The 131252-nt window shown below is 49.0% G+C and overlaps 10 protein-coding genes and 3 long non-coding RNA genes across 57 annotated transcripts; 6 read left to right on the top strand and 7 right to left on the bottom strand.

Annotated features, from left to right (window-relative positions):
• Positions 1–1129: 1129 nt before the first annotated feature.
• Positions 1130–7425, bottom strand: LAG3 (lymphocyte activating 3). Its single transcript, XM_023256729.2, has 8 exons — positions 6995–7425; positions 6548–6695; positions 5890–6176; positions 4885–5142; positions 4196–4471; positions 2072–2314; positions 1667–1797; positions 1130–1332 (listed from the first exon to the last, which is right to left on the bottom strand). Exons 1-8 carry the CDS (start codon positions 7050–7052, stop codon positions 1192–1194), a joined length of 1542 nt encoding a protein of 513 aa, XP_023112497.1. The 5' UTR covers positions 7053–7425; the 3' UTR covers positions 1130–1191.
• Positions 7426–8888: 1463 nt separating this feature from the next.
• PTMS (parathymosin) lies at positions 8889–14986 on the bottom strand. Its single transcript, XM_023257737.2, has 6 exons — positions 14936–14986; positions 13132–13815; positions 10092–10163; positions 9818–9896; positions 9614–9675; positions 8889–9443 (listed from the first exon to the last, which is right to left on the bottom strand). The coding sequence occupies exons 1-6, from the start codon at positions 14984–14986 to the stop codon at positions 9393–9395; spliced, it is 999 nt and encodes a 332-aa protein (XP_023113505.2). The 3' UTR covers positions 8889–9392.
• Positions 14987–18818: 3832 nt separating this feature from the next.
• LOC101092863 lies at positions 18819–34211 on the bottom strand. Of its 11 annotated transcripts, XR_006600511.1 has the most exons (7): positions 33867–33881; positions 33566–33741; positions 33414–33486; positions 32631–32706; positions 30076–30181; positions 28486–29779; positions 27112–27814 (listed from the first exon to the last, which is right to left on the bottom strand). XR_006600511.1 is itself a non-coding variant. In XM_045061308.1 (5 exons), the coding sequence occupies exons 1-5, from the start codon at positions 33982–33984 to the stop codon at positions 30670–30672; spliced, it is 609 nt and encodes a 202-aa protein (XP_044917243.1). In that variant the 5' UTR covers positions 33985–34211; the 3' UTR covers positions 30404–30669. The 11 variants fall into 11 exon arrangements, 1 of the variants encoding a protein (XP_044917243.1); XR_002743778.2 differs by lacking the exon at positions 33566–33741 and having other exon boundaries at positions 32631–32832; positions 33867–33945; XR_006600507.1 differs by lacking the exon at positions 30076–30181.
• MLF2 (myeloid leukemia factor 2) lies at positions 24482–29582 on the top strand. Its single transcript, XM_023256728.2, has 9 exons — positions 24482–24693; positions 25267–25344; positions 25607–25733; positions 25975–26010; positions 26832–26885; positions 27289–27417; positions 27585–27744; positions 28573–28785; positions 29031–29582. The coding sequence occupies exons 2-8, from the start codon at positions 25295–25297 to the stop codon at positions 28758–28760; spliced, it is 744 nt and encodes a 247-aa protein (XP_023112496.1). The 5' UTR covers positions 24482–24693; positions 25267–25294; the 3' UTR covers positions 28761–28785; positions 29031–29582.
• Positions 34212–46105: 11894 nt separating the features above from the next.
• Positions 46106–51936, bottom strand: COPS7A (COP9 signalosome subunit 7A). Of its 3 annotated transcripts, none has more exons than XM_006933458.5 (8): positions 51614–51936; positions 51043–51247; positions 49263–49338; positions 48715–48803; positions 47552–47754; positions 46836–46941; positions 46520–46671; positions 46106–46350 (listed from the first exon to the last, which is right to left on the bottom strand). In XM_006933458.5, the coding sequence occupies exons 2-8, from the start codon at positions 51202–51204 to the stop codon at positions 46311–46313; spliced, it is 828 nt and encodes a 275-aa protein (XP_006933520.1). In that variant the 5' UTR covers positions 51205–51247; positions 51614–51936; the 3' UTR covers positions 46106–46310. The 3 variants fall into 3 exon arrangements, with proteins under 3 accessions (XP_006933520.1, XP_003988378.1, XP_003988377.1); XM_003988329.6 differs by having other exon boundaries at positions 51731–51935; XM_003988328.6 differs by having other exon boundaries at positions 51700–51933.
• Positions 51937–69107: 17171 nt separating this feature from the next.
• PIANP (PILR alpha associated neural protein) lies at positions 69108–75727 on the top strand. Of its 3 annotated transcripts, none has more exons than XM_023256727.2 (6): positions 69108–69204; positions 71403–71462; positions 71726–72237; positions 73004–73085; positions 73899–74120; positions 74432–75727. In XM_023256727.2, exons 2-6 carry the CDS (start codon positions 71446–71448, stop codon positions 74451–74453), a joined length of 855 nt encoding a protein of 284 aa, XP_023112495.1. In that variant the 5' UTR covers positions 69108–69204; positions 71403–71445; the 3' UTR covers positions 74454–75727. The 3 variants fall into 3 exon arrangements, with proteins under 3 accessions (XP_023112495.1, XP_004001544.1, XP_019689999.1); XM_004001495.6 differs by lacking the exon at positions 69108–69204 and adding an exon at positions 69288–69684; XM_019834440.3 differs by lacking the exon at positions 69108–69204 and adding an exon at positions 71035–71168.
• Positions 72446–79547, bottom strand: LOC111561321. Of its 6 annotated transcripts, none has more exons than XR_006600499.1 (6): positions 79293–79547; positions 75612–75756; positions 73380–73558; positions 73035–73143; positions 72712–72812; positions 72446–72608 (listed from the first exon to the last, which is right to left on the bottom strand). It is a non-coding gene; the product is annotated as an uncharacterized LOC111561321 (long non-coding RNA). The 6 variants fall into 6 exon arrangements; XR_002743774.2 differs by having other exon boundaries at positions 73035–73107; XR_006600501.1 differs by having other exon boundaries at positions 73035–73090.
• Positions 79548–79679: 132 nt separating this feature from the next.
• ZNF384 (zinc finger protein 384) lies at positions 79680–98936 on the top strand. Of its 13 annotated transcripts, XM_023256725.2 has the most exons (13): positions 79680–79770; positions 79977–80038; positions 80912–80971; positions 86985–87055; positions 87340–87577; positions 87813–87860; positions 88065–88398; positions 89245–89337; positions 93075–93299; positions 94005–94187; positions 95695–95773; positions 96735–96893; positions 97565–98936. In XM_023256725.2, exons 4-13 carry the CDS (start codon positions 86990–86992, stop codon positions 97967–97969), a joined length of 1830 nt encoding a protein of 609 aa, XP_023112493.2. In that variant the 5' UTR covers positions 79680–79770; positions 79977–80038; positions 80912–80971; positions 86985–86989; the 3' UTR covers positions 97970–98936. The 13 variants fall into 13 exon arrangements, with proteins under 13 accessions (XP_023112493.2, XP_023112494.2, XP_011282022.3 ...); XM_023256726.2 differs by lacking the exon at positions 79977–80038; XM_011283720.4 differs by lacking the exon at positions 79680–79770 and having other exon boundaries at positions 79821–80038.
• Positions 98937–101333: 2397 nt separating this feature from the next.
• Positions 101334–108553, top strand: ING4 (inhibitor of growth family member 4). 6 transcript variants are annotated; one of them, XM_019834431.3, is made up of 8 exons: positions 101338–101477; positions 104244–104315; positions 106039–106205; positions 106385–106490; positions 106663–106771; positions 107016–107163; positions 107428–107489; positions 107601–108553. In XM_019834431.3, exons 1-8 carry the CDS (start codon positions 101441–101443, stop codon positions 107638–107640), a joined length of 741 nt encoding a protein of 246 aa, XP_019689990.1. In that variant the 5' UTR covers positions 101338–101440; the 3' UTR covers positions 107641–108553. The 6 variants fall into 6 exon arrangements, with proteins under 6 accessions (XP_019689992.1, XP_019689990.1, XP_003988372.1 ...); XM_003988323.6 differs by having other exon boundaries at positions 106385–106499; XM_006933454.5 differs by having other exon boundaries at positions 101339–101477; positions 106666–106771.
• Positions 104779–109053, bottom strand: LOC109501439. The gene is made up of 2 exons (XR_006600497.1): positions 108898–109053; positions 104779–105714 (listed from the first exon to the last, which is right to left on the bottom strand). It is a non-coding gene; the product is annotated as an uncharacterized LOC109501439 (long non-coding RNA).
• A 35-nt stretch (positions 109054–109088) lies between these two features.
• On the top strand, positions 109089–117101 carry ACRBP (acrosin binding protein). 3 transcript variants are annotated; one of them, XM_045061297.1, is made up of 10 exons: positions 109089–109249; positions 109552–109770; positions 109946–110040; positions 110532–110649; positions 111294–111762; positions 112245–112377; positions 114348–114527; positions 114666–114833; positions 115881–115964; positions 116920–117101. In XM_045061297.1, exons 1-10 carry the CDS (start codon positions 109207–109209, stop codon positions 116998–117000), a joined length of 1590 nt encoding a protein of 529 aa, XP_044917232.1. In that variant the 5' UTR covers positions 109089–109206; the 3' UTR covers positions 117001–117101. The 3 variants fall into 3 exon arrangements, with proteins under 3 accessions (XP_044917232.1, XP_003988371.1, XP_019689989.1); XM_003988322.5 differs by lacking the exon at positions 116920–117101 and adding an exon at positions 116542–116886; XM_019834430.3 differs by lacking the exons at positions 109552–109770; positions 116920–117101 and adding an exon at positions 116542–116886 and having other exon boundaries at positions 109095–109249.
• On the bottom strand, positions 112381–116484 carry LOC123386520. Its single transcript, XR_006600498.1, has 2 exons — positions 116294–116484; positions 112381–112969 (listed from the first exon to the last, which is right to left on the bottom strand). It is a non-coding gene; the product is annotated as an uncharacterized LOC123386520 (long non-coding RNA).
• A 553-nt stretch (positions 117102–117654) lies between the features above and the next one.
• Positions 117655–130432, top strand: LPAR5 (lysophosphatidic acid receptor 5). 7 transcript variants are annotated; one of them, XM_019834422.3, is made up of 5 exons: positions 118275–118564; positions 119818–119947; positions 120248–120386; positions 120957–121129; positions 126779–130432. In XM_019834422.3, the coding sequence occupies exon 5, from the start codon at positions 126989–126991 to the stop codon at positions 128108–128110; it is 1122 nt and encodes a 373-aa protein (XP_019689981.3). In that variant the 5' UTR covers positions 118275–118564; positions 119818–119947; positions 120248–120386; positions 120957–121129; positions 126779–126988; the 3' UTR covers positions 128111–130432. The 7 variants fall into 7 exon arrangements, with proteins under 7 accessions (XP_019689986.3, XP_019689981.3, XP_044917231.1 ...); XM_019834421.3 differs by lacking the exon at positions 118275–118564 and adding an exon at positions 118646–119092; XM_045061296.1 differs by lacking the exon at positions 120957–121129.
• Positions 130433–131252: the final 820 nt, after the last annotated feature.

Genomic DNA, 131252 nt, shown 5'->3' with positions numbered 1-131252 from the left:
TGGCATGACTGGAACACGGAGGCCGGCTGCCTCCTTCACAAATGGGTCATCAGACAAGCACATCGTGAAGGGGGGACCTCAGTCTTCAAAGCCCTTTTACTATCTGGTACTCACGGCAATCCGTTTTAATGGGTCATTATCATTATTCCACTGAATATGAGGAAACTGAGGCTGAGAAGATCAAGCCCTGGTCACATCAGCAGAGATAGAATCAGAAGCTGGGTCTCGGGACTCCCAAAGCTGCACCATAGCCAGCTGTCTTGCTGGCCATTTTTCTCCCCACGTGGGGCCTTTGTTCACAGCTCGTCCCTTTGTCAGACTTGGATCACAACCTTGCCAGGGCCGGGGCTATTTGTCCTGAGGCATGCATCGTTCAGCGCCTCTCCTGGATAGCGTACACGGTATATGACCACCGCTTGGTGCACGCTCACATGCGGACCACAGAAAGTGAATAGCACAAAGATGGTGACTGCACACCAGGGATCTGTGCCTGTCTGGACTCCAGCGCCGTTAATCTCCTCCAGCCCGCCCCAGCCTGCCCGGTGACCTCCTGTGGTATGACAAACAGTGACCACTGGGTGGCAGTGTGTTCTCATGCCTGGGACCAGACAGGTTGCCCAGAGCCAAGGAACATGGGGGTGGGGTGGAGGCAAGCAGGATCCACACCGCCAGCTGTCCAGAAAGGTTGCAAGACCTGATCCCCTGGAGGACGTGACATGGCAGGGCTCCCCCGTGTGTGCATGTGTGTGTGCGTGTGCGCCCGTGCCCTGCAGCAAGAAGGCCAAGGACAATGTGAAATGGAGCCAAGAGTGGGGTGGGGTGGGCCAGGGGAACAAAAATACGAAGGAAACCAGGGCAGCCAGCGTAATAGCGAAGGACACGGAAGAGAGCTGCCGAGGTAAGGGGTGAGGGCTTCTGGAGCGTCAGAGAAACAACTATCCAGGAGAGAGAGAGAGCAAGGGAAAGACCAAGGCAGAAAGAATCACGAAGAGACCAGAAACAGAAAAGAGGAAGATAAGAGAGATTGGCTGGGGAAAGTAGGTCGGAAGGCTGAGGTGGGAGAAGGGAGCCCCCAGAGGCTGGGCAGAGACTAGAACCTTCACTGGACAAGAAGAAGCCAGACTCAGGATTGCTGCTGACAGGGAGTTTATTTAGACTGAGTTGTGGAGATCTGGCTGCCTCAGCTCCAGGTCAGAGCTGCTCGGGCTCCGGCTCGGGCTCCGGCTCGGGCTCCGGTTCCAGTTCCGGTTCTGGCTCCAGCTCCCCTATCTTGCTCTGGGTCTGAGGTGGGTGAATCTCATGCTCTAAGGCAGAGAATCTTCTTGGACGCCACTATGGGAAGACATGGAGGGTGGGTGGGGAGAAAGATGAAGGGAATATGGAGAAAACTGAGTCTCTCTATTCTTTCCCAGTCCCCTGTGTTCCCCATCTGGTCCCAGGCCTTTTCTCAGTCCCTTCAAGCCTCTCTTGGGTCGTTCGGGCACAAGGGGTCCTTGGAGAGGCTTATGAAGAAGGGGCTCTGCAGGCAAGATCAGGAGTCCACCTTGGTCATCTTCCCTGAGGAGAGGGTGCCAGACAGCACTCAGAAAACTAAAGGGAGGGGAAGCCAATTGCCAGGGCAGGGGGCCAGGGGGTGGGGAGAGGCAGGGAGAGGTCCCTGGCTCACCTGTCTTCTCCAAAAGTGAAAGCCAAAGGCTCCAGTCATCAAAAGGAGCAGAAACAGGATACCAAGGATGAGAAACAGAGGGAGCTGGCCTGTCTTCAGGGGACCTGAGGCCCTCCCAGAGTGTTGGGCACCTACAAGAGAAGTACAGCATTAGGCATAGGGTCATAGTTGAAAGGATATCTTGCCACACCCTCATATGTTACAGATGCCAATGAGACAGTGAGACCCAGAGTGTAGGGACTTATGCAGGATTGTTAGCTAATTAATAGCAGAAGTGAGTTCAGGCCTGGACAAAAGCTGGAGGTTAGAAAGAAAAGAGCTGGGATGGGGCAGGGGAGGGGTCTGGAAAGCGGGATCAAGATGGTTGGTCTGGAGCTGGCGCTGTGGCGCTGTGGGGTCTCAGACCTGGGCCAGTCGGCTCAGCGAAGGATACCGCTGTCCCGAGAAGCCTCTCCCCCTGGTACACGTGGCACTGCCAGGGCTGAGAAACGAGTCTGGCCTGCTGCAACTCCAGCCAGGGTCCTGGGGAACTTCCCCAAGACGGCTTATCCAGGGGGCTCCACACAAAACGCTCTTGTCCGGATGCTGGAGTCACCTCACAAAGCAGTTTTCTCGGGTTGCCAGGTAACCCAGAGGACTTGGGAGTCACTGAAAAAAATCAGAGGGAAGAGACCTTTGGGGGCCCGACCCCCTCACTTGAAACCACAGAGTCAACTCCCCAGTCTCAATCGCCCTGCACTCACCTGGGCTCTGATTGGGTGAGGTTGAGGGGAGGAGATCAGGGTCATGGCCAAATTAATCTTATCAAGACAAAGCTCTGGGCAGATCACTCTGCTTGCTGCCTCAAAGCTTTCCAGGCTCTCTACTGCCTTCAGGGGACAGTTCAAATTCAAACTGGCCCAGAAGGATCACATAGCAAACACTATTTTGGATTCTTTTACATTACTTTCTACCCAAATGTTCAGGAACCCCAATATCAGTCAGGTATGTTGCCCCACCACCACCACCACCATACACCTTGCACTTTTCTTGTTTCCATGACTTGGCTCACGTCAGTGTCCCCTGCCTTGAGGTGCCCCCTGAATGAACTCTACCCCCCTTTCCGAACGTTCGGAGAACAGTGAACTGACCCACAGATGGCTGATCTACAGCTATAGATCTCAAAGCTGTACAGTGAGAGATAGCACGGGTAAGAAGACACCAATGGTGAGAAGGGTCTTGAGTTGAGCATGGTGTACAGGCACCTGAAGACTTGGTGACAGACACACCTGACCTTAGACCCCGAGGCTGGTACTTCCCAGCTGTGTGATTTGAGAAATTCTTTCTCTGTAAAACAGGGGTGACAGTCTCTCCCAGTGAGCTGTCATGACATAGCATGGAACACTAACACGAAACAGCTGACGCTCAAGAAGACCTGAGACAGGGGCAGCTGGGTGGCTCAGTCGGTTAAAGCGTCGGACTCTTGATTTCAGCTCAGGTCATGATCTCATGGTTCGTGGGTTCGAGCCCCACGTCGGGCTCTGCACTGACATTGTGGGGGGCTGCTTGGGAGTCTCTCTCTGCTCTTCCCCATCCCTCTCTCTAAATAACTATAAATAAACTTAAAACAAAAGAAGAAGAAGATGAAGACAACCTTGGATGGAAAGAATTGGGAGGCTTTGTCAACTGACTGGATGTGGAGGAAGTGGGAGGCTAAGTGTCAGGGCAAGTGGGATTGGGGCGGGGGATGGGGTGGGGGGGAGTTACTGACAGAAAGGCTAAGTCAGCAAGAGGGCTCAGTGTGAGGAAAAGATGGGGTTCAGGGTGAGGCTGAGGTGGGGGTACCATATCTAGGTATCCTGGAACAGGTGGAAATTCAGCACTGACCCTCAGGAGATGTACGACTGTTAACATATTCATTTATTCCTTCAACCAATGTACCTTATTAAGCACCTACTATTCCGTACCACTATTTAGCGGCCACAGGTGAGTACGGCAGGACACAGCCAAGCTTCTGTGGCTCATAGTTACCAATCAATCAACACATACTTCTGAGTTTTGAGGGTTTTTTTTTTTCTTCCTGTGTTTGTTTTATACTGTCTTAAAAAAAAAAAAGCCCTTGCTCAGTAAATATTTGCTGACCAAGGGACTGATTGATTAACTCCTCCCAAATCCAGGCCACTTCCTGCAACTTTAACCCAAGCCCTGGTCCCGAAGTAGACAAGGATTCCAGAGCTATATTCCATCTCTTCTGAACCATTCAAACTTTTGCCACCTGTCCTTGTAACTTCTCAGACCCTTCCCCTCCCCCCCCGCCCCCCATTCAGAGCAGGGTGGAATGTTCATCTAGTGACTCAGGGGAGACTTTCTGTTTCGGTGGTTCCTTATGTGGGGGCGAGAAAAGAGGAGGCCACAAGGGCAGCCTCTGCGACTTCTGCCCAGTGGCCTGGCATCGTGAAGCGGATTTGCCCAGTCTCTGCCCAGCCAGCCTTCCCTCCCTGTCCCAGCTCCCCTGGGATGGGACCTACTCCTTTCCCACCTGGGGCTGACCTGTGATGACTGCCAAGGTGACAGTGACACTGAGCTGCTGCCCCTGCAGATGGACGTGGCAGGTGTAGGTCCCAGCCTGGGCCTGGCTCACAGCCTCCAGTGGAAGGGTAAAGTTGCCATTGTCTCCAGCCACCAGGAGGTCGGGGCCTCCACCAGGAGGGGCCCACTTGGCAGTGAGAGAAGACTGGGTCCCCAAACCGGGAGGCAGGTGGCAGGGCAGCTCCACCCTGGAACCTGCTCCAGCATACACAGTCAGAGGCACTGAGGGCTCCAGACCTGGGAAAAAAGAGAAGCCAGAGTTGAAGCTGAGAGCAGGAGGCACAGAGGGGCTGGAGCCCTGGAGCTGTAGGTAAGGGAGGCAGAAGACAAAGGAGGTGGTCAGGCTCTGAAGGGTGCAAGGGAGCAGATAATGTGGATGAGCTGAGGATGCTCTGAAACCCCCATGTGGGCTGGGCCAGGGGGGAGACCAAAGGCTGGCCAGTGAGGCCACAAGGAAAAGCCAGAAGAGGGGAAGGCGGTGAAAAGGCTGCAATGCGAGATACTATGAGGGAGTTGGACAGTGAGGCCCAGGCAATCACAGTGGGCACCAGCTGCCGGAGACCTGGTTTGGGGACCCATAAGTCAGGGGGAGGTGTCAGGGGGGCAGGAAGGGGTTGTGGTCAAGTATGAAGTCAGACTGGAGGAGTTACCCAGAACAGTGAGGTTGTATGTAATGGAGACATTGAAGCCATCTCTGTAGGTGAGGAGGCAGCCCCACGGCCCAGAGTCCAAGGGGCTCACTTGGGGCAGGAAGAGGAGGCTTCCAGCTAAGTGGTGATGGGGGGACTCCTGGACAGGGACTCTGCCTCGGAACCAGTGCACAGAGGCTGGCAGGTCAGGGCGGCTGAAGGAGCAGTTCAAGATGACCCAGTCGGAGATCCGGAGAGACCCTGGGGGGCTGGCAGTCACTGCTCAAGGATAAAGAAGGTGTGATTAGCTCCACAAGAAACACCTTCCAAACGCAGCAGGCCAACTAGGCTGGAAACAGGCCCCAAGCTGTAGACTTCTTTGTCTTTTCCACTCCAGCTCTCCTCCACCACCGGCCCCCCGCCCCGCTCCACCACGCAACACCCCCTCCCCCGCCCCGCCCCAGTCCAGTGCCTGGCACATGGAGGCGCTTAGAATGGATGCTCAGGAATCTTCTGCCTACTTCCCCCCACCCCTGCCTCCGGTGCCTCCAGTTTACTCGGCTGGGTCTACCCTCCCCTTTCACCAGGCCTTGCCCGAGGATATCCACCAAGCCCACCCCCTGAGCTACAGAAGTCTGAAATGAGTCACTCTAGCCCAACACTCTCCCCCCCCCCCCCCCGCCCCCCGCAACCCAGGGGTGCCTCCCCTCCTCCACCCTGGCACTCCCAGGGTGGGTGGGGGAGGGGAGTTCCAGGGGTGATACAATCTCTCCCTAGGGTCCTCCCCTCCCCCCCCCACATGCTTCTCTGGGGGCACCTTCCACTCTGCCCCCCCACCCCCTTCCGCTACCCTCCTGGAGGCGGGGGGGGGGGGGGAGGAGGACGCGGGGGGGGGGGGCCTCTCCCGCCCTGCCCAGGGCGCATTCTTAGAAGCACAGCCCCTGCCCCAGCCCTTCCTGCCTCCGGGGCGGCGGGGAACGCGGCGCCCTGCTCCAGCCCCGCTCCCCACGGCCCGCCCCCACCTACTGGAGGCCTGACCCACGCGCAGACGGAGGCGGCAGGCGAGGGAGCGGTCCCGGAGGTGCACCGCAGCGCGGTACTCGCCGGCGTCGGCGCGTCGGGCCGGGCGCAGCCACAGCGAGAAGTCCCCGCGCTGGAGGCCGCGCTCTTCCAGCTGCACGCGGGGCTGCAGGGGCGGCCTCCCGCTGCGCAGGCCGCCGGGAGCCTGCATCAGCACCACGTAGCGGCGCGGCCCCGGGCCCTGGGCGGAGGGCGCCGCGGGGCGCAGGCTGGGCGCGGGAGCCGGCGGACCACTGGACGGGAGAGAGGGAAGGGACTGAGAAATTCGAGGGGGAAGAAGCCCGGGGCGAGATGCAGCCCAGCCCCACTTCGAGGATGAGGAAACCCACCCAAAAGATCTCTTGACCGCTGACCGTCCCCATCCTCGTCCCCCCTCGGATGGGGCCAGCGCCATCCACGCTTGGAGAGGCGGGCATAGAAGGGATGCAGGTGTGAGGGGAGCAGTCTTCCAAGGAAAGGCAGCGGGGGAGACCGAGCCACTGGGTTCTGGGGGATCGACAGCTCAGGGCAGGAGACTGGAGGCTGGCTTGGGCCTTGGGTTATGAGTCTGGGTGCCATTGCTGTTGGATTTGGGGGTTCTGTTGCCCAAGTTCGGGGTGCATACCTGTCTGGTAGATGGTGCCAAGTGACCCCTGCTGTTCTCAGAAGGCTGACATCCTGGAGGGGGATTGTGGGGCTGCAGGGGAGCTGGGCAGGAGCCCCCTCCTGGGCCCACACCACAGAGACCTCTGTCTCAGACCCTGGAGCCTCCACTGGGGAGGAAAAGAGAGGTCAAGGTGAGGGGCCATGAGCCAGTAGACTGAGGAATAGAGAAGCCTCAGCTACCTGAAGGAGAAACAGGGCTGAAGTAGACATTGGGCTGCCCCTTCCCCACCCAACGGGAAGACCATGGAGAGGCTTTGGGGCAGAAAGACTACCCCGAGCAAGGCCTTAGAAGAATCCACCGAAGCTAAGGACCTTGGCATCCGTGAGGTCCAGAAACCCCTGCTGACCACCCCCCATCCCCGTGGGTCTGGAGGGCAACCCTCCCAGAGGGTCAGCCCCATCTTACCTGGAGCCACCCGCTGCAGCTGCAGAAGCAGCAGAACCAGGAACTGAGCCTCCCACATCTCCCCTTAGGCCTGGGCCACGCTGAGCCCCCCAAAGGGAAGAGGTCAGAAAGAAGGGAGGGACAGATGGACAAAAGAGGGGTTCTGCAAAGATACCGGGTGGAAGAAGGGAATCTAGAAGAGCGACAGGGACAGAAGCCTGGAGGTAGGGGCAAGAACCAATGTACCAGAGACTGGAATCCAGAGGCAAGCCGGCCAGATTGGGCAGCAGGAGTTGGGGGAGGGGGTGGGGGTGTCCCAGCGAATGGGGCAAGGCGGTGGCAGAGAGCAGAGTGGAGGCCAGGTGGCTGTCTTGAGCTGGGAGGCAGTTCTGCTGCTCCTAGGGCCCTCGCCCCTGTCCTTCTGCCTTCCCTCCACCTTCCCCACTTCCCCTCCCCGTTGCCCCCCCACACACCCCAGGGCTCACAGTTTCGCTTCGCAGTGGAAAGTCTGAGGGGGTTGATTCCCAGCAGCATTACCCTCCACTTCTGTGGTGGCGCTCCCCTTGTTTATTTCCTCAGTCCTGGGTGTCCCCGCCAACCCTTCACCCCCCCCTCCCCTCCCTCCCTCCCTCCCTCCCTCTGAATCCTTTCCCCAGGGACCTTCTGGTTCTCTCCAAAAGCCTTTTCTGCCTGGAACTACCTGCCGGCCCATCTCTAAGCTGCCACTCCAGTCCCACCATTAACACTTTTTTTTTCTTAGCAAGCTCTTCCCTTGGTGCCATCTCCTCCCTCATTCCCTTAACCTCCCCAGACTTTGACTTAGCACAACACCGGACTCCCCACCTGCCCAATGGTTCCTGGGAGTACAATGAACCTAAAAGATGGTAGGTATGGGGAAGGGAACCCCAAGTCCGGGGGGCGGGGGAAGCTACATTATATTGGGCTTTCATTATATGCCAGGCACTGTATAGGACACTTTACATACAGTAACTCATGAAATGTGATATTTCCCCATTGTACAGATGAAGAAACTGAGGCAGGTTCAAAGATTAATTTGCCTGGGTCAGTTAGGGAGTATGAGCCAAAAGGTGTGTGTATCTGGGTGTATAGTCCTGACGCTGGGTGAGTTAAGGGTGTCCTCTTGAAGAATGATGGGGTTGAGTCACACACACCCCCCTCCAGCTCAGACCACTGTGTCCTCATCAGCTTCTCCCAAACCAGAGGCTTTGAACTGTGAGACAGGGCAAGGGTGATGTGGTGAAATGCAGAAATCCTGCAGCAGAGATCAAACTCGAGAAAAACGGAGACAGAACTAGGGAAGGAAGCCTGACTGACAGAGGGGAACTCTTGCTCTCCACCCCACCCAGCCTGAGAAGCCCAGCCCAGAGGGGTGGAGTGCAGGTGCCAAGAGCCCCCACCACACCTGGGAACCCCAAGAGGCCCTGGACTTCTCTCCTCGGCCTGCCCAAGGGCTCATTTCGTCAGTGCCAGGTTTAGGGCACGTTTGATGCCAGGCAACTCTCACTCCCTGTCCTAGGAGGCCGAGACCCAGGCCTCCCAGCCCTCTCCCACTTCAGGGGCGGGACTTCCTGTTTCTGAGGCTGCTTCTTTGCCTGGTTCAGCACAACAGAGCTGGTAGCTTTCCACTGGGCTCAGCAGTGTCTAGACCTGGTGTGGGCTAGCAGGGAAGTGTGTACGTTCTGCTGGGGAGGAGAATCCCCAAGAATCCAAAACCAGGACAGAAGTTAGCTCTCAGAGAAGCTGTGCTCCCTGTCCATCCCTGGAGTGCTGATCTTGTCTTCTAGAGTGGTGGGTGGTAGGAGGGTGCAGCTGCTTTTTTACAGAAGAAAAGGGTCCTGACAGAACCTGACGTCAGCCACCCTCCTCCCTCTGCCCCGGGAAAGCAGGAGACAGGTTAAAAACAGAAGCGCGACCGTTTCTTTATTAAATTATACAAAAAGGGGAGGGGAGGGGAGGAGGGCAGCTGTGGGGCTCGGCCCCAACCCTGGCCCCACCCCGGCCTGGCGCTGTCTGAGAGAAGGGGATCTGAGGGAGACTCAAGGATCAGGCAGGGTAGGGATGGGCAGGACATGAGGCTGGGATGCAGAGGTGAGGGAGGAGAGGCTACCCGAGGAGGGGTGGGGAAGGGAAGAGGAGAGCAAAGACAGGGAGAGGAGCAATTGGGGACCAGCTGGGGAGCTCAGATGGAGCAGGTCGGGAGGTGGAACAATGGCAGAGTGAGGATGGAAGGGGCAGTGTCTGGAGAGGCGGACATGAGAAGGCTGGGGACAAAGAGGGTGGCAGTTCTGGTGCAGGGCCCAGAGCAAGGAACCAGGTGAAGAGTGGCTGCACTCGTCTGTTCCCACCCCCACCTCCAGGCCCCGAGGGGCCTCCCACCCCAGCCCATTGGCGGGGGGGCTCATGCCGACGCCCCATTTTCTGTCTTCTGCCGCTTGGGATCCGCTTCATCCTGTGGAGGGAGAGTTGGGGTAGCTGCAAAATGGGAGAGGGACCTCCCCCTGTCCCTGCCCTGCTCCAGCCCCCGCCCGGGCACCACAGGCATCCAGGTCCAAGTCCAAAGGGCTCCCAGCCCCTGCTGCAGCCCTGACAGCCCCTCAGTCCCCACAAGCCAGCCCAAACCTCCTCTTCGGCAGCTCTCTTCAGCGCGGGCCCTTCGTCGTCATCTTCTTCTTCTTCCTCATCTGAGGAGCCAGAAACGGGTCATTGGGGAAGGGCAGGAAGCTCTGGCACAGACCCCCTGTGGTCGCCCTCAGCCCTGCTTCAGGTCTTCAAGCCCACCCTGACTCTGTTCCTTTGAGCCCAGCCTCCCCTGCCCCTCCCCACCTTCTTCTTCCCCCTCATCCTCCTCCTCTCCGTCCTCAGCAGTTTCTTCTTCTTCCTCCTCAGCTCCGTTCTCCTCCTCCTGCGGGGGACCAGGAGGGAGAGCAGTGTCAGGCTGGCCAGGCTGGCGGTGTGCCTCCACCACCACCAATGGCAGGGGTGTTGAGGGCCCAAAGGGTGGGGCGCGGAGGATGGGAGGGGCCAAAGCAAACGCAGGACTCAGCCCCCCCAAAGTAACTGGAGGGGGGATCTGAGTCTCCACCTGACCCCTGCGCACCTCCACCACTTCTTTCTTTCGCTCTTTCCGGCTTGCCTTCTCCTCCACCTTCTCTTTCTTCTCCTTCAGGTCCTGCAAGAGAGAAAGAGGTCACCTTCCTCTCACCACAAATGAGCTGCAGCCGGTCCCTCTCGCCCCGTTCTCCCTCTGCAGTGAGCTTTAGAGGAGTGTAAAAACGGAGGAGTTGGCCACAACAGCTCAGAGGCAGAACAGAGGTCCCCGGGTCCCTACGGCCACAAAGGGGCTGAGACCAGACACCTTCCCCAAGACTCAAGGGAGGAGAGAAAAGTGATGAAGATAGAGGAATGGACAGCCAAGGTAACTGCTCATGACCCCCATCAAGTTCTCCAAAACCTCCTGGGCTGAAGAGTTCAGCTCAGCAAAGCAAATCCCCTCCATCTGCTAGCAGCCCTGATGCCCCACCCCCTCTTGAGGTCCCTCCGCCTTCCTGGCCTGCCCCCTCCCACAGCCTGCCCTGCTCTGCCTTTTGTCTACCTCTGGGGCCTTTTCCTGAGTATTCTCTCTCCTGGGCATCCCTCCCGGCTTCCCCTCTCAGCCTTGAATGCCTTTGTTTGTCTGTGTGTCCCCCAACTCCTCAGGCTCCTACTTGGCCAAACACGACAGGAATAGGGAGAGCACCCCAGCCTGATGCACACCTACTCCAAACCAGTTCCGAGTAGTTTCCTCCTCCCCAAGCCCAGCCCCTGGTGCAGGCAGTGGTGTGGAAGGGTAGAAGTCACCATTTCCAGGGGGAACATAGGTAAAGTACGATAAAGGAAACATGGAAGGGAGAGGGTATCGGACATGGCAGATGGAGAGAAAGACAAACAAGGTCTGGGGTGGGATGGGAATGTAGTAGGGGAAGGTACCTGCCTAGAGTGCCCTCCCTCCACTGCCCCCCTCTCTCTCCTTCACCCCAGGAGCCCACCCAGCAGGCACACCTTTGATGTCTTATTCTGATGTGGCAGACAGGAGTTGTGCATGGGTCCCTTCTCTCTGGACATCACACTGGCCCTTCCAATTTAGATTCCAGTCCTCTTTCCACACACCCCCCCCCCAACCGCCCTTGGCAGGCACTGTTCAACTGTGGATGTCCCTGTGCCATCTGATGTGGTGCTGGTGTGCAACTCTGTGTATCTGATTCCATGTGGATGGAAGTTTTCTGTGTGAGTGGCTCTCCCGGGAGGGTGTGTCCTTTCTGGAACAGGATCAGGAATAGGAGTAGAGGTTGGTGCAGAATGGTTGACCTGGAGGGACACTCAATTCCCTTTTCCCTTTGAGAGGAACACAGAACACTGGACCCTCTCACTCCAGCTAGGTTTCTTCATGCCACTTCCCTGCCCTCATTTCGTTGCCACATGATGGGGATGGCATTTCCACTACCTGGTGGGCTCTCCTCTACATCCTGGGCCTAGAGAGCCAGGGGCTAGTCAGCTTCTCTCTGGGGGCCCCAGCACCAGGTCTGTGCTGCCCTGGCCTGAGTTTCCCATCTGGCCTGATAGAGAGGGAGGGAGGGAGGGAGAACGTCAGGGAGGGAGGGAGACTACCAGAGACCAAAGTCCAAGGGGCCGGGCCCTCTCCTCCCCTGTCCTGTCCTTCTGGTCACTGTCCTTCCCTGATCCCTTTTCCAGGAGGGTGTGTGACCTAGGTCTTGTGCTAAGCAGCTCCCTGGCCTCATTAACTCAACACAGGCACACACACTGACACAGGCTGACACCGATTCACACACACAGCTACAGAGGAGCGCCCACGAGATCCGGAGACACATGGCCCGGTGTTTGGGCATCCTGGCACACACTCTTGAGACAGCACGAGAGCACAGCAAAGCCATTCGGCACTCACAAAGCGGCAACATGGCTCCAGAACATCTACGTCTCCACATGCACACATGTAACTGACACGGGCAGTCCCACACACTCGCTGGATTACAGACATACAAAGACACCTACTCAGTGAAGTCACATGCCACCGCACAGCCCACCGGAGGGCCACACGGCACACCTTATCAGCTCTCACACATAGCCCCTCTCTGCCACTGCCTTTAATCCCACTGGTTGCCGTCTTTCACTTCTGGGGCCTCTAGGAGACCTCTGTGACCTCCTCAACAACCAACCCTACCCCCTCCCCCGAAGTCGGGCTCCCAGCCCCCAAGCGCTGGCCGAATTAATTTCCCAAAGCGACACTCAGCAGGTTCCCTAGGGAAATTAGAGGAAGGCTGGAAGAGAGGCAAGGGCAAAGGGATGGGGCCAGGGAAGGGAGCTGATGAGAGCAAGGACGGCTCGATGCAATGCCATGTAACGCTGAGCTTCAGCTTTCTCGAAGGCTATTCCCGCCCCGCTTCTGATTTTTAGGAATCCAAGACTCTTCAAGCGTGAAGGGGGCGGGGGGTGAGGGGAGAGGCTGGAGGGGGCTCTGGAGAGAAAAGAAAGCTGAAGGCCAGTGGGGTAAGAAATGGATATAGATGGAAGGGAAGGAAAGGAGAGAAGGAGAAAACAGACACAGGCAATAGCTGTCCGAGCACAGAAGCAAGAGGCGGTCGGGCCTCGAGGGGAGGGGCCCGAGAGCGGCAGCCTCCCGGGAGAGTCCTGTTTACTCTGGAGGATCTCAAACCGCTTAGGAGAGGAAAGGTGAGGTCAGACTGGAAGGGGAGCCGGGGAAACGGGGCGCGGAGAGACGGAGCGGGGGAGGGGCACGGTAAAGTGAGCCGGGGCGCGCTCCGACGGGAAGCGGACGGGGTAGAGGCGCGCGAGCCGGAGCCGGAGCCGGAGAGGGGTGGGGACGGCGGCGGGGGCCGGGCGCGGGCCGAGCGGCGAGGCCGGAGCCGCGGCGCGCGGCGCTCTGGAAGCTAGAGGGCGCTGGCGGGAGCCGCGCGAAGCGGGGTAGGCAGCGCCGGGCAGGGGAGCGGGGGGGAGGGCGGAGTGGGGTCCGCCGGGACCCGGCGCCAGGGCAGCGTGGGGCCGTCGGGGTTAGCGTGGGGCGCAAGACCGCGCGGAGCCCGGGGATCGCGCGCGGTCCGGGCCGCCGCCGTCCCCGCCCGTACCTTGGCGCTCAACTCGGCCGCTGCCTCCACGCTCTTCTCCGACATGGTGCCGGGGCCGGGGCCGGGGCTGGCGGGGAGCCGGGGTCCCGGGGCCGGGACGGAGGGGCCCTGGACGGCGGAGGGTGGCCGCGGCCGGAACCTGGCGCGGTGGCGGCGGCGGCGGCGACAGCGGCAGCGGCGGCCGCTCAGCAAGCTGGGTCTCTGGAAGAGGCGGCAGAGGCGCGCGGGGTGGGGCGGGGGTGGGTCTGGAGCGGAGACCCGCAGGGCTGCGGCCGTCCGGAGGGCGGGCGGAAGGGCGGTGCGGGCGGTGGCCGGCGCGCTCCGGCCGCGGTCGCTCGGTCCTCGGCTCGCCGCCCCCGCACCAGCAGAGCTGCCGCCGACCAGCCGCTGCCGCCCCCGGGCAGGGAACCCGCTTATAAAGGCGGCGCTGCCCGACGGGAGGGGCTTCCCAGGGGTGGGGCTGGCGGGAGCGGGGAGGAGAGGAGAGGGGAGGGGGATGAAAGCGGAGGTTGGCGAGGTGGGGATAGGAGGATGAAAGCGAGGGGAGGGAGCGCGCGAGAGGCGGGAGGGAGGACAGGACCAGGAGGGGAAATGGAGAGACTGACGGTCGAGGAGAAAAGGAGTGGAGCGAGGAGGTGGAAAGGGGTGGGGTTCCTGCGGGGAGGGACCTCTCCGAATCCCGACCTACTGCCTGCGAAAGTGGAGTCTGTCTTTTGGGGGCGGACTGGAGGGATGGCCAGAATCCTACTGACCCTCCCCCAACCCCCCTCCCGGCCCCCCCGCAAGAAATCCTGAGATTTTGCCAAGGGATGGGGTGGGAGAAGCAGATGGAAAGGCCGGGCAGGTATTTGAGAAACCAAAAGCTTAAAGAAGAGGAAGAGGGTGGCGGAGCTACTTCCACATCGCGCTGGCTTTCCGTTCCCGTCCTGCATCTCCATTCTCTGGCCTTAAGATGGAAGGGCCAAAAGGGCAGCACACCCTCTGTCCTGCCCTAGGCTGACATTTGTGACCCCTACTGGGTTCCTCCCGTCCTGGATCTTTCTCGAGATCTAGAGGTGTCAGAGGCCCTCCAGGCTCCTTCCTTCTCTTCCATCTCGGACCGCTCTTATTCGCCCATCTCATCTCACTTGTCTTCGCCTGGTCCTTCTTTTTCTCTTCATCCCTGTTCATTCATCTGTACCCAGACCCCTCCCTCACAACAATTTATACCTCACATCTCTCATTCTTCGGTTGCCTCTTCTCCACCTCTCATCTCCGTCTTCTACCCTTCCATCTCTGATCTCCCCCCCCCCCCCCCCCCCCCCCCCCCGCCCAGACCACACTGTTCCTGTCCCATGTGAGTCTGTCACCAGGCCCTATATCCTTTGCTGATTCCCTCCAACTCCTCTCCAGGTCCTGATTGTCCACATTTTCCCTCCCTTTCCTTTTCTCTTTCCTCGGTTGCCATCTTCCCTAGCCTTTCTGGATTGTATTTGCCCCCTTTCCAAGGGGTTCAGGTCTGGAGTTCCAGCCCCGCCCTGTACCACTCATCCTCAGTTCCAGGCCCTCAGTCTTGGTATCTTTGGATGATTTTGAGAAGCTTGGAATTTCAGGAGCTGGGTGTGTTAACCGTCAGGAAGGTGGATGGAGTGGAAGGCTAGGGTTTGGAAAAAGATACCTTTGGTGTGTGTACACTCCCATATTTGTCTATCATTATCATTATTTGTCTTATTATTTTTATTTTCTTAAGAAGGACACACTGATCAGTCATCATCATTTGGTATCTGAGTGCTTAAAAATACCATCTTTTGGGCCCGTGGTGTACACACTTCCCAATTTCTCCTTCTGACTCTTCTATCAGTTTCTCGGTCTCCATCTCCTCAAAAATCTTGGAGCCCCACCCAGGTTTTTCCTTGCCGGACAGACTCTGATCATCGTTCTCGGAGATCTTTCCATCTCTATCTCGATCTGTTTCTCTGACTCACTCACTGATGTCTTTAGCGATCTCTGACCCGCTCCATCTCTGTACTCTTCTTGCTTCATTTCTCTCCCTCTCCCCTCTCCTTTACCCCCCACCCAGTCTCCCAGTCTCGCTCCCTCCTGTCAGTCTCTTTCCTCTCCTTCCCACCCTCCTTTCCTCATCCCCTTCTCCACCTCCCAGCCCCGCCTGCCGTCTCGGACACCCTGCTGGGCTCTTACCCTGTTGCCCTGGTAACCGCCCCCCACTCCGGTCACCTCCACTCCCCTCCCCCCTCCAATCACCGCCACCAACAACCTCCATCCACCTTCCTCCTATTTTTCCTCAGAGCCAATAGAAACCCTGTTGCCAGGTGGAATGCTCATTTGAATCAGCCAATCCAGGAGTCTAACTGCTTGCCCTGCCTTATATGGGGATTTGAGGAGGGCCACTCCCCCCACTCCAGCCCCACAGGGGACCAGCCCCTCCACTGTCCTTTCTCCCCGCCCTGGAGAGAGCCTGGGACCCTCCCTCTCACCCTTGTAGGAGGGCCTGGCCTCCCATTTCTCTAACTGGGACCACCGGGGTTAGTGTGGGGAGTGGGCCGGACTGTGGGCTGGGCCTCTGGGCTGGGGGTGGGAATGAGGTGTGATTAGGAAGGGGAGGCGGAGGGAGCCGGGAATTTTGCCCAGGGAGGGGTGTCTGGGAGCGGAGGCAGCTGCAGTGGAAAATTCCAGGGAGATGGAGAGGCAGAGAATGGGAATCCTGCCCCAAGGCCCAAGGGAGTGCCTTGAGAATCTAAGAGTTTGGACACTAGGGTCCCCAGGGACCACAAGAAAAAGATCCAGGAAGCAGAAGGCCTGGATCTAATTCCCTTCCTGCATGGGAGAAGCATCTCTTATGCTTTCCTGTCTGGTTGGACAGCAGACCAGTCTCCTGAAGTCTTGGCTTCAGGAGAAAGAAGCTAGAAGTGAAACTTAGGATGAATTTGGAGTAAGCCGTGAGCTGAAAGCCTAACCCCATACCCCTTAGGGTTAGTCTCTGGGCCTCTGGGGCCAGCGGTGTTAAATGATGCCAGCTTGTGTTTGCTCCTTTCCAGAGAACTATTTCTGAGACCTTGTAGAGGCTTGCCTATTCATAGGGTTCTATTACTCCCCAGTCCAACTGAGATTTTCTCCCACTAGTTGAATGGGGAAACCTGGTGCTTCTTACGAATTTTCTGGAGGTTGGAAAAGGGAAGCCAGGTGAGAATAAGGGAGGCATGAGCCCCTGGAAACCAGGACTTCTGGCTTGACATCCTAGAGATTTACTTCCTTACCGTCTGGAAGGTGTTCAATTCTAATTATTACCTTCTCAGTCTTTTGAAATGTGGCAAGTTGTTCTTCAGTTTCCCCACTAGAGTGTCAGCTCTGTGAGGGAAGGACCCAGGCAGACTTTTTATTTTTTATTATTATTTTGTTAAGTAATCTCTGCACCCAACCTGGGACTCGAACTTACATAGATCAAGAGTCATATGCTCCACCGACTGAGCCAGCCAGGCGTCCCAATTGCTATCTTATTCCTAAGTGAATTCTTCCCTCTCTCCAGTTTCCTGAGGTTTTTCAGCTTGCCTGTGTATCTGATAAGTTAAGTGCTAAGGAAGGCCTAGTTATCAGTGAAGGCATTGGACAACAGAAACCTGAAAGTTGGACCTCCCCACTGCTAAGGAGTTGGACTCCTCACTGCTTTTTTTATTCTCATTCCACTTCCAATAACTCATTTTCTATTCCTCATTTTTCCTTTTTTTTTTTTTTCATCTTTTCAAAATTCAGTGGAGAGTTGAGAGGAGAGGGACCCCTAGAGAGATGCCTAAACCAGCCTAAGTTTGCTCACGTTTGAGTTCATTGCCTACAGGAATGTTCCTTAAGAAATCCTCTTCACAGCGTGCCCAGTGGCTCAATCGGTTAAGCATCTGACTCTTGATTTCAGCTCAGGTCATGATGTCACAATTCCGTGGGTTCTAGCCCTGTGTCCGACTCTGTGCTGACAGCGCAGAGCCTGCTCCAGATCCTGCCTCTCCCCTGCTCATGTGTGTGCACCATGCTCTCTCATTCTCTCTCTCTCTCTCTCTCTCCATCAAAAATAAATAAACATTTTAAAAAAAGAAAAGAGGGGCGCCTGGGTGGCTCAGTCGGTTGAGCGTCCGACTTCGACTCAGGTCATGATCTCGCAATGTGTGAGTTTGAGCCCCGCATCAGACTCTGTGCTGACAGCTCGGAGCCTGGAGCCTGCTTCGGATTCTGGGTCTCCTTCTCTCTCTGCCCCTCCCCCACTTGTGCTCTGTCTCTCTCTATCAAAAATAAATAAAATATTTTTTAAAATTTTTAAAAAAGAAAAGAAAAAAAAAAGAAAGCCTCCTCACAACAGTAAGGCACATCCATCATGAACACTACCCGTCCAGTTGTATCCATCATCATGTTCTACGCACTTTTAAGTAGAGGTAAAGTTTTTAAATTCCAAGTTTTCTTTTTGCCTCCTTTATGAAGCCTGAACCCTTGCATTTCAACAAATTTTTATTGAGCTCCTCCTTGGTGTCAGCCACCACGCTCCGTGATAGAGACACAAAACCTGAAAAATGGTCCCTGCCCTCAAGGAACAGATGGGGAAATTTCAAGGGCAACCTGAAAAGGGACATGTGTCCAGCACTCTATCTACCAGGCAAACCAGACAGCACATGGTCCCCTCTATCAGTACACTTTTCCAAAATGCCTCCCAGATCTCTCCCGGTTTTCCAAATCCTTATACATTGTTCCCAACTCCAAACAGCCTCTGTTGGTTCCTCCACCCTTACTGATGGTCTCTCCCGTCCCTGTGCACTAGACCTAGCACGACTGGAGGCACCACAGAGGAAGAGCTCAATAAATCACTGAATTCCAAGCCCTGACACATCATTTCGGACCCATTCTCTGAGCCTTCTCTACCTTCTTCTTTGAGCAGGCCCAGGAAACACACAACCCACTCCCAGGACACTGACTTGCCTCTCTCTCTGACTTGGGATTTTCTAACTACTGATGTCCTGGTGGTCACTGTCTTTTTATGCTATCATCGTCACAACCAAAAGTTGTGGGCTTTCTTACTTCCCCATGAATCTTCTCTCCAGCAAAAAGAATTGGTTTTACCATCCTACGTCTCCTCCAGATTTTTTGACTGGCTTCTTTAATTCTCCATGCCCTCTTCCTGACCTCCTTCACTTTTAGACCAAGCATAGTTTGCCACTGCCCGACCCTCTACTGTCCTCCTTTAATTTCTCTCCATGTGCATTCTTTTCAAAAAGCCTTCACAGACCCTCTAAAAAGTCCAGAAGGAACATTTATAGGTGCTTTCTGGCTCTGTCCAATAAGATTTTCTGTGATGATGGAAATGTTCTATATCTGCACTTTCCAATGCAGTGGCCACTAGCCACGTGTGGTTATTGAACACTTGAAATGTGGCTAGTGCAACTGAGGAACTACATTTTTAAAAAATTAATTTATTATTATTATTATTTTATTTTATTTTAATTTGAGAGCGAATGCAAGCAGGGCAGAGGAGCAGAGGGGGAGAGAGAGAATCTTAAGCAGGCTTCCTGGGCCCCGGGATCATGACCTGAACTGAAATCAACAGAATGTCCAGAGCAACTCTGGCTGCTGTGTTGAAAGTCACATGGGCCATTGTTGTTGTATACTTTACCGTAGGTGCACGTCCGCTCAGGGTTTCCACAGTTTCACAAATTCAACACACCATGTGGCTGAGGCAGAGGACAGAAAGTAAAAATGAAAAAGCTACAGGAAAATGTTACCAGGCATGACAGCTAGAGACTCATTTTGTGCAGAGGGAGGACTCAGTAACCAGGAGAAGGCAATGAATGACAGTGTTGCCCGAACACTTGCCTGTGACTCAGCCTCCCTTAGCGATTCCACATGTATGTCCCTGGTTTTAAGCCCCACTGCCAGCACAGACCTCAAATATGGATGCCTCTCAAACCCCTCTCTCTAACACTGGGACTCCTTCCCTTCTGTTCATCAATTCTTGGATCCTCTGGAGCTCCTCAAACCTGACGTGATCCAGGTGAAATTCCCTTGTTTTCTAGTTCAGTTAAAGGTACTGTCCTTCACCAGTTCATTCCTGCCGCAGAGTCATCCAAGACCACCTTTTCTTTCCCTCCCCAGGACTCCCACATCTCACTTTCTAAAGATTCCTTAAGTGCCTCCCCTTCTCTCCAAACTCAGTCCTGTCTCACTCGAGAAGTGAACATCACTTGTTGACTTTAAGCTTAATTCACTAGGGTTTTCAACCATGATCTAAGAATGTTTGTATCTCCAGCACTGACCTACCTGGCATATTGGAGAAGCTCAAAAATGTTTCCTGAAATGCATAAACTGACTTTCTACCTAAAATACAAATGGACTGTTGTCATTTCCCTACATAAAACCTCTTGATAGCTTCCCCACACCTATAGGATGAGGTCCAGAAGCAAACAGGGCCCTTCAAGTTCTAGTCCCTTTGAACCTATGTACTCTTATCTCTCAGCACTGTTCCCTCAAAAGTTTTGCTTCATTCAATGTTTTCCTCCTTACAGTTCTTCCCAAATGGAGCAAGCGTACTTTTGCACTGATCGCATATCCTGCCTGGAGTACCCTCCTGGATTCCCTACCCCAGTCCCCAGGTCACTGACTCCTTCTTCTGAACCACTTTTGCACTTTTAATATACATTTTTCTCTTGCAGCCTTCATCACAGGATTATAATCAAATCCATGCTGCCTACCCTTGCTAAGCTGTGAAACTTCTTGGGCAGAGACCATGTCTTCCTTGTCTTTTTATTCCCAGCACCTAGCACCATGCCTGGTACATAGTAAGAGTTCAGCAAATATTGACAGGAACTACCGCACAGGTAGCACAAACTCCAATCCTTATGTCTGTGTTAATCACAAGGCATTCTGCCTCCTTCAGAATGTCTTCTTGAAAAGATTAGACGATAGGAAGTTCTTAAGACTTAAAACCTCAAATTCTAATGCTGATTATTCACATTACCATATCTACTCAAGATGGTCTAACAACTAGTATCGTGTGGTCAAACTGCATATAGAACTCACTTATTTATTTTTATTTTTTTAAATTTTTTTTTTTTTTTTTTGAGAGCGAGAGAGAGAGAGAGAGAGAGAGAGAGAGAGAGAAAGAGACCAAGCGTAAGCAGGCAAGGGGCAGAGAGAGAGGGAGACGCAGAATCCAAAGCAGGCTCCAGGCTCTGAGTTGTCAGCACAGAGCCCGACGCGGGGCTCCAACTCATGAACTGTGAGATCATGACCTAAGCTGACTGAGCCACCCAGGCACCCCTGGAATTCACTTATTTCTGTTGTCTACATCTCCTTCTACTTTAGGTAGTCAGCTGCTAAAGGTAAGACTATCTGGATCAGTTATCCTGTGTAGCCAGCCACATGGTCAGAATCTTACAGCCAGACACAATTTCAGTATATTCTCAGACCAGTACTTGTATGTTCTCAGTACAATGGGGAAAGCAGAATGGTCATTTCTTTCTCATTCAGGCACCCAGGTCAAGAAACTTTGGAGTTATTCTTGACTCTTCACAAAAATAAATAAATATTAAAAAAATTACCTTAGAGTAGATCAGAAACAGTGGAGGAGGAGGAGTGGTCAGATTACATATATATATGTATATATGTGTACATATATATGTGTACATATATATGTGTACATATATATGTGTACATATATATGTGTACATATATATGTATATGTGTGTACATATATATATGTGTGTACATATATATATGTGTACATATATACATATATATATGTAATCTGACCACTCCTCCTCCTCCACTGTTTCTGATCTACTCTAAGGTACCGGCAGATCTCACCTGGATTATGGCAACAGCATGCTAATAGGTCTGTTTCTCCAGAAAGGGACTATTTGTCCCCCAACAGGGACGATTTGTCCTCCAATAGTCTATTCTCCATACAGTAGTCAAAGTGATCCTTTTGTAGGTCTTACAAAATCCCACATTATCTGGCTTCCTTCTTTCTCTGTGACCTTGTCTCTTACTACTGCTCTTCCTATCTTCCTATCTTCTCATATCCAATAGTGCTCTTCCTCAGTCTAGGCACATTGCCTTCTTTGTGGTCCCTTGAACACACTAAGCATTCTTCTGCCTCGGGGCCTTTGCTCTTACTATTTCCTCTGCCCAGACTGCACTCACCTCATCTATTCCTGAGCTTGTTAGGTCTCTGCTTAAATGTCATCTCATCAGGGGGAACTTCCCTAGTCACCCTAAAAAGCAACCACCACTTCCCAGCTACTTGCCTATTCCTCTATCCCCCGTCTACCTTGCTTTATTTTTCTCTCACTACTGTATCTCCAGAGCCAGGAATATTACCTGACACATAGTAGACATTTAATAAATATTTGCTGAGTGGATACGGATATGAAAACAAACTGAAAAGTTGACTTAAGAAACATGCTCCTGAGTCACTTTTTAATCTTACCCTGACCTGGTGTTCACAGTACAGCTTACTCTACCTAGGGCACCTTAGCACTAATTTTCAGGGTTTTTCTCGCTTCCCCAATACATATGTGCCTATACATACACACCTACACTCAATCACACCCATTCGCTTTGGCTCAGGCAGGAAATCCAGCCTCCCCTGACTCGGACATCATTGCCCCACCCTCATTCTGTCTTAATATCCAACTGTCCTGGGATTGCCCCAAATGCATGACCTCACAATCTAATGGGGGCTCCTTTTCTGGCCCAGCTCTACTCTCACAAGGACTTCCTGACTTTGACTCCATCAGATAGAGCAGGGAATGTGAGAACCACATTGTTTCTCTTCCTTCCCCAAATCCTATCCTCCTTGTGTTAAGCCTCACTCCTGGCAGGGTCCACACCCCTCCTACATCTTGTCATATACAAGACAATCCAGTGACTGAAGAATTTCTGTTCATCAGAGTTCATCGGACAGAGATGGAAGGAAAGGGAAGGAGGGAAGGAAGGGAGGGAGGGAGGGAGGGAGAGAGGGAGGAAGGAAGGAAGGAAGGAAGGAAGGAAGGAAGGAAGGAAGGAAGGAAGGAAAGGAGGGAGAGAGGGAAGGTGTGAGGGAGGGAAGAAGGAAAGAGAAAGAGAGGGAGGGAAAGGGAGGGACAGGAAAGGGAAGGGAAGGCAAGGGAGAAGGGAGACACGAACTCTGGTTGTGGGGGACATAAAGGTTACTTGTAAAATTACATTCCTTCAATTTCTGGGGTAGATGGCTGCCTATGAAGTATGTCTCTGGGGACTCTGAAAATGAGCTCTTGCGCTTCCGTCTTCATCCCCACATATTCAATAATTTCTTTTTAACTTCAGACAAAGCCCAGGTTTGGAGCTTTGTCTCACAGTTAGAAGCTAAGTTGTAATTTGTAAATACTCTTAGGAGAGGTAATACACTGATTTAAAATCAGACAAAGGTAAAAATGACGGACATCAGATTCTTGTTTTGGAAGAAAGAAGAGAAAGTTTTCTACACACCTAAAAAGCAGTAGGTAGACAATACCACGTAGTGGAAAAAAAAAAAAAAAAGAGAAGGCCAGATCTCCTATCCAATTCTGTGAAAGTTGGACATAATGGGATGAGAAGGGAGAGGCTGGAAGGTGAGGGACCACACTTATAAGTCTGGGCCACAGAATGCTCACTGAGAGAATAACTGATCACATGCCAAACTGCCTTTGGGGCAAGAGGAAAAGGGGCAGTTGCAGAGTGGGATGTCCAGAGATAATCTAGAGAATAAACTTCAAAGATGTGACTAAGTCTCTTCCCCAGAAATATCAATGAAAAACAAATTTTCTTTTATGCTGTCTTTGTCTTTCTTTGGTTTTGCCAGTCTGCCAGCTTCTAAATTATCTGTCCCCCTCTGTCTCCACTATTGTTTTTCCCTCTTTAATAATGATCAAGTCCAGGGCCACCTGGGTGGCTCAGTCGGTTAAGCGTCAGACTTCAGCTCAGGTCATGATCTCCTGGTTTGTGAGTGCAAGCCCCACATCAGACTCTGTGCTGACAGCTCGGAACCTGGAGCCTGCTTCAGATTCAGTGTCTCCCTCTCTGTCTGCCCCTCCCCTGCTCACACTCTGTCTCTCTCTCTCTCAAAAAATAAACTTAAAAAAAAAAAATGATCAAGTCCAAAAAACCTGACTGAGAAGCCTTGCTCCCAGTACCTTTTTCTGAGCCACCAGGAACCCCCTCCTCCTTCACCCCTAGTGAAGTACATATTGGGAACAAGTGTTTCACGTTGTCAGCCTCCACACAGCACTAATATGGCTAGCAGCCAGAGTAAAGAACCAGGGAGAGCTAGAGTTTGGAAGAGTCTGGTTTAAAGTCCCTCCCTAGACAGTCCAAATTCCCCTGACACCCAGGGGGAGGGCCCTTCTCTCCAGTGGGGCCAGATTTTATGCAAGACATTTAGTATGTCAAAGTTTCAGTCTTTGGCCTTGGAGTTGGGTCTTCTGGGTCTGATTTCAGCTCCACCCCTGGGTGATCCTGGTTAATGGAGCACTCCACCCCTTCTTCTCCCAAACTTTAGACCCTTGACCTACCAACCTACCTGCCTAAAGGCAAGAAAGATCAGTGCAGGACTCGGAGCTCTTGAGGACACAGCAGTCAGAGAAAAAGAAAGGGGAGAGACTGGCGCTAAACGAAATGATTTCAGAACTACAACCTTTGCCCAGACCTACCCTTCACACAGGGTAACTGAGGGGTCCAGGAGCCTCGCCAACGCCAGTTCCCAAAGGGCTGTAGTTCCAGCCTGGCCGAAGAGCGCCATCTGGCGGCCAGCCCTCCCAACCTGGATTCTCTTTGGCCCCGCCGGAGTTCTCGAAGCCAGAGCTAGACAGGGGCAGAACTGTCACCTCCTCCTGTACGTCACTCCGAGGACCCCGCCCCTGCTTGGAACGCGCCTCCTCCCGACGGGACTGGCCCTAGCGCCTCCCCCGCAGAACGGCCGCCCTTCCTCCCTCTTGGGCTGAACGCCGCTCGGGTAGAAAAATCTGCTTAATGTTCCCCCCCAGGATCCGCCCCACCCAGTCGCCCACAGGGAGCCCGCCCCTCCCCGCCATGGGAATCTGCCCCACGGTCTCTTCCTTCCCCTGAGGGAACGTGCCGCACCGCCCTCCCCCGCCCCGTCCCTCCCGAGGAAGGGGAGCCTCTGCTCCTCCCCCACACCCTCGCAGGGAGCCTCTTCCAGTTCACAGAGCCCAAATCCAGGTTAGTGATGAGGCCTCCCCTCCCCTGGTCCCCGGAAGACCCCGCGGCCGCAAGCTCCGCCGCCCGGGAAGCCGGCCCCAGCCCACTCCCCTCGCCCGCCAGTGGGCGGAGCTCCGCGGGCCCGGCCCCGGGGCGGGCTGTCCCATCGTGACGTCACTTCCGTCCGGGCCTGGCCGCGGTTCGGGCTCCGTGGGCCGAGGGGGGGTACGGAGGTGGCAGCCTTGGGAGGAGGCGGCGCGGGAGGCCGAGGAGCACCAGCCTGGACCAATCCCGCGTCCCGGGCCGCAACCCCCGATTCTGCAGCGCACCGAGAGGCGAGACCGGCCGGATGGGCCGCTGAGCCCGAATCGGGGACCGGTGAGGCTCGAGCAGAGCGGGCAGCCGGGGCCAGGGCGGGAGCGGGCCTGCGGGGCTGCAGGGTCTGGGATGCGGGGAGGGGAGAGGGCCAGGCCTACCGCTCCGGCTCGCCCGGCGGTGAGGCGCGGGCCGGGGGAGCGGCAGACAGGCGCGGTGGGGATAGTGAGGCCGGCCTGGGGGAGGCCTGGAGGCGGCTCGGGGTGAGAAGGGGGCCGAGTGGCTGGGGTCATTGCTGGGGCGAGGGCCAGCCCTCGGGATTCGCATCTGGAACAGTGGCGTCGGGGGAGGGGGCTATGCTTCTGGCCAGGGCTCGTGGAAGAGGATGGCTGTGAGTGGGGGGAGGCAGAAGACTGCGAGGCTTGGAAAAATTTTCCACGGCCCTCCTTGAGAGGTTTGAAGAGCTCATCTCTCCCGTGAGGGTGGTGTCGACCACCACCTGGAGAAGGGTCTCACTGGAGTTTGGGGGGTTCAGTTACAGCATTTGGAAGGGACAGTGTCCTGAGCCCCTTCACTGAGCCAGGTGTGCAAAAAGCCTGGCTACCTCCGAGTATCTGAGCCTCCACATCTTTACAGCGTGGAGCCCCCTGGAGCTAAAATCAGGATGTTCCGTTTTATGAGGGACGTGGAGCCCGAGGATCCTATGTTCCTGATGTGAGTATTCCCTCCCCCTTGTGTTCTAGGGCGCTCATCCTACTCCAATTCAGGTCTCTAAGTGATTCAGACAGACATCTGGGTTCCCATTGCTGGCATTGGCTGGAACCAGCTGGATACTCAACTCTAGCTCAGACTTGGAGAGGAAATAGGCGTCTGTGCCACTGTTTCCCCATGACTTTTCTTTTTTGCTGGGGGAGGCGGGGAGTGGGTGTTGACTGTTTGGCCCTTCTGCCATCCACACTGTATACTCACTCCACAGGGACCCCTTTGCTATTCACCGTCAGCATATGAACCGAATGTTGTCAGGTGGCTTTGGATATAGCCCCTTCCTCAGCATCACAGATGGCAACATGCCAGGGACCAGGCCTGCCAGCCGTAGGATGCAGGTAATGGTGCTGCAACATACCTGAGACCCAAAGGAAGCCTGGAGGGTTCCTTTGATCTTTCTTGCGCTTTAGCCAGCTTAGCAAGTGGAATGATCTTTTTTTAGGAGTGGGGGAAAGGGTCTGCCAGAAGGGTTTTGTGATCCCCTTTTGAGAGGAGGATGGAAAAAAAGCTGGGCCCATGGGCTTGGGGTTGTAATGAATAGGATGTGGTCTCTAATTTGTTCTTTGTGTTTTCCTGCAGGCTGGGACTGTTTCCCCCTTTGGGATGCTGGGAATGGTGAGTCCTAACATCTTTGTGTCCTTCCATCTCAGACACACTCTAGGCCCTTAGATATTATTTACAAATGTGGCTCTCTGGAATAGCTTTATGGGTAACCCTAGAATCTTTTTAAAGTTGATTTATTTATTTTGAGAGAGAGAGGATGAATCCCAAGCAGGCGCCGTGCTGTCAGTGCAGAGCCCGACTCCGGGGTTCCATCTCACAAAGTGTGAGGTCATGACCTGAGCCGAAATCAAGAGTTCTGTCACTTAACTGACTGAGCCACCCAGGCGCCCCTACAATCTTTTTATAATGTTCACAAAGCTCTGGTCCTGTTGTGTGCTCTGAGTCCTGTGGGTTAAAGATGTTCACTTACTGACCTCTGCATTCTAGGAGCAATACCTATCAGGGAAATGTGATTGCCTAGAAAAGTTTGTCTTCCTGAGGATTGAGATGCAGTTGAAGGGCCAGCAAGAGATGGCTTTTTAGAGGTTTTTTTTGTTTTTTACTATTTCATGCCCACCCCTTTTTTTGTAGGTTACAATTCATTTACTTGGGTGTGCTTCTTAAAGATAGGAGGAAATAAGGCAGTCAGGAGAACAAAGATGGGATCAGAGCAGCCATAGAGACTGAGGAGGAAGGTAGCAGTCTGTGGGAAGGGAAACACGGAGAGGAACATTCCATGTACTGGCCATGCTAATGAAGAGACAGAGCTGTTGCTCCGTGTGAGGGAAGAGGAGAAAGGGAATGTGTAGCCATGCGTCTAGTGGGTGCCTAAACAAGATAATCTGAGCACTGACTTTGCTTTCCTGACTCTGTTTTCCATCTCTTTGCTGCAGTCAGGTGGCTTCATGGACATGTTTGGGATGATGAACGACATGATTGGGAACATGGTGAGGTTCTTGCGCCATACGCTTTTGCAGTCTTGTTCTCAGTGATGGCTGGCGACACCTTCTTGAGTCCTCTGAGGCGGGGGCAGGCAAGAGTGCGCTAGGGAAAGGCTCAAGCCGGATAAAGTCATTGAACCCAGAGAGCATTGGGTTCCCTTATCTGTTCTTGTGGCCTAACTAGGAAGCAGCAGGAGCAGTCTTACTAAGCATGCGATTAAGGCTCAGTCTCTAAAGGTCTTTCTTGTTTATTGTTGGACTCAGAGGAATTTGGGGGGTACTGATGAGTCCTGATGTTTTCTCATTTCTCATGTTTTGTAAGAAAGATACAGACAGGAACAGGCAGCTGAAATGTGGGATCCCTTCGCCAGAGGGACCGTTCAGTCCTGCTGTGTGTTTTCCTCCACAGGAACACATGACAGCTGGAGGCAATTGCCAGACCTTTTCATCCTCCACTGTCATCTCCTACTCCAATACGGGTGATGGTGCCCCCAAGGTCTACCAGGAGACGTCAGAGATGCGCTCGGCACCAGGCGGGGTGAGTTGAAGGGCTTCTGATATCCCAGAGAACGCAGGGTTGAATGACACGCACAGAAACCCTGGCTTCTTTTTTCATCATTGGGTTGGGGGTGGTTTGTCTATCCCGGCTTGGTGTAGCCAGGCTTTGGAAGGGACAGCTGTGTGCTGTGTTCTGCCTCCTCCCAGATCCGGGAGACTCGCAGGACCGTACGGGACTCGGACAGTGGGCTAGAGCAGATGTCCATCGGGCATCACATCCGAGACCGGGCTCACATCCTCCAGCGCTCCCGAAACCACCGCACAGGGGACCAGGAGGAGCGGCAGGATTATATCAACCTGGATGAGAGTGAGCCTTCTTTTCTTCTCATCACCCTTCTGGCTCCTGGGCCGGTAGCCACTGGTCCTGTTCCTGCGAGCTAGGAGACACCAACCAGCTTTCTCTCCTTACCTCTGTAGATATTTCTTGGCAAAGTTCTGGGTGGACCTCCTATTCTTTTTTTTTTTTTTTTTTAATTTTTTTAAACGTTTTTATTTTTGAGAGACAGAGAGAGACAGCATGAGTGGGGGAAGAGCAGAGAGAGAGGGAGACACAGAATCCAAAGCAGGCTCCAGGCTCCCAGCTGTCAGCACAGAGCCCAACTGCACAAACCCACAAACTGTGAGATCATGACCCGAGCCGAAGTCGGACACCTAACTGACTGAGCCATCCAGGCGCTCCAGGCCTCCTATTCTGACCTCACTTGAGCCCTGTCCTGTCAGCTTTAGGGGCTAAGTCAAGCCCTGGCAGTCTCCTCGCCAAGGAGAGGCCAACTGTCAGGATCAGTTTTTTTCTTTCTCAAGTCAATAAGTATTTATTAAGTACTTATTGTGTGCATGGCACTGTGCTCCTTAACTTCATAATTACCCCGTTCCTGATTTCCTTCTTGAGTAGTCCTGCCTTAGGCCTGCTGGTGGCTTCCACATTGGAATCGCTGTTGGCTATTAGCTCGTGGAACCATATGGAACCCCAGACTACTAAGAACAGAAATTGTTGGTGTCCTTCAACATGTCCCCACACATAGTTTCAGCCTTTGCTGTATTTGTTCACCTGAGAAGGCTGTGGCTCACGCTTGCCTCAGCTTCCAGAAGCCAGCCTGTATATTTAAATGTCACGTCTGGTCTCTGTGCTCTTCAGGTGAGGCTGCAGCATTTGATGATGAATGGCGGAGGGAGACATCCCGATTCCGGCAGCAGCGCCCTTTGGAATTTCGACGGCATGAGGCTTCAGGGGGTGGGGGACGAAGGGCTGAGGGGCCTCCCCGCCTGGCTATACAGGGACCTGAGGACTCCCCCTCCCGACAGTCCCGCCGCTATGACTGGTGAGGGCCCTAGGCCCTCAGCCTCTCTTGTAAGTATTGAGAGGGAGGAATTGTAAGGTGTCAAGCACGGAGGGGGGGGGTTGAGGCACGTACCTGTGCACATTCCTTTGTCATGAGGCAGAAGGAGTCCAGGTGCCCAGCAATTACTGCCTTTGATGGTGTAAGTTTTAGTTGGTGTGAAGAGAAGAATGCTGCCACTGGAATGGGAGAGTAAACCCAACTCCTGGCCTTTACGTTTTGTCTTTTGACTCGCTCTTCTCTCTTTCCCTTCCAGGTACAGGCTGAGAGGCTGAGAAATCATCCCCCAAATAACTTTTTCCTCTCCAGCTCCCACTCCCAATTTAATATTAAATTAACAGGCAAGCTGGCCCCCCACCTCTCCCTGGGGGTCTCAGGGAGAACCTTTCACTGCCCCCTTTACCTACTTTTTCCTTCTTTAATCCCCTACCATGACGAGTCCACTTCTCCTGTATCTGCTAACTTGATTTTTCATTTTGCTGCTCCATCTTTGAGCCTCCTCACCTTCCCCTTTCTACCCTCGCCATGCATCGAAGGGGCTTTTGGGGTGAGCTCTGGGTTTAGGGGCTTCCTCTATCCCTCAGCTGCCCTGGATCTTTGCCCACCTCCTCCTCAGATCCCCCACTGCAGAGGCCATAGCCCTTATCCAGGGCTGTGTGTGGAGGGAGAGGACTGGCTCCCAACCCTTTCTCCCTTCCCACTCCCTGCACATCACAGAAACCTTCCCTACACCCTTCTCTGCCTTTATTTTTTGATTTGTGCAACTTGTAACTAGGTGTTTATGGAATAAAGGAGAATGGAAAAAAGAGCAAGTAGGATTCTGGCTTTACTTTTGATCTTTTCCCTGTTCAAATTCAACCCTCCTGTCTTCTCGTCACCTTCTTGCCTTCCCTCTGTCTCCACGTGTGGCCTTCTTAACTCGAGTTCAAGCCCAGTACTTCGGTGGTAACAACAGTGGGACAGTCAGAGCCCAGAGCAGCAGCAGCGGAAGTCAGTTGGGCTAGGCTGATGGGTGAAAACAAGCAGTTTCACCCTTGGTTGCTGTCTCCCTTGCTTTTACTGTAACTTCACATGTCAGGGAGAATGTAAGGCATATCTCCTAGGTGCCTGAGGAATTTGGTGCCCCTTGTCCCTTGGGCATAGATTCTCCCCTGGACTGTGAGTGGGAACACGTGTGGTACCGAGCCGAGCAGGAAGGCACAGGCCTTCGATGGGGAGGCGCTTTGGAGTCAGCAATGTCCTTCCACCCTCAGTTGTTGAGAATTTGAGCCCAGGGAAGGAGACCAGAGAAGAAAACCAACCTGGAACCTGAGCAGTACTGGAAGGGCATGAAGTGCTCAAATTTCTTAAGACGTTCACTCTTGGCTTGACCTGGCTCGGCCAAATGGGTCACTCTGTTCTTGGGAACTTAATGATAGTAAATGCTGGTAAGGGTCTGGTGATGGTTTCTTTATAACAATCTTTGGTTCTTCTCAGTTTATGGTAAATCAAAGTCAAAGAAACAAAACAGCACAGGCACCTGGCTGGCTCAGTCAGCACAGCATGCGACTCTTAATCTCAGGGTTGTGAGTTTAAGCCCCATGTTGGGCGTAGAGCTTACTTAAAAAACAACACACACACACAAACAACTCCAGGCTCTGGTTCCTCTTAGGGAAGGGAGGATCTTTCCCATGTCCTCTGTGAACAAACAGATTCAAGAGGATCCGTCTAGTAGCTGAACGAGCAGAGGGAGGAAGTGGAGAGCAACGATCATGCATTGACGTCCTATTCCAGGACACGTGCCAAATCTCATTACATAGGGCTGGTGAAGATCCATGATCAGGGTCAAGGGAACCAACCCTGTGGCCAAAAGAATCCAGGAATCTCAGAAGTCAAACAAGTACAGGCTCCCCCCGCTATCCGAAAACAGAGTGTTCCTGTGAAAGCTTTCGGAAGCTGAAATGGCATAAAGCGAACCGATTACTATTAACTTCTATGGAGAAGTGTTTGAGCATTCCCAGGCCCAAAAAATAACCTTGAATTTTCTGAAACCGTCTTGCTAAGGGACGCACAGAGCAAACGGATGCTCACAGACAGCTCAGAGCTAGGCCTGATGCAGAGAAGCTGAGTATAGCTCTGGGGGAAGGAGCGTGGTGACCGCCCTCTTGCTGCTCTGGGCATATGGCAACTCTACAACTTGCTGCAAAACCAAAAGCTTGCCGAAAGCTATTTTCACTTTGGCAAAAGCAAAAATCCCCTTCGTATTTCTTTGTGTTAGCCCAAACCGGTCTTCTGCACATGTGAAGTGGCTTAATGTAAACTTGTAAAAGGTGAGGGGTGCCTGTATAGATAATTCATCTCCTCCCGGGTGGCTGAGTGGCTGAATTGTAGATGATGGGACTCAAAGCGTCCACAGCCGTCAGTCCCAAGTGTCAATCTGTGCTCTGTCCAAACAGACATATATGTCCTTCTTCTGGGAGTGGGAACAGCTTTCGTGAGTCTCCTGTGGAGCCCACAAGACAAAGAACCCTAGACTTGTAAGGGATGCCCAGAGGCTGGGTCCTCGGCTCTGCCACCAGCCCAGCCATGTGGTCTTTGGGCAAGTTATTCACTTCCCTGAAGTTTCCGGCAAGCTGTAAAATCTTAGGCTGCAGTTCATGGCCAACCTGGTCAATCTGGATTTCACAATGCCCACACTCACAGGTATGGTTCTGAGTGGGGGCTGGAGCAGGGCAAGGGTTACCCGGATTTCAATCTAGGTGAGTCAACCTAGTGTTTCACGAGCTCTCCCATATGGGAACTGGCTTTCAGACACATGAACTGATTTTCACCCCTACTTCCTGCACTTGGGTGAGGACCACCCTTCAACTCAGTGCTTCTTACTCCTAGAACCCGTGACTGGTTCTCAGCAGGGATCTGTTGTGGGGAGTTAGTGAGCAACATTCCCCTAGTGAGGTGCCCAAGAACCAGCCCCCTGGCACTTGTTGACCTGTCTGCCACTGCAGGGTGAGGGTCAGGGGGCAGAAATGGGAAAGGAACCCTCGGGAAGGAAGCCGACATTTTATTTCTGGTCAACTCTCCAACTGGGCCCAGCCTCATTCACAACAGCCATCCCCCAAGCCCTTGGCCCCAGCATCTGGAGGACATGGTTGGACGCATTATTTTCCTCATGGCTGATATTTGGCTGGAGGTTAAGCTATCTACAGGAGTGAAATTATGAATGCAGCCTGACTTGAGTAAGACCTGGCTCAACCACTTAGCATGACCGGGAAGAATTCTTAATCTCTCATCAGTTTCCCACTTTGTAAAATGGGCCTTTCTAGGCGCTCGCTGACGGCAGGGGAGACATGGGTCCATCCTGCAGAACTGAAATCCGTGATGTAGTATGCAGAAAGCATTTGACACAGTGCACGGGTTACAAATGACTGATTTCTCCCTGATTCCTCTGTCTTGCTCCTTTGATGCTCTCTGGTGATCCTCATCTCTGTGCCCGTCCTCAGGACTCCTAAAATACTCCCAGCCACAACTTGGAAATCATCATCCTGGCCTCCAGCCCTCTGTGGTGCCAGCTACCCAATTATTATCTTCTGCCCTTTCCAGGCCTCAGCTTTCCAGACCAACAAGTAGAAGCAAATGTTTTGGGCCACTCTGACCCAGGCCTGCTTGCAGTTTGGGATGTTTTCCTTCCTATGGTAACAAAGGGCCTCGGGTCCTACTGACACCCTTTATCCAATGTCCCTTTCCTCCCTTCTTCTGCAATCCAATGCCCACGTCACAAACCGGTCACCCAGAGGACCAGGAATTGATCCACAACGATAACCCAGTATTCAGGTCTCCCAACCCACATATTCCAAGTGCACTTAAATACTCCACATACCTGCCCTGCCCCGATGCTCCCAGTCCTGGGCATGGGGCCTCCCAACGGCTGACGGAGCAGCAAAGGTCAAGGTTTCCTTCTCCCAGTCCATTCCAGTTGGGATAGGGATTAAAAAAAAAAAAGTTGTCTTTATTTCTCTCCTTAGACATTACTGGGGTCTTCAGATTAGAGGGGTGGGATCCAGGTGGGGCTGCACTGGAAGCTGGGGAGGTGAAGACAGGGACAGTTAGGCACAGGAGGTGCTAAAAGGTAAGAAAAAAACAGGGGACTGGGGACATGGGGAGGGAAGGCCTTGGGTATCGGTTCCGCCAAGCAGCCTCCCAGCTAGCCTCCATCCCTGAGGAGAGCCTGTGGGGGGCACAGAGCTGGCATGGCGTGAGGGACGTACATGGAGGGGCCTGGGATGCAGAAGGCGGGCAGAGCTGCTTTGGAGGTTGGGCAGGGAGCGCTGGCAGCTCTGAGCCTTCCCATCCTCAATGTCCGCCCTTAAATGGGAGCTCTAGGGAGACAAGGACAAGCAGGGGTGCTTCTCCCTCTGGGCTCAGCCCTCCCTGTCTGCGCCCCCCTCCCCGCCCCCATGCTCTGCTCTGACTGTCCCTGGGATAAGTTAGCACTCCAAGTTCCTTGGCCCTTGTCTGCCCTTTAGGATTTTTTTTCTTCCCTGAAGACCTTATCTTTGGCATAGGAATAGGGTGCTGCCCCCAGTTCCCCTCGGCATCCCTCCCACCCTCTTCATCTGCTGTCACCTGCCACCCGGAGGGCTTGCAGGTTCTGGAGAATTACCTCCAAGATGTAAGTGTTCGCCAGCCAAGCGGCCAACCGAGTGTCCGCAGCTAGGACATTTGGACACATGGAGCTGGAAGATAGGAGAGGGGGGCATGGGATACGGCCCTAGAGGTGGACTTGAGTCTCTAAAAAGGGGGGAGCAGAAATACCTTAGGAAAGGTCAAGGTCACATTGAGGTGGGAAATGGTTTGATGGAGAGATTCTTGGAAAACTGCTGGTGACTTTAGTGAAGATATCCTGGGTTTGTGTGTGTCGGGTGTGAAATTCCCAACTGACAGGCAACATGGCAGGGAAGGGCAGAAGCGGGTTCCCAATTCACATAGACCTTAATGTAAGCAAACCCCAGTTTGCTATATGCTATAAATAACATGCTATATGCTAAATATATGCTATGAATAACGATACGCTATAAATAATAACACTTTTAGAGTTAGAGACCTTGCGGCTCACCTTCTCTGGATGTTACCAAGTGTGGTAGCAGATGGGCATCACCACCCTGGACCTCCTGAAGCGGAATCTTGAGGTTGGAGAGGATTCCACACAGCTTAGCAACAATTACAGGTGTCATCCAAACCCCAGCTCCTATGTCACTGCTTAAGAAACAGAGGTGACTGTTGACCACGCAGTTAGCTAGCTAGCAGCACTGCAAGAGCCAGGGCTCAAAATCCGGATTGACACAAAGGATACTAATGGGTTGTACAGAATGTGTCACCATGAGGTTCCTTTAAATAGTTCCTCGGTAATTTTTAAAAACTTTTGTATTAGGGGCGCCTGTGTGGCTCAGTCGGTTAAGCATCAGACTTTGGCTCAGGTCATGATCTCGTGGCTCACAGGTTCAAGTCCCACGTCGGGCTCTCTTCTGTCAGCATGGAGCCCGCTTCGGATCCTCTGTTTCTCCCTCTCTCTCTCTCTGCCCCTCCCCTGCTTGCACATGCTGTCTCAAAAATAAACATTAAAAGAAACAATTTTTAAAAATTTTTAGTGTTTATTTATTTTTGAGAGAGAGACAGACAGACAGAGTGTGAGCAGGGGAGGGGCAGAGAGAGAGAGGGAGACACAGAATCGGAAGCAGGCTTCAGGCTCTGAGCTACCAGGACAGAGCCTGACACGGGCCTTGAACCTACGAGCCTTCAAGTTGTGAGATCATGACCTGAGTCGAAGTCAGCCATCTAACCCACTGAGCCACCCAGGCGCCGCAAGAAGAAACCATTTACAAATTACTCAAATAATAACATTGCTTAAAATGATGAATACCAGTAGCCTATATGCCTGTTTTTTTAAATCTTGTATTTTTTTTTAAGTTTATTTATTTTGAGAGACAGAGAGAGGTGGGAGGAGTGGAGAGAGAGGGAGAGAGAGAATCATGCAGGCTCCATGCTATCAGTGCAGAGCCTAATGTGGGGCTCCAAACCCAAACTGTGAGATCATGACCTGAGCCGAAATCAAGTCAGGTGCCCAACTGACTAAGACACCCAGGTGCCCTAAATCTTGTATCTTTTAACATATAGTAAAATTGCTGTCTGTGTGTGTGTGTGTGTGTATGTGTGTGTGTGTGTACAGTTCTGTGACTTTTAACACATGCAGATCTGTGTAAGCACCACCACAATCAGGATCAAAAAAGTTCCATCACCCCCAACCCCGTCCTGCTGCTCTTTTGTGGTCACACCCTTCCTCCAATCCTAACCCTGACAACCACCAATTTGTTTCCCACTGCTATAATTCTGCCATTTCCAGAATGTCATATAATGAAATCATACATTTCTTTCAGCATAATGCCTTTGAGATTCACTCATGCTGTTGCGTGTATTAATAGTTTACTCCTTTTTATTGCTGAGTAGTATTCTGTGGGCTTATAGTCTGTTTATCCATTCACCTGTCCAAGGACATTCCAGTTTCCAGTTTGGGGCAATAATGGACAGAACTGCCATAAACATTTGTGTACATGTTTTTGTGTGAACATGTTTAATTTCTTTAGGAATGAAATGGAGTGGGATTGTGAGGTCATATGGTAAGTGTATATATATATATATATATATATATATATATATTTTAATTTTTTTAATTTTATTTTTAATTTTTTAAAATTTACACCCAAATTAGTTAGTATATAGTGAAACAATAATTTCAGGAGTGGATTCCTTGATGCCCCTTACCCATTTAGCCACCCCCCACCCCACAACCCCTCCAGTAACCCTCAGTTTGTTCTCCATATTTATGAGTCTCGTCTGTTTTGTCCCCCTCCCTGTTTTTATATTATTTTTGTTTCCTTTCCCTTATGTTAATCTGTTTTGTCTCTTAAAGTCCTCATATGAGTTAAGTCATATGATTTTTGTCTTTCTCTGACTGACTAATTTCACTTAGCATAATACCCTCCAGTTCCATCCACATAGTTGCAAATGGCAAGATTTCATTCTTTTTGATGGCTGAGTAATACTTCATTGTATATAAACACCACATCTTCTTTATCCATTCACCCATCGATGGACATTTGGGATCTTTCCATACTTTGGCTATTGTCGATAGTGCTGCTATAAACATGGGGGGTGCATGTGTCCCTTCGAAACAGCACACCTGTATCCCATGGATAAATGCCTAGTGTAATTGCTGGGTCGTAGGGTAGTTCTATTTTTAATTTTTTGAGGAACCTTCATACTGTATTCCAGAGTGGCTGCACCAGCTTGAATTCCCAAGGTGTATATTTAACTGTATAAGAAAATGCCAAACTTTTCCAGGGTGGCCGCACCATTCTGCAGCATTTTGCATTTTTCAGCATTCTCAACAGCAATGTGAGAGAGCCCAGGTTGCTGTGCATCCTTGCCAGCACTTAGTATTGTCATTTTCTATTTTATTTTACCCCATTCTATTAAGTGTGTAGGCATTCTTCTATTTATTCTAATAGACATCTTGTCTATTACAAGTTTTAATTTGTACTTGCCTAAAGACTAATGATGTCGAGCATCTCTTCACGTGCTTATTTGACATCAGAGTTCTTTATATATTCTGGTTAGAAGTCCTTTGTTAAATAGGGATTCACAACTAATTCTCTCCCATTCTGTAGCTTGTCTTTTCTTCCTCTTGACATTTTCTTTTTCAAAGCAAAAGTTGTAATTGAGATGAAGTCCAACTTACCACTGTTTTCTTTTATATCAAATTTTGGATGTCATATCTAAGAACACTTTGCCTAACTCTGGATAACTAAGATTTTATCCTATGTTATCTTTCAAAAGCTTTGTAGCTGTACATTTCATATTTACATCTCTTTCTTTTTGGATGAGTTTTGATAGCTTGTGGCTTTCAAGGAGTTGGCCCATTTTGTTTAAATTGTTGAATTTATGTGTGTAGGATTGTTTGTAGTATTCCCTTATGACATTTTAATGTCTGTGGGGACTGTAGCGATATCCCCTCTTTTATTCCTTTTTATTTTTAAGTTTAAGGATTTTTTTAATGTAATCTCTACACTCAACATGGGGCTTGAACTCACAACCCCCAAGGTCGAGTCACATGTTCTACTGACGGAGCCAGCCAATTGCCCCCCCTTTTTTATTCCTGATATTAGTATTTTGTGTCTTTTCTCTTTTTTAATTTTTTAATTTTATTTTTGGGGTGCCTGGGTGGCTCAGTCTGATAAGTGTCCAACTCTTGATTTCAGCTCAGGTCATGATCTCACAGTTGGTGAGTTCGAGCCCCACGTTGAGCTCTGACCTGACAGTGTGGAGCCTGCTTGGGATTCTTTCTCCCTCTCTCTCTCTCTCTCTGCCCCTTCCCTGCTCACACACTCTCTTTCTCACTCTCTCTCAAGCAAAAAAAAAAAAAAAAAAAAAAAAAAAAAAAAAAAAAACCTTAAAAAAAAGATTTTATTTTTAAGTAATCTCTACACCCAACATGGGGCTCAAACTCACAACCCCAAGATCAAGAGTCACATGCCCTACTGACTGAGTCAGCCAGGCTCCTCTCTTTTTTTTTAATTAAAAAAAAATTTTTTTGGTCAGTATGGCTAGAGGTTTATCAATTTTATTGATCATTTCCAATAATTGACCTCTGGTTTCATTAATTTTTTTCTATTTTTCTGTTTTCAATTTCATTAATTTCTTTTTTTTAAGTTTTTTAACATTTATTTTTATTTTTTAATTATTTTAATTTTAATTAAAATTATTTTTAATTTTGAGAGAGAGAGAGAGAGAGAGAGAGAGAGAGAGAGAGAGAATCTCAGCAGGCTTCACACTCAGCACAGAGCCTGACATAGGACCAATCTCACAACAGTGAGATCATGACCTGAGCTGAAATCAAGAGTTGGACAATCAACCAACTGAGCAACCCAGGTGCACCAAGATTTTTTATTCTTAAGTAATCTCCACACTCGATATGGGATTTGATCTCACAACCCTGAGATTAAAAGTTGCACACTCTACTGACTGAGTTAGCCAGGTTCCCCTCAATTTCACTAATTGATACTCTTATTATGTTTTCCTTCTGCTTGCTTTGTGTTTATTTTGCTGTTCATGTACCTTCTCAAGGTAGAAGTATAGATTGTTGACTTGAGACCTTTCTTCTTTTCTAAGATTTTGATGCTATAATTTTTCTTCTATATGCTATAATCATTGCCTTTAACCACATCCCACATATTTTGCTACTGTGTATTTTCTTTTTTGTTAAGTTCACAATATTTTCTAATTTCTCTTGGGACATCCTTTTTGATCCATGGGTTATTTAAGAGCATGTTGTTCAGTTTCCATGTGTTTGGAGATTTCCCTGTTTTCTGTTCTTGAGTTCTAATTTTAATTCCATAATGGTCAGAGAGCATACTTTATCGGACTTCTTTTAAATTTGTTGAGATTTGTTTTATGACTCAGGACATAATCTATCTTGGTAAATGTGCCATGTACCCTTGAAAAGAAGTTGTGATTCTGCTGTGTTGGGGACATGTTCTATAAATTTAAGTTAGATCCTGTTGGTTGATGGCATCATTCAGTTCTATATACTTTGTTACATCTGCTAATTTTATTTGTTCTGTTGGTTACTGGGAGAGGAGTTTTGACATTTTTAACTATAATTGTGGATCTGCCCATTTTTTCCTTTGATATCTATCAGTTTTTGCTTCATGTATGTTGAAGCTCTGCAGTTAGACACAGAGTCATTTAGAATTATGTCTTCTTGGAAAATCAAACTTTTCTTCATTATGTAATGTTCTTTATCCCTAGTAATTTTCTTTCTTCTGAAGTTAATTGGCCTGATATTACTATAGCTACTTCAGGTTTCTTTTGATTAATATTTTCATGGTGTAAGTCTTCCCATTCTTTTACCTTTAACCCACCTATTTTATACCTAAAATGGGTTTTTTGAAGGCAGAATATAGTCAGATCTTTTGTGGTTTTTAAAAACCCATTTAGATAATCTTTTAATTGATATATTTAGGCTATTTACATTTATGTAAGTATTAATATGTTTGGATTTACTTCTATAACTTTATTATTTCTGTTTGCTCCTCCATTGATAATTCAGCTATCTCCACTTTCCAGCCTTCTTTTGGTTTATTTGGATATTATTTAGTATTTCTCTTTAACCTGTTTTCACTAAATTTTTCTTTTAGTTTTTGTTTGTTTGTTTGTTTTTGTTTTTTAAGTGGTTGTTCTAGGGCAGGAATGGCAAGCTGTTATCTGTAAAGGGCCAGATAACAAACATGTTGGCCTTCGCAGGTCACACAATGTCTCTTGCAACACTCAACTCTGGTGCCATACGCTGGTGCAGGCACTGTGGAAAACAGTATGGAGATTCCTCAAGGAGTTAAAAATAGAACTACCCTATGAGCCAGTAATTGCACTACTGGGTATACACCCACAAAATATGAGAATACTAATTCAAAGGGATACACACACCCAAAGAGATATAGACACTCCTCAGGATGCCCTATGTTTAGAGTAGCATTATTTATAATAGCCAAGATATGGAAGCAGCCCAAAGAGTCCACTGACTGATGAATGGGTAAAGATGTTGTATGTATACACAACGGAATATTAATCAGTTATAAAAAGAATGAAATATTTCCATTTGCAATGACATGGAGCTAGAGAATATTAGGCTAAGCAAAATAAGTTAGAGAAAGACAAATACCATATAATTTAACTCATATATGGAATTTAAGAAACAAATGAGCAAAGAGAAGAGAGACAGAGAGAGAGACAGAGAGAGAAGCCAAAAAACAGACTCTCAACTAGTGAGAACAAACTGATGGTTACCAGAGGGGAGGTGGGTTAGGGAATGGATGAAATAGGTGATGAGGATTAAGGAGGACATTTGTCATGATGAGTACTAGGTAACGTATGGAATTATTGAATCACTATATTGTACACCTGAAACTAATATAACACTATATGTTATCTATCTTGGAATTAAAACAAAACAAAACATCTGGTGCTATAGTGTGAAAGCAGCCAGAGACAATATGTAAATGAGTAAGCTGTAACTATGTTCCAATAACATTTTATTTACAAAACAAGCCTGTGGAATATGGCTTCCTAACCCTTGCTCTAAGGCTTATAAAATACACACTTATCATAGTCCACTTAGATTTTGTCCTTCACCACTTCAAATTAAATGTAGGCTTTACCACTGTGTAGGTCCGTCCCTTTATTGTCTCTCCTTTATGTTGCAATTGTCTTGTGTATTACATCTACAAATCCTGAAAACCCCACCAGTTTCATAATTTTTACTTTCAACCATTATAGACATGTTAAAGAACTTAAAAGAACACTCTATATTTACCATTTCTGTTGCTCCTCCTTCTTGATGTCCCCCATTTCCTATTATCATTTTTCTTCTGTTTGAAGAACTTTCTTTAGCATTTCTTGTACAGCAGCTCTGCTAGTGACAAATCCTTATGCTTTCCTCCACCTAAGAATGTCTTTATTTTATATAACTGCTGATTGACATTTTCATTGGATATAGAATTCTGACTTGACACTTTTCTTCCAGCACTTTAAGTGTTGTTCCAGCTCCCTCTGGATTCCATAGTTTCTGATGAGAAATCTGCAGTTATCTGAGTCATTGATTCCTTATAGGAAATGGATTCTTTTTTCTAGATGTTCTTTGGATATTTTTCTATATCTTTGATTTTCAGCAATTTGATTATTATGTCCGGTCATAGGTTTCTTTGAGTATATTCTGTTTGCCGTTCACCAAGCTTCTTGAATCTGTGTGTTTCTGCCAAATTTGGGACCAAACATTTTAGCCATGAATTCTTTCAATCATTTTTCTAAATCATATTTTTTCTCCTCACCTTCTGGGACTCTGTTGACACAAATACTAGGTATTTGGTCTTATCCCGCAGGTCTCTGAGGTTCTGTGTTTTTGTTTTTGTTTTTTTTTAAACCGGGTTTTGTTTGTTGTTTTGGTTGCATAATTTATATTGATTATCTTCAAAGTCATCTCCATTCTGCTCTCCAGTGAATATTTTATTTTGGTTACTCCTATTTTTCAGTTCTAAAAGTTCCACTTGGTTCTTCCTTATGTCTGCTATTTCTTTGCTAAAACTTTCTATCTTTCCATTTATTTCAAAAGCATTCTCCCTTTCTTCTTCCAGTATAGTTATACTAACTGCTTTGAAGTCTTTGCTTTAAATTCCAACATTTCTGTCATCTTGGGGTTGGTTGTCTTTTCCCTGGAGAGTACTTTGTAGGCTGAGTAATTTTATGTTGTATCCTGGATATTTTGAATATCGTTTTGAGCCCCTGGATCCTATTAAAATCCTAGTGAGAGTGTTTTTTATTTTAGCAGTCTATCGACCAGGTTTGGTTCAAGCAGCCACCTTCCTTCTTTGTATTGTGGTTCTGATGTCAGTTTAACTTTGTGGTGCTATCTAGATCAGTCCTTTATGTGTGCCACCCAGTGGTCAGTCAGACCTAGACAGTGGTCCACCCTGTAGCTCGTTTCATAAAGCTTTGGTAAGATGTTGAAGGTCAGATCCATGCTTGTGCAGCTTTGAGGTGAGCCCAAGAGTTCACACACAACTCTATGGGACTCTCGATTTCCCTCCTCTCTGTGATCTGACACTCTGATTCTCTCATTCTTCTTTTCCCAATCCTTTGCCCCAAAAAAACTGGGGCTTTAACTTCTCTACTTTGCTGAGCATTTCCCACTATATGTCTGGGCTAAGCATCAAGAGAACAAAGAAAGAAAAAAGCAGAGGGATTTGATTCACACTCTTGGGACCACAGCTTCTGTGGTCAAAGGAGTTCTCCCTCAGTTTTCAGTGCTTGCGCAGTCACTGTTGCTGTCACTGTGCTACTATAACTACACCACCGTGGTACTGCCTGGGGCTAACGGGGGAAGAGAAGGGAAAAAGAAAAGCAACGGATTTCCCCGTCTCGGACCCTTAGAAGTCCCTTTCCTGCTCCTCAGACCTGCAACAGAGGGCTCCAAGAGGAACTCTTTCAGTTCATACCTGATGTACACTTCCAGGTTTGGGGAGGCCTTTTAGTGCATTCTGGGTGATAATGGAGTTAGGGGGAGGGGATGGTAAGCCCACCACTGTTTTCATGGAACTTCAAATTCTGGTTCCTTCCTCCCTACCATTTACTTCCCTGAAATCTCAGATAGCTGTCCCATGCGTTCTGTCCCGGAACATGGGAGTGATGGGCAGGGGGTGTGCCTTCTCCACTTATGATGTGTGTAATCTCGAGCAAATTACATAACCTCCCTGTACCTCTTTTGTCATCTTTAGAAGAGGATAATAATGGCACAAACCTCAGTAGGTTGTGTAGATTAAATGAGTTTATATACATAAAGCATTTAGAATAGTGCTTGACTAAGCACTTAATAAGTATGTCTTTATAATTATTAGCAAATATCATAAAAAGATTGGAAAACAGAGACAGGCAGAAAAACAAAAATCACCCCAAACCCCAAAGCCAAGAGGTATAACATACACATCGCGGTTTATTCTAAATTTTTTTTAATGTCTGTTTTTGAGAGAGACAGAGTGTGAGTGAAGGAGGGGTAGAGAGAGAAAGGGAGACACAGAATCTCAAACAGGCTCCAGGCTCTGAGCTGTCAGCACAGAGCCCGATGCAGGGCTCGAACTCAGGAATGGTGAGATCATGACCTAGGCTGAAGTCAGACGCTTAACCGAGTGAGCCACGCAGGTGCCCCCACTGTGGTTTATTCTATTTCAGATTTTTCAGCCAAGATATATTTGCCAATTCATTGAATAGACAAATGAACATTTAAGTAAAAGAATAGAATTATATTCCCTGCCCCATTTCCCAAATTATTTAATTGGGGAGAGGCAGTAGGTCACAGGATGGAACCTTTCTGCCTCCAGGTCTTCATCCCACTATCCTCCCTCCCTTTGTCAAGCTAACTGCCACATGGGCTTCTAGTTTCAGTGGAAAGATCACATCCTTGAAGGCTTTCCTGACCCCAGGTTAGGCGTAGATCCCTATGTTAAATGCTTTCATGTCACTCTATACTTCTTAGCACTTATCACACTTTTAATTATATCATCATATACTTAAGAACTTCAAAGGACGAGTCAAGTCTTCTCTCTTGTCCTGTACTTGAAGTTTCACCTTTGCACATCCTTCTCTTCCAGATGGTGACCTTGGGCCTACTTACCTGTTCTCCAAGGCCCTGCAGTAAAAACCTTTTCAGCTGATCCAATTTGGCACTGATCTGGGTAAATCTGCTTATATAAACGGGACTTCACAGCTCAGAGTGGAGTCAAAGAGGGCAGTGAAGGGATATTTCCAGTCCACATCCTGGAGATTCGAATTCAGTAGGAACTGAAGTGGGAGGAGGCTCCAGGAATATGCATTTTCAAGAACTCCCCTGATGTTTCTGATGCTGGTGACCCACAGAAACATTGCCTGTAGTAGGAAAATTCCAATATGGCTTCCAATGATCCCTGACTTCTGACGGTCACTAGACTGGACCTGGTGACTAGAAGTAATGAGATACCTCTTCTGTGATTAAGTTACAAGACTGATTCTGCTTTCCTGATGTGGTCTCTCTGGCTCTTGCTCTGATGGAGAGGGCTATCTGGGGTGCCTCTGACCAACAGACCGGAAAGGAGGTCCTCAGTCTGGCCACCTAGGTGGTAGTAAATCCTGCTGATAATCAAGAGTGTGGCTGGAAGCAGGTCCTTCCCATTGGAACTTTGAGGTGATATGGCACCACCTAACACTTTGATTACAGCCTTATGAAGGACCCTAAGGCAGGAAATAGTGTGCCCAGATTCCTGAATCACAGAAACAGGAAACTGAGATTTAAAAAATGTGCATTGTTTTAAGCCACTAAACTTTAATTTGTTACACAATGTTAGATACACTGCCTAGACTGCCCCTCTAAGCTCCCAAACATGTTGGAAGACACATCTAAATGGAGAATTTCTAATCTTTCTTCAACAGGATTTCATGAATACTGACTATAGACGTTGTCTTTGCTCTTCTTGTGCATAAAGATGTACACTAGTCCAATTTCTGTTTTTAGCGTCAGACACTTTGGCTTAATTTTTTAAGTGTCACCTTTTCATATGCATGAACTCTGAATTCTCATAAAAGCAAGTCTTCTTCCTCCTTTTACCATAGTGGGCCAGCCCTAAAGATTACCTAAGACTGCTGTACATTAGGGATCAGTATGAGAGTATGCCAGTGGTGGTAAGAGTCTTGGTTGGAAATTTTCCTGGTGCCTTGTGCTTGATTATATACATAGGATCCTTAAATCCTGAACCAAACTTCATGGTCAAAAACTGAGCCCCCAAATAATCTGCTGCCCCATCTTCATGCTTTGGTAGCCAAGGGCCCTGTCTTTGTAAGTCAAACACAAACTTCATTTGCATGTCCTTGTGAATGTGAATGGTTCCCCTCCTGCTTTGGGTGTTAAGCAAGGAGTCCCAGCTCAGCCCACAGTAGACTTTGGAGCCATCCACTGAAGGCTGGCACTAAGAGAGGTCAGGGAAGTAATAGAGCCATTTGCTGGAAGTAGCTTACAAAAAACCCCAAGATACTAAGTTCAAGTGAAAAGTTGGGGCAGGGGCAGAGGCAGGGGGGACAGGTTCAAAGTGCCATGAATTAGCAACTTCCACACATTGGAGGGTGTGGGAGGAAGAAGGAATTTATTTAAAAAAAAAAATTCTTTTTTAAATGCTCATTTATTTTTGAGAGAGAGAGAGAGCACGTGCAAGAGGGGGAGGGGCAGAGAGAGAGGAAGACAGAAACTGAAGCAGGCTCCAGGCTCTGGGCTGTCAGTACAGAGCCCAACACGGGACTTGAACTCACAAGCCATGATGAGATCATGACCTGAACCAAAGTCAGATGATTAACTGATTGAGCCACCCAGGCGCCCCCTCACCCAGTCCACTTTTAATCAAAACCTCAGGATCTCACTCCACTTTCTAATTCTATGACTGAGACCTTTAGCACCAGTGAAGAGTGGTCTATCCTAAATCTCCGCCTAGAGAATAACACAACCTCTGGAAAGCAGCTCAGTCAACAGTGGGACCCTCAGGAGGCAATTGCTTCGCGTGCAAGTGGGAGGAGGGGAATTGTCCCTTACACCAGAGTTCCCAATTCTAAAGAGTGCACAGCACTACACTAGACGGAGGAGACCAATCCTCCCAGCACAGCAAGTTCTGCCTTGGACAGCAGACAGGAGCCTGCTGCTTCTTACTAAGATCTCAGAGTTCTGTGTGGTTCTGATGCAAAACCTGAAGGTTATTATCAACTCCCCCCTGTATAAGTCTATAAGAAGGAAGGCAACAGGCTGAACTCAAGCTCCTTGAAAGAAGGGGCGGTGACCGTCATTTTGCATCTCCAGCACTTATCACATGTTGGTGCTAAGTATCCAACTGCTCCTGACTGAGTGCTGGGTTACTGAGCAATTTGTCCCGTCATACAACTCAAGATCTAGGACTCTCGGCTCCTAGGCCAGGACTCAGCACATAGTATCTGGTTCTCTTCTTCTGCCAGTACTTTGCTTTAGAGGGGACTGACAATGAACCTTCTTCCCAACCATGAATACCAAAGACAGAAGATACCCATTTCAGGGCATGTTTGTAGATAGACTTCTCATAGATTTATTTCTGTTTCATGTTATATATAGATATATGTATATATACTTTTTTTTTTTTTTTATACAATCTATATCCCCTTCCCTTCCCCACCAAACTCACAAAAGGAAGTATAAATCCTTCCAGGATTGCCATCAGGCTTTCCAAGATAGCCAGGGCTAAGAAAGAACCATCTCTCAAGATCTCAAGAGACAGCTGCCCTTCTTAGGCTCTGGGGTCATTGAAGCAGCAGCATTCCCAGGACCCAAGCGGAGGAGAGAGGAAAGGAAAAAACTGTAGTGTGACAGGATTCTAGGATGAAAGTGTCCAGTGACTCCTAGAATGGCAGACTGGCTCCCAGAATTCTCCGGGTGGGAATAAAGGTGGGAGCCCTATGGCTCTTCAGATGCTGCCCAAATAGGCTGGGGGTAAGGAGTACAAACTGGGCATTAAGCATGCAGGGGTGGAGAGGTACGAGAAGAAACACATGTGGGTTATGCTGGAGAAGCAGCCCCACCTACTCAATGATATATAACAAACAGGGAGAGATGTTGCTGCCCCCCCCCCCCCTTAAAGAAATAGGGGGAGAGTACAGCAGGGAGGTGGAGGGAGACAATGAGACACATAAGAAAGCCACATAAAGCAAAAGTACCAACAAAATCATGACTTGTACTTGCCTCCTCCCTAGAGAAGGTGTGATATATGCTTGGGGGTCACGGAGAGGAGAGGGAGGTTAAGGGTCATGAACCTAGGATTATCAGCTGGCCAGGGGCACAGGAAGGCTCTCTGAGGACTCCTAAGGGACAGGCAGGAAGCTGGGACCCCACATCCCCAGGGAAGAAATGACAGTCCTTTCAGTTCGACTTGGACCAAATCTTGGCGCTCCCTCGGAGCCTGTCAAGGGGAAGAGAGAGAGAGAAAGGCTGCAGGGAATCCCCTAACGCCTGAGGGCTCCCCCCATATCCTACCCCCATGCAAATGACTGAAGGGCTGAAGACAGCTAGGTCTCTAAAGTAAAAGCAGGGCACCCCAGAAGCAAGTGGTTCCTGCCACAGTGGCTCACCCCTTGCCCTTTGAGGCTTTCTTGCTGGGCTGGCGCTGGTTGGTGCCAGGAGCAGGTTCCCGCAGCTCAGTCAGGTGTTGCTCAGGGTCCTGAGAGGTAGCCGCGGCGGCTGCTGCTGTTGTAACTTTAATGGTTTTTTTAAGGTTGGCGACCTGCCAGCATGAAAAGAAATGGGGGATAGTGAGGGAAGTTCCAGAATCTGACAGTCCCTGCCTGTCTTGTCTATCTGCTATAGCCACGGTGCAAACCCCCCTGCACAGGACGACTGGCCCAGGCTGGAGGAGCCTGGGTCCGTCCTGATCCCCTGCCTGCTCACCTCGCTCTCGATCTGTTGCTTCAGGCCTAGCTGCTGCTCCTTGTGTTGGTTGGCACGGCTCACCTGCTCCTCAATGCCTGACAGCACCACCTCACAGCCCACACACCTGCGAGGATCAGGAACGAAGAAGTGTCAGTGGAAGGCAGCGGTGATCACGCACTCATGAAAAACAGACTCAGGATATCCTGCAGCCAAACCCTTGTCCGAGTAAGGAACCCTCGCCAGGGCACCTGGAAACCACCGGCAACAAGAGTCCCAGGAGCCACAGAGACACTCAGGTCAGATACGAGAGGTATAGGAAGTGCCTGGAGTAACGTGTAACATGCGAGTAGGAACTAAAAACAAAACTGGGTAGACGTTGGAGAAAAAAAATAAAATAAAAAAGGTATATTAATGAATTTAAGCTAGACAAGAACAGAAAGAGAAAAACGGAAGTGGAAAAGACCCATGGCCTGTAGACAGTGCAGGTTACAGTACCGCTCCTCCTCCCTTCCCCCACTTACTGTACCAAGGACACTGCCTCTGGCCTCCTGCCTCCCAGGCCCTCCTCTGCTCCCTTCTGCCCTCAGAAGCCTTTGGAGGAATGAGCTCATTTCCCTTCAACGTCTGGGATTCCACCGCTGCAGCCCAGCCCAGCTCAGCCCTCCCTCCTTCAGAAGCCCTCCCCCTTTCTTGGAGTGAGAAGAGAAGGAACAGGGCCAGGACACGGGTCTCACCACTCCTGCAGGGTCCGAGCAATGGCACTGAGGTCCTGGCGCTGGATGTCCCGCCCGATGCTGTAGTCAACCTCTAGCCGCTGATTGCGCTGGTCCAGGGAGCCGCGGAGAACGTCGGCATACACAGCTTCAATGACAAGGTCTTCCAGCTGCCGCACATTGCGCAGGGCGAGGGCCTCCAGCAACACTGCATATGGGATACACTGGGGCCAGGGGCGGGGGGGTGGTTGGTTGGGCTGGGATCTGTGCAGTTCTGCAAACAGACAAGGGCTTCCAAGATTTTTCCCTCCTTTCCCCTCCTGCCCAGGCTCCCCTACCTACTCTCCGCTCCTATTCCTGAATGATTTCCTCTAAAAGGCTGGTTCTAAAGCAAAATAAGTAAAAGCACTGCCACCTGAAAAATAACATCCTGAGAAGAATAGCCAGAAATAAAATAGAAGATTTATATTCTCCTTCGACCTTATTCCTCCCACGCCACAGAAGAAGAAAGTGACATCTGCCTGGGTGTCACTCCTCTGGCCACAGCTCAGGACAGCACACAGACCTTGGTCCAGATAAGCCTGACAAAACGGGAGTATGTGGTGTGGGAGGGATCTGGAGTTACTGTGCATCATTTATACTCCACCTCCTTCCAAAGAGCATCTCACGACAGAGAGACATGTGATTTATGTAAAACCATGAAACAACAAGAGAATCAAATAATAATTGGGAGAAGGTAGACAGGTGGGAGAGGGTATTTAAAAAACTGAACCTGCAGAGATATTTCTAGCAAACAGAAGCCTAGCACTTCACCAGAAGAGACAGTCTTGTTCTCAGATCTGAAAGCTGAGGCTGTTGGTGTGGGACTTTCTCTAGCGGGGAGGGTGATTGTTAAACAAAAGAATGGCATCCCAGTTGCTATTTTGACCCAAAAGGCAAAAAGTGTTGAATGAAAAACAGAAACAAAACAGAAAACTAAGAATAATATTCAGGCTGAAAGGCTACAGGCAGTAGAGTTTAGATACCTTGGAGGGACAGGGTGGGGGTGGGAAGGCAGAACAACTGTGTGGACATAGGCTGTCTGAATGCAAATTCCCTTCAAATAGGCCCTTTGTGAAGGGATATAACTCTTTGGCTCAGGACTGGGGGCAGGGGTGGGGGTGGGGGGCAGGACTCTTACTCACCTTGACTTTGGCAGCCAGGGTGACAACTGATAGGTGTCGAAGCTTATTCTTCTGAGCCTCTGTGAGTGGGGGAAGATTCCGGGCTTCAGCTACAAAAAAAGGAGAAAGTGTAGGAAGTTCGGATTACGCTTTTGTGGGAAGCCCTAGCCTCTTCCTTTGCCTTTTTTTTTTTTTTTTTAAAGTTTTCCATGCCAATTCAAGTCTTAACCCTGACCTATGTACCCCAGGAGGGTATCCCAGCAATTCCTTCTAAGTTCTTTCAGAAATTGCCCTTCTGGGGGCACCTGGGTGGCTCAGTCAATTAAGCATCCGACTTCAGCTCAGGTCGTGACCTCAGTTTGTGAATTCAGGCCCCACACTGGGCTCCGCGCTGACAGCTCAGAGCTTGCTTGGATGCTCTGTCTCTGTCTCTTTCTCTCTCTGCCCGTCCCCCACTCTCACAAGGATGCTTGTGCGTGGTCTCAAAAATAAATAAACATTAAAAAAAAAGAGAGAGAAATTGCCCTTCTCCCACCTCCACGACGCCAGAGCTCTAGCTCTCCAGTTACCTAAGTAATCAGCATATGTCCCATAAGCAAACACTGTGAGCAGCCGGAATGTGGAAGCGAAGTCACTCTCAGCCAGCTGCAGGAATAGGAAGGAAGATGTGACAGGATGGGCCTCTCCTCAGCCTCCCAGCCTTACCCTGTTTTGAATTCCACTTTCTGGCCCCATCTGGCCCCTCACCCATCATCTCTCCCAGCTCACCGAGAGGACCTCTCTGCCTCTCTGATCACTCTCCCTATGGGAAGGCCTTATTTCTACCTCACGGCCTTTGTTTACACTATTCTCCCAATTCACCAGGCCCTCTTCCTCCATACATCTTCAATTCCTACCCTAAATTCTGAATTGAAAACAAGTGTTCAGCAGCACGTGCACATGCATGTACATGTACACACACACACAGTGTTCTGGTCCTTAGGGTGTGTTTCATATTTCTGAATCTGAATATCCTTTAGGCAGTCTGCTGTCCTTCCTAATTCACCCAACACTCCTGCATTAGCCTTACTCATCTCCGACAGCTGCATGGCCTCAGCAGGTGCTGGAATTTGTGGCCTCTGTGTCAGACCTGCTGCACCCAGGAGGCTTTCATCACCCAGGTCAGCGCACCCAGATCTCCTCTCCTATCACTGATCACTCATACTGGCACTTAATTTAGGCTGTTACCTAAGAGTATCCTTCTTTTCAGTAAGAGTACCAGTCCCTGGTATCCCGCTGAGGTCCCTTACTAGTCCCTGGTATCCCACTTAGTTCCAGAAGAGCTATGCGCGTGTTTGGCTCTCAATAAATACTTGCTAAATAAACAATTTACACATCTATATCCATTTATCTTATCTCTGCAACTGGAATATAAGTTTTAGAAGAGTAATAAGCACTGTGTCTGCACTGTGTCTTGTATTTCTCTGGTATTCCCAGATGACTAGCAGAGAGATAAACAAACACCCAATAAATACTTCTTTTTCTTCACCTTAATGGACCCTCTTTAGTTCCACGGCCTAGGAAAGCAGGGAGAAGAGAAAGGCAGTTTTCTCCATACCAGAGTGGTCCCAAAAGGTTAAATCCATTGACTCAGTCAATCACTGGCCCTCAAAAACTTAACACAGTTTGCCCATATACCAATGCCATAGCATCTCAGGACTTGGGCTAATGTCAAACATCTTTGTGATCCACCCACTCTAGACTTTAACTCTTAACCCTGCCTCTTCTGTGTGAATAGTTCTCTCTGCTCTGTTCCTAGCATCTTGCCACACATCTCTGGGGAAAAGACACCTTCTAACACTTCTAGACATTTACCTCACTTAAGTGAATTAGCAAAGGGGACAAAGTGGGGAGAGGAGGGCATGTCAGTTTCACGTTCGTTCCTTCCATTTGTACTGGACTTTATACTTCCCATCTCACCTGATTTCTATAATTAACAGTGAAGGGCAGTGTCCGCTCCAATTTTAAAAGAGAAAACTGAGGTCCTAAAGTAAAAATGACCTGATCAAGGTGACATGATTTTATTAAGGGCTACTACATTGGTGGAGACAGGCTGGAATCAGGTCTCCTTTTCTGAACCACATGTTCTTTTGCTTAAAAATGAAAAATACTGGGTTTTACAGATCACTCATCACCAAAGGGAACTAAGAGGTTTACCTGCCTACTTATTTATGCCAGCTGCTAACTAATCATCATCATATTCTAATTCAACTGAATGGTTATGGGGTTGCCAGTGAGTCCTGCCCACCCATTCTCAAATTCAAACTTAGACCCAAGCCTCCCTGTGGGCTATCCAGGTCAGGAACCCACCTCTCTAACATTAGGCATATCCAGCAGTTCCCCAAACACGTAGACACCAGGAGCCTCCAGCACCTGGTGGATGAGTGTGGCCAGCGCTGCCCCCTTGGCTGACTTGGCCAGGAGCAGAAATTGCTCCTGGTTCTGCCCTGTCACCTTCACCTCGGCACTCATGGCTGCACTGAGCTGGGGGGACCTGGGCTCAGGATATCTGGAGCTGCAAGGAAAGAGGATGTGAAGCTGGAGGTCCCTGAACACTGGGAGGACGAGAAGCACTGGGGTCAGGGGCTGGATTGCAGACGCACTGAGTCACTTCTGCAAATGAGGAAACAGAGGTGGAGTAGTTTAAAACTCGGATCTAGGAATCCTACAATTGGCCACTTTGATGGAAACCTGACTGAGACAGGGTTGCCACGCCCCCTCCCCCATCCCTGGGCCAATCCCAAGCCCCACCACGTGCACCCCATTGAACCCCTAGGCACAGGATGTAGTGGGGGAAGGGGCGTCACATGTTGTACACCCCAATAACAGTCCCTCAAATTTCCTTGGTGCCCCGCAAGTGCCCCCAACCACGTGACCTCACCCTCAGGATCCTTCCGCGTGGCTCCGCCCCCTCCCTTAAAGAGGCCGCCCAGGGACCGTAGGCTCACGCCGACTGCCCAGTCGTACCCTGGGTCAGACTCTGCGGGCCGGCCGCTACCTGGAAGCTTCGTCTTCCAGCACACCGGGCGGGGCCGCTGCTCCGTCACCTCCGGCAGCTGTTCTGAGCCTTTCCTGCCACCTCCCTGCAGAGTCGCTCTGGCCACCAAACTCTATGGCTGGCTTCCGGGTCGTACTTCCGCTCTTAAGAGACCGGTTTGGGGCGGGACATGCCCCTCCCCTGCCTTCCGCCGGCTGAAGCTCCTGCGAGCGCCAGTCATTCTACTCTCTGATTGGCTGTTGAGGAGAGTGACGGGCGCCTTTTTTCCTGTCCTGTTTCAATAAAACTTTATTGTTGAGCGAGCGCCAGACGCTAAATGTAGAGGGAACCCCTGGTCTCCAGCAGGTACTGGGTGGCTATGTGTCAGATCTAAGCTGCCTGAAATCTGGAGATCCGGGGCGGCACACTGTGTCTGAGGGACAGGAAAGCTGTAACGGGAAAGAGAGAGGGAGAAGGGAAAGGGGGAGGGGTTGCGGGAAAGAGAAATGAGGAGGAGATAGGAAGGAGACAAGAATCAATGATAGAAGTTTAGCAGCAAGGATCACCTGGCTATTTTAACCACTTTTTTTTTTTTTTTTTTGAGAAGCAAGAGGAAAGAAGTGGAAAAAGTAAAGGAAGTAATAATAGATAACGTGTATTGAGTGCTTACTGTTGGTCAGGCATCTTATCTCATTGAATCCTCATACCGCATCCCTAGTGTGACTCCAGGACACCGTTTATCATGGTAGAGTGATGCTTTGCTGTGCATTACATCTTTTAATTCTTCAGAGAGGAAATACCTCTCGGTGGAAGGAAGGCATCTGTTATTATTCTCATTTTACAGATAAGGAAACTGAGGCTCATAAGAATTTAGAGATTTGCCTGAAACTCGGGTTTCTTCAAGCCTGAGACCATTCTTCCATGTCACCATGATACTTTAGGGAAAATAATAAACAACTAACATTTCTATAGTGTTTAAATTTCATACCAGGCTTGCTTGCAGAAGGTCAAATGAGAACAAAGTTAATGACATCTCGGAGGCCTTTGTGTTAGGCTCTGAACTAAGAGCTTTACTTAATTCATTTGATATTGATAACAATCTATTATTGTTTCAATTTTCCAGATGGAAAAGCTGAGGCCCAGGGAAGTTAAGCAATTTATAAGCAATGAAATGAGAAGTGGGGCGGGGGGGGGGGGGGGCGAAGAGAACATAAATGAAGGGAGTATCACAGGACTGTTAGACTGCTGGAGCTGAAGGGACTTCAAACTCAAAGTTTATGGTCCACGTGGCTTAGTTTACGATAGCAAATGAGAAGCAGAACCAGAGTAAGGAGATGAGGGGCAGGGAGGGAGAAAGGATCAAAAAAGGAGGAGGAAGAGGCAGAGGAGAAAGAGAAGAAGAAAATAAGGGAAGAGATGACACAAAAGTGAGGAAAAGGAATCAAAAGCATACCAAAATATCCAAAGTTTGAAAGAACCAAAGAATTAAGGAGTCCAATCTTACCAATTTAAAGAGGAAAGGAAAGGGGCACCTAGGTGGCTCAGTCGGTTAAGCATGTGATTTCGGCTCAAGTCATGATCTTATGGTTCATAAGTTCAAGACCTGCATTGGGCTCTGTGCTGACAGCTCAGAGCCTAGAGCCTGCTTTGAATTCTGTGTCTCCCTCTCTCTCTGCCCCTACCCCACTCACACTCTGTCTGTCTCTGTCCCAAAAAATAAGTAAATAAGCCACTAAAAAATTGTTTAAAGAGGGAAGGAAAAAGAAAAATATGAGGAAAGAACAAGAGTCCACATATGTTCTATTATGTGCCATGTCTTTACTTATTTGTTCAACTTTCAGACTTTTTTATTTTTTTAATTTTAGAGAGTGGGGGAGAGGGCCAGAGAGAGAGAGAGAATCCCAAGCAGGGTCCAGCACAGAACCTGACATAGGACTCTATCCCACAACCCTGGGATCATAACCACAGCCAAAATCAACAGTTGGACACTCAACCAATTGAGCCACCCAGTCACTCCAAGACTTTATTTTTTAGGGGCACCTGGCTGGTTCAGTTAGTAGAGCGTGTGACTCTTGATGTCAGGATTGTGAGTTCAAACCCCATGTTGGTATGGAGCCTACTTAAAATAATTTTTTAAAAAATTTTAACACTTTATTTTTAGCTTTAGGTTTACAATAAAATTGAGAGTAAAGTACAAAGATTCCTCATAATAAGTCCTGATCCCACATATGCCTAACCTCCCCATTAACAACATTACTCACCAAAATGGTACATTTTTTTTTTTTTTTACCAAGGATGAATCTATATTGACCACATCATAATCATCCAAAGTCCACAGCTTATCTAAGGGTTCAGTCTTGGTGGTGTACATTCAGTAGATTTGGATAATGAATAATGACATATATCCATAATTATAATATCATACAGAGTATTTTCACTGCCTGAAAAATTCTCTGTGCCCTACCTGTTCATCTCTCCCCACCCTGGACCCCTGGCAACTACTGATCTTTTTTCATTGTCTCCACAGTTTTGCCTTTTCCGGAATGTCATAGATTGGAAAACATACCATACCATATGTGGCCTTCTCATATTGGCTTTTTGCGCTTTAACATTCCTCCCTATCTTTTCATGGCTTAATAGCTCATTTCTTTTTAGCACCACTAGTATTCCATTGTCTGGATGTACTACAGTTTATCTATTTACCTACTGAAAGACTTCTTGTCTGTTCCAAGTTTTGGCAATTATGAATAAGGCTGCTATAAACATCTATGTGCAGGTTTTGGTATAGACAAAGTTCTTTGTTCCTTTGAGTAAACATCAAGGAGCATGATCACTTGATCATATGGTAAGAGTATATTTAGTTTTGTAAGAAACCACTTTGGTTTGGAAGAAACTGTCTTCCAAAATGGCTGTACTCATCAGCAATGCATGAAAGTTTCTTTTGCTCCACATGCTGGCCAAACTTTAGTATTGTCAGTGTTCCAGATTTTGGCCCTTCTACTAGATGTGTAGTGGTATCTTGTTGTTTTAATTTGCATTTCCCTGATGACATATGATGTGGAATATCCTTTCATATACTTACTTGCCTTCTGGATGTCTTTAATAGAGTATCGGTTAAGGTCTTTGGCCCATTTTTTAATTGGGTTGTTTGTTTTCTTGTTCATTGAGTTTTTTGGGGTTTTTTGTTTGTTTTTAATTTTTTTTAACGTTTATTTACTTTTGAGAGAGAGACAGAGCACAAGCGGGGGAGCGGCATAGAGAGAAGGAGACACAGAATCCTAAGCAGGATCTGGGCCCCGAGCTGTCAGCACAGAGACCAACATGGGGCTTGAACTCATGAACGGCGAGATCATGACCTGAGCCAAAGTCAGACGTTTAACCAACTGAGCCACCCAGGGGCCCCAATTGAGGTTTTTTTTTTTTAAGTTTATTTATTTATTTTGAGAAAGAGGGAGGTGGTTCAGAGAGAAGGAGACAGAGAGAATCCCAAGCAGGCTCCTCACTGACAACACAGAGCCTGACACAGGGCTCAAACTTACGAACTATAAGATCCTGACCTGAGCTGAAACCAAGAGTCGAGCGCTTAACTGAGCCACCCAGGGCTCCCCCTCTTGTTTGTTGAGCTTTTTGTATATTTTGGCTACCAATCCTTTATCAGCTGTGTCTTTTGCAAATATTATCTACCAGTCTGTGGCTTGTCTTCTAATTCTCTTCTCTAGTTGGTCTATTGCAGAACAGAAGTTTTTTTATATTAATTAAGTCCAGCTTATAATTATTTCTTTCATGGATTGTGTCATTGGTGTTGTATCTAAAAAGGCATTAACATACTCAAGGTCATCTAAGTTTTTCCTGTTATCTTCCAGGAGTTTTATAGTTTTGCATTTTGCATTTAGGTCTGTGACCCATTTTGAGTTAATTTTGCCAAATTTCTTGTGTCTTTCTTTCTTTCTTTCTTTCTTTCTTTCTTTCTTTCTTTCTTTCTTTCTTTCTTTCTTCATGTGAATAATACAGTGTTCCAGCATCATTTGTTGAAGAGATTATCTTTTTTTAAGGGGAGAGGATCAAACCATTTTATTGAGGGACTTCAGACAAAGGTCGAAGAGTTAGGAGTACAATGAGATCCAACATTCTTGGCCAGGCCAGGATCTCCCCATCTTCACAGTCACCAAAAGTGAAGAGATTATCTTTGATCCATTGTATTGCTTCTGCTTTTTTTGTCAAGGGTTACTTGACTATATTTATAGAGGTCTATTTCTGGGCTCTCTATTCTGGTACAGTGATCTATTTGTCTATTTTTTCACCAATACTACACTGTCTTGATTATTATAGCTTTAAATTTTTTTAATGTTTATTTATTTTTGAGAGAGAGATAGAGCTTGAGAAGGGCAGAGAGAGGGAAACACACAATCCAAAGTAGGCTCCGGGTTCCGAGCTGTCAGCACAGAGCTCAATGCAGGGTGTGATCCCACAAACCACGAGATCGTGACCTGGGCTGAAGTCGATACTTAACCAACTGAGCCATCCAGGTACCCCTTGATTACCATAGTTTTATAGTAAGCCCTGAAATCAGATAGTTTCAGTTTCCTAACTTTGTTTTTCCCCTTCAGTATTGTATAGGCTATTCTGGGCCTTTTGCCTCAGTTTGTTAATATCCTTAAGATAACTTTCTGGGATTGGGATTGCATTGACTCTATAGGTCAAGATGAGAAGAACTGATATTTTGATAATACTGATTCTTCATATCCATAAAGATGGAATATCTTTCGATTTATTTAATTCTTCTTTGGTTTTGTTCATCAGAGTTTTATAGTTTTTCTCAGATAGATCTTATGTACATTTTGTTAGATGTACACCTAAGTATTTCACTTGTGGGCGTGCTAATGTGAATGTTGTTGTTTTAAATTACAAATTCCACTGGTTCATTGTTGGTATATAGGAAAGCAATTGACTTCTGTTTTTCTTTTGTTTATTTGTTTGTTTTTAAGATTTTATTTTATTTTTAAGTAATCTCTACACCCAACTTGGGCTCGAACTTACATCCCTGAGATCAAGAACCACACACTCCACCCACTGAGCCAGCCAGGGACCCCAAAACTTGCTATACTTGCTTATTAGTTCCAAGAGAGTTTTGGGGTTTTTTTAGGAGAATTTTTTAAATCAATTTTTTCAGTTTTCCTACATAAATGATTATGTCCTCTGTAAACAAAGACAGTTTTATGTTTTTGTTCCCAATCCGTATACCTTTTATATTTTTTAAAATATTTATTTATTTATTTATTTCCTTATTACATTAGCAAGGATTTCCAGTGCAATGTTGAAGAGGAGTGGCGAGAAGGGACTTCCTTGCCTTGTACTTGATCTTAATGAGAAAGCCTCTAGTTTCTTACCACTAAGTATGATGTTAGCTGTAGGGTGTTGTTGCTGTTGTTATTCAATCTTTACAACAACCCTTTGAGGTGCATATCAATATCTTAGTTAACCTGTGGGGACACTGAGGGTCACAGAAGTTAAATAATTTATTGAAGGTCAGTATAATTAGCTGAGATCCAAATGCAAGTTTGTCTGATTTTGACACTGTGTTAAGAAAGAGAAGAAGAAGGGTTGCCTGGCTGGCTTAGCTAGTGGAGCCTGTGACTCTTGATCTCAGGGTTGTGAGTTTGAGCCCTATGTTGGGTGTGGAGATTATTGAAAAAAAATAATAAAATAAAATTAAGAAAGAAAGAAAGAAAGAAAGAAAGAAAGAAAGAAAGAAAGAAAGAGAAGAAAGAGAAGAAAAAGCAGAAAGGAAGGAGGGAAGAGAGAGACAGAGATAATCTGAGATGTAGTCCTTGGGCGCCTGGGTGACTCAGTTAAGTATCTGACTTTGACTCAGGTCATGAGCTCGTGGTTTGTGGGTTCAAGCCCCACATTGGGCTCTCTGCTGTCAGCATGGAGCCTGCTCTGGATCCTCTGTCTCCCTCTCTCTCTGCCCCTCTCCTCATCTCTCTCTGTCTCAAAAATAAATAAACATTTTTTTTAATCTTAAAAAAAAAAGAAAACAAAGGAATAGAGATGAGGAAAGAGGATAAGGGCAGAAAAATAAAGATCTCCAACAAGAAAATGGGAGCTAATGAAATTTAAGCAAAGCCTACAAAGTAACCATGCATTCACTTGTTACTGACAGTTATGTACAAGGTCAATGGGGGGAGGGGCTGTGCTCTGTTTTTAATGTTAAGGATGAAAAACAAAATGCACTGAAATAAAGCTAGAGAAGCTGGCTGACACCAAGGAGTCAGACACATAATAATATATTCATCGTTGATCCAAAAGGTTATACATTGAGCACCTCATATAGCCAGGCATTGTTCTAGCTACTAGGCATATAGATAAAATACCTTGGTATTTACATTCTTGGTATTTACATTCTTGTGTTCAGACTCAGGTAGTACATACATATGTACATTAATGGTCAGGAGGTAATAAATATTATGAAGAAGAATAAAGCAAGGAGAGGGGTAGGGAGAATGTAGGAGACATTTGGTATTTTATTTATTTATTTTTAAATTGTAGTTTATTTTAGAGAGAGTGTGCACATGTGAGTGGGGGGGGGGGCAGAAGGAGAGAGAGAGAGAATCTTTTTTTTTTTTAATTTTTTATGTTTATTTATTTTTGAGAGAGAGAGACAGAGTGTGAGCGGGGGAAAGGCAGAGAGAGAGGGAGACACAGAATCTGAAGCAGGCTCCAGGCTGTGAGCTGCCAGCACAGAGCCCGATGCAGAGCTCGAACCCACAAACTGTGAGATGGTGACCTAAGCTGAAGTCAGACGCTTAACCGACTGAGCCACCCAGGCACCCCGAGAGAGACAGAATCTTAAGCAGGATCCACACTCAGTGTGGAGCCTGACGAAGGGCTTGATCCCATGACCATGAGATCATGACCTGAGCCGAAATCAAGAGTTGATGGTGCCCCACTATTTTATATATTGTAGTAAGAAAAGACCTCTCTGATAAGGTGACAATGGAGCAGAGATGTTAAAAGAAGACAAAGGAGCAAGTCCTGGGGATTTCTATGGGGACGATATTCCAGGCAGAGCCAACTACAAATATAAAGGCTCGAGATGAGAACATACTTGATGTGTTTGAGGAACATCAAGGGGGCCTCTGTGGTTAGAGCAGAGTGAGCAAGGGGAGAGACTTAGGGGATGAGGTCAGAGAGAGAACAAGGTGACTAGCTCTTATCAGGCCTTGTGGACCATTGTAAGGACTTTGGTGCTTACTCTGAGTGAGATGAGCAGCCAGTGGAAGATTTGAGCAGATGAGTAACAGGTTCTTACCCATATATTTAAAATAGGAAGGCTGTGGGGCACCTGGCTGGCTCAGTCAATGAAGTGTGTGATTCTTGATCCCGGGGTCATGAGCTCGAGCCCCACACTGGGTGTAGAGATCACTTTTCAAAAATTTTCTTTTTTAGTATGATGGCTGCATGGACAGAAACAATGAGTCCAGTCTGGAGTCCACAGTAATTACCCAAGTGAGAGATGGCTGTGGGGTAGATGAGGGTGGTAGCAGTGGAGGTGAGAAGTAGTTGGATTGGGAATTTAATTTGAAGCTCGAATAAAGAGAATTTGCAAATAGCTTAGATGTGAGGTGTGAAAGAAAAAGAAAGAGTTAAGAACAACATCATACAGGCAAGTAGCACCAAACTGCCAAAGTGCACATCACATTAATCTTATATAAATTTTGCAGAAAATAGGAAAAGAAAGGACTCTCCTCAACTCATTATATGGGACCAGAATTGCTTTCATAACCAACCAGAAAGGGGCAATATTAGAAAGGAAAATTATATAGGCCAATTTCATTTATTAACAGAGACACAAAAATCTTCAATAAAACACTAGCAAACTGAATCCAGCAATGTGCTAAAAGATAATACACCAAGACTAACTTGAACTTATGTCAAGAATTCAAGGGTAGCTTAATATTAGAAAATACACTCATTCTATTCATCATATTAGTACCTTAAAGGAATAAATCACACAATCATCTCAATAAATACAGAAAAAGCATGTGATGAAATCAACATGCATTTTTGATAAAAAAAATTTTTTTAGAGGGGCACCTGGGTGGCTCAGTCAGTTAAATGTCAGACTTTTTTTTTTAATCCAAGTTAGTTAACATAATGATACATAATAATGTATCATAATAATAACATAACATAATAACATAATAATGATTTCAGGAGTAGAATTTAGTGATTCATCACTTACATCTAACACCCAGTGCTCGTCCCAACAATTGTCCTCCTTAATGCCCCTCAACCATTTATCCCATCAGTCCACCCAACTCCACCACTAGCAACCTTCAGTTTGTTCTCTGTATTTAAGAGTCTTTTATGGTTTATCTCCTTCTCTGTTTTTATATTATTTTTACTTCCCTTCCCTTATGTTCATCTGTTTTGTATCTTAAATTCCACATGTGAGTGAAATCATATGATATTTGTCTTCCTCTAACTTATTTTGCTTAGCATAATTCACTCTAGTTCCATCCACATTATTGCAAATGGCAAGGTTTCATTCTTTTTGTTTTTATCTCTGAGTAATATTCCATGGTATATATATACCACAACTTCTTTATCCATTCATCAGTTGATGGACATTTGGGCTCTTTCCATACTTTGGCTATTGTCATTAGCGCTGCTATAAACATTGGGGTCCATGTGCCCTTCGAAACAGCACTCCTGCATCCTTTCAATAAATACCTAGTAGTGCAATTACCGGGTCATAGCGTAGTTCTATTTTTAATTTTTTGAGGAATCTTCAGATTATTTTCCAGAGTGACTGTACCAGTTTGCATTCCCACCAGCAGTGCAAAAGGGTTTCTTTTTCTCTGCATCCTTGCCAACATCTGTTGTTACCTGAGTTGTTAATTTTAGCCATTCTGACAGGTGTGAGGTGGTATCTCACTGTGGTTTTGATTTGTATTTCCCCGATGATGGGTGGTGTTGAGCATTTTTTTAAGTGTCTGTTAGCCATCTGGATGTCTTTTTTGGAAAAATGTCTGTTTATGTCTTTTGCTCATTTCTTCACTGGATTATTTGTTTTTTAGGTGTTGAGTTTGATAAGATCTTTATAGATTTTGGATACTAACCCTTTATCTGATATGTCATTTGCAAATATCTTCTCCCATTCCATAGGTTGCCTTTTAGGTTTGCTGGTTGCTTCCTTCACTGTGCAGAAGCTTTTTATCTTGATGAAGTCCCAATAGTTCATTTTTGCTTTTGTTTCCTTTGCCCCCAGAGACATATCAAGTAAGAAGTTGCTGCAGCCAAGGTCAAAGAGGTTTTTGCCTATTTTCTCCTCTAGGATTTTGATGGCTTCCTGTCTTATGTTTAGGTCTTTCATCTATTTTGAGTTTATTTTTGTGTATGGTGTAAGAAAGTGGTCCAGGTCCATTCTTCTGCATGTTGCTGTCTAGTTTTCCCAACACCATTTGCTGAAGAGACTGTCTTTTTTTCCATTGGATATTCTTTCATGCTTTGCCAAAGATTAGTTGGCTATACGTTTCTGGGTCCATTTCTGGGTTCTCTATTCTGTTCCATTGATCTGAGTGTCTGTTTTTGTGCCAGTACCATACAGTCTTGATGATAATAGCTTTGTAATACAGCTTGAAGTCCGGAATTGTGATGCTTCCAGCTTTGGTTTTCTTTTCCAGGATTGCTTTGGCTATTCGGGGTCTTTTCTAATTCCGTACAAATTTTAGGATTGTTTGTTCTAGCTCTGTGAAAAATGTTGGTGTTATTTTGATAGGGATTGCATTGAATATGTAGATTACTTTGGGTAGTATCAACAAACATCTGACTCTTGATCTCAACTCAGGCCTTGATCTCAGGGTCATGACTTTGGCCACCACTGGGCTCTGTGCTGGGTGTGAAGCCTACTTAAAAAAGTATTTTAGAAAACTCAAAGAGAACTTGTTAATCTGATAAAGGAATCCCTGGTATCACTAATTCTATTCAGTCTTGTAATGGGGATCCTAACCATAGCACTAAGACAAGGGAAAAAAGGATAAAGGGTGAGATAAAAAAAAGAAGCAAAGCCATTACCATTTTTAGAAAATATTAACACGTGATAGCATATGTAGAAAATTCAAAAGAATGGAGGTGCCTGGGTGGCTCAGTTAGTTAAGCATCCAACTTTTGATTTCAGCTGAGGTCTTGATATCACAGTTTGTGAGATTGAACCCCATGTCAGGCTCCACACTGACAGTGCAGAACCTTCTTGGGATTCTCTCTCTCCCCCTCTCTCTATCCTTCCCCATCAATAAATAAGTAAACTATAATCAATCAATCAATAAATAAATTGCAGAAGATAATATAGAATATATTCATGAATTCGGAGTAGGGAAGTATTTCTTAAGACTCAAATACACTAACTATGAAGAAAAAGATTGATCAATTTTACTACATTAAAACCAAGAACAGGAGCACCTGGCTGGCCCAGTCAGCTGGGTATCCAACTCTTAATTTTGGCTCTGGTCATGATCCCAACATTGTGGGATCAAGCCCTGGCTGGGTTCTGAACTGAGTGTGGAGCCTGGTTGGGATTCTCTCTCTCGTTCTGTCCCCTCTCCCCTGCTCATCCTCTCTCTCTCTTTTTTTCTCTCTAGAATAAAAAATATTTTTAAAAGAATGTTTAAGCCTATGATTAAAAAAAATCAAGAACATCTGTTCACCAAAAGACAGGTCACAGAACAGAAAGAAGTATTTATAACATATATGACTAACAAAGGATGTATCCAGGATGTATATAAGTTAACAGGAAATATTACAAATTAATAGGAAAAAACCTCCTAACAACAGAAATTATAAGCGTGAACTAAAGATTTAAACTACAACTTCACAAGAGGTAATCCACAAGGTCAACAAACATGAAAAGTTGCTCCCCTTCATTAGTAACCAAGCAATGCAAATTAAAGCCATAATGAAATATCACTGTATGAACAAAAATAGCTAAAATTAAAGTCTGAAAAAATCAAATGTTGACAAGAATCCAGAGTAAAAGCAATTCTCATATATAGTTAATGAGAGTACAAGTGGTTAAACCACTGTGGAAAACTGGTAGCATTATTTAATAAAGTGGAAGATGCCCTATGATGCATTAATTCCACTTCTACATATACATAACAAATACATATAGTTTTATACATATATCTTCAAAAGCAGACAAAAGAAACTATATAGTTAAGGAATGTACACACATATGAGGAAAAGCAAGGAAGTAATTGCCGTAAAAGTCAGAATACTGCTTACCTATGGCGAGGAGGGAATGATGTATGAGCAAGCAGGAACACACAAGTCCTTTTTGAACACTGGTAAGGTTTTTTAGTTAGCCTGGATGGTAGTCACGGGAGTATTTCCTCTGTAAGTTTTCCCTTTGTAAGTACTCAATATATTTTATATTTATTTTTGTTGCATTTGTCTTTACGTGTGTCACATTTCACAATAAAAATGAGCTTTAAGGAGCATTTAATTCAACACCCATACATGACAAAACTCTTAGCAAACTAGGAATAAAAGGGATTTTTCCTTAACTTGATAAAAGTTATTTTTAAAAAACACACAGAAAACACTATTCTTACTGGGAAAACATTGGAAGCATTTCTTTTAAAACCGGGAACAAAAGGAAGATGCCAGCTATCACTGCTTGTATTCAACATTGTACTAAAGATCCTGGCCAGCACAAGAAAAGGAAATTATAGGCATAGTATCAGAAAAGAAAAAGCAAACTGCCATCATTTGCAGATGACATGATTGTCTTTGTAGAAAATTTAAAAAGTCTATAGAAAAATTATACAGCAGAGAGAGCTTATCAAAGCGGTTGGCTCTAAAACCAATATTGAAAATCAATTGCATTTCTATTTACCATCAAAAACCAATTTGAAATGTCATCTTAAAGATACCATTTACCATAACACAAAAGCAATGAAGTGCCTAGGAATAAATAAAACCAAAGATGTGCATAATCTGTATGCAGAAAATGACACAACATCATTGAAAGACATTAAGGACCTAAATAAAGGAAAAGATATCCCAAATGCATGATAGGAAATTTCAATATCCAAAAGATGTCAGACTCAAATTGGACTTTGGATTCAGTGCAATTCCAATCAAAATCCTGTGGAACTTGACAAGTTGATTCTCAAATACAGCAATGGCCAAGAAATGGCAAAATATTCCCCCAAAAGAGTGTATTGGCAAGGTGGCATTTGCTCTAGGAGATATCTAGGTTTATTTTAAAGCTATAGGACAGTGTGCTATTGGTGCAGGTTTTAAAAAGTTGACTAATGAAACAGAATAGTGTCCAGAAACAGATCCAAGTAGATATAGAACTTTGATACATAACAGAGTTACCAAAGCAGATCAGGCAGAAGGGAGGGACTATTTAGTAAATAAAATTGGGATAATTGATTTTCCATATCAAAAAATGCAAAATAGATTGTCATAAAAATCTACCACAGAAAATCAATTCTAGGTAGACTTAGGACTTAAGTTTAAAATCTTTTGAAGGGGCGCCTGGGTGGCGCAGTCGGTTAAGCGTCCGACTTCAGCCAGGTCACGATCTCGCGGTCCGGGAGTTGGAGCCCCGCGTCAGGCTCTGGGCTGATGGCTCAGAGCCTGGAGCCTGTTTCCGATTCTGTGTCTCCCTCTCTCTCTGCCCCTCCCCCGTTCATGCTCTGTCTCTCTCTGTCCCAAAAATAAATAAACGTTGAAAAAAAAAATAAAAAATAAATCTTTTGAAGAATATGTAAGAAAATATTTTTCTGACCAGGAGGGTAGGGTGATTTTTTTATATAAGATACAAAAAGCATAATCATAAATTAAAGGTTGATGAATATGCCTATATTAAAATGAAGAACTTCTGATAATCAAGATACATCATGAGAAAAGTAAAGGACAGGTCACAAATATCTCACAAAAGATATTTGCAATATATAAAGCTGACAAAAGATTTGTAGCCATAATAGATAAAGAACTCCTACAAATGAGTAAGAGTCAAAAAGAAAAGTTGTAGGGGCGCCTGGGTGGCTCATTTGGTTAAGCATCCAACTCTTGATTTCGGCTCAGGTCATGATCTCATGGTTCATGGGTTCAAGCCCTGAGTTGGGCTCTGTACTCACAGTGTGGAGCCTGCTTGGGATTATCTCTCTCTCCTTCTCTCTGCCTCTCCCCAGCACTCTCTCTCTTTCTATCCCCCTGCCTCACAAAATAAATAAATGAACTTAAAAAAAAAAAGGAAAGATGTAGAATAGTATACACAGTATGCCGATTTTTATGTAAAACAGACAGGGGAATAAGAATTTATATTACTATTTGCTTGTGCATGCAGAAACTGAAAGAATGCATAGAAATTAGTCACACTGAAGGCAGGGATGGGAACTGGAAAGATGGTGGGTGGGAGAAAGAATGAGAACTCTCACTATACAATATTTTATATATTGAAAACTTTTCTTGCATATGTGAGTGTATTACCCACTCAAAATAATGAGTTGCAAAAATTAAATAGTTGAATTTAAGTTAGTGAAAGAGAAAGAGAAGGACTGGGAGGAGAAGAGATGGTGAATAGAGACCATCTTCTGAGATGCTTTGCTATAAAGGGAAACAGAAGGGCAGACACGGAAGGGGAAGGTGGAGCTAAGGAGGGCTTGTTTTCAGCTGTAATAAATTACAACACGCTCACATGCTGCTGGGATAATCAAGTAGAAAGGACAATGATGCCAAGGAGAGGAAGGAGAGCCACTGGAGTGAAGACTTTGGGTGGTTGAGAGGCCTGAGACCTCCCCTCACCCAGCAGGAGACGTGGGCTAGGATGTGGAGGCAGGGGTGGGGGTGAGGGAGAGTTCTCTTCTGTCTGCTTCTATTTTCTCAGAGAAACAGCAAGCAAGATCATCAGCTGGGAGTGGGAAGAGTTCAGAAGGGCATTGGACATTTGAGGACAGGAAACAGACAGAAATTTACCCTGAGAAATCCTGGGAAACCCCAATGAGCACAGAGATAATGATAAAGATACCAGCAGAGGCAGACACAGGGAAAGAATTTATAGATTGTGGAGTGCGGGAAGGTTCTCAAACTCATCTGAAGACACATTTATCACTCTGTATTTCATTGTCTCCTTCACTAGATTCTAAGTTCCATGAAGACAGTGGTGACTTTGTTCTTGCTCTCCACTGTGTCTCTAGCCAGCAGCACAGTGCCCAGCACGTAGTAGGTGTTCCAAAAAGAGTCGTCAAAAGAAGGCAAGAATCAAGAATAGTAGAAATATGGGGCACCGGGGTGGCTCAGTCAGTTAAGTTATCGGACTCTTGATTTTAGCTCAGGTCATGATCTCACAGTTCATGAGATAGAGCCCTTTGTCAGGCTCCCCTCTTACAGTGTGGAGCCTACTTAGGATTCTCTCTTTCCCTCTCTCTCTGCCCCTCCCCACTCATTCTCTCTCTCTCTCAATAGAGAAATAAACTTTAAAAATAAAAAAAAAGAATACTAGGAATAATTGATAATGATCCAAAGTCCTCGGTGTGAAAAAGCACTTACACGGGTAGTGAATACGGACTTGATAAATTTCACCCACACCCATCATTTAATGAGTCCTCTTACAGCATATCCTCAGGCTATGGGGCTCAGTGGGGCCCAGGATATGGCATGATTTGCACGCCCTGCCTCACATAGTCTGGTTCACATTCACTGTGTACTGTTTTTCCCTGACCACAGGGAAACACTAGGAGGGTGGCTCACTCACTGCTGTTTCTGACCTCGGAATGAAGGGCTGTCAGGGACAGACAAACAGGAGGGCAACCGCTGCAGATGCTGGTCAGAACAGCAGGCTTCCTTCCGGGAGGCGGGAGTGCCAGGCTAATGACAGTAATAATGCAGACGATGGAGGGCAAGAATCTGGAGGAGCGTGGGTGTGAGCAGAGACTCAACCTAAAGCACTCAGCACAGGGCAGAGATCAGGGATGGCAGGCAGACAGAGAGGAAAGGCAAGAGGAGAGCAGAGAAGAGAATGAAGAATTCAGAGTGGGCAGGGGTCCCAGGTAAAATTTACTAAGCAATAAATATTGAACATCTACTATGTGCCAGACTCTGAGGTAGGATACAGGGTGAACTAGCCAAATGAGATCTTTGTTCTCTAGTGTATGGCTGGCAGGGGTGGGGGGAGGCAATGAACAGTAAACATAAGATCATTTCAGAGAGTGATGAGTTGGAAACATATTGATGAAATAGGGGTGCCTCGGTGGCTCAGTTGGTTAAGTGACCAACTCTTGATTTTGGCTCAGATCATGATCCCAGGGTCATGGGATCAAACCCCACATTGGGCTCCGTGCTAAGCAAAGAGCCTGCTTGGGATTGTCTTTCTCTCTCTCTCCCTCTGACCTACCCCCTGATTGTGTGCACGCTCTAAAATAAAATTTTTTAAAAAAGGAAAAAAATCATATTGATGAAATAAAGTGACTGAATAACAAGAGGGAGCCAACCAGGTGAAGAGCATGAGGGGTGGGCAAAGGTTTTCAGGAAGAGAGAGTCAAAAGTGCTGGGGTGCTGAGGAGATGATTTCAGATGTTCTAAAACATCAAGAAATCTGATCTGGCAGGAGCATTGTTTGAACACGGAGGAGGAGTACAGGTTAGAGGGCCTCTCCTAACAATGAGTTCAGATTTATTCCAAGTACAATGAAAAGCCACTCAAATATTTTAAGCAGGAAAGAGCATGATATGATTTAGATTATAAAAATATTACTAGATATTGTGAAGACTAGTTTGTAAAGGGCAAGGGCAGAGGCAAGGGGCCAGCTAAGAAGCTATTGCCCTCTTCCACATGAGCGACGATGGCTTGAACCAGGATGGAAGTAACATAGAAGGAGAGAAGTGGAGGGATTCAGGATATATTTTGTATGCAGAGCTCACCTTGCAGAACTTGCAGGTGAATTAGATACAGGGCAAGAATCAGTGAGAAAAGGGAAAGGTGGGGAAAGATGTTTCCTAGGTTTTCAGCCTGAACAAATAGTTGTCATGTCCCAGCATGGGTCACACGGAGAGCAATGGATTGGCGGGGGAAGACTTCAAGACATTTATTTTAGCCACATTAGTTTCACATGGCTATTAGACATCCAAGTGGAGATGTCAAGCAGGCTGTTGGGTAAATGAGTCTGGAGCTTTGGATATAAATTTAGGACTCGCTGACATTTACATAGTATTTAAGGCCTGGGACTGGATGACATCACTGGACAGAGAATGTGGAAAGAGAAGAGAGCCAAGGACTGAGCCCTAGCAAGCACTAACATTTAGAGGTCGAGCAGAAGACTGGGGAAGGGAAAGCCAGTGAGGTTGGAAGGAAAGTAGGAGAGTGTGGCATCCTAGGAGTACAATCAGAATGAAACATGGTAGAGAGGGATGGGGTAGGATAGAGTCAGAGGGGAAGCTACTTTTGATAGAGAGGCTAGGGAAGGCCTCTCAGAGGAGGTGACATTGGATCTCAGTGAAATTTTAATGAAAAGAGTGAGTCATTGTGAAAAGCCAGGGGAAAACATTCCAGGCAAAGGGAACATAAGTGCCAAGGCCCAGTGGCAGGTTAAGATCCTCTAGTTCTAGGAACATAGATCAGGTCCAACGTGGCTAGGGCATACGGAGAGTTAGGAGAGGAAATCAGAAAGCAAACTAGTGGACAGGTCATATAGGGCCTTGTAAGTCACAATAAGGAATCTGGATGATCTGAGTGCTAAAAAAGCTGAGTAATGCAACTCGATCTACTTATTTTAAATAGCATTCGCGTTGCCTCGGAGAGAATGCATTGTAAACAGCACCGGAGTGGAATGGGGGATCAAGCCTTGGGATAATCCAAGGATGGTTCGAGGTCTTCACCACCACCCTCAGCCCCACCTTGATCCCCAGAGCTCTGCCATCTCCACCAGGGACCGAGACGCGGTTAGGGACGCAGAGCCTTAGGTGACTCAGAATCTCAGACGCCGACGGGGATGAACATGGATGTCCACGGAGTTGGGTGAAAGGGGTGGAGAAGCCCGCCACCATAACCCGGGGGATCAGACTGGCGGTCATCCTCCGCTGCCCTCTCCAACCCTCCACCTGGGACCCAGCTGGGCGCACTCCTGCGGCACGGCAGCAGGAGGGTTAAACGGTGCGGGGCCCACCGCGGGAGGGGGAGAGGCGGAGACCGTGCTCTCGGAGCTGCCGCGCCGAGCCCAGCCGAGCCGAGCGCAGCCCGAGCCGAGCCGAGCCGAGCCGAGCCGAGCATCTCCCGCCGCCGCCGCCGCCGCCGCCGCCGCCGCCGCCGCCGCCGCCGCCGCCCCGCGCGCCGGGCGCCCACCCCACCCCCCCCAACCCTCTCCAGCGCCCCGGCTGCGGCCAAACCCCCCGACCATGCCCCGTGCCCCACAAGCCCTCTCGACCCCCCAGCCCCGCGCAGCCCCGAGCGCCCGCAGCTGTCGCGCCGCCGCGCCAGGCATGCAGGTGAGCGAGAGGGACCCCCCCCCCACGCCCCCGCCCGCGGGAGCCTGGCCCTGCCCTTCCCCACTCGGCGCCCTCCGCCCCCCGCCCCTGCCGGCGCGGTCCTTCGCCCGGGCTCGAGCATCCAACCCCTAGGCGCGCCTTCCCCTCCGAGCTCTCCATCCCTCCGCTGGTCCCGACTCCATCCTGCCCTCCTGGCGCAGCGGTCAGCGTCCCCGCGGCTGCCTCCATCCCGCCTCCGGCTCAGCCCTCGGCTCTGTGCATCCTCCTGTCTCGGGTTCCCTGCGCTCGGCGCTCCCTCCCTCGGAGTCCGTTCGCTGACCTCCCGGTCCTCGCCTTCCCCCCACTCTCGCCGCTTTCCAGCCTGTCCGGGGAGCGCGGGCCCGTGGGAGGGGTGGGCCCGGGGCAGCCCTGGGGATGGGGCCCAGTTCCCCCACCCCAAGGCTCCCGCCCCACCCCCAGCTCGTCTCCTGCGCACAACAGGTCGGTGAGAATCGAGGAGAGGGTGGGGGTGGCGCGCCAAGCTAGGGACTGCGGGCTTCCTGGAGGGGGTGGGCTAAAGAGGGTGCGGGGCTCGGGGATTGGAGTTGACGTTGGTTTTGGGTGGGGGGGATGCACAAGGCAGAGAGGCAAGTGAGTCCTGGAGTCAGCTGGCCACAGATGTCCCCTTCAGCCCTTCTTCGCTTCACTGGTTCGCTCTAACCTCCTTCCTCCCTCCTTCCCTCCCTCCTGCTTCCTTCCCTTCCCGTCCCTCTCTCCCTTCAGCCCATCAGGCTGAAGGCTATCTCTTTCCATAGCTCCATATCCCTTTACATTTGAAGAAACAATTTCCAACTCCTCCATCTTTGCTGCTCCGTGTTTTGTCCCCCATCCCTTCCTCTTCTCATTCTGTCCTCGGTATTATGTTCTCTCCTTTTTCCATTTCTTTTCTCCCCGTGCTTGGTCTTCTCCACCCCTTTTCTCTCTTCCCCTTCCACTCTTTACACTTCCCATTCTGCCTGGACCTTTCCTTCCCTGTCCTCCTGCCCTTCCCTCTTCTTCCCCTGATCCTGCGACCCCTTCACCCTCCCGGTTTCCCTCTCTCACCTGTATTCTTACATTGTTCTTCCTTTAGCATCCTCCAAGCTTCCCGTCTTCTGTGCCCACCTCCTTCCCAGTCCGTTCTCTTTCGGGACTGACTACTCTCCCTCCCCCTGTGCGCTGTGCCAGCTTCCTCTTCACCTTTCTCCTCTCCTCACTCTTAACCACCCCTCCCTCTCTCAGCGCCTTACCCCTTCACCTCTCCCCCCCCACCCCTGGCCGCTCCCCCTTTCCCTTCCCCAGAATTTCCCATCATATTCCCCTCTTATTCTCTGGGAGTACTTAATGTGCAGAATCCAGAGGACCCCGGGTGTCATATCCTCATCCACTCTGGGGAGCCTGGCCCCCCAGATCCACCACCCTCAGCTCCGAGAACATGTCCTTCCTCTCTCAAAACCAGCCATCCAGATTCTCCCTGGACTCTTCACCCAGGAGAGTTACATTTGAGGGGGTGGCCTCTCCTCAGCTCCACCTCCCTTCAGAGAGCACCTATGCATTTGGATGATTTAACATTAAGCGAAAATTATACTCTGTAGTTTTTTCCCCACCCACCTCTGTCTTTCTTTCTTTCTGGTCTTCCATCCCCTATTCTCCTTCCCCGGAAGATGCAGATTCCCGGGCCCAGCATAAGAGAAATGCTTGGGACCCCTAGCCCGGGGGGGGGGGGCAAGCTGGGAGGCTCCCCTTGGGCACACCACGCACACATTCACACACTCGCTCAGATTGACTTCCTCTTCCCTCCCCCACTCTCAGACTCCCTCCCTAGTGGTAGGTGCTCAAGGAATCACAAGGTTCTTGGCTCTAAATTAAGCTCCAACAAGAGCTTGGAGCTGTGGGCAGAGGAAGTGAGAAGGAAGGAAGCCAGAGAAGAGAGAGTAGACCCTGAGGTGAGGAAGTTGCGGGATTTCTGGGCAGTAGTAGATAAGGGGCTGGGGGCTAGACAGGAACCACTCTTTGAGTCCCCTCCCCCTTCTCCCCCCTGCCCCCCCCCCCCCCCCCAAGGATGGTAAGCGGCAGCTGGCAGCCTGAGAGGGCAAATGGGGATATGACTGGTGGCTGAATGAGCTGGGGAAGCACTCAGGACAGGGTTGAGATGTGACGACCCTCCCTTTCTCCCCCAGTAAAGGCTGAAAATCTGGGTCACAGCTGAGGAAGAGCTCGGACATGAAGTCCAAGATGTGGTAAGTTTGGTACAGCAGAGGGAGGCTGGGGGCCACTTCTCCTGGAGTCTGGGCCCCTTCCCTCCTAGGTCCACCCAGGACCTTCGATCCCAAGGGCTAGACCCTAGGAAGGTAGGAAATGAGGCCAGTCTTTCCAAGGCCCACCTGCTTTTCCAGAGAAAGCTGGAGGGAGGCAGCCTGGGATCTCTGGTAGGAGCCTGTGCTCCCCACACATAAGCCCAAGACAGCCTTGAGTCTCACCCGCTTTCTCTCCCTTCTTGCAGGCCTGCACTGCTGCTGTCCCACCTCCTCCCTCTCTGGCCACTGCTGTTGCTGCCCCTCCCACCACCTGCTCAAGGTTCCTCCTCCTCCCCTCGAACCCCACCAGCCCCAGCCCGGCCCCCCTGTGCCCGGGGAGGCCCCTCTGCCCCACGACATGTGTGCGTGTGGGAGCGGGCACCCCCACCAAGCCGATCCCCTCGGGTCCCAAGATCTCGTCGTCAAGTCCTGCCAGGCACTGCGCCCCCTGCCACCCCGTCAGGCTTTGAGGAGGGGCCACCCTCATCGCAGTACCCCTGGGCTATTGTATGGGGCCCTACAGTGTCTCGAGAGGATGGGGGGGACCCCAACTCTGCCAACCCTGGATTTCTGCCTCTGGACTATGGTTTTGCAGCCCCCCATGGGCTGGCCACCCCACACCCCAACTCAGACTCCATGCGGGGTGATGGAGATGGGCTCATCCTTGGAGAAGCACCTGCCACCCTGCGGCCGTTCCTTTTTGGGGGCCGTGGGGAAGGTGAGTAGGAGTGGGGGAGGCTGGTAGGGGGATGAGGGGTGGGAGGCTGGTTGAAAGCTCTAAGGGCGGCGACAGAGTCCTTGTCTGTTAGTTCTTCCCACAAACGTGTCAGGCACTGTGCCGGCACAGGAGGCAGAGATGAACTGCCATCTGAGCCCTGGTGGAGCTCAGGTCCACTGGAGAAGACAGATGTGTAAACACTCAGGGATGAGTCAATGTAATAAGTGCTCTAATAGAAGCATACACAGCATGTTTTTAGGAAAAGAGGGAAGGGAGAGATTACTTTTGCCTGGGGATCAGGACACCTTCCAAGAATTGACATTGGAGCTGGACCTTGAAAATGAAGTGGGAGTATTCCATGCAGAAGAACACTGTGGAGGACAAGGGCCTTCAGGGTGACATCTCAGCTCAGGGAATGCCAAGATAGGGCCAGTAGTTTGGGGGTGGGGCTAGGGCACAGATGGACATTCCTACCCCTTAGTTTCTGTGCAGAGGGAGGGGTTCTCTCTGACCTTGCAGCCTCCTCCTCGTCACATGCATACAGATTTGGGAACGTGGAGGAAAGGAACTGAGAACTCCAGGGAAAGCGGATGATAAGAATAAAGGGGGGGGGGGGGGGGGAGTCCAGGAAAGCAGAAAGAATTGGACAATGTGGATTCAAATGGTGACACTCTCTAAGTTTAACCTGAAGCCTAATCCCACCCCCACCCCCTCTTGGCCCCTACCACTTCAGGCCTCCCTAAAACTTTCTCCCCACCCCAATCAGGTGTGGACCCCCAGCTCTATGTCACAATTACCATCTCCATCATTATTGTTCTCGTGGCCACTGGCATCATCTTCAAGTTCTGGTAAGCTGCAAGGAGGAGGGTGCTGGCAGATGGGGACCAGATGTTTAGCAATGTTTGGCTAGGAGGGCAGGAGCAAGGGCAGTGTTTTTGCTGGATGTGGGATAGGAAGTGGTGGGCTACGGCAAGGAAGACCTTGGGAAAAAGTGGTAAGGATTTGGGGTTGGGGAGACAAATCAGGGCAAATCACTTTTCCCAGGGAAATACAAGGATAATGGGAGGCAGGGGACTTAAGTGCACTGGGGGCTAGCAAGGGATGCCTTGGTGGGCATTTCCTCCAAGACAGAGAAAACTGACCTGTTCTGCACAGCTCCTTCCTGGGGCTGCCTGGGGGGGAAGGGAGAAAGTCCAGAGCTCTTTGCATGCATTTAATAATGGGTCGCTCAGTCCTTCACACTTTACTGAGAGAATCATTAGACTCAGGTGTCCAGGTCATTAGCTGATTTTGAACTAGAACTAAACTTGCCAGGCGCCTGCTGAAGAGAGAAATGGCTCTTCTGGGTATGCATGGGGGAGGGAGCAATTCTGGGGGACTCTGTGTTGGTGGGGAGGAGGTACTGATTCTGTGGACCTGGACCAGGTCTGGAAGGTTTACATCCCTGAGCCCCCCCCCCCCCCGGGGGGGGGGCAGGTAGGGAAAGTAGCTTTATGGACACTTGATCTCCAGAGATTTGATGTAGGGAACTGTTAAGAGGCCAGTTTTTCTGCTGTAGGATGTCGGGGTGTCTGAGGGAGGGTGGGGGTGGCCAGCACTGCAGCCCCAGGATGGGGGCTTCTTAAGTGTATGAGAGAACCTCTTTCTTTCTGGTGCACCAGTTGGGACCGAAGCCAGAAGCGACGCAGGCCCTCTGGGCAGCAAGGTGCCCTAAGGCAGGAGGAGAGCCAGCAGCCACTGACAGACCTGTCCCCAGCGGGGGTCACTGTGCTGGGGGCCTTCGGGGATTCGCCTTCCCCTACCCCTGACCATGAGGAGCCCCGAGGGGGACCCCGGCCTGGGATGCCCCAGCCCAAGGGGGCTCCAGCCTTCCAGTTGAACCGGTGAGGGCAAGGGCAAAGGGCTGGGAGGGCCGGGAGGGCCGGAGCGTTGGTTGGGGGTGCTCCCTCCTGGGTGGGTGGGGAGGAGACAGACCTACCCGCCACAGCTCCTGGCCCTTCCTAGGACTGGACCAGCTCCTCTCGGGGGGACCCTTCCTTCTCCCCCTCTCTGTGGATCTATGTCCTGTTCTCGCGCTGCCATTTAACTCAGCTCTGCCCTCTTCTCCTTGAGTCCCTTTCTTTGCCTCGGACTTCCTTTTCAATTCTGGCCTACCCTGTGGTTCCTGACTGTGCCCTTTCCCTCTTCCTCTCAGGATTCCCCTGGTGAATCTGTGATGCCCCCCAATGTTGGGGTGCCGCCAAGCAGGAGGCCAAGGGGCCAGCACAGCCCCCATCCCACTGAGGGTGGGGCAGCTGTGGGAGCTGGGGCCACAGGCGCTCCTGGCTCCTGCCCTTGCACACCACCCTGGAACACTCACTGGCCCCATAGGTGATCTTACCTGCTCACCCTCCTTCAGGTGGGGGCCTCACATATTTGTGGCTTCTGGTCCCCCATCCCCACCCTTGCACACTCACATGAAAGCCTTGCACACTCACCTCCACCCTCCCGGGCCATGGCACACACTTGTGCTCTTGTACAGCCAGTCTTCTGCACCCTCTCTCCACCCACACCCCCCCTCCCCATCCCTCACCTTCTCTGTTTCACACTTTCACTTTCTCTTCTTCCCACATTCCACGCTCAGTTCAGTCACTCAGTGGTCAACGGGTGACTTTCCTGTTATGTCTCACATGCACTTTCTGGCCCCATGTTGTGGTGTTGTATGTTGTGCTCACACTCTCCCTCATGCACACCCACTGACCCGGTTTCTGTGGCCCCTGCATGCTGCCCTAGAGGTGGGTGGGAGGTGAGCTGGGGGCTTCTCATGCCCCCACCTGTCATGGTCCCATCCCAAGCCATGTTGTGTTTCATCATCTTCCCCATCCCACTCCAAGGGCGTGCTCATTACCCTGAGGGCTCCCCCATGGGAATGGGGGTAGTGAGGCCCCAAACTCCTCCCCCACTCCACTGCTATATTGTTGTCTGGGAGATGGGTTTTTGGGGAGTCACCTGCTGCACTACATGAGAAAGGGGCTCCCATTTGCCCTTCCCTTCCTCCTAAGTCCCTCTCGTCTTGTTTGTCCTGGCTGTCTGTGTGTGGGTCACTCTCTGGAATTCAGAGCCCCTGAGCCAGTCCTCCACTTTCCAGCTTCCCTAAGGGCCTCCCTAACTCCACCTAGGCTGCCAGGGACTGGGGCCAGCTGGTTCAAGGCCATTGGGAGCTCTGCCTCCCAATCTCTCCCTCCCCTTCCTGGGCTCCCTCACCCTCCTTCTCCCCTCCCTCCATGGTTCTTCCACTCTCCTTCCTTTTGCCTGTCCCCCCCACCCCGCCCTCCCCTCACATTTGTTCCTAATTCTCACCATTTTTCCACCTTCCTCCCTTCTTCCTCTCTTACCTGGCTCCTATGCTGTGATATATATTTTTGTATTATCTCTTTCTTCTTGTGGTGATAATCTTGAATTCTTGTGGGATGTAAGTTTCAAAATTTTCAAATAAAGCCTTTGCAAGATACCTGAGTCCCCTGGTTCTGCTTATGAACCCTGGAGAGGGGAGAGGGAGAGGAGCAACAGGAAGCCAGGAGGGAGGAAAAGAAGGGTGGTGGGTGGGTGGGCTGGGGGGGAAACCTCTTAAGCCCCAGTGTGACCTGGCCTGCTTTAACCTGGAGTTAGGATTCCGGGGCTTTGACCTGGGATAGAATGGAAGGAGAAGCTGAAGGGAGCAGCCAGAACAGGAGGAGAAACTAGAAGAGTGGCTTGCCTGTAACTTGCCGGTGAAGGTTAAGAGAGACCATGAGAAAGAAGGCAGAGGAAAGGGAAAATTATGTACAGGGACAGGCAACGGAGCAAGCAAGACAAGGAGGAGAGAGCTGATAAGACAGATGGAGGGTGAAGGGTGAAAGGAGAAGGAAAAAAATGGAGCAATGGGGAGGAGATGGGAGGGGCCACAGGGAGGAGGCTGCTCTGCCTGGTTTATCTGAGCCTTGCTCCCTAACTTGCCCGCATCCACAGCTGCCCCCCCCAAAAGATGTGCAGTACCGGAACCCCTGTGGTTAACTCTCACTAGCTTTCCCCACTCTGCTCTCTCTCTCTCGAGAGAGAGAGACACTGCTAGGGTGTGGGAGTGGAATCAAGGGGTATTTGGGGGAGGGAACACAGGCTGCCCAGCTGGGATCAAGTCACCTCTGAGCCCCCATTCTAGGTTTGGCTCTAGTGACAGCCCTGCGAAAGCCCACACATCAGCCTCTCAGCTGTTGCTAGGCTCTGTTGCCATGGTAACCACCCAGGTCCCATTTCTCCCCCGCCCCCATCTGTGCCCCACTTGCTCCCTAGAAATGGGGAGCTCCAGGGTGGAGAGGAGACTGTAATGTGCCAGAGCTGGGCTGCCCTGGACTCTGACCACCTCCATGTGTTTATCTTTGCAGCTTCAATTAGGACGGTATGGGTGTTGGTAGGTGTGTGTTTTAGGTGTTGGGGAGCTTTATTGTGTACTCGAGGAAGTGTGGCTGAATCCATATTGCACACAATGGTGAGTGGGGAGGAGGAAGCCTATTTCTCAGGACCAGAGCAGTATGTGTAGTCAGAGGATCAGACTCCCTAAGAAAAACAGACTGCTACAGAGGGAAAAGGCAGAGCGGGGCCAGGAGTGATGAACCAACTAAAAGCAGAGGTGCAAAGCCAACAAGCTGCTGAGGAGGGCTCACAGTCAACCTAGTGGGACCTGAAGAGATCCCAGCAGGAGCTGGGGGAAGGGAGAGGGCTGGATGGAACACGAGGGTGCAGGAAGAGGTGCTGAGGACATGGGTGGGGGGGGGCAGTGAGGGAGGGATCCGAGGTGGATTCCCCCCAGGAATCTAGTCCTTGTCAGGTGAGGGGGGGGGAGAAGAGGAGCACTGGCTTAGAAGGGGGAGGAGCTCAAGTGCCTGGAGAGCACACCAGGGCTCTCTCACTCTCTGCAACTGTACCTCTTCAGAGGGACAGTGTGACCCCGAGGCTCATCCATATGCAAAAGGCACGCATGAAGGCCCCTAATGAAGAGGGAATTAATTATTGCCTGATTAGCCTGCTGTTTCTCTAAATTTAAATAAATTAAAATACACCAGCAAGACACTGGGAAATCCTCACCTGTTCCTTCTCCCTAAATATCCTCCTTCCCCATGTAAAGTCAGAAGGCAGGGAAAGACAGAGGAGAAAGGAGATGTCCTAGTCTTTCCAATTGTTCTGAAGGAAATATCTCAAACCAAATCACATTGTAGTGATGACTATGAAGCGTTGGGCAGCCATGGGGACAGATCTTAACCTTTATCACTCATAAAGTTGAAACAGACTATGGGGCCTTTGGAGGTCCTTGCAGGCTGTAAGTGGTAGAGGCAGAGTCATTGCTTAGTTATAGAACTCAAACAATGGCCACACTACCCTTTTGGTTCTTGGAGGCCACACCTCACAAGCACCACTGGGACCAGTGTCTCTCATCACTATGCTTTTTTTTTTTTTTTTTTGCCTCCTGAGCTGTGCATCAAATGACTCAGCCAGGCTTCTCTTAAGCATTTTTCTGGAATGCTTACCATTATGGCTCAGACCAAACCAGGAAATGGGGAAGCCCCCAGGAGGAGGGATCTCCCAGGCAGAGCTCAGGGTGTGGAAGTGATTCAAGATGGAAACAGCGTGCCAGCTGGAAAACCCCAGGCTAAAATTAACAGCCCTCCTCCCCCTACGCCCCACATTTATCTCTAAAGCTCTTCTCTAAGGAGTTCAAAGCACTTAAAACTTGCTTCTTACAGCAAGGGCAGGAGCAAGGGATGACAGTTGGAGACACTGAGGCTCAGGGAGCACCGGTTAATGTAAACAGGAAAAGAAGAAGAGGAGAACTGGGACTGAGAATGATCACCATTATTTTGCTCTCACTTCTCTATCTCAGCCTTCAAAGTCGACGTTTCTGGAATCAGCAATTTCTAACACATGTAGCAACTAGGTCTGGTCACAGCTGAGCCCTTATAATCTTATCCTGCCAACTGTTGCTACTCAGTTTAACATAGAATGAGTGCCCAAAAATGTGATCAAGAGAGTAGACACTTCCAAAAGGATACAAACTACAATTACAAACCAAAGAAACATATCTTCTATTTAAACATTTAACTTAATATTTTTAGGTGTCCTTTGCTAACTTCCTTGCTGTGACTTTGAAAAAAAAATCACTTAAATCTTCACAATCTTATTTTCATTATCTGTAAGGTGGACATTACAACTGTTTCTATTAGGGTTATTTTGCTTTCTAAGCAAGGAACTATTGCTGTCAATAGGAGGGACTTCAACTGCTGCAGTCAAAATAGAGCTCAGCCCAGGGGGATTCTGGTCAGATCAGGGTGCAGGCTGGAGGCAGCATTCATTTACTCAAATAACATATATTTCTTCAGCATCTACTATGTTCTCAGCAAAGCAGTGGGAAGGATACCATGTAGGAGACCGTTTCTTTCCTGAGGAGCTGACAAGCTTGCTGAAGAGTCCTATATACGAAATAGTTAAAAGAGTAACGAAAGGTACAAGACTAAATGCTGTGGAAATTCAGAGAAAGGGAACCATTTATACGTTCAAGCAATCCGGCAAGGCTTCCTTAAAGAGTTCATAGTAAGTGTTCATTTATGCGACGACAAACGTTTACTGACCACTCACTAAATGCCAGGCTCTGAGGATACAGCGGTGAACAATTCACAAGCCCTTGCCCTCACGGACTCGGATATTCCAACGGGAAGAGGTGGACAGCAAACAATATAATATCAGGTGGTGGCGAGTACAATATTTAAAAGTAAAGCAGCGTGAGGAGATAGAGACGTGGACGAAGGCAAGAACATAGAAACCCAAAGCCAAGAGTACGTGATGTGGTCAGGGAGAGGTTACCAGTTACTCTTCGGGCCTAAGTAGGGACCTCAAGAAAACAGGTGACACATCCTTATCCTTTCCGGCATATTCAAAGCATGGAGACATTCTTAAGAGTGTAACAAAAAATAATGGTAACTTCCTACATCAGCCTCTTCTACGCTGAAGGAAGGGAAACGGACCCATAGTGTTTTAAGAATTCCTACCTCCTCTCGTACCTGATGCATAATTCATAAACCTGTCGGTTTCCACCCTCCCACTTCCCCAGAAGTCCCTTCCGGAAGCCCGGGACCGCAGTTCTGAAGGTTCAACTTCTGCCCTTAACGGAACCCGCCTTCGCTTCCGTTGTGACGTCACATCCACACAGGGCTCTACCGCGTCGCTGGGCAGAAGCCACTTCCGCCCTTACTAGTCGTAACTTCTGCCCTGAGGATTTCGGAGTGCGGGCAGCGCCGGATGTGCTCTGCCGCTCCCGGAAGTGACTCGACCTTTGCGTTTCCCCCCCCTTTTCCCATTGCCGCCCCCCCTGCATTGCCATTTCCCTCCCTCCCCCCCTTTTCGTTTCCGGCGCTCCCGCCTTCTCTCCGCCGCAGCTCTACTCTGAGCCCGTGGGGGGAGGGAGGGAGGGAGGGGGCGTGGAGGAATCGGGGTTCTCGGGAGCACGAGCTGCAGCACCACTTCCGGGTGAGTGTTAGGGGAGGGAGGGAGGGAGGGGGCCACCCACTGCCTCGCGCCCCCGCCCTGCGGGTGTCTCGCGCGCATTCCGTGCGTGTGAGTGTGTGGGTCTGTCTCGCGCCGAAAGTGCGTGCCCGCGCGCACCGCCTCGCGCTCCCCCCCTCCCCTCGCCCCCTGCTGGTCCTCCCGCCCCATTCGGCTCCCTCCTTTCCCAGCAAACGCCGCCCCTCCCGCGCTCTGGCTCAGGCTCTGGCGCCGCCGCAGCCGTCGCCGCCGGGTGAGTCTCGCGCCGCTGCTGCCGGCGCGCGCCAAGCTCTCTGCTCCTCCCCCCTCCCCTTTTCCTTGGGGGGGCGTGGAAGGGGGGGGTCCTCGGTGTGACTGTATGTGTGTCCGTCCCGGAACCGGAAGTGGTTGTGGAGGAGCGGGCGATGAGGAGGAATGGGGGGGCTTAGGGGGCGGGTGTCTGTCTGGTGGGTGGCAGAGTTCAGCTCCCTGGAGGGGAAGGAGGGACGTCCCAAAGAAGGGTCTTTGAGGAAGGGGTGGGGGGCGACATCAGGAGGAGGCTCCCAGGGGCTGTCTCAGGGGAGCGAAGGTTTTCTGGGAACAGCTGGGGTCTTCAGTAGATAGACCACTGTGCAGGCTGAGGGAGGTACTTCTTGGCGCAAGGCCTTGGGTAGGCAGGGGCGAAGTCCTCGCAGAAGTGGGGGGGAGGCCAGAGGAAGTGGCTGGGCCTGAACTGGCACTGTGCCTGACACAAGGGCTTGTGCATCCCCCTAGTCTTCAGCTTTGCCTTCTGAGCCAGTCCTCAGGGGCAGGGGCCCTTCTCTTCTCCCACCTCTTCTGTTCTCTGACCCCTGGTTACCTGTGGCCCTGTGGAACGAAGAAGAACCAGTGCCTGAGCCCAGGAGTGGAACCCAAGCACTGGTGATAGAGTTCATCTTAGTTCCTGAGAATTGGATTTATTTCCCTGTATCCACATAGTGGGTGGCACTACACTCCTTATTATACGATTGCATCTTTGGATTGCTGGTTGGGGGTCTGCCTGCTTTCCAGACTAACTGCTGACAGTCCAAGAATTCCTGAGGTTCTTCGCAGTTCTCAGGTGGCTTCACCCTTACTGGCCCCTGTAACCCAGACAATTTGTTCACAGAAAGTTCAGGAGCCCTGGAAAGGAGAAGGAATAAGACGACAGGAGGAAGAGAGAGAGAGGGTAAGACAATTTTGGCTTAATGGCTTTTCTGGATTGGGGGGAGAAGGGGTCATGATTAAATGGGCTTCTTGGGGACACTGTGACAGAATTCTTCAAGTAATAGCAATTGTAATACTGGTGTTAGCTGGGAGAGAAAAATTATCTCCTGACAATACCCAGGAAGTTTTTGCGTAGAAAGCTAGCACTGTATCTCATCCATTCCCACTAGTACTCAGAAATGAATTATGAAATGCTCAAGTGAAATCACTAAGCGGGGTTACATTGTGTCCAGAGGAGAAATTTATTCTGCTTTGGGGACAAATGGGCCCCAGTCTCCAGTGTGGTCCTTGTAAAGCTTACGGAATTGCTTTCCTGTATTTGGAACAAGCAGAGTTGAGTTTAGCGTGGGGTTCATATTCTCAATATCGCAGTGGAGTGCTTCGGGTGGCTCTGTTGAGTGGTTAGAATCTGTGACACAGGGTTATTTTAATTTGGTGTGTCAGGATGAAGTTTTCAGGAAAAAAAGAAACAAAAAACAAAAAACGTGGTTTGTGGGTAGTTTGAAGTAAAGTAGATAAAGTTGTATGGAGTGGACTCCAGAACTAGGTCTGCAAGAATTCAAAATATGAAGCTTGATGTGGATAGTGTGTTAGGTACTCTGAAAATGACAATGTTGAGACCCAAAAGAGTTTGAGTTCCAAGCTCATAGAAGTGTCTTCTAAGAACCGATGGCAGGCTGGTTTATAAAATTTATTTCCCATAGGTTTCTGAGCCAAGTTGATGATTAAATATTACGTGCATATCCCCTCTCGTCCAACCGCCCCGCCCCCTTTCCCCTGCCCACTTTATTTATTTATTTATGGCCTCACATTTCCTGGATCCATCATTTATAATGGCATGGGCAGGACCAGGGGAACCACTGTGCCCTTCTTCCCACAGGGTACTGAGTACCATTGGTCCAGCAGTCCCCAGGATAGAAGTTGCTGGCTCAGATTGACAGCTGTGGGGTGGTAGTGGTCCTGTTGGTGTGTTTGGGATAAACCTATTCTGGTTTATTTTGTACTTGGAAGAGTTCACAGGTAGTAGGAAGGCCCCAAGTTCTATTGGGATGGTCCTTTTTGAATGTCCTTAGAACTGGAGGAAAGAGATTTTGTTTCCTTACTGAGGCGGGGGGGGGGGGGGGGGGAGTCATTGTCTGTGTTTCTTCAAGTTGTTAGCTAATATTGCAGCCTATCTACAATTGTGCTTTTTGGGACAGTTTTTCTCACTAGAGTGTCTGAGATCTCTGAGTCAAGTTCTTTCTGTAGCTGAATTTGAGCTGATTGTTCTTTGCATCTCTATTGTTTGTGCTTCTGGTTGATGATTACTAAGCTGTAGGCTATAGATGTGATACTTTTGGGTAGTACCTTTGTCATTATGTGGTTTTTATGTAATTGTCAGTGATTGTCACTGGTAGTGCTCATCACATGGAAGTATTTTTTTAACTCTCTTCCATTCAGGAACACTTTAAAGCATTTTATTTATCCCCCCCCCCTTTTTTTTTAACTGCCTCCCATCACCATATACCTTAGGAATTTGTTTTAAGGGGTTTATTCTCCTCTATCCTCTACTCAGATAGAAACTTAGTAGAATGATAAATTATTCAGAGTCAAGCACTGATGTGGGACCTAGAATTAAATTCCAGAAGTCTTAGTTTCTAGGTTCATTCTCCAGCTACTACACTTGGTTGGCACGAGTCTTTCAAGATTTTGTAAAAGTTTGTTAAGAGAATATTGCTTTCCTGAGGAAATGCTGTGCTTTATTTGAAAAACAACAATTGTAGAGAATGTAGTAAGTACCAGGAAAGAGATGGTGGTCTTAACCAGGTCTACCAAAAACCACATGCTGCAGGCAGTGACATCTTTATTTCTGGATGGCGGGTGGCACTATGGAAAGGTGGACAGATGGACAAAGCTCTGGTGCAAGAGTTCAAGTCCTACTAAACGTTTCATGGGTGTTACTTAACGTCTTTTTTCTGCACCTCATTGGTGCTTTTGAGATTTTGTCTGAGATTGGAAAAGAAATATGTAGTTCTCTGACCCTCTGGAAAAAAAAAATACCATCCAACTTAATTGTAGTAAACCTTATGTTAACAGAATAGCTGAGGTATAGTGCAATAGTAAAATTGAAATTAGAACTCAGATTTTTAATCTGCCAGCATTCTTTCTACTTATTCTTTCCTGTTTTTTGGGTCTATAATAAAAGACTTTCACTTCCTTCCCAATGTAGGGTAAACCAGTTCTTTTTATTATTATTAAAATGTTGGCATAATCATCAAAAGTGGCACTCTATGTAGAAATGAGATTTCCCTGTACTATCATTGGGCTTCTTCAAGTGTTAAGAATGTTGGTATATACCTGCTTGGATGTTGGGATGGTTTGGGGAGATTTCCTCCATGAAAGATAGAAAGATAAGAGGTTAATTGGTAAAGTGGACAGTAGACAGGTATTTGAGTGATCTGGCACCTGTTGCCCTGTTACACAACTCCAGGGGGCGCCATTTACATGGTATTCTGGCAAGAGCCTTCCTTCTTGGCTCTCCATTTGATATCATTTCAGGAATACAGAGATCTAAAGTCAGCCTTTTTAGAACAGTAGTATAGCATTTCTCAGATGTCACTTTGCAGGCAAATATTGCTTCTAGTTGGGTGAGCAGAACTTTCCATGTACCCTTCTTTTGGGTGGACATATTTATCAGAAGCCCACAAGGCACATTTATCATTTTGTCCTAGGACCAGCTGTGGTTTTCTGATCTTCGGTTTTGTTCTCTTAAGAACCAGAGCAGAGGGACAGACTGGGTATTCAGGGAAGCAGAGGAATCTTTTATTCAGTTTATCCCTCTGGATGGTCTGTTCTTTTTACTCTGATTCCATCATTAAGGTGTTTTGTTTTTTCAATGTTTATTTATTTTTGAGAGAGAGAGAGTGCAAGCAGAGGAGGGGCAGAGAGAGAGGGAGACACAGAATCCACAGCAGGCTCCAGGCTCTGAGCTGTCAGCACAGAGCCCCACGCAGGGCTCAAATCCATGAACCACAAGATCTTGACCTGAGCCAAAGTTGGATGCTTAATCGACTGAGCCACCCAGACTCCTCCCGATTCCATCATTCTAAAATCAGTTATCTTAATGGCCAAGTGAAGTCTTACAGGTTGTGAACAGAAACTATCATCTTTAGCTACATTTTGCTCTTACCAAAATTCCACTTTTGGAAACATTTATAGAGAACTACATGGAAAATGTATAATCCATTCCTGGACGTGTTGTAAATTTTAATTGATGCATCAAGTCATAATATCAGAGAGTATGTACTTTAGTTGTAGGGTTTGGTCTCTTGTAGCGCCCCCATTCTTAACTGGCTCTTTGGTATCTGCATTCAGATCTCTTCTGTGATATTTACTGTTTGACTCTGTGACTTCAGTTTCTTCATTTGAAAAATGGGGATTACAGTACCTACTTCATAGAATTGCTGTGGTAATTAAATGATACGATAGTTGTGAAGTGCTTAGAACAGTGCCCTGAACACAACAAGCACTTAATAAATGTTGATGGTGATGTTGACCTTGTCCTGTCCTCCACATCACTTTGTATGTCCCCTTTATAAGAACCTTCAGGGTCTATTTCCCTCAGAAACTTTCTCCTGAGCCACTTGTAGGACAATATGAGTGGATGTAATCTTTTTTGGTGAGGAGGGGCGTTGTACACAGGAATTCTATCTGAAGATATTCTTTTCAGGCTTTCAGTTTCTGCCTCCTAAATTTTCACATCCGTAATGTGTTTACTTCCTTGACTTTTTAGGGGGAAATTATAATTAGATCCTCCTTTCTTTATTCTCTAGCCTAATTCTCTACTTCATTTCCACCGTATGTCATGACTTTTCTGTATCATTTCTCTCAGCTCGAAGGTTAGACAGATGGGGGTTGTGGGTTATGGTTTGAGCCCCTAGCATTGTTTTCAAAATCTGTGTGTACAGAGTCCAGTGTCCTTCAGTTTACTAAATACAGAATTGCTTACTGGGTGATGAGTCCTATGTTCGAGACAATGGGAAGGTCCAAGATGTGATCTCTGCTTCCCAAAAAGCTTGGCAAGATTGGATCCCCTGAAACCGTGATTTGGTCATTTCTCTTTCAATGTTTATTTATTTATTTTTGAGAGACAGGGCACGTGTGCACACAGGGGAGGGGCAGAGAGAGAGGGAGACAGGATCTGAAGTGGGCTCTGTGCTGACAGCAGAGAGCCCAATGAGGGGCTCAAACTCACAAACTGCAAGTCCATGACCTGAGCCAAAGTTTGATGCTTAACCAACTAAGCCACTCAGGCGCCCCTATCATTTCTTGATTTCTGTTGCCTAAGAAGGACCTGGGTTAATGCTGGAAGTTAATGCTAAAGTTAATGCTGGAAGGAAAAGGTTAGCACCTGTTTTGGAGACTGTTCTGATGTGTTTTATGAGTTGGGGAGCAGGATTTGTCTGGGGTTGATCCTCAAATCAGTTAATAACGAGCCTTGTTTGTGTGAAGTTGTAGTCAGATTTGATGCATTCCTCTCCTCTGCTACTTTTTAGGAAAGAGTAGGTTGAAATTCAGTAGTGCTTCCCTTTATAGGTTTTATGAACATTGAGAGTGCTGTTTAATAGAGCAAAACGTGTGATGAGATTTCTGGAGAAGGATGAGGAATGGGGTTACGTCTAGAGTGATGTCCGTTCTGTTTCTCCTCCTTTGTTACAGATCTTTCTTAGTTTCCTTAATCTACTTCTAACCTGTTTCTGTGTCCAGTGTACCCTCTAGCACTTAGTAGCTCTGGTATCTATCTGCCTCCAGAACATCCTCAGCAGGACCCCCCCATGGCTGTAAGCCACAGGTCCTTCTTTCCCACCTGAATCTTGGTTGCTTCTGGTTCGAAAAGCAGCATGACGATAATGTTTACTTCTTGCTGTTCGTCATTTCCCCATTCCATCAGTCTCTTACTCCCTCTTCACCTGCCTTCTGCTGGGCTGGATCCAGAATTTGGGGAAGCTGCTCTTGAATAACTGCAGTTAACCTACGGTCTTGCTAGGAGAAGTGATCAGAGTGGGAAAACGAGCAGTGGGATGCCTAGGTTCTGTACCCATCATGATTCTGAGGATTACTTTTCTTGCTTATTCCTCACTCCCAAAGTTTTAGCTTAATTATCATCCACATACAGGGAAGAATTTGAACGCTTCGAGGCATCATGTGTGAGATATACAGAGCAGGAGTCTAGTACTGTGTATGTGTTTTGGTGCACTGTTGTCCCTATTCTGAATCCCTGTAGGTAGAGATGTGGGGCGCTGCTACTCCCGGCACTGGAACCCTCTTTTAAACTGGTAGTTCCAGGTTCTCACTGCTTGGCTTCGCATGTGTGGTACCCAGTGTGGCACCGTGGGTGTTCTTGGACCTTGGTGGGATCAGTGGGGCATGGTCCCCAGGTAGCATCTGGTACTCAGAAAATATCTTGGTTGTGATTTCCTGCCAATTTTGCTCTTTAATTCCCCTGCGCATTTTGTGTTCCAGCCTAGCTGTGTAGAACGACAGGTATGTCAGCTGAAACTCTTTCCCAAGGAAGCTCTGTTTGAAGGATAAAGGCAAAGAGCGGGGATAGGTACCCCGACTGTTTTTTAGCCAGTCAGTGATTTGCTTTGTGTGACCTTGGGTACATCCCTTCCCTGCTCATGCCTTCAGCTCCTCTTTTTGTCACCAAAGAAAAGTAATACTGAGTCTCTTTCTAATGGGAGACATTCTGTGGTTAAGCGAGATGTGTTTAAGTTCTTCCACCAGCATCTTGAGAAGGATAGGCTCTGTTGGATTTCATGCTGAGTGGCTCTCTGGAACTAATATGGTAGATCCAGAGATCTTCACCACAGATTCTCAGCCATGTGGTCAGGTCCTGAAGAGGAGGTCAGGAACTCCTCATTGTCTCCGTCTCGGTTGCCAGGTTACTTCAGATTTATTCCTCACTATGATGTGATCTCTCTTTCTTTCTTCAGGTAGAATGGAAGAATCTCACTTCAATTCTAACCCGTACTTCTGGCCTTCTATCCCCACAGTCTCAGGACAGGTAGGTGGTGGTGGTGTTTTTCTCCTCCTTCCCTATCATGTACTTTTTTCAACTTTTGAGTAGTGAGTTCTAGTACTGTGGAGACTGAGGCACGATAAATCACGTGCTGCTTCACCAGGTCCCCCACCACCAAGAACTCTAGCGTTTCTGTTTTGGCTTCTCTGGAAGCACAAAGATATGAACTATTTACTCCTTGGAGGACAGACATCGTAAAGTGCTCGGGGAACAGACAAAATCAGGTTCTTTCTGAAGAGGCCGCTCGCCTCCCCTTTCTTTTCTTTTAGATTGAGAACACGATGTTCATCAACAAGATGAAGGATCAGCTGCTGCCGGAGAAGGGCTGTGGGCTGGCTCCACCCCACTACCCCACCTTGCTGACAGTGCCTGCCTCCGTGTCCCTGCCCTCAGGCATCAGTATGGACACAGAGTCCAAGTCAGACCAGCTGACCCCACATAGCCAGGCGTCCGTTACCCAGAACATCACCGTGGTCCCTGTGCCGTCTACAGGACTGATGACTGCTGGTGAGCCACTCTGCTCTTCTCCAATCTGAGGTGTTGATCTTCCATGATCAGTACCCCAGGCTGGAGGGCTCCAAGGACATGGGGAGTGGGATATGTGTTTGATTACTCAATCACATTTTTATTAAGTGCCTACTGTGTGCCTAGCAATGTGCTAGGCATTGTGGGGGATACAAAGAAGTAGAAGATGCGGTCCCTGCCTTTGAGGAGGTGACATTCTTTCCTTCTCTGAATCAAGGAGTCTCCTGTTCTCAGAGGTGGAGAAGAGAAGGGAGTCAATCAAGGGGTAAATCTCACTGTTACTGGGGGTGGGGTGGGGACAGGGGTTAGGAGACCATTATTTTTCTACAGGGTTTGGGGTTTCCTATATACTCTGGGCTGGGGGGGCGGTGGTGAGGGGTTGATTAGACAATGATCTGGGGGGAAATTAAATAGGATTAGGATCAGGATTGGACAACATGACACCATCTCCTTTTTCTCCCAATCCTAGGTCCCGGTTTGGTAATCACATCCCCCTCAGGCTCCCTTGTGACCACAGCCTCATCAGCTCAGACCTTCCCCATTTCGGCTCCCATGATTGTCTCAGCTCTTCCCCCTGGCTCACAAGCCCTGCAGGTGGTCCCTGACCTCTCCAAGAAGGTAGCATCAACCCTAACAGAGGAAGGAGGCGGAGGTGGTGGTGGAGGTGGCAATGTGGCTCCTAAGCCCCCTCGGGGCCGGAAGAAGAAGCGGATGCTGGAATCAGGGCTGCCTGAGATGAATGACCCTTATGTCCTCTCCCCTGAGGATGACGATGACCATCAGAAAGACGGCAAGACCTATAGGTAAGAGTCAGAGCCAGGGCAGTGAGGGGCAAGGATCACGGTCTCCGTTCACCTACCCCTTTGTGTCTTGCCCCGGATCAGGCTCCACGCCAACAGCTTTCCACCTCAGGTCCACTTGCATGTCAGGTGCTCTCTTGTGGGGGAGGAAAGTGGGGCTCTTAGCACTTCTCGAGTGACTCTTCCCCAGGATGCAGACCCATTTTACTCCTTCCCTTTTGGGGTAGTCAGCAGTGACTAATTTTTGAATGACATAATGGAGTTTCTTTCTTATGGTAAGGTGTTAGGCTGGCTTTCAGACTCTGTCTCCAGCTCCTTTTTGTTTTCTGCATTTTCCATTCCTTTTTTTCTAAGAAACTTTTCTGAAAAGCCCCTGACCTTAACCTGTGTGCCATCCACTGGTTCTTGGGCCACATTTAAGCACTGACCCTGCATGGTGGGGATGATGGGAGGGGTCTCTATAAAAAGGTGGGAGGAATAAGATATCACCCTTTGGCCCTTGGAATATATGCTTATAAAGTGCCTGTTTGCTCACTTTCTAATTCATGAAAGTCATTTTGATTCTGGACTTCCCTTAAGTTGTCCATTGCCAAAAAAGTGTTCTGTTTGCATGTGGTGCTATACGAAAATAATTACAGAGGTAGACTCCCTGCCCTTTGAAAGTTGCAAGTCTTTTAATCCCCCTTGAGAACTATCAAGGGCCCTAGTGGGTTTGGGAAATTTGGTCCCGGTGTACAGAGTGGGATAACCACTGTCACAGCTTTGGTGCAGACAGGGGCAGATGTGCATGGCTGGGAGACTGGGTCTGTCCTTAGTGTACCGAGATGGGCAATGTTGTTCCCATTTTAGGAGCGAAGGGAACTGCGGCACAGGAAATGGACAGAGCCTTGGGCTCATGGATTCAGTTCCCGGCTCCACCACGAACTTGCTGTGTGACCCTGGGCAAGTCCTTTCCCCCTCTCTGGGCCTCAGTTTCCTCATCTGTAAAATGGGGAGAATTCTGTTTATGCCTCCCATTTGTTGGGAGTATATATCAGATAAGATTTGAAATGTTGGGAACTTCAGAAGAAAGAGATAAGAAATAGTTGTCATTTAGCATTTATTTTTATTTCTGCTGTATACGTCTACTGTGGAGAGTAGCCACAACTGCAGAGTGTTTAAGTTCTTCTTTGTAAGTGAAGAGGAGGGGAGTTGCTATGTAGAAAGTATTGAGCATTGCAGAATCCCAGCCCATAATCTGAAAGTTCATTGCAGCTTTATTATTACAGGTGTATCCCACCTTATACAATAAAAGTGTTCCTGGAAAATGTTTACATCATATCATTTTATAAAGGTACCTGACAAGTTTGATTCATTTAAAAGCATCTTCTATATATCATTTCATAAAATGAAAGTCCCTTTTATTTTATATAAATCCGGATTTTTATGTATTTGCTTAAAGCGAGGTCGTTGTGACATGGAGATACACCTATATAAAGTGTGTCGTTGTAAGACTGATGGGCTAGGTCCCTGACATCCTATGCTGCTTTGCACATGGATCAGGGTCCTCTGATTCTGTCAAGGGTTTTTGTTGTTGTTGTTGTTTTGTGGTTTTTGTTTTTTGTTTTTGTTTTTTTGCTTGCTTCTTATTTTTTGGACCCACATTAAAGCTATTTCTGGACTTCCCAAAGTGTGTCTATGGGAAGAAATGTGAATATGCAATTGGAAGGAAGTCCTGGTAGCATTTTCTACACTCTCAGTGTATTGGGAAGTCTTGAGAGGCCCCACACCCAGGTGACTAAAGAAAACTGAAATTTAAGGGCGCCTAATTATATTCTAGGTGAATGGAATTTCTTCAGAAACTCAGAACTCTGAATTTTCAAAGCAGTCTTTTTAATCACAAAAAATCCCTGTTTCCATGCATGTTTGAGTCAACCACATTCATTCCTGTGGTCAGTGACATTTGACTGAGTATTGTTGGACTAGGGTTCTATTAGTCTGGGCAAGTCAACTTATTTCTAGTTTTTTGTTCCCATCTGTAAAATGGGAAGATCAGTCATGATCCCCATCTATCATGTGTTTTTGAGGGAAAATCAAGAGTATTTGAAATTATTTTTGAGTATCTTAGGGAAAAAATGGGATGGTAATTCAGTTGTTATTGTGAACAAGGTCATTGCACTGTGTGCTTCCAGAAGGGCCCCATTAGTATGTTGGATGTGAATGGTGCCCCCTGGAGTTGTGCACCTAGCTATAAGGGGTGGTAGCTTTTCTGCCTCCTGCTAACTGCCCACTGCCACAATACTCCTAAGTCAGATTTCTTTCCAGCTACCCAACACCTTGCATTAAAAGACTTGGACTCTTTTATCTGGCTTCATAGCATTTCAGAGTTGGAAATACTTTAATGGTCACCTAATCCAGTTCCTTCCCTGTAGTTTAGTCTTCTACACATTCCTGGCAGATGACAGTCTGCCTCTCCTTGAATACCTCTAGTGTGAGGAATCTTTAAAATTAGGTTAGAATCATAGCTTTGTAGTGAATAGCTGTTTGCCCTTTGGCAAATTACTTAACCTTTCTGAGCCTTCGTGTTCCTTTCTGTAAAACAGGAATAATGCTCGCTAGGCTGTTGTGAGGAGTGGAGACAGTGTGTTTAAAGTGCCTAACTGGTGTGGTGCCCTCGCAGTATCAGGCACAACAACAAAGGCAACTATGATTTTCATTACTCTGATCGTTGCTGTACCTTCTACCTTTCGAGAGGGCTTATTTTGTTGCCAGTCCGTTGTCTATGACTTTATGTTTTGCGGATTCTTCTCTAGTTGAACTTTGATGAAGAGGGTTATTTTCTCTTTTATAGTTAATTTCATACTAAGGGTGCAGTTGTGTGTTCCACACTCACACACAAACTATGAGCTTGTGTTTGAGTTAAAACGGTACGTGTTGTTCCACTTGTCTGAGGAATTTTAGCAACCAAGGGAAATTATTTTGTATCTTCAGTACTGTTCCCCTCAAGTGACAATGTGTCCAGTTTCTGACTTCAGTGAAATGTATAGTAGCATGAGCTCATCCGTCAGCACTGGTATGTTAACATTAGTGCAATTGAATTATTAGAGAACACTTGGCTTACCTTTGTTCTGAATATTTGCTGGCCCTGGAGGCAGATATTTATCTCTCCATTTTACAGACCAGAAAATTGAGGTCTAGATTGACGAGCAAGCCTGTAATCGAACACTGAGTAGAGCCCAGGTGTCCAGACTAACATTGGCTGTGTCCTTTGGGCCATACTAACTATAAACAGAACCTCCCCACCACCCATATAATGGCTGGGCAAGCCAAACAACAGCCAAGGATTGGTAAACTGGGATTGGATTTCCTTCATAGTTACCAAGTGACCAGGGAAATAGAAATTGACCTTAACGATTGGAATTTTAGTAGAAACATTAATACAGGAGCCACACCTCCAAGTACCGTGATATTTTTTTTTCCTCTGAGGAATGCAGAGTTCTTTTTAGTCGTGATCTCAGTTATTTTCTAAAGATTTCTCCTGGGATCCGAAAAAAGCCGAAACCATCACTCTGCACCATCCCCAGCCCTGATTATAGGGAGAAGTTGAGGAGGAACCAAAGCAGAGGGACTTTTTCCCCAGTTGCCTGGCTTCCAGGTGCTGCCCTTTCTGCCAGCTCACACTGTGCACTGCGGGGTTGTTTAGGAATGAGAGCATTCCAGCTCACACACAGATAGCACTTCCTCGATAAAGGCTGAATAGTTGTGGCTTATCCTGCTCAGAGGCCTCCTTACTTGATGCTGTTGGGCAATGTCAGAACAGGAAGGATTACCAACCAGGTGATGGGGGAAAGTGTACCAGCTGCTGTTGATGTTATCCCCGAGTGCTGACTTGGGCTCCATGTGCTAGGGAAGAGGAAAGGTTTGGCATGGAAGCTCAGGGTTTCACAAATCTTTTCCTCCTCAGTGTTTGAGGGCTACAGCCCACTCCCAACAGCAACCTCAGCTCTTCATAAAAGCGGTTCCCTCACTTTATCGCCAAGGGGCTCAGGGATGGTGGTGGTCGGTGGAACATCAGATGCACAGTGGAGGCCAGATGTATATGATTTGGAAAAGCCCCTTCCACGTAATCCTGATCCTTTTCCACCCCTATCCCTCTAGGAATCACTGGCAAAAAGGAAGTAGGAGAGAATCTGAGAGAAGACAATTATCTGAGGAGACAGGAGAGAAGCCCTTCTGGGGAATGTAGTCAGTTTGTCCTCATTATCGTCTCAGGAACTTGAGAGACACCTGAGAGATGTACTTTATGCATGGGAAGTTGGGGGAAGGAGCTCTCTTTTAAAGTCTGAAATAAAGTTACAGGCAGAAGGAAAACAGAAGTTAGCTGATATTGCTGGCCCGATGAAATCCGCATCAGCCTAGAGCCGATAATAAGATTTTCCTGTCTTTTCTGGTTGAATTCTTGTTTCCGTACACACTTAGGGAGTCCAGTCACTCAGCAGACATGTACTGAATATTTGTATTGTGTGGGTCTGTATTAGTTTAGTCTATAAAGAGGAGTAGAACAGATCCTCCCCTCAGGGGCCTTACAACATAGTTGTAGTAAGAGAGATCAGATAGGCTGGCTTCTGTGGAAGTGGAGGGAGGGTTCAGCAGTGCTCTGTCAGTGGGAAGGTTCTAACCGCTGCCCTCACTTGGCCCAGGTGCCGGATGTGCTCACTGACATTCTACTCAAAGTCGGAGATGCAGATCCACTCCAAGTCACACACCGAGACCAAGCCCCACAAGTGCCCGCACTGCTCCAAGACCTTCGCCAACAGCTCCTACCTGGCCCAGCACATCCGTATCCACTCAGGGGCCAAGCCCTACAGTTGTAACTTCTGTGAGAAATCCTTCCGCCAGCTCTCCCACCTCCAGCAGCACACCCGGTAAGGCTGCTCTTGGTTTTATCCCGTCACCCGGCTGCAGACCCCTTACCCTAAGGCCACGTTGCCTGAGCCTTCTCTTCTGTCCTCGTGGTTTCTTTTTTCCCTTGTGACTTTGCCCTTTGGGAGCCTCAGTTCGCTCTCATTACTGTCTGTGAAAAATAAACTGTGTATTTTAGCAGTTTGCAGGGGCCTGGGAAATTGTGGTCTCCAATCCCAAAGTCTGGAACGGTTTTTGTGGTTTCTCTCTTTGTCTGTGTTTGGAAATCTTCTGCAGAGCAGGCCCTGCTTATACTGTATGCTTCAGTTCAGAGCCAAGGTGTGCATTCAACTTCAGGTCCATGGGGAACAGGCGGTATTTGGTCTTTGTTGAAAGTACTGTTTGGAATCAGGGTATATGTGGTGAGTGTGTAAGCTTAGAACAAAGCAGAGGGCTGACAAGACTGAGACCGTTAAGGTTACCAGGAGCCAGGGGCCGCGGCTCTGCATCACCTCACTGCCATTCTAGCCACCGACGTAAGATCAGCAGCGACCTAGATCTGGGTGTCCTCGCCATTAGCCTCTCCAGGCCGGAGTATGTTTGGGAGGAGGGAGGAGGGGGTGCTCTCATCCGTCAAGCAACATCATTTCACCCAGCAGAGAGCTGAGCCCGTGGTGTCGAACTGCTTCCTCCTCCCCCCTTCCCTCCTCTCCTCTCCTCTCCGGCAGGATCCACTCCAAGATGCACACGGAGACCATCAAGCCCCACAAGTGCCCGCACTGCTCCAAGACCTTCGCCAACACCTCCTACCTGGCCCAGCACCTCCGAATCCACTCGGGGGCCAAGCCCTACAACTGTTCCTACTGCCAGAAGGCCTTCCGCCAGCTCTCCCACCTCCAGCAGCACACACGGTAAGGGAGAGTGGCGGGCTACTGCCCCCGCCCCGCTGGCATGCCCTCCCCACCCCCGCCCCGGACACACACAACAACCCGCATGCGGGGGGCGGGGGAGAGACCTGGCCGGAGGAGCATACGACTGGCGCCTGGGAGAAGAAGAAACAACAACCCTGGAGTGGATGCTCGAGAGAACCTTTCTGGGGCACAAGCTGCGCTGGGGAGATGCAATGACTGTGTGACATGGGAGGAAGAGACTCAGCTGGAGCAGAGACAACTTCTGCCTTCATTTCTCTCCCCGAAAACACCAATACGCACATGTTGCAAGATTTTCTCCTGGATGCCGAAGCAAGGGCATTTGGTTGGAGAAGACCATACCTCTAGCCCTTAGGGCACCATGTATGAACAGGAAATGTAATCAGACTTTTTTCGCTGGGTCTCAGCCTGGTGACACCTACGGCAATAAGCAAGGCTCTGAGGGATGCCAGGAATAGAGAACAGAACGAAACATGTCTGAAATGATCACAGAGAACCGGCAAATGAAATGAAAAAGGTCCTGCTTCATAAGGATGCCCACTGTTTGTCCCATGAATGTGGAGTGACTAGGAGGGAGTGAATCTGCCACCTGGAAGAGTTGATGACATCCTTCATCAGTATCTCAAGTTGAACTGCAATCCAAAACTCTTACTGGCCAGAGGCCTTCTCACCTGGCTGTTTCCGGACGTTTTGATCCCTCTCAAAGTGGTCAGATACCTTGTTTTGCGAAGAGGAGAAGTCGGGCTTTCCTCACAAGGAGACAGACTCGTCCTGTGATGTTTCCAAGATTTTATACTGGAGGTCCAGAAAAGCAGCTGGTCACAAAGATAGTTCTGAAGTCCCCGATAAGTAGCAGGTGTCTACGGACCCTCAAGTCCTTGGCTCATCTCAGTGGAGGGCCCTGTAGTGTTTGGGAAAGAGGTCAAATTGGTACTAAAGTAGGCATCTCCTGCCGTTAGGGGGCTGGACTCGGAAAAGCCCCAAGGAGTTTCCATGAGTATTAATATCACTGCTGCTCTCCATAATTAGCATAACTCTGCTGTTCTTTGACACCAGAACTTTTTCTGGGAGTGGTGCTCAAGGCTGAGGGCATAGCTTCTGATTGTATTGTGGGGGCCAAGGAAGAAGTGTTCTGTGTTTCTTTTCAGTGTGTTCACCATATGTTTTTGAACATTCATCAGGGACAGCTACTATAGTCGCTGACTTGTTTGCCAAATTAGGGACTGCGTATCTCTTGGCTGCCACGCTGCCGGTTCCTCCTCCCCCGGCAGAGGAGCCCAGCTTGAACTGAGTGATGGAGGCAGTGAGCAGAGATCAGGCACTATGGCGTGATCCGTGTCAGAGAGGAGCTGAGGCTGGGACCTCCTGGAAACCCAGCTTGAACTCCTGTAGGAGGGCAGGCATGACCTTGAGGAGGTTTGTGAAGGAACTGATCCCTGAGTGGCCTTGCTGACCTCCTTTCCCTTTCTTCTTTTCTCATCCTATGCAGAATCCACACCGGTGACAGACCATACAAATGTGCACACCCAGGCTGTGAGAAAGCCTTCACGCAGCTCTCCAATCTGCAGGTAAATGTTCCACCTTCCACTGAGGCCTTGTGTCTGACACTGGGCTCAAAGTGCCGTTTGACTAGTACAGTGGTTCCTGAACTTTTTCAGGACCTGTTTACACCCTTAATAATTATTGGGAAACCCAAAGAGTTTTTGTTGATGTGAGTACAGAGAATGTAAAACTGAAAAACTTGAAAGCATATTTAGTGACTAATTTAAAAATAACAAACCCATTGCATACTAACATTAACCTATTTCCAAACATATGCCCACTCCCCCCAAAATGGAAAGAATGGCATCGTTTTACACTTTGCATGTTTTTTAGTGTCTAGCTTACCAGAAGATGGCTACCTTCCTGCTGCATTCAGTCTTTGTGACATCACGCATTGTGTGATCTCTGTACAGTCATGAGAGAATGAGCATGAAAAGGCCAACGTAGTCTTATTATCATTTTGACAGCAGTTTTGACTTTGGGGGCCCTGTGGAAAAGTCTTGGTATTCCCTAGTGTCCCCTCCGCTTCGCTTTGGGAACCACCAGGCCGGTGGAGCCAGTATAGCCATCCTTCTCATTTTCCAGGATCCTGGAATGTGCTGCAGGAGATACATACACCTCTTCCCTTTGCCTGTAACTCCTCAAGTTTTACTGAGCAGCTTCCCAGGGCGCCTGGGTGGCTCAGTCGGTTTAGCATCTGACTTTGGCTCATGATCACACGGTTCCTGAATTCGAGCCCTGCATTGGGCTCTCTGCTGTCAGCACAGAGCCCGTTTCGGATCCTCTGTTCTGCTCTGTCTGCACGTCCCCTGTTCACTCTTTTCCCTGAAAAAGAAACATAAAAAAAAAAAAGGCAATTTGCATTGCCTTCCAATGGAAAGAGAATCTGGAAGGCTGACACCCAGCTCGGGGCTTTTCCATTAAGGTCACAGAGGCAGGAAGGAAGAGCCCAAGGTCCTCATCCTGATTCTTTCCCCATTTTCCCAGTCCCACAGGCGGCAGCACAACAAAGATAAACCCTTCAAGTGCCACAACTGTCACCGGGCGTACACGGACGCAGCCTCACTAGAGGTGCACCTATCTACGCATACGGTGAAGCATGCCAAGGTGTATACCTGCACTATCTGTAGTCGGGCATACACGTCGGTGAGTGCGCAGTGCCTTCCCTTTACTTCCCTCTGGGCCTGTGAGACCATGGTCCACTTCACCCCACCTCTCTGGATAAAGAGCTGTTGCCTTGAATATGCTTGCTCCCTAGCTCCCAATTAACCGAAATCGATAAAGAGAACAGAAATGACACAGACATGTAGCTCGGGAATTGAGGGGGATGCCTGAGCTCTTAAGCCTATAGAGAAAGATTGCTAAGCAATGATTCTTTGTTTTGTTTTGTTCGTTTTTGTTGTTGGTTTTTTTTGTTTTGTTTTTTTTGGTTTTTTTTTTTTTTTGCTAAGCGGTGATTCTTAATTGTACTTAAATACAAGGCAAAATAATGCAACTTGCAACTTGCAGTTTTGGGAGAAAGATTTTTTAGATGGCTCCAGGAAAAGGTGGTAAAGTTGTTCCATTCAAAGATCTTTGAGAAAACGACGCTTTCCCTGTGCCAACTGAATGCCCCCTGTGACTCCAAAGGTCTCCCTCTCCTTTCTGCCCAGTATTGAACACTGAAAGAGGCTTCTGGAGAGAATTTGCCCGTGGCTCCAGAATGTCCCCGTATAAGTATGGCTCTATTTGAAGTAAAGTAAGAGCCCAGGATGCCAGTTATAAGTAACCTCTTTTCTTCTCTTTAATCCCTCAACTCTTTTTCACATCTCCTTCAGGAAACGTACCTTATGAAACATATGCGCAAACACAACCCTCCTGATCTCCAGCAACAAGTGCAGGCAGCAGCGGCGGCAGCGGCGGTGGCCCAGGCCCAGGCCCAGGCCCAGGCTCAGGCCCAGGCCCAGGCCCAGGCCCAGGCCCAGGCTCAAGCCCAAGCCCAGGCTCAAGCCCAGGCCTCCCAGGCATCGCAGCAGCAGCAGCAGCAACAGCAGCCACAGCCACCACACTTCCAGTCCCCTGGGGCAGCCCCCCAGGGTGGGGGTGGTGGGGACAGCAACCCCAACCCTCCACCCCAGTGTTCCTTTGACCTGACCCCCTATAAGACGGCGGAGCATCATAAGGACATCTGCCTCACTGTCACCACCAGCACCATCCAGGTGGAGCACCTGGCCAGCTCGTAGAGACCTGTGCTGCCACCCACTGGGAAGAGGGGAAAGAAGTTCTGGTCCCTTCTTTCTCCAACTTCTCTTGGTGGGAAAAGTCTTCTTCCTTGACAGGCCTTGCCTCCATCTCCTTGGGCCTCAGGCACGGCCTTCCTACACAGGATACCATGCTTATTCTCAACTCCTCTTCAAAAGGAATATCAGCCCTCCTGATTGGCAAAGGAATAAGGAGCTGGTAGTGTAATCCAGCAGCCTCCCCTTCCAAGCATAGCTTTTCAAAATTGGGGGTTGGTGCTCAAGGGAGGGATTTGCTATGACCTCATAGAAACGTTTCCAGTGTGGGCACTTACCCTCTCGTTACCCTCATAATCCTCAAAAGTTGGGGCTGGTGGAAGACTAGAGGCTGGTCCTCCCAGATCTCTGAGAGAAGGGAGCCCTAAATGCAACCAGCCTCCTGTTCTATTCTTGCCTGCAAAAGAACAGAGGTTTCTCACACGCCCCGATGAGCGGGAGCCGTCTTCCCCTCGTGGTCTCACTTCACTTCCTACCTAATGCTGGAAGAGGGAGATCTCAGTGGGGGTCAGACCCCCTTTATTTGTAAAGGGGCAAGGGCTGAGATGTGGTCCCCAAGGGGCCAGAGATCCCCAAAATGGTCAAGGGTGGCTTAGAAGTGTGGGTTATGGTTTTCCTTGGGGCCTCTCCCCTTCTCTGCCAGCCAAGGCCCTATACTCGGTCTCCCAGTCCCAAAGCCAGAGGAGCTGTGGGAGCTTTGTGTTCTTTATGAAAGCCCAAAACAAAGGGTGTTGCAGAGAAGGGAGAGTTCAGGGCAAACACAAGGACTGGACTTAGCTCCCTAGGTGCCACGGTCAATTGCCGGACACGGATTTATATATAAATATATATATAAATATATATATATACCCACTCATCACGGCCATCTTTGTTGTAACCATTTCTGTGTTTATAAATGCATTATCTCTCAGAATTTTCATATTTGATGTTTTGTTTATTTTTGTCTTTTGTTTTTCTCCACCCTGTCTTCTGGCCAACGGCATTTTTATTTCCTTTTGCCCTTTTTGTTTGTTTTTAAATCATGGCAGATTTCAGAGAAAAGACAAAATGAAAAAAAAAATCAGGAAATCAGTTGTTATAAAGCAATTTAAAATGAAGAAAAAAAACCTTATGTACAAACCAAGGGGTGTTTTTAGAACCTTGTATAGAAATAAATTCGTGTAAAAGGATCAGAGGCAGTGGAGCTACTGATGTGAGCGAGCATGGGAAGAAGCTATCTGGGGAGATGTTCAAGGACAGTACTAAGGATTTACACTAGAGTGTGTGTCTGTGAAGAGTGAATGCTGTGTGATGAGGCTCTGTGTGTGTGTCCCCTAGTGTAAAAGGGCACAGCTTTGATAATTCAAGTGAAATCTTGGTTTATGAGAGTTTCTACATACAGGTCCTGTCAAGGGGACTGTGATGCCTAAGTCTGTGACAGCAAGGTTTCAGTCATGTGTTAATAAAACCACGAAGCTCCCTGTCAAAGAAATGGAAGCATGCCCTCTTGAAAGGGCCTGCACTCCTGCTTGAGCATCACTGGGCTCGGTTGTAATTCCAACTGGCAATGTGTGTACATACATGTATCTATTATCCTATCCATATATGTAGGCTTGCAGTGGCGGAAGCCATAACCAGAACTGAGTAGCGAGGCAGGACAGTTGTGCTGAGCAGAATGTGGTCAGGAAACCTGGACTTTCGCCTTGGCTTTACCGCCAACCGGTGTTGACTAAGAAGCTTCAGCCGTTAAGTAAAGGGATTGGACTAGATCACCTCCAAGATTCCTGTTTGAGAATTAAAAACCTTTAAGCACTGAAAAAGTTGTGACAAAGCGCCCAACACCCAACGGTGTGGCTGTCCTCTGTGTACGGCTGGGGAACTGTGCTCATTACCTGGTGGGATTTGTATAGTCAATGAAATGCCCACTTAAGTTTTGGGCTCGGCTAGTCTGTTGGGTGGACGTCCAAGATCTCTCAATCTGTGGTGTGGCACTAATGAATGTATCCCATATGACAAAATATGTCCGTGTGTGTTAGCTTCCTGAATATTACTTTTTTCCCCTGCTCTCACCAATTGCTGAAAATGCCCTGACCGTCCTATCTTCACCACAAGTATTAGAACCAGAATTTACTCTCTTTAAGGATTCATTCACACTCATTCGTAGCAGGAACTCTATGAGGTAGGTACTGTTATTCTCACAGAGAAGGACATAGGCACAGAGATTAAATTGCTTATCCAGGGACATGACAGAGTGGTCTTCTAGATCCAACTGCTGTATCTTACCGCCTGCTCAGTAGTAAACCTGAGGTTTCACCTTACCCTTCTTCACATACTTGGTCTAAATTAGGTGGTTGAAAATCTGTATCATTAAAGCCCTGCCCTGCGGCATTGATAATTATCAAGAATTTGTGAGGGGTGACAATCTCCATAATGCGATTTTACTAACGCCACTATTAAGTTATGTGCTTTGAGTTGTCTCCCAGTGTGGTGGCAGTCTGTCGTGCACTGGATTGCTTTCCAGCCTCATGGAGGATGAGTCCTCATGAGGAAGAGTCCTCATTCTGTAGCTGACTGGGACGACAGCTGTCATCTAACTGGCCCAGTTGTGAGTTCTGTGCTCCAATCCTTTCCAAATCGTGGTGTTAGTTAACATCATATATAAACGGGGGGGGGGGGGAGGCGGGGGGGGGGAGACAAAAATAAGAGGGCAAGGCCGGAAGTAGTATGTCATTTTATGTGTGTGTATATGTATTCAAGTATAAAAGGACATGAACCCGGACAAGAGGTGTGGAGAATTATAGCTTTATTGTGTAACTCTTAGTAAATAGAGATTATAAAAAAAAAAAAAAAAATCCAGGAGAGCTGATGTGCGTGTGAGTGAACAGAAAGGCGGAGGGTTTAAATCTCACAACACCAACTATGCCTCCCCAACTTCGTTAAGAAACTAGCTACCTTGAAGAAAGTCTGGATTCAGCCGGGACCTGCTCTGGTCACTAGACTCATACCCGGCAAAAAGGAAAAAAGAGTCTCCAGACGCTGAAAAGGGATATTTATGGAATACAATCCTAAAGAGACAAGGATTTTTTTCCCTCGCATTACCGCACATCGCCTTTTTTGGAGGGAAAAAAAGTTTGATAGGTAATGCAAAATGGCGACCTGCAGTGACGTCATGCCTGCCTCGGTCGCGTACTGGGGCCTCAGTAAGGGCGGAAGCGGGCTAAAGCTGCCTCCAGGTACCTCAGTACGGGCGGCCCCGGCTACCTACGCAAAAGGGAAAGTATCAACGTCGGGCGGATGTGTCCCAGCGGATAATTTAGTGAGGGCGGAAGCTCTTCTTTTAAGGGCGGAAAGGCTCCAACCCAAGGATAATAGCTTCAGCGCCTGTTGCGATTCAGTCACTTCCGGGGCGGATCGGAAGTTGCTTTGTTTTGCTTCAAGATGGCTGCGGGGATGTATTTGGAACATTATCTGGACAGTAAGAGCAGGCTGGAGGAGGGGGTCAGGGGTCATAGAGTGGCGGTGGGGGGCGGGAATCGGGACTGAGGAGCCGTACGGCCCCGAAGTCCCGGTGGTCAGAAAGTCACAACTGTGAAGGGGTTCGGTGAGAGAATGTATTGGACGGTGTGAAGAAAGAGGGGGCGGGGCAGCAGGGTCGAGGCCTGGCTTTTGGGTGTAGACGAGGGAGGGGCTGCGCGGTAGGACTGAGGGGATGGCTCTTGAAGGACTAATGGGCAGAGCTGGGAAGATATTTGCCGACCCCATCTCCAGGGCCTCCAGCTTCAGGATATTTTTTTTTTCACCCCGAATCGTTCCGAATCGATTGTGTTAGTGTATCACCCACTGCCATTTGGAGCGGCGACAAAGACCTGCTCGCAGCTACTCCGCTCAGTTCTTTCTCAGAAGCGGTCTCTCCTGGGCTAGGGGGCTATGAGTGACTGTCGGGTGATCAACTGGAAGGCTTCTCTTCTTGGATCCAATTCCTTTCAAATAGAAATCTGGTGTTATGTTTGCCATTTGTGTAATCCACCCCTTCACAAAGCCTGTCACCCCTATGGGCTTACATTTGTCTTAGTGTTGGGAGTCGTTCATTCATTCATTCATTCATTCATTCATTTATTGAGGCCCTGCTCTGGGTCAGACTTAATGGCAGCTACTGCGGATATAGCAAAATGAGTAAGACAAAGACCCTGCCCTCAAGTGCTCATAACAGATTCTGCTAATAAATGATTACAAAACAATGTGATGAGTGGAATCATAGAAATACATTAAAAGGACTTGGTAGCACTGGAGAAAGAAGGGCTAATTACCTGGGGGGTGTAGGTACAGCTTTACCAGAGGATGTGATATTTGAATAGAGTTTTGAAGACTGAGTGTTTATTTGCCAGTGTGGAGAGAGAAAGGAAATTGCTGGTTGGGAAAAGCATCAGCAAAGGTATGATGGGTTTATGGCAGGTCAGGGAAAAGTGAAGTCAGAGTGTTTGATACATAGGACTCTAAGGTGGAAGATTGGGAAGTGGCTAGAAAAAGAGGCTGGGGCTGGATTGCACAAGGTCTTTTAAGCCAAGCTAAGAGGTTTGCATTTTCAATAGTGAAGAACCAACAGATTTTCTTAAGTAGAGTGATTTTAATAAAGGAAGATAACTGATGTATGAGAGAAGGTCAGGTCTGAGAGAGTGACAGGAATATTTAGGAGCAAAAAGGACAGCACTGATTGAATGAGTAGTTGAGAGAGAAGGAAGAATCTAAGGTGATTCCTTGATCTCATGCTTGGGAAATGAGGTAGACAGGATGCCATCAGCAATATACTTAATTCAACTTCAGGAGTATAGCAATATACTTAATTCGATTTAGACAAGTTTAGGTATGGACTGTAGGAGTGGATGAGATCAAGTTCATTCAGGGAATACAAGTAAAGTGAGAAAATGAGAGGATTAAAGTATAACCTCAAGAAAGCATTAACATTTAAGGGACAGGTAAAGAAACCATCACTATTGGAATTATCAGAAAGTATGTGATGAGACTTGGAATCCTAAGAGGAGAAAAAGTTGCTGAAGGCAAGAAGATGGGACCATCTGCTGCAGACATATTTTTTTTTAGATAGGACTAGTAACAGATCGTTTGATTTGGTAAGTCATTGGTAACTCAAAGTAATCTCCGTAAACTAGTGGCAGCAGACCTGAGATTATAGGTTAAAGCAGTGGAGGCATTTTAGAAGTTTGAAATGGAGTCACGAAAAGAGATTTTTCTTTCGTGGGGAGACAAGTATAGATGCACTTGTTCAGGTATTTATTTAAGACCCTCTGTCTGCAAGCCATAGCAAAATAAGAGAGAAGACAGACACTTCCAGAAGGAAGGCTAGGGAGATAAATACCAAATAACTGGTTGCACAATTAATTATTAATTGCAGTTGGATAAATGCGAACAACGGTAGAGATAGAATAACTTGAGAACATAATCCAAGCCACCTGGAGTCTGGAGAAGTCCCAAGTTGGGCTGAACTTTGAAGAACGAAGAGTTTAGTAGGCCAACAGATATGGTGGAGGTGGGATGAAGAACCCCAAGCAGCGCATTCCAGGCAGAGAAAGCAGGAGACGGAAAGCCAGGTAGCAGGACAAGCCCTGGCAAGTTGGGGGCACTCGGAGAAGACCAGTCTGGTCAGGTCAGACAGAGCACAAAGGGGGACTGACGTGAATGAAGGCTGGCGTAAGATGAGCATGGGCCAGAAAGTGCAAAATGGGAATAGGAATTGTGTGATAGGAAGTCACCAGCTGATTTTAAAGCAGGAGCATGACTTGACGAGGTTTACATTTTTTTTTTTTTAAAGAACATTCTGACTACGATCTGAAGACCAGAGTGGAAGTGTGTGTGTGTGTGTGTGTGTGTGTGTGCGTGCGCACGTGTGCATGTGTGTGTGAGGAGTGCTGGAGGATACCAGGAGGGTATTTCGGTTAACGGCAAGGAGCTTGGAGGCAAAGTTTGAAAGTCAAGGAAAGGGAGGGGCTGATTTGTAGAGTAAGGTCCTTGAGGGGACAAATGGTGGGAAAGCTGTTTAGAAATGGCAAAGTTAGTTGTGGAGAGACACAGACACAGCCTCCTCTGAGAAAGGAATGATGAGTGCTGTTGTAGATAAATCCAACGGTTCCAAGGAGGGAAAACTGAGTCCCCTTTTGGACCTGTACTTTAAAAACAACTGTTAGGCCTATGAAGTCCAGTGATTCTCAGTGTCTTTTCTTCTCCCTAGGTATCGAAAACCTCCCATTTGAACTGCAGAGAAACTTTCAGCTCATGAGGGACCTGGACCAAAGAACAGAGGGTACGTACAGAGTAAGGGGTTTGTGTGTCTAAGGAGTGTGGATGATCATTTCTTTTTCTCTTTGGTGTTACCATGTCATCTGGTCTGATCTGGAGAACTGTGGCTTCTCTCTCTTTTACTCTCTTGGAATTCTTAAAAGGAGAGCAGTGATAAACTGCATTTCTATATCCGCTTCTCATAGTAAATAGAGTATTGCAACAATGCCTCAAGAATTCAAAGATGTTATGTTCTTTATATCTGCAAGAAGAATTCAGAGATAAGGCAACTCTAGAATCATTTCTGTTCTCTATGTTCAATATGTCTATAGGAAGATTGTCGGAAGACTAGGATGTTTCTGCTCCACTGGATTGATAACATTACTATCAAAAAATTCATTGTGGCTGTAGACCGCAAGTCATGTTGGTAGAGAAGTCCTTAAACAGAAGGAAAGAGAGAAAGAAAAAAAAAGAAGGAAAAGCAGCAATTAACATCAGGATCTCTACACTGTATTCTTCAACCTTACAGAAGCAGTAGATACCATCTGTGGCCTCTTTTGGATGTTGAGCAAGTTTGGCTGCATTGAGGCATTCACTTGGAGCCTGAGGCTACTCTACAGTGGTCAGATTGGTCTCTTCAAAGTCAAAGATGTCGTCCGTTGGAGCCATCCCCCGTACCTGCTGAAGGATATATAGGTCTTATCTTCCACCCTTAAGTAGCCATGCTCAATGATGTGACAAGCTGGTGTTAGAATACCCAGAGCTGTGATTTCAGCTACCCTGGGTAAGTTTACTCATGAAAAGGTGAACATCATCTAAAATCCTGGATGCAGACCCCTGAGAACTGGCTGCCAAATGCTGGGAACCAGCTTCGCATCCTTTGTAACTCAGTTCCAGCTCTTGAGTTCATGCACAGAAAGACAGTTGGAGATTATCAAACTATGTGCATTTTCAGCTTCCTCCAAAGGCCTCAGATGAAATGGGGCACAAACATAGTATGTACACAGATCCTGCCAGCTGTCTGTCACTGCACCATGCTACAGTCATTCTTTTGTCTCTTTTCATCGACATGCTTTATGAGCCTTACCAAATATTAGGCAGTAGAAAACTACACTCTCACTGTCTTGGGACATCACCAGCCTTCCAGTATGAAAATGTTCGGAACAATGTCTAAGATGAACAAACAGAAAAAAAAGTGATGGGAAGTACGAACAGGTTGATGAGCAAAATAGGGTAGAAGAACTGTTACATAAATGAACTAGGGCCTAGTTTTAAATGATGAGTCACAGATGTGCAGACCTGGAAGCCAGCAGCAGCAGATGACCCAGCCGGGTTCGTAGCACTCAGAGCTGTTGCGGAATGTTTTTGACACAAGGAATCGGGAGGCCGTGAGACAAAATTCATGGTTCGAGAAGCAGCCAGCCCTGCAAAGAAGCATCTTCAGACATCAACAAAAATATACTTTGGTGTTAGTGTGGTGTGCAAAGGCTCCCTCCCTCCTTATGTTTCAATAATTTTAAGTTCCAATGGTGCTAGCCATGTTTTCAGCACCTGAAGGCACCTCTAAGACAAATACTGTCAATATGTTGCATTACTTGAGTAAATGGCACAGTACCTATGAACTTTCAGGGCATTTTAGTTCGAAGGTTATGATGATCAGTGGAAAAGGTCCAAGAAACAAGAGGAAGAAGTGTGTTTCACCTAGCCACTCAGGGGCCATAGTGACCAGGCCTCTGTCTCTGTTGTAGACCTGAAGGCTGAAATTGACAAGTTGGCCACTGAGTATATGAGTAGCGCCCGCAGCCTGAGCTCCGAGGAAAAATTGGCCCTTCTCAAACAGATCCAGGAAGCCTATGGCAAGTGCAAGGAATTTGGTGACGACAAGGTGCAGCTTGCCATGCAGACCTATGAGATGGTATGGCCCTGTTCATGGCTCCCCACTTACCTCCCATCTAATCCTTGGGGTCCTAGACCCCTCCTTCAGCTGTATTGGGATCTGTTTTGGGTCTGGGAGATACATAGAATCCGCCTTAGCTTTTTGGTCTTTTACTGGAACTACCCTTGTACCTCTCTCTTTTCCTTCCTTCTACCTAGGTGGACAAACACATTCGGCGACTGGACACAGACCTGGCCCGTTTTGAGGCTGATTTGAAGGAGAAGCAGATTGAGTCAAGTGACTATGACAGCTCTTCTAGCAAAGGCAAAAAGAGTGAGGAGGGGGGCGGGGCTTGAGAGGTGGGCGAGGATTCAGAGGGAGAAGAAGCAGCTCTTCAGCTCCTAGGGAGGGGCAGCCGCGTGGAAGGAGGTGGAAGAAGGAAGAGTTAACCCATCTTTCTGTCTCCCTGCCTTCTGGCTTCCCCCCTCTTTCCTAGAAGGCCGGACTCAAAAGGAGAAGAAAGCTGCCCGTGCTCGTTCCAAAGGGAAAAACTCAGATGAGGAGGCTCCCAAGGCTGCCCAAAAGAAGTTAAAACTTGTGCGCACGTGAGTGTATAAGGGAGCGCTTTGCCAAATGACGTATTTTTTTTTCTCCCGCCCCACGCTCGTGCCTCACGCTGCCCCTTGCCACTTTCTCCGTCTTCTGTGCCAGTAACTTCTCCTTATCCCTGTGGTGTCTGCTGGATGGAGAAGAGAAGCCACAAATCCCTTGCCCCACCAGGATGTCTTTCTACCACCTGTGTAGTTTCCCTGCCTGCAGATGACACGTTCTCTTCCTCTTGGCATGCAGAAGTCCTGAGTATGGGATGCCCTCAGTGACCTTTGGCAGTGTCCACCCCTCTGATGTGTTGGATATGCCTGTGGATCCCAACGAACCCACCTATTGCCTTTGTCACCAGGTCTCCTATGGAGAGATGATTGGCTGTGACAACCCTGATGTGAGAACCAACCGTTTTGCCTCCAGATGGGGTTCTGGGGGCCATGAGGGAGTGGGTACAAGAGGGGAAGACATGGTTGAATAGTGGGACTCCAGGATAAGAGGAAGGCGGAGTTGGTTGGCCTCGGGACCTCCAAAGAGGTATTCTCCAAAGAGAATACGGAATACGGGAACACTGTTCTCAGGAATCTGTGGAGGGAACTTCTTTTTCCTCTGCCCTTCCCTGGCCCCTGACTTCTGCTTCTTCCGTCTTCCTCCTTTTCAGTGTTCCATCGAGTGGTTCCACTTTGCCTGTGTGGGGCTGACGACCAAGCCTCGGGGGAAATGGTGAGTGAGAGAGTTGCGGTAGGCGCTGGGCTGCCCAGGAGCTGCGTGGAGGAGGGCACTCTCCCTTTCACTCACTTTCTCTGCCCGCCTCTCTATCACGTTGCTTTCTAGGTTCTGCCCACGCTGCTCCCAGGAACGGAAGAAGAAATAGATAAGGGCCTTGGATTCCCACACAGTTTCTTCCACGTCCCCGGCCCCGGGCTAGTGGGGAGAGGAAAGCCTGTGTTGGGGCCCGGGGGCTCAGGGAGAGCGGATGGCGCAGTGTTGTCACCCCTTCTCCTTCCCTCTCCCCACTCCTGGTGCTGAGGCTGCATCCAAACCCTGGTAGGGAGGGGTGCTGCAGCCGCTAACTGTTTGTGCTCTCATTCAGCCTGCCCCCCTCATAGGGAAGTGGTTATGCCCACTGCCCTTTCGCCTCCATGCCGAGGTTGGTGCTGTATTTCCGAGGGATGGTCCTCTTTACTCCCCTTGCTTTGTATTTAAGGACTTGGGGCAGTAGCATGGGGGTACTCCCCAGCCCTCCTAATTCCCTCCCCCTGTGGGGGGCTGTGGTGTGATAAGCTTTCTTCGTTCTCCTCCTGCTTTTTCCATGGTAGGGGCGCCCCCAGAGCATCTGGGCAGTGGCCTTAGTTGAAGGGGCACCCCTTCCTCTGTGCCAACAGGATTCATCCTGGCCTTGTGAATGGGAGAGGGGGCAAGGTGGAATGCAGATCGCTCACATGTAAAGGAATTTGAGTAGGTGAATAAAAGCTCTGCGTGTTGGTCTGCTGTGTTTACTGTAGACACTTTTAGTACATGTGCTAATTAAACTTTTTTTTGCATCCTCCGGGTTGGACTAGAGGGGGGAGGATGACAATGCCAGAAGTAGAACGAGACATAGAACCAGAAGTGGTACCCCTGCTCCAGAGTCCACAACTTCTCACCTTGGGGAGGACAAAGCTGGCTGGGGGGGTGTGCCTCCAGGGCTTTCCAAAACTTTTTACAATTATGCATCTTTTCTCCGTAAACCATCTTTCACTTGATTTCCAATAAACGTGTATTTGTGTTTTGTGCATGTACTATTACACTATTAGCTTGGTTTCTTGTTTTAAACACAAAACAGAAAAACACTTTTCCCGTATGAGGATGGATTGTCTTGCTCACTTCCCACTGGGAAACCACTTCCTTAGACTGAACCAGCCTGACGCCTGAGCACCTCCTCACCTGGACCCTGCTTGCTTCCCCTTTTGGCTCATTTCTTACCTTAAGGGCCCCTCTTTAGTTCCCACGCAGGTAGACCCGGACCTTGTTTTGTACATTCCGTCCCTGCCTGCCCCAGAACCCTGCCTACATTCACATCTAGGCCTCTCCAAACCCCAGTTTTGTCACCTGTGATATAGGGATAATAGTATCCGCTTTATGGGATTACCTCGGGAATAAGGGAACACGTGCAGAGAACAACACATGTCCCACTCCATCGAAGGTACCGAGTCAATGACAGCTTTTGCCATCCTTATCCTCTCGAATATGACACGTGAGGACCCATCCACCCCTGCTGGCGCGGTGAACCCCGGAGCGCGCGTCAGTTTCCGAGGCCCCGCCCCCAGCCCTTTGTGACGTCTGGGCCGCACCTTCCACTCCCCGTAGGCGAGCCCGCGCCCTCGCCCGCCGACTGTCTCTGGCTTGGCCCGTTAGAGGCCGCTTTGGTCCGGGAAACGCGGGCGGATCGACTGGGGCCATGAGGAAACTACTCGCTGGCTTCCTTCTCTCACTCCTGAAGGGTGAGAGGTTCCCGCCCACTGGAGCAGTCTCTTTCACCCGGGGCTCCGTCCTCGGACCCCCAAGAGCCCTTGCTGCAGGGTTTTGAAACGCTTTCTCAGGGTGGTCGCGTTGGCTTTGCTCCCTAGCTACTTCTGGGGTCACACCTTAGCCTCTGCCCCTGGAATCTCCTCACCCTGATCGCCGGCCAGACATCCCCCAGTTTCCAATCTCCACGGGGCCCCACCTGCCATTCGGTCTGTCCAGGGACTGGAGCCGGTTTTGGAGTTCGGTCCATCCATCCGTCTGTTTCCCTGCCCCGCAGTGCTGCTCCTGCTTCCGACATCTTCCCCAGCCCAGGATTCAATTTCGGCCTCCACTCCAGGCAGCCCCCTCTCTGCCACCGAATATGAACGCTTCTTTGCACTGCTGACCCCAACCTGGAAGGCAGAGACTACCTGCCGGCTCCGTGCAACGCACGGCTGCCGGAACCCCACCCTCGTCCAGCTGGACCAATACGAAAATCACGGCTTGGTGCCCGACGGTGAGGACCAGAGTAGTGGGGCAGCCCCGTGCTCACTTGAGAGCAGGGAAGGGTATGGGCTGCACCTTACCCTGAGGCCATATTCTCCACTCTGCCGACCATAGGAACCCACAGCCCCCTCCAGGAGGGAGATCCCCCTAGTGTATTCACTTTCTGTACCCCCTGCCATTCTCAGGCGCTGTCTGCTCCGACCTCCCTTATGCCTCCTGGTTTGAGTCCTTCTGCCAATTTACTCAGTATCGTTGCTCCAACCACGTCTACTACGCCAAGGTGAGGCTCCAGAAGAAGGTTGGATCTGGTGTCCTAAGATCTCCGGAGAGGTGGAGCGGGTGAGGAGTTGAGGAAGGGTTCCACCAGAGGCCATCCTTAGATCCTCCCTCCCTGCCTCTTTGCCAGTCATGTGCTCAGACTACACATGAATACGGTCTCGCCTTGGGCTTTCAGATTTGGGGAACAATCTTGTTACTGCGAGAAAAGTAGGGATGAGGCCAAGAGACAAGCCCTCCCATTTCTTCCAACACTTGAGTGACTTCACTCAAGTCAAACACCAGAGTGAAGGCAGAGGTGTGGCCTAGACACAGAGTCTTATCTCACAGGGGAACCCTTTCTCAGGTCTAGAGGGTTCCACCAGGGACCATATCCCTTCATCCCTGCCCAGCAACCGTGAGAGAGGACACATGCCAGAAGAGGACTGAGGCGTATGCGGGAGTAGAAGTCTGCCCTTTGGGAAAGGCATGCCCACTGTCCTTCTCTTCTTGCAGAGAGTCCGGTGCTCCCAGCCAGTCTCAATCCTCTCACCCAACACTCTCAAGGAGATTGACGCTTCCTCTGACATCCCACCCACCACGATGACCTCCCCCCTCTCTTCTCACGTCACAGGTGAGACCCTCCCAGCCGCTGGGAGGCTACCAGCAAGCCCTTCCACAAAGCCCAGAGCCCCAGAGTTAAGAGTTAAGGCATCCATGGTAGGAAATGGGGAAGAACATTGAACAGGGTAGGGGGTTGGCCACAGGCAGCTATTTATGTAAGCGAGGAACCTGCTCTTTATGAATACAAGTTAGGGCTTTCCCCTCCCAGAGTATCATCTGACATTGCTTACAACTCTAGGAAAAATTCACTTTTCCTAGCTCCCCCAAACATTCCTGCGTCTGGAAGTCCTCTGGGACTTTCATAAGCTCACAGTTTCACTCTCAAAAGGATTAGCTGCTCGCTTTTCAGAATCTTTGGTGTTGCCTCAGTGAGAGGGACGCGAGGTGGGATTTGAGATGGGAGTTAGGGAAGAAGAGCAGTTGTAAGGGAGGTGGAAAGGAGACGCCACAATCGCCGTGGTAATTATTCTTTTGCTGTGGTATTTGTACCCCCCACGTTTTGTGCGCTGCACGGTGCAAGTAAGTGTCATTTGGGCTGCTGTCCTGTGCTGTTGTGTCTGTGTGCGTCCCCCTGTAAACAAAGACACTCGGGGGCCAGAAACCTGACTGTTCCTTTCCGTTCTCTTTCTCGGTCCCTCCCAACCCCTGCTGCAGCCACAGAACGACAGGCCTTCCAGCCCTGGCCCGAGAGGCTCAACAACAACGTGGAGGAGCTGCTACAATCCTCCCTGTCCCTGGGGGGCCAGGAGCAGGGGTCCGAGCGCAAGCACGAGCAAGGGCAGGAGCACAAGCACGAGCAAGGGCAAGAACATAAGCAGGAGGAAGGGCAGGAGCAGGAGGAACAAGAGGAGGAGCTGGAAGAGGTGGGAAAGCAGGAGGAAGGACAGGGGACAGAGGAGGGGCTGGAGGCCATGGCTGGGCTGCAGTCAGACCCAGAGGTCAAGTTCCAGTCTGAGTTTATGTCTTCCAACCCTTTCTCCTTCACTCCCCGGGTGCGGGAGGTGGAGTCCACGCCTATGATGATGGAGAACATCCAGGAGCTCATTCGGTCAGCCCAGGAAATGGATGAAATGAATGATCTGTATGATGAAGAACCCATCTGGAGAAAGCCAACCCGTGACAGGTACAGATGGTTCTGACTCCCCCCACCAGCCCTACCTTCCCTGCTGCCTTTTTTGGGAAGGAGAAGCTCCCTGTCCCTGCCTTTGGCTTCCAAGACCCACTAAGGCCTGCTTCAGCTTCTGGGCCACCTAGCAGCTGTCTGCCCCACCTGTTCTGTCACCAGTCATTGGCTTGAGTGCCACCCTAAGATGCCCATTCTCTACATGATGTAGCTCCTGTTCCCGAAGCTACTAGGCTTGGGGTCTGGTCTTGTCTCTGCCTCTGATGAACACTGCAACTTTGAGGAAGATTACTTCCCCTTTCTGGACCTCAGTTCCTCATTTCTAAAAGGAGGCAGTTGGGCCGGAGGCCTCTAAAGCTCCGTCGGCATGCTGAATGTGTGTGACTAAGAGCGGACACCAAAGGGGAGGGGAAAAGAGTGGATGTGGCTTTCTGCTCCGGTCCTCTGTCCCATCCCCACCAGCCAGTGCTGTCTTCTTGCAGCCTCCTGCAGATGCCTCACGTAGAGGCCTTGTTGGTGCTGTGCTATTCGATTGTGGAGAACACCTGTACCATAACCCCCACAGCCAAGGCCTGGCAGTACATAGAGGAGGAGATCCTTGGTTTCGGGAAGCCGGTATGCCTGCAATGCTGTTTAATGGATACATGCTCATTGACCATCCTCTGGGCCTGGCACCGGACTGGGCGTTGAGAGTAGGGGGAAGGTGGGGATACAGAAAGCCCGGGCATCATTTCATTCTCTCCGAGTGAGAATCCCTTCCTTGGAAGGATATCTCCAGTTCACCTTAAAGGAAGAAAGCTCAGTAGGGTGCCTGGGTGGCTCACTTGGTTAAGTGTCTGACTCTTGATCTCAGCTCAGATCTCAGCTCAAATCTTGATCTCAGGGTCATCAGTTCAAGCCTCGCATTGGGCTCCATGCTGGCCTACTTAAAAAACAAAACAAAACAAAACAAAACAAAACAAAAAAACGGAAGAAGACTCAAGACCTAGCCTGGAATCTGTTCCAGTCTGGAGTTCATGCTTCAGCTGAGTTGTTGTTAGGCTTGAGTCATCTCCTGATCTAGTTCACCATCTTCAGTACTTGGCCTTGCCTTAGATGTAGCTCCCCTTTCCAGAAGAGCGATAGGACCCGTTCCAAGGATGTGTAGAAAGATCCCAGTCTCGGTGTGCACTCAGCACCAAGGAAGCCCCATTCCCAGGAAGCTATTCTGTAGGTTTTCGAAGAAGACAAGTTAGCAAACCTTTGTCAAGAGCGGGCGTGCCATCTATCCATCCATCCATTTGTTCAACAAATAATTGGTTTTTGAGTACGGTGTACCAACTCTGTACTAGGTACTTGAGATTGTGGTGGTGAGTACACTAGACCCAATCTTCTTAGAATCTAGTGGGAGACACAGGTGAGGAAACAGGTGGAACCGTGTGAGGGATAAATGCAGCCATGGACAAGTACAAAGTGCACAGGCAGCCGATTGGGGGCCCCACGGTCCATGTTTGGGAGGGTCAGAGAATTTGTCTTAGAGGAACTGATGTTCAAACAGCAGATCTGAAAATAAAAGAAGGTAAGCAGGCAAAAGAAGGGGCTTGGTAGAGGCTCCTGCTAGAGGGAATGGTAGGTACAAAGGCATGAGGGACCAAGCCCGAGCATAAGGCTCCCGCCCTTATGGGGTCCAGGAGCCATGAGGGATTCAGGAACATTATAAAAGAGGTGTGTGGTAGGTGCTGGAGAGAGACGTTTTTTTTTTTTTTTTTTTTTTTGAGTGTAGGAAGTTCGGGAGTCATGGAGAGGTCCCTGGATATCAGGGTCTGGTTAAGGGAACAGCAAGAAACATTTTACCTGGAGCAGAATGGCAGAAGATAGAGTGAGAGAGAGAGTAAGGGTCATAAGGCGAAAAATCTCAAAGGGCAATCTGAAGCATGTGCTCGGGTCATGGTCTCATGGTTCGTGGGTTCGAGCCCCGCATCGGGCTCTGTGCTCACGGCTCGGAGCCTGGAGCCTGCTTTGGACTCTGTGTCTCTTTCTCTCTCTGCCATTACCCTGCTCGTGCTCGCTCGCTCTCTCTCAAAAATAAATAAGCATTTTAAAAAAAAAACCCAACTACAGAACAGGGCTCTGATGAAAGCTAAAGGAGGTGAGGTGACAGCATTTATGGCCATGGTGCCTGGCACTGGGTCAACTCTGTAAATGATAGCATTATCATTAGCAGAGAGAGGGAGAGACAGGGAAGGTCAGGAGTCTTTTTCAGAGAGTCGAAGTTAGGAGTGATTGTAGGTCACCCGGTGATTGACATCTGTCAGGCACGTGGCAATGAGGATTCGGAGCTCAGGAGGGAGATCCGAACTGATGATGAAGAGTTGGGTGTTGCCTGCAGAAAGATGAAGCTTACCTGGGCGTAGACACCTCATCCGGGAAGAGGGTGAAGAGATAGAGAGCTGAGGAGAGATCCTGGAGGAGCCCTGGGGGAGGGGTCAGGGAGAAAAGCTAGAGAAGCCTTTGCAAAAGCTTGAACGCGAAGAGGTTCTGTGGGGACAGCGCTGCAGAGCTGAAAGGGTCTCAGCCTCAGTCTGTCAACCACACTCCTGCCCCAGGTCTGTGACAGCCTTGGGCGGCGGCACTCAGCCACCTGTGCCCTCTGTGACTTCTGCTCCCTGAAGCTGGAACAGTGCCACTCGGAGGCCGTCCTGCAGCGGCAGCTGTGTGACAACTCCCACAAAACACCCTTCATCAGCCCCTTGCTCATAGCCCAGAGCATGTCCATCGGTACCCAGGTACCTGGCTGGGCGACCTGCAGTGGGGGGGGGGGGGGGCCTCAGGCTCCAGGCAGGACTGGGCAGTGGGAAGGGAGGCCTGCTGGCTGGGGGGAGGGGGCAGGGGCGTGCACGTCTCCTCTGTCCCCTGTGCCACAGGTAGGGACCCTAACATCAGGCCGCTTTTATGGGCTGGATATGTATGGTGGGCTCCGCATGGACTTCTGGTGTGCCCGGCTAGCCACAAAGGGCTGTGAGGATATTCGAGTCTCCGGCTGGCTCCAGACTGAGTTCCTTAGCTTCCAGGATGGGGATTTCCCCACCAAGGTCAGAGCCTTTCCCCAAAGTTCAACTCCATCCCACTAATCCCAGTTCCTTGCTCTAAGTAGCCCTAGGATGTGCAAGGGGAGCTAGGCCTCGGGCTTCCGGGAACCAGTCCTCCCTGCCTGCCTCTTTCCAATGGACGCCCTTCCACCTCCCCCACCTCCAAAAAAGAGAGCAGGATTGTGCTTGTCAAAGGAGCAGGAATCAGAGGGGCGGAAGGGTGGGAGAGCACAGGAAGGCAGGAGACAGGGGTTCTGCTCCCAGCTCTGCCAGTTAAGGGGCTTTGGTCAAGGCACTTCCCACGCTGGCCCAATGTTCTACTCACCTCTACAACAAATGACTGGGTGATGCCCAAGGTGTCACTGACCTGTGACCCATTGTTTCCCTGCTTCAGTGACATCAACTTTGCTCCCCCTCTCCCCAAAGTTACCTCCCCTGTGGAGCTCCCCCTGTAACTGACGGCCAAGCCCCTCCCTTCTGTGGCTTAGCAGGGAAAATCCAGGCAAGGCGATAGCCAGAACACCTTAGGAAAGGGCTGATAGATGAGCCGACAGACCCCTGCCCAGCTCTTCTCCCTGGGCCCCTAGATCTGAAAAGGTTCTCCGAGACTGTCCCTGTTCCTCCCCTGGATTTATGTAGAGATGGGGAGGCGAGATCCACAGAGGAGGGTGATTCACCCAAAGTCACACATGATTCTTCTACCCTCTCCCTCACTTAGCCATCACTAGAAGGCTCCCTGAGACTGGACCACGAATCGGACCCCGTTCCCCCTTCCTCAGCTGCTTTCCCAGCAAGCTGACCAGCAGGGCGGCCACTTATTCTCCGGCTCCTGGCTTTTCAGTACCAAACTGTGACTGAGGGTGGGGCAGGAAAAGCCAAGGGGACAGAGGCCTATTCCTCAGGGAGGGGGCACCCCCGTTGTGGAAGGTCTGGTTCTGGAGGGCTATACCCCTGGCCCTGGTTCTGCCATTTTGGGCATTCACTGGAGGGCTGGTGTCCTATAAGCTTTCTCATGTCTCCCCACCTCCCCATTCCTGGCTCCTGGCTTAGATTTGTGACACAGACTATGTGCAGTATCCAAACTACTGTGCCTTCAAGAGCCAACAGTGCCTGATGAGAAGCCGGGATCGGAAGGTGAGCCCCTCACCCTGCCCACCCCCTTCTCCCATTGGCTCCTCGATCTGTCACCACAGATCGGTCTATTCCCAGCACCCCCACACCCTGCTCCAAGCGGCAGGGATCAGAAACAGTTCCCTGTTTGCATCTCTGGGCAGAGGCCTCCACCAGAGCACTCTCTCCCACTCCTCCTGTCTTAGAGTGAGTGAGGCCCTCCCAGGCCAGGGGGGTCCAGAAGAGATGCTGCAAGTAAGAGGTGAGGGCCCAGAGGGCATGGCAGCAAGAATCCCTAGCCGGGTTGGGCATTGGCTGTTGAGGTCATGGTCTTGCCTCCCGCTCTTACTCACCAAGTAGTCTGGAATAAGTCACTTCCTCCTCCATCTTGAGACTCCTGGCTTCTCAAAGGAGGGGGTTGGTCTCCTTGGTGTCTCTTGCCAGCCTTAAAAACCCACATCTGTTTCCTCCTTCCTTCTACTGCCCTGCACCCATGCCTGCTCGTCTCTGGTTCTTGTGGGGATGTCTGACACCTCCCCACCCCTACGCCTCTGCCTCCAGGCTCTGTGACACAGACTGTGTGTACCCAATCCCTGTGTAGGTGTCCCGTATGAGATGTCTGCAGAATGAGACTTACAGTGCTTTGAGCCAGGCCAAAAGCGAGGACCTTGTGCTTCGATGGAGCCAGGAATTTAGCACCTTGACTCTAGGCCAAGCAGGATGAGCTGGGATCCATCCTGTCTCCACCGCAGCCCGACCCTTCCACATTCTCCATTGCTTTTAGACCCCATCTGTCAGTTTGCTTCCTGGCTGCCCCTTATGGGTCTCTTACCTGGCCCCTACTCACGTTTTCCTTGGGTTGGGGCAGCAATCCCAGAAGGGTCCATGATGGAAACTCCACCCACCTTAAAGGATGTCTTTACATAAAGTGTTTATTTTCAACCTGTGTGGCCTACTTTGGTTATGATTCCATCCTCAGCACTGCCTTCCTGCCCCCTGGGAATCAACATTCCAAACCCTGGGATTTATGGATCTATCTGAAGGTGAAAGAACCTCATGAATGGTACTCAAAGAAGTAGCCATATTCCCGGAGAAGACCTAAGAAGTCAGGAAGTTGGATTGAAGAAGGCCATGACTGGGGTCTGAGGGGTTGTGTGGGCCATGTGGGCATGTGTCTTCATTTCTGAAGTCCATGACCACAGATGAGTATGGGCTTGTCCCTCTGGAGGATAAAGGCCAGAGCCTGACTGAGATAATGTCCCGGGGGGTTGGGGGTGGGGGGACAACCCCAGGGAAGTAGGGCAGAACTTACATTTTATCAAGAGAGAGGAAACAGCTGGGGCGGGGAGCTCAGGAAACGCTTGATTTCACATCCAGTGATGGGCCAGATGGTCTGAAGGTTGAGGTGGTCACATTTTGACAATATACATTGAAATGTGACTCCAGCATTGGCCTTTAATAACTTGGGATCTCCCAAAATGTGTTCTAGGGACACGTATGTTTGAGAACCTGTATAGTCTCTCCTTCTACAGGAGCACCGTGATTAAGAACATTAAAAAAAATTGGGGAACCTGGGTGGCTCACTTGGTTGAGCATCTAACTCTTGGTTTCAGCTCAGGTCATGATCTCACGGTTTGTGAGTTTGAGCCCCGCGTCAGGCTCCATGCTGACAGCTCAGAGTCAGCTTGAGATTCTCTTCTCTCCCTCTCTCTCTCCGCCTCTCCCCTGCTCACTCTCTCTGTCTCTCTCTCTCTCAAAATAAATAAATACACTTTTTAAAAAATTAAAAAAACAAAAACAAAAAAAACCCCAACTTGTTTATTAACAGAAAAGCTGAAATGCACAAAAATATAGTATAATGCCCCCCATGCACCTTCATCCGCTTCAATTATGAACACATGGTCAATCTTTTAATGGTATGTTAAAGGCTCTGAGAAGCCCTGTAACAGAGAAACCTGTTCAGTCTGGTGTGTCTCAGACTTATTTGACTACGACATCCTTTTTCACCTACCACTCAAAAACTTTAACTTGTTTTTGTGTATTGAGCAGGGACAACATGCCTAGCCTTGTTGATACAGAAGACAAGGGGCTCAGCCAGAGGGCACAGAGACGAGGGACTGTCCCCCAGCCCTCAGGGCTCACAGCCTGAGGGAGCCAGACAGAAGCAGGACGGAATGGCCCTGGGCAGGGTGGGGGATGGCCATGAGTGGATAGAGCGAAACCGCCTGCTGGAACCCAAAAGAGAAAGAGACACCCAGGGGGAACTGGTGAGTACAGTGAGAGGTTGGTGGGTTAGTCATCTAGCATCAGTGAGTGGGTGTGCCAGTTAAGCTTCCCGGAAGCTAGGGAGTGTGTGAGCAATGGGTGGGGGGAATCATTAATAGGCAAGGGTTGGGGCTGGATTAAGTACCATTCTCTGCTGGGATTTCTTCTCTGGCCACCTCCGAAGGCCACTGAGGGCGCTGCTTCCTCTCTCTCCCGATCCCGTGTGTGGGGTTGGGTGAGTGCAAGGAGCTGGGACCTGCTGAGATCTGCCAGGAGAGTGTGTCCCCACCCACCTCAGGAGCAGGTCCTACCAGCCCAGCCCAGCTCAGAGCAGGCAGCGGAAGCCACAGGGAACACAGGTATGGGGGTGTCACGGGGCAGGGGGGGAGGGGGTTGAACCTCGTAGGGGGCATGATGGGGAGCATCCCTCCTTCAGAGTGGGGTTTGTGGGTGGGATGGAGATGAGGGTGGGCCATGGGCCCTGGAAAACCTCTTTGAGTAGAGTAAAAAGCTAAAAGGGGCTGCCTCAGGCAGACAGGCCTTTTGGGGCCAAGCCAAGGGAGACAGCCACCACGCTTGGCACACCCAGGAGTGCCCCCTCTGAAGTCTGAAGCCCCTACACTGGGGCATCTTGGGGGAGATGTGACCTCCCCTTCACACTTTAGGTCCCCACCATTATGCTGAACGTTGGGCTTCCCACGGCCACTTAGGAGGGCTCTCTGGTGGGGGGCGTCCAGCCCTTCCCCACCCTCAGATAACTTAACCCCCCACTCACCCTCCGAGGCCGGGCCCTCTGCTAGATGACAATGAACTCATCTTATCGGACTCCACTAATGGGCTCACTGGCACAGATGTGTTCTCCTAGTTATCCTTCCCAGCTAACCAAGGTGCGTTTTAATGGGGCTTTGAGAAACACCACCTTAACCCGGTGCGCTCGTCTTCTATATGAGAAGATTAGATGAGATGGTCTCTAATGTCCCTAGAATTCTGATAGAATGTGACTCATGAGTGGCATGAAGGGGATGAAATTTCAGATATTGAGCACAGGTGGGGGAAATATTTGAGGGTCGGCAAGGCCTTATGATACCCTCGTATCATACTACTAAGGGCAACTGCCTACCTATTACCTGTGTTTGGGGGGGGGACCTCCCACCAGGTTGTATCTTGAGCTCCTTTTAGGCCGAGTAAGTCTTAGACCCAGGGGGAGATGGAGGTAAGGATCGGGGGGAAAATAGAAACTCACCCATACCTGTAAGCCTCACTTCCCAGGAGGCGAGGCACCAGAGCCCAGCTCCTGCTGTTTCTGCCTAAGGCTGTCAGCCCTCTCTAGCCTGCTGCCCTCTAGCCTGTGCCCCAGCCACATAGACGCCTTGTATGCCCGGGCACCCGGAGAAAGAGGGGAGGGGGAAAGCCGGGGTGCACAAATGCCTCCCGAGGTCAGAGCAAGGTCAAAGATGCCCAAGGGCTCCAGATTTCTCTGAGGGGGCAGGATCCAACCAGCCCCCAAAGCAAGGGTAAGATGCATATAGACTACTCCGAGTGTAGGGCCGTATAGGGCTGAGCCGGTCTGAGTGACTTCTCCGGATTGTAACTTTATTTCCTGTTTTTCCAGCTCTTGAAAGCAGGGTGGAGGGAGATGTGCAGGTGGTGAGGTGACATCCACACACAGGGGGAAACGAATTACTGAGCTGTAGGCCACCTTTGCTTTCTGCTGCTTCCCAGAGAAGAATGGGAGACAGGAGGTCAGAATACCCAGGGAGGGGGAGAAGATGTGGCTGAGAATGATATCAGATGGGGAAGCCAGGGGTGGGGGGGTGAGGGGGGAGCGAGGTGGGGAGCAGGGGGGTGGAAGTCTGGAGCAAGAATTTGGGCTGGAGAAAGCAGAGCAGGCCTGGAACAGGAGGAGGGATGATGGAAAGAGGACCCAACTCCCCCCTGGAGGCCTGTGCCTGAGGCTCTTCTCCTTGAGAAGAATGTGGCCCCTCGGGTAGGAAGAGGCTGTCCACTGAGCCTGGCGACACTGTACTATCTCCACACCACAGACCCCTCAGATGAGCACGATTCATCTGTGTCCTCCAAGCAGCTCCAGGACAGACCTTTCACAAAGCCTTCAGACTTTGTTAAGCTTCTGCTGGAGGCTCCAGCATAGTTTGGACCCGTTGGAGGAGCGCGAACATTCAGGTAGTAAGAGGTATAATTTACAGTTAAGCCTGTCTGTAAGGGTACATCCTCCTACTGCTGCCTGCACACAACAGCAGAAGTGGACTTAGCCGACAGGATGGTCAGAACCCACACCGTGTAGGGGTGGGACACACTGGCTGGCCATGACTCCCAGCTGTGGCCTCTGGCATCAAAAATGAGGTTTGGGGCTATTCTAGAACGGATCTTCCGGGGCAAGGAGGAGGAGATCTGAGATTCCTTCTTTTTGAACTTCTGGAGGATGTGAATTACTAAAAAGAGGAAACAGAGAGAGCAAGGCATTTGGTGGATATGCAAGAGGGACAAGGGGGGTGCGCACGGGGAGTGTGGCGGACAGGCGGAGTCTGGACAAAGAGGAGTTATTTCTCTTCCCCGCCCTGCCCCCATCACTGTCTGGGATCACCTATTCCTTTCTCTTCAGCCCTCTCTGCATGGCTGGTCAGCCGCCAGAAGGGTGGATAGCACGGGCAGGTTGCGTGGAGAACAGGGAGGAATGGCCATGACCTAGCCTCCTGCCCATTTTGACTCACATTCTCACTTCCTGCCTGGCAGAAAATAGCTCTGCCCCTCTGGCTTATCTCAGCAAAGAGCAGCGCCCAGCCCAGCTCAGAGGGCAATGGAACAGGTCCAAGAGGACTAGAGGACCTAAGGAACCTGGGCCTTGGATGTGCCCACGGGAAGCTGAAAGAGACCGAGGGAGGAGGAAAGTGGCCGTCCACGCTCTGGTGTGTGAGTGGTGTGGAGGGCGGGTGGTGTGGAATGGCCAGTTCCTGGGGCCTCCATATGCAGGGTCCCTTTTTGCCCCTCAGTGTCTTGGCCCTGGGATCTATTTGTGCACCTCTGCATGGGTATGTGCTCCTGAGGCTGCCTGACTCTGTATGTCTGGATGTGTAAGAATATTGTCCCTAAGGCAAGGGCTGGGTCTACTCTTCCTCCTCTGGCCTCCACACATGCACATACTTGTGTGGGAGAGGGTGTGGGCGTATAGTGATTTGTATGTTACGAGGGATCTCGTGTGCACATCTTCTAGTGTACCTACACCTCTCTGTGTCCTTGGCACATGCACGTGTGCGTAGTGGTATGCTTGTTACCACATCCGTGCGTGTTGAGGTTACTAAGATTATGTGGGCCTCCCAGTCCCTCCTCCTCTCTGGTGAAACGGAGCCCCAGTGTTCATTTTTTGCTGTTTTTGCTTCCTACGTTTCCCCCACAACCTGACCTCTTTCTCAAGGCAGGAGTGGGGAGAGATCCTGGGGCTGCCCCTCCCCCCCCCCCCCCCCCCCCCCCCAGCTAGAGCCCTCCTTCCATTTCCTGTTTGCCTTCTTTTTGGCAGTTTTTCCCATCTTTGCCATCTGGCCTGGCACTGTGCCCATTCAGCTCCACTGACAGGAGCCCCAGGGAAGCAGGCAGATGGGGTGGGGACCAGGGCAGGGCCTGGCAGCCTCTCAACACCCAGCTTGGGCCATTGTGTGTGTGTGTCTGTTAGAAAGGGGTGACTTTTTGACAGAAAGGACTTCTCCACTTTGGAATTCAGTAACGAAGGCATAACCATCTGCTTTACGGGTCTCTAACTGTACCTTTTATTTTAATTTTTTAATGTTTATTTATTATTGAGAGACAGAGAGACACAGAGTGTGAGCAAGGGAGACATAGAGAGAGGGGGAGACATAGAATCTGAAGTAGGCTCCAGGCTCTGAGCTGTCAGCACAGAGCCCGACGCGGGGCTCGAACCCACAAACTGCGAGATCATGACATCATGACCTGAGCCGAAGTTGGTAGCTTAACCAACTGAGCCACCCAGGCACCCCTCTAACTGTACCTTTAAGCAGAAGCTCACCTAGTACCTTATGGTCTCTTTAACATTGTAACTTTATTGACAGAAATACTTGGGATTCTTGGAAAATAATTACTCATTCACTCATTCATTGTCAGGCATGTGCCTCCCAGTTGTAAGAAGCTATTGATTCTTCAAGCAATGGTTCAGAATGATAAAGTGTTACTGTAGTTATAGTGTAAACTGTTTTTGAAATTTTAATGCAGGCTCTTCCCGAACAGGCCTTTTAGGGGACATGGTCCTTTACTAAGTGAGTTAGACACCTGGACAAGATAGGAGTGTGATAAGAAGCGGTTGACTGACTGATTGATACAAAAGATATTGCAGCAAGATTACAGGATGGGTGGACATTGGGGGTGGGGGCAGATTTCCTTCCAGGGGGCCAATGAATGTCACAAGGGCCTGCTAAGCAGAGACTGAAGTGTGAGTGAGCTTGGGAATAAAGCGATGGAAGATAGGGCCCCACCCAATGACCTTACCATCTAGGTGGGGATAATGGAATCAAATAAACACACATAAAACAACCGGAGGAGTTCAAGGCAGCAAACTAAGTGCTTAAGTAGGTAAGAGGACATCCTAAGGAGGGGCACACTTGTGTGTGTGTGTGTGTGTGTGTGTGTGTGTGTGTGTGTGTGTGTGTGTGAAAACAAGAGGACTCTGTTACCAGTGTTTGAAAGTCGAGAAAAAGTGGGCTATTAAAAAGTATATATTGCACCTGGGCAAATAAGGACGTAAACACAATTTATTTGTGGGCACAGATTTCTTTTTTTTTTCTTTTTAATGTTTATTCATTTAAAAAAATTTTTTTTCAACGTTTTATTTTATTTTTTTTGGGACAGAGAGAGACAGAGCATGAACGGGGGAGGGGCAGAGAGAGAGGGAGACACAGAATCGGAAACAGGCTCCAGGCTCTGAGCCATCAGCCCAGAGCCTGACGTGGGGCTCGAACCACGAGATCGTGACCTGGCTGAAGTCGGACGCTTAACCGACTGCGCCACCCAGGCGCCCCAATGTTTATTCGTTTTTAGAGAGACAGCATGAGCAGGGAAGGAGGCAGAGAGAGAGAGGAGGACAGAGGATCCGCAGCGGGCTCTTGCGCTGACAGCAGCGAGCCCGACTTGGGGCTCAAACCCATGAACTGCGAGAGCATGACCTGAGCTGAAGTTGGACCCTCTGCCGGCTGAGCCCCCTGGGCGCCCCTATGGGCACAGATTTCTCAGGGGCTAAGAGACCAAGTGCTCCGTGCAACATGGGTCCTCACATCCAACCATCCACTCTTGTTGCAAGCAGCGGGGCAGCTTGGAGCTGGGTTGGAATCCTGAGTTTGAATGCCAACCGGAGCTCTAGAGCTTCTGTTTCCTTTCCCGTAAAAATCAGGATGAACCCCTAGCTCAAAGGACTGTTGGAAGGAATGAAGACGAGGCGCCTAAAATACCCCGGGATGTGGCGGATGGTCAGTAAATGATCGCTAGCAATTTTCACGCAACATGTATTGAGGTAGTGGCTCGGACTACAACGATGACTAAGGCCCAGTCCGCAGCCCCTCCCTCCAAGAGCTCACAGTCTAGTGGGAGGGGCAGACCAAGAACAGCTAATTACAATACAGGTGGGACACCCAAGGGAAACCTGTGCACAGAGTGGAAGCACCTGTGAGGGAACTACAGCTGCCCTGTGGGGAGAGAGGGAGTCAGGCAAGGCTTTCCGGAGTCCTAAGAAATGATTGACTTTGCCAGCTGGGGAATGGGAGGCAGAGCACGTGCAAAAGGCATGTGCCCAATTATCATTAGCTTGGTGTGACCGGAGCAAAGCAGCATGGAAGGGGTGGGGGGGGCATGGGTCAGGGAAAGAGTCTCATTTCATTTGCCTTTCTGTGTGTTTCATCCCCCTGTAGTATTATTTTCATTGTTGAAATGGGTATTTTGCAGAGGAAACGTTTATTTCCTTTATTCTACGAGACCTCTCACAAGTCTTAAACTGCTGGTAGTTGTAGTTGGAGGGAGAACAAATGAGCAAAAAACCCACAAGAAAACTCTTAGAGTCAGGTTTACAACTTGGTTCCATGCAGGAAGTTAAGCAGTTCCAGGGCTCGTGGCTGGCTCAGTTGGTGGAGCAGGAGACTCTTGATCTCGGGGTTGTGAGTTTGAGCCCATGTTGGGTGTAGAGATTACTTAAAAATAAAATCTTAAAAAAAAAAGAATTTAAGCAGTTTCTTTTGAAAGGAATAAATCCAGTATCTTGGAATAATTGCTCAGGGTCTCCAGATGACCCTGCTCCCTCAGATGGCATGTGGACCCCACGTTCACAGCATTATTCACAATAGCCAAAACGTATAAAATTCCAAGTAACCATTGCCAGATGAATAGATTAAAAACAATTTATGCATATATTATTCCGCTATTAAAAAAAGATTGCAATTCTGATACATACTACAACATGGATGGACTTTGAGAACTTTATGTGAAGTGAAATAAGCCAGACAGAAAAGGACAGATACTATATGATTCCACTCATATGAGGAACCTAGGATAGGCAAATTCAACACCAAAATACCAAGTAATCTATTTTTAAAAATGGGCAGAGGACCTGAGTAGACACGTTTCCAAAGAAGACATACGGATGGCCAGTGGACACATGAAAAGATGCTCCACATCGCTCATCATCAGGGAAATGCAAGTGAATCTCAAAACAATGTGATATCACCTTACATTTGTCAGAATGGCTGGTATCAAAAAGACAAGAAATAAGAAATTCTGGCGAGAACGTGGGGAAAAAGGAACCCTCTTGCATTGTTAGTGGGAATGTAAATTGGTCCAGCCACTCTGGAAAAGAATATGGAGGTTCCTCAAGTAATTAAAAATAATTTACCATATAATCCAGTAATTCCACTGCTGGGTATTTACCCAAAGAAAATGAAAACACTAATTCAAATAGAGTAGGCAAATTCCTGGAGACAGAAAGTAGAATAGAGGTTACCAGGAGCTGGAGAGAGTGTGGGGAGAGAATAGGCAGTTATTATTTAATGGGTATAGAGTGGTTTGGGATGATGAAAAAGTTCTGGAAATAGCAGTGACGATCACGCATCATTGTGAGTGTACTTAATGTCACTGAATTGTATACTTAAAGACAGTTAAAATGGTAATTTTGAAGTTCTGTGTATTTCAGCCCCCCGCCCAAAAGATGGCATTTGGGCGTTAAAGAGGGAGGAGTAGCTTCTGTGGCATTAGGACATTAAGGAGGGTGGGATCCTGTGACCATGTCCTGTCCCTCTGACTCCTCTACCTCCTGGCCACATCCGTTGTCCACCAGCTTTTGCCTGAGCACTGTGGCTGCTGTGGTCTGCTCTCTCCAGCAGCCTCGGCAATGCCCTCGGTACCTCCTCGCCCCACTGTCACGCTTTCTGGACTTAGGGTCCCCCTCTGAACCCTCATTAAAACAACACCTTCTGGGGCACCTGTGTGGCTCAGTTGGCTAAGTGTCTGACTTCAGCTCAGGTCATGATCTCGCAGTTCATGAGTTCGAGCCCCACACTGGGCTGTGCTGCTCTCTGCCTGCTTCGGATCCTCTGTCTCGCTCTCTGCCCCTCCCCCACTTGCTCTCTCCCTCTTTCTCTCTCTCTCTCTCTCAAAGATAAAATAAACTTAAACAACCCCCACCCCCCCAAAAAAACAAACAAAAACAAACATCCATCCATCACAGACCCCATTTGGGAAGCTCCCTGGTCAGATCCTCCAGGGAACACTTGGAAAAGTACAACCTTCCCCTGCCTGGCAGGACCATGCTGATGTGCGATCCGCCTTTGAGAGCCCTTTGTGTTATTATCCCCAGTTTACGGATGAAAAAACTGAGAGAGGTCACACAAGCTGAACCTCTGACCACAAACCCAGCGTACACAGGAGCAACTGTGATGTAATGAGTGAGGCTCAGGATTTTGTACTGCACTGGGGAGTTTGAACTTTATTCTTTAGATAACTGGGAGCCAGCAGAGCTGGGGAGTTCCAGGGGAGGTGCTCCATCATAATTCTCACCATCTGACATAATACCTATTTACTTGCACTTTATTATCTGTCTCCCCTCAGTGGAATGTAAGGCAGATGGGGGCAAGCGAGGCCTTCATTTTGTTCAGTGCTTTGAACATGCCTGGAACCTTCTAAAGGCTCAGTAAACATCTGTAGAAGACAGAAAGGAAGGGAGCAATGTTATTTGATAATAACAGCAACCTGTGCACTTTACACATATCTCATTTCATCTAACAACCTCATGACGTAAGGGACCCCCTCTTTTTCCCCCCAGGTAAGGAAAATGAGAGATTAAGTCACCTTTCTGAGGCAAGCTGGCAAAACCAGGATTTAAACCCTGGCAGTCTGATTCCAGAGCCTGGGCATTTAACACTGTGCTACACAGCCTTCCTGCAGAAAGCTATTCTGGCCGGATGGAAGGTGGGGGAAAGACCCAAGAGGCCAGCCAAGTTAGCTAGATAAACATTTGTGACTTCTACCCTGTCTTTGCATACTCTTGACTTTGGCTTCCCTTGCTATTCCAGGTCTCCACTGCTGATGAAGCCGTGACCCAAAGCATCCAACCCCTGGCAGCCATCTGCTCTGCAGCCATAGCCCACATTCCCATGCCCTGCTTGCTTTGGGGCTCTCTCTCTGTGCGGCCTCCAGGCCCCGCCCTGGAGATGAACGCGATGCCAGGGTCCTAGTGTGCCTCATGATGCCCCCAGCCTAGCTCCTCCCCACACTTCGGTACGATGTTGCCCAACTCTACCAACAGTTCTGTTCCCCCTGCCAACGGTTCTGTTCCCCAGTGCCCCGACTACCGGCCCACCCACCGCCTGCACATGGTGGCCTACAGCCTGGTGCTGGCCGCAGGGCTCCCCCTCAACGCGCTGGCCCTCTGGGTCTTCCTGCGCGCGCTGCGCGTGCACTCCGTCGTGAGCGTGTACATGTGCAACCTGGCGGCCAGCGACCTGCTCTTCACCCTCTCGCTGCCCGTGCGCATCTCCTACTACGCCCTGCACTACTGGCCCTTCTCCGACCTCCTGTGCCAGACGGCGGGCGCCATCTTCCAGACGAACATGTACGGCAGCTGCATCTTCCTGACTCTCATCAACGTGGACCGCTACGCGGCCATCGTGCACCCGCTGCGGCTGCGCCACCTGCGGCGGCCCCGCGTGGCGCGGCTGCTCTGCCTGGGAGTGTGGGCGCTCATCCTCGTGTTCGCTGTGCCCACCGTCCTGGTGCACAGGCCCTCGTCCTGCAGCTACGGCGGCGGCCAGGTGCGCCTGTGCTTCGAGAGCTTCGGCGACAGGCTGTGGAAGGGCGGGCTGCTGCCGCTCGTGCTGCTGGCCGAGGCGCTGGGCTTCCTGCTGCCCCTGGTGGCGGTGCTCTACTCGTCGGGCCGGGTCTTCTGGACCCTGGCGCGGCCCGACGCCACGCAGAGCCAGCGGCGGCGGAAGACCGTGCGCCTCCTGCTGGCCAACCTCGTCATCTTCCTGCTGTGCTTCGTGCCCTACAACGCCACGCTGGCGGTGTACGGGCTGCTGCGGGGCAACCTGGTGGCGGCGAACAGCAAGGTCTGCGATCGGGTGCGCGGGGTGCTGATGGTGATGGTGCTGTTGGCCGGCGCCAACTGCGTGCTAGACCCTCTGGTGTATTACTTCAGCGCCGAGGGTTTCCGCAACACCCTGCGAGGCCTGGGCACTCCGAACCGCGCCAGGACCTTGGCCACCAACGGGGCTCAGGGGGCGCTCGCCGAACAGCCCACTGAGACCACTTGCATCACCACCCCGGCTACCGCCGAACAGGGGCTGCTCAGGCCCTCCAACGTGGGGACACCCTTAACCCAGCTCCCCGAGGACTCGGCCCTCTGACAGCACATCATGCCATCGCTCGGTCACCCCCACCTCTCACCCCCTCGCCGCTGACACGCATTAGGGTGTGTACACGAGGGAAGTGGATTGGGCACTTGGGACTTCTGGAAGGCAACTCCCGCCCAGAAATGCAGAAAAGAACAAAGTGTGGGGAGCCTGGGAAGGAGGAGCGCTGTGCCAATGGCCTTCTTTAATTTGGTGGTGATGGTGAGCCTGAGGCCGACCCCTTCCCCAGTCCCTAGGAAGTGAAGCTGTGAGCTTTCCCAATGCAGAGGCAGATGACTGGATGGCATGCCCTTGGCGTGGTCATGAAACACTCTTGAGAGCTGGGAGATGGAGCAGAAAGTGGGTGTCCTGGATTTACAGCCACCACAGTAGTCTTAGGACCTCAGGTGCCACCCACCCTCATTTCCACCTGGGCTTCCCTTTCCCAGAACTTCCCTTGCCGAGTAAACTCAACGATACGGAGTTTAATGGATACAGACAGAATTGGTTTCCTTCTTGGTTAGTGACTTGTAACAATTTGGACCTGGCACCCAAAGTGGGGTGGTTGGGGGCAGGACAAAAATGTGTGTTGGAGGGTATTTTTTTCCCCCAGATCCAGTCCCTGTAGCCCTTTTCACCTGTCTCTGTCCACCCCACACCGCTTTTGAGACTGCCTCCACTCTAGGTCCTAAATTCTCTCTCTCTGCCTCTGGTGCATCATCTAGAATTAAGGGGAAAATTCTTTGTACTAAAGTAGCAGTTCTTAAACTTTGTTCCCAGACCCTTTAACAACTCAAGGATTCCAAAGGGCTTTTGCTTGCACTTTATTCTTTTGAGACTTAACCATAACAGAAATTAGAACTCACAAGTGTTAACGACAGAAACACACAAGCACACTTTCCATTAGCTGTGAGAGCAATAATGTTATCACATTTCATGAAGCCTCTGGAAAACTCCACTGTATACCTGTGAGAGATGAGAATGCAAAGAACAAATGACATGGTGGGAGAAGCAGGATTCCAAAAATAACTTTGACCTTGTGGACATCCTTAACGAGCCAGTATCAGAGCTCACGTGTAACTTCTTCCCAGGGCATATACATACATTGTTTTTTATTACTACCAGGGACAGGGCAATACTTGGGCAAATCAATTGCTAATTGTAGTCCAGAAGGCTTGAAGGTTTGCAGGGGGTAGGTGGGAGTTGCACACTCAGTGTAACACCACCCTGGACTTCCTGGAGCGGCAGCCCTGAGGTGGGGGTGAACTAGTCACACAAACACTCTGAGGAGGGGCAGGGCTCCTCTCTCCCTGGGAAGGGAAAAAGGAACTATTGCCACAGCCAGGAAAGAACTTTCCAGCGAAAGAAGAGTGCAATGGGAGGACAGGAATAGGCTGGCTGTTCTTTGCAAGCTGGAGGCAAGGGACATGGAAGACTGGTTCATGGGCCACCTACTGTTTTCTTCCCTCGTTACAGGAGTTGGGCTGGGAGGGGTTGCAGAGTTGGCATCTTGAGACTCTGTGTAACTGAGGAAGTTGCTGCCATGCGTGTGTCCTGTATGCATTTCTGTCTCTGTGTCTCTCAATGATGTATGTTTCTGTGTGGGGGGGGGGGGGAAGAGAGATGGAGAGAGAGAGAGAGAAAGAGATTGAGAGAGACAGATAGACAGTGTCAGGGTTTTCCTGTGTGTGTCTCTGTGTGTTTTAATTTGGAGCAAGCCTTTTGTGTGTCTTTAAGCGAGTGCTTCAGATGGTGATTTACAGGGGTAAAATGACCCCTGGTGGCCAAAGCAGAGAAGTGACCCAGATTCCTCAGTGATAGCTTTCAAGTAGAGCCTTCCACCATCAGGTGCGAAGATACAGCCCTGGGCCAGGCCCTCTGGTTGCTCTAGAAGAGGCCTGATGGTTAGCACCTGACCCATCTTGCTTCATCCTTAGGGCTCAAGACCCATGCCCTCCCAGCTCTGGGAGCATCAAACGTGGTTGTATTCCAAAGTCTCAGAACTTTGCCCTACCCAACCGAACTGGATTGAACACAGTTGTTAAAAATTACTTGAGTATTTTTATATTCTGATATGTGAATGGAATCCAAAGTACCAAAAATTCACATAGCAAGCATTTTCTAACATTCTATATAATTTACTTATTTATTTTTATAATTTTTATAATTTCTTGTCTGTTTCCCCGCGCCCCCCCCCCTCCCCCCAGGTATGATGTAAAGTCCCTGGAGGCAGGGATTTTGGTTTGCTTGGTTCTTTGATGTATCTCCAGCATCTAGAACAGCTCCTGGCACAAAAAAAGTGCTCAATAAATACTTGTTGAATGATAAACAGTTGAATTTTGGTGTGGAGTAGTTTATTATCTAGTGGGGGAGCACAGACAAGTCAATAACTACCATTCAAGATACAAGATTCAAGAATGGGGACTCAGGTGTTGGCAGTTAATTTAGTTGGCAGTGGGAACCCCGTAAAGGTTCCTGAGTGGGGTTTTGCTCATTCTGGCAAACAGTGTGGGATAAATTGTAGGGAAGTGAGGAGGGGAATCTAAAGGGAAAGGAAGATGGGTCAGACTGCTGTTAAAATTGTCGAAGAGAAGTGTGACCATAGCCTGTGGAGGTGGATGGAAATGGGTCCTCTCCAGTGTGAAATCTCGGGTGTCTAAGTTCTGGTGGACTGTTTCCCCATATTCAGCACATCCAAAGAGTTTCTATCATGAGTACAGAGACGCAAGACTAGATTAAGGAGATGTGGCAGGCAGAGGAGGAATGAACAGAAGAACCTGACAAGTAACAGGCTGGGGAAGTTTAAGAAGACCCGTAGCCACTGCCATTTTCACAGAATTCTCCAATTACTGAGTGCGCAGTAGGATGGAGGTGACACGTGGGGAAATCCAGAGAGAGCCCTCACCCCACGTCCTAGAGTCACCCTTTTTGAGGTTTAGGAAAGTCCAAATGAGGAAAATGAGAACATCCTAGGTGGTGAGAGAGGAGCATTAACAAATTTTAAAAATACTTGCGAGGATCCCAGTGTAGTGCTTATTATTATATTATTATTTAGTGATTGAGAATTATAATAACCCTGTGAGTTAGGGACGATTATTATCCCCATTTCACAAACAAAACGTCCTAAAGAAGCTTCAGTCTGAAGGTCACACACCCA

Source organism: Felis catus, chromosome B4 (assembly GCF_018350175.1).
Source record: "Felis catus isolate Fca126 chromosome B4, F.catus_Fca126_mat1.0, whole genome shotgun sequence".
NCBI lineage: Eukaryota > Metazoa > Chordata > Mammalia > Carnivora > Felidae > Felis > Felis catus.
Note: the sequence above shows the minus strand (reverse complement) of the source record. Positions and strands in the feature narration are given on the sequence as shown.

Bases quoted from the DNA above. Each gene is read 5' to 3' on its own strand.
- LAG3 (XM_023256729.2), bottom strand. From the start codon at position 7,052: ATGTGGGAGGCTCAGTTCCTGGTTCTGCTGCTTCTGCAGCTGCAGCGG. The intron at 5,143-5,889 runs GTAGGTGGGGGC...ATCCTTGAGCAG, and splicing joins GCGCGTGGGTCAGGCCTCCA to TGACTGCCAGCCCCCCAGGG. The intron at 1,333-1,666 runs GTGAGCCAGGGA...GTCTTCCCATAG, and splicing joins TTCACTTTTGGAGAAGACAG to TGGCGTCCAAGAAGATTCTC.
- PTMS (XM_023257737.2), bottom strand. From the start codon at position 14,986: ATGGAGACCGAGAAACTGATAGAAGAGTCAGAAGGAGAAATTGGGAAG. The intron at 13,816-14,935 runs GTACACCACGGG...CGCAGGCAGTAG, and splicing joins AAGGAGAAATTGGGAAGTGT to GTCGGGATTCGGAGAGGTCC. The intron at 9,444-9,613 runs GTTTGGGCTGGC...CTCCCTCCACAG, and splicing joins AGAGAGCTGCCGAAGAGGAG to GATGAAGCGGATCCCAAGCG.
- MLF2 (XM_023256728.2), top strand. From the start codon at position 25,295: ATGTTCCGTTTTATGAGGGACGTGGAGCCCGAGGATCCTATGTTCCTG. The intron at 25,345-25,606 runs GTGAGTATTCCC...CTCACTCCACAG, and splicing joins GAGGATCCTATGTTCCTGAT to GGACCCCTTTGCTATTCACC. The intron at 27,745-28,572 runs GTGAGCCTTCTT...TGTGCTCTTCAG, and splicing joins TTATATCAACCTGGATGAGA to GTGAGGCTGCAGCATTTGAT.
- LOC101092863 (XM_045061308.1), bottom strand. From the start codon at position 33,984: ATGACACCTGTAATTGTTGCTAAGCTGTGTGGAATCCTCTCCAACCTC. The intron at 32,833-33,413 runs GTAATTCTCCAG...TCACCTCCCCAG, and splicing joins CGAACACTTACATCTTGGAG to CTTCCAGTGCAGCCCCACCT. The intron at 30,710-32,630 runs GTATGTGGAGTA...ATGCCATTTCAG, and splicing joins GGAGCATCGGGGCAGGGCAG to CTTCCGAAAGCTTTCACAGG.
- COPS7A (XM_006933458.5), bottom strand. From the start codon at position 51,204: ATGAGTGCCGAGGTGAAGGTGACAGGGCAGAACCAGGAGCAATTTCTG. The intron at 48,804-49,262 runs GTAACTGGAGAG...CTTTTTTTGTAG, and splicing joins GACATATGCTGATTACTTAG to CTGAAGCCCGGAATCTTCCC. The intron at 46,672-46,835 runs GTGAGCAGGCAG...TCATGCTGGCAG, and splicing joins AGCAACAGATCGAGAGCGAG to GTCGCCAACCTTAAAAAAAC.
- PIANP (XM_023256727.2), top strand. The intron at 72,238-73,003 runs GTGAGTAGGAGT...CACCCCAATCAG, and splicing joins TTTTGGGGGCCGTGGGGAAG to GTGTGGACCCCCAGCTCTAT. The intron at 74,121-74,431 runs GTGAGGGCAAGG...TCTTCCTCTCAG, and splicing joins CCAGCCTTCCAGTTGAACCG to GATTCCCCTGGTGAATCTGT.
- ZNF384 (XM_023256726.2), top strand. From the start codon at position 86,990: ATGGAAGAATCTCACTTCAATTCTAACCCGTACTTCTGGCCTTCTATC. The intron at 87,056-87,339 runs GTAGGTGGTGGT...CTTTTCTTTTAG, and splicing joins TCCCCACAGTCTCAGGACAG to ATTGAGAACACGATGTTCAT. The intron at 93,300-94,004 runs GTAAGGCTGCTC...CCTCTCCGGCAG, and splicing joins CACCTCCAGCAGCACACCCG to GATCCACTCCAAGATGCACA.
- ING4 (XM_003988323.6), top strand. From the start codon at position 101,441: ATGGCTGCGGGGATGTATTTGGAACATTATCTGGACA. The intron at 104,316-106,038 runs GTACGTACAGAG...TCTCTGTTGTAG, and splicing joins CCTGGACCAAAGAACAGAGG to ACCTGAAGGCTGAAATTGAC. The intron at 106,500-106,662 runs GTGAGGAGGGGG...CCTCTTTCCTAG, and splicing joins TTCTAGCAAAGGCAAAAAGA to AAGGCCGGACTCAAAAGGAG.
- ACRBP (XM_003988322.5), top strand. From the start codon at position 109,207: ATGAGGAAACTACTCGCTGGCTTCCTTCTCTCACTCCTGAAGG. The intron at 114,528-114,665 runs GTACCTGGCTGG...CCTGTGCCACAG, and splicing joins GCATGTCCATCGGTACCCAG to GTAGGGACCCTAACATCAGG. The intron at 114,834-115,880 runs GTCAGAGCCTTT...CTCCTGGCTTAG, and splicing joins ATGGGGATTTCCCCACCAAG to ATTTGTGACACAGACTATGT.
- LPAR5 (XM_019834427.3), top strand. From the start codon at position 126,989: ATGTTGCCCAACTCTACCAACAGTTCTGTTCCCCCTGCCAACGGTTCT.